This window comes from Theropithecus gelada, chromosome 7b (assembly GCF_003255815.1).
Source record: "Theropithecus gelada isolate Dixy chromosome 7b, Tgel_1.0, whole genome shotgun sequence".
NCBI lineage: Eukaryota > Metazoa > Chordata > Mammalia > Primates > Cercopithecidae > Theropithecus > Theropithecus gelada.
Genome location: NC_037675.1, coordinates 60,794,658 through 60,931,310, shown reverse-complemented (window position 1 = coordinate 60,931,310; position 136,653 = coordinate 60,794,658). Strand labels below are relative to the sequence as shown.

Here is a 136,653-nt window from a genome sequence, read left to right as displayed (position 1 = left end):
GTTAGCCAGGATGGTCTCGATCTCCTGACCTCGTGATCCGCCCGTCTCGGCCTCCCAAAGTGCTGGGATTACAGGCTTGAGCCACCGCGCCCGGCCATAGGTTTCTTTTCCTATGTCCGACATAGGAACAGATTACATCCCTAGTTATATAACCATTCCTAGTTATGCTCATCTTCCTGGCATGGTCAGTAATAGCACTTTCTCTCTCTTTCTGAAGTGCCCCAGATGGGGGATAAATAATCACCCTAACTATATCATAGCTTCTGTAATCCTGAAATAAGTCAATATGTTCATCCACCTAAAAAGATCTAAAATATGTGGCTTTCTTCCAATTCTCTTTTTTGTTGTCGTTATTTTCATTATCCAGTTTTTACTTCCTTCTTACTGCTTTATACAAGAGTATTTACAGATGTACATATATAAAGACTATAATATCTTCTGGAATACTAAGCTCTTTGGTCACTTAGCTAATTAAAGCAACAACACATAAAATGATTTCATTAATAACACTTGTGATTTTGATATTGTCTTTTTAGGATTCAGGCTAAAATCCCAGGCGCTAAGAGGCACGCTGAGTAAACTGATTTCCCACCGGGGACTGGACACAAACAGGAATGTCTGGAGTGGTAACAGCTCTCTTCTTACTCGTTACTGCAAATTGATTGTTCCCCTCCTCCCCCCAGTACCATAATCTTAGAGACAAACCTTAAAACAGCTGTTTTTAGGCTGTTCCTTGTATCTTAGGATATTTGAGTCACTTGTGTCAACCACTAAAGTATAGAGAGAAGTGTATTAGATGTGGTTTTTAATTTTGTGTTGCTAAAAAAAGTGCATGATGGTGAGAGCCCAAGTTCTCTTTCCCTCTTTGGTGTTCTTCTCTTCTCTGCAATGCTTCTGTAGCTTCTAACGTTCCCTGTGGCTAGGCCTTTCCTGCCGAGTGCTCTGATGCAATAGTGGAAATCGCTTATATGTCCTTGGGTTGCTGGTTGGATTAATCTTTAATAACAATATATAGAATTGTAGACTGATGTTTTAGCATTTTTCCAACACACACAACGTAAAAATAAAAACAGTCAACCGTACTTATGGTAATCAGTTTTGTATAACTTAAAATAATTAAATAAATGAATAAACCCAAAACAAACATGCCGTAGTTTTGTTGTATGGGATTGGTGGGCTGATTTACATGTATGGTTACTAAAAAGTACCAGCATGTTAACTTTATTACAATTTGTATTACTTTCTCTGTAGTTCCTAATGGATTCAGTTACGGACTCTGGATATTTGCACTTATGTACTTGATACTGAATGCATAAATAAATGTTACTAAATGTAGAATGTTCTCCCTCTCTTCTCATGCATGGTCCCACCAGAAAACACAAAAGCTCGAAGTGACGAAGTCACTCAATGACATTCTGGGAGGGCTGAGACCAAGTGCTCACCTTATTTCTCTCCAGGACTGTGGAGTCAAACCCCAACCTGGCTTATGGTTTTTCTGGGTCATTAATAGAAAACTGAAAAGTGGTAAACTGTCAATCACTCTTCACATTGTACTTTGTGGGGTGGATGCAGATATTTAAGATCGTTTTATAAAACTTGAAAGTGATATAAATCCTTACATAAACTGTACAGCAATAGGCAACAAAACACGGGCAAAAACAATTGTAATTGCCATGAACTCACCCTTTTAGTAATTACTTATTAAGCACTGACTGTGTGCCAAGCACTAAGAATGGGGCTGTGAATAAGAGAGATGATAATTCCTGCCCTCACCGTGTGAAGTCTTCTAATAATTTCTCACTGCTTTTTGTACAAGTCCAATTGCATATTTTGTTTCACTGCTACAATCAAATGTCAAAGACAAAGAGGTAGAAGTGAATGAAAGGAGTAGCAGTTGGAGAAAAAAAGGAATGATTGCTTATAAAAAGCTGCCTTTTACCAGTTTTACACATGGGTTCAGTGAATATTTGTGGAGTTATCCTTCTGTGCAAAGTGGTGTGAAGGTTACAAGGATCAGTTGGCACTGTGCCAGCAGCCAGAAACTCTCGTCACTGTGCTGGGGGAGAGGGCAGGTGGCTATGTGGAAATGCTAACTAAGCAAAGGGTAGCATAAAACAAGAGCCACTGGCCAGGCACGGTGGCTCACGCCTGTAATCCCAGCACTTTGGGAGGCCGAGGCAGGCGGATCACGAGGTCAGGAGTTCAAGACCAGCCTGATCAACATGGTGAAACTGCATCTCTACTAAAAATACAAAAATTAGCTGGGTGTGGTGGCACCCGCCTGTAATCCCAGCTACTTAGGAGGCTAAGGCAGGAGAATCGCTTGAAACTGGGAGGCAGAGGTTGCAGTGAGCTGAGATCACACCACTGTACTCCAGCCTGGGCAACAGAGTAAGACTTTGTCTCCAAAAAAAAACAAGCCATGATGCAGGGTTTGAGCAACAGAAGATTCTCAGGGGTGGTGAATTTCAGAGCCGGGTCCTGGTTTGGTTTTTGCCAGATGAAGAAAGTCCAACCCGGATAAAGAAAGAACATGAGCTAAAGTGCCAAGATGTGGAGTGTGAGACATATGCAGAGAATGGTGAGTTAAACAAGCTTAGATGGGTTGTAAAGTTCTTGGGGTGGGAATGATGGTGCCAGATAAGGCTGAAAAGGTGGGTTGAGATCACAATGGGAAGAAACTTGGATGCCTGTGCCAAGGAGTTTGGGCTTTTTTCTCTACATCTCAGAGAGTCACATACACACAACAAAGGTGCAAGATACTGAAGGCTAGTTGAATAGAGTGATAATTGTAACCTAACTCCACCTGGGTGCCAAAAGACCCAGATCTTTACTAGAAAAGCCACAGAAAGAATAGAAAGATATTCACCTGTCCCTGATCCTTGATGTTAACCCAGCATCCCTGCCAAGCACCCACCATGGATAGGTTCAGCTAACAGATGGTGTGGAGGGAGATTGGACTGGAGCTGGTAACCAACTAGCTGTGGGGCTTCAAGATGAAAGCTGGCCTTGAGCATGAGTTCCTCCTTGAATTTTGCACCCAAGGAAGCTCAGTTGCCTCACCCTAGCCCAGCACTAAGACTCGCTGATCAGCAGGGTGCAATGCCATTTTCCAGGACAGAGCCCAGAAGAGATGATTTGGGGAAGGAAGATAGTAAGCTGAGTTTTTTTTTTTTTTTAACGGTTACTAGATTTAGAAGAGGGTTTTCTTTTTTCTTTATGTTTTTCAGCCTCCAACCTTTTAGACAAAGTTTCTTCTACATGGCTTTATTGTATATAATTAATCTTCAATATCTGTATCTGCAGCATTGTCCCCATACTGTAGACCCAGGATTCCTTTCACAGGCAGCTGCTCATTAGGAAGGTCTAATTAGGAACTTTCTTTGCTGGCAGTGGTGGAGAAGATTCCTAAGGAAACTCCAGGCTTACAAAATGATAGGTATGGATGTAGATTTTTCACAAATGGAACATGGGGCACATTATACTCTGTTTCTACAGGGAGCATCAGCCCAGGTGATATTCAAGATGATGGAAGTAATGTGAACAGATGAGAAGAGGACCAAGGGCAGAGCCCCTGGAAAACCCAGAGTGAGTGAGGTGATTCTGAAAGCTGTGAACAGTAGAAAATTCTTAGAGTCCATATATGGATGAGTGAAGGCAGTCGGAGCAGGTGAAGAAGCTGCAGTATTCTAATGGATAAAGCACGACAGTTTCTATGTCCTTTGCTCTTTCCCCACCCATGTTAGTTTCCTAGGGTTGCTCTACCAAAGTACCAAAATCTGGGTTTTTGGTTTTTTTTGTTTTTGTTTTTGTTTTTGAAACTCTCAGGCTGGAGTGAAGTGGTGCAATCTCAGCTCACTGCAACCTCCACCTCCCGGATTCAAGTGATTCTCCTGCCTCAGCCTCCCAAGTAGCTGGGATTACAGTTGCATGCAACCACACCCAGCTAATTTTTATATTTTTAGTAGAGATAGGGTTTCACCATGTTGGCCAGGCTGGTCTCAAACTCCTGACCTCAAGTGATCTACCATCTCAGCCTCCTCCCAAAGTGCTAGGATTACCAGGCATGAACCATCATGCCCAGCCTCAAAATCTGGGTCTCTTAAAACAATAGAAATTTATTCTGTCACTGTTCTGGAGGCCAGAAGTCCAAAATCAAGATGTTGGCAGGGCCATGCTCTCTTTGTTGGCTCTGAGGGAGAACCCTTCCTTGCCTCTTCTAGTGTCTGCATTTGTCAGCCATCCTTGGTGCTCCCGACTTGCAGATGGGGTACTCCAGTCACTGGGTGCCTTCTCCCTGTGTATCTTCATATCGTCTTCCCTCTGTGTCCAAATTTCCCCTTTGAATAAGGACACCAGTCGTAATGGAATAGGGCCCACCCTAAGGACCTCATTTTAACTTGATTATCTCTATAAAGACCCTGTTTCCAGTAAGGTCACATTCTGAGGTACAGGGGTTTGGGGCTTCAACATATCTGGTTTAGGGGTGGTGCACAGTTCCACCCCGCCACCACCTGATGGCTTGTATGGGCCCTTACCCTACTATAAAGACTTCCTCCTGGTGTAGATCCCAGACCTATCTCTGCATTTTGTTTCTCCCTTTTGGGAATCACTACTGAGTAGTCCCACAGCTTTCTACCTCACCCAAATACATGTGGGGTATGGTTGATTGCTGGGCCTTGCTTCACAGATGTGAGGTTCCGGCAATCACCACATTGTCCATGAATAGGGCTGCACCGAGCATCAGAAGGTTAGCATTCTTCTGTGTGCAGAGATGCACATTGGGCAGACAGAGGAGCCACCACTGGAGCTCACACCAAATGCGGTCATGGACCCTCTACTGATCCAGGCAGAAGGGCCACCTGCCTTCAGATGCTGACCCACTTCCCTAGTGCTTGATATTGGCACCCTCCTCAAGCTCCTCAATCGGATTTTTATTGTATGATTTTATTTTTGTGGTTTATTATTTTAATTTCTCCTTAATTCAATACATTTATTAAATTCAATGTTACAAAATCAGTCTGGCTGACCACATTTTCTTTGATAAGTAAATTGAAATGCATTAATATGCATTCTAGGCCATTATTGTCTTTGAAAGCAATTCTGCTAGAATCAGCTGTCTCTGGTTTCTTGTGGCAGACTGCCACAATTACTACTTGAGACGGTCACTACGACAGTTACTGTTACTACTTGAGACCATCATTATAAGACTGAAGGAAGAGGGACGAACGTAGAAATAATAACAAAAAAACAAAAGAAACGGTTTTAAAGGAAGTTCCCAGGGGAAGAAGAAGAGGGCTCCCGGCTTCTAGTGAGCAAGAGCAGCAGCCCTGAGCTTCTACAGCTCTTTGTATTTATTGAGTAGAAAGAGCAGGGAGGAGAAGCTAACAATTGGTCAGCTGCTTGATTGATCACAGGTTCATATTATTGCTAACAGGCTTCAGATTTGCCTAATCATAAGAAACACTTGTGCCTGGGTCATGACTGCCCTCAGCGTTCCTTCTGGGAGGCAGATGCAGTTTGTCAGTTTGCCAACATTCTGCATTTATGAGAACAGTTTGCTGTTTACTCATATAGCCTCCAGTGGTATACTGAGTTGATCACAACCCTCACTCTTTCGGCCTGCAACAGTTTCTCCCTAAAATGATAAAATGGTCCTTAAGAATTAACACTTCATCTTGGCCTGCTTTCTTTAAACATACAACTGCTCTGGATTTTGCTTTCTATGTTTGTGTTTTTATAAAACAAGAGAAGTCATCACTAAATTATGACAGAAGTCTAATTCTTAAGTGACTAATGGCAGCCTATGTCAAAATAATACTCATAAAAATTAAACAGTTCATATGAAGGGTGACTTTTTTCAACTTTTATTTCTAGCCATCTCTAACAGAAGTGAGGTAGCCAATATAACAGAAGAGACATTAACCTTTTTAAAAAATATATTAAAACATTTTAAGTAACTAGCATTTTATAACAAAACTATCACATTGAATTATATCTTCCCCAAAGTGATTTTTAATGATGCATTTGACATGTTAGAATCAAGATATTTAAGACTGCTTTTTAAAATGTATTATTAAACTCAAATTTAACTTGTTTTTTAATAAAATATGGTTTTAGCATCTCCCAGCCAGTTTTTAAATACTTAATAAGCTCAATGGAGGAAATGCTTAAGTTTGGCTTATAAATCAATGTAATGGTAAAATGTACTTTGTCAAAATTCAAGTAGTGAATGGATAATTCTCCTTTTTGTCAATGTTAAACCTTTGTTCCCTTGACTTATAAATCCAGGGCCAGTCAATAAAAAGGGTGTGTGTGTCGTGGAGACAGAGAGGAGTGAGTAGGGAAGAGCATACAAAATGGGGTACACAGATTTGCCTTCAGCTTTTGGAGCGGTGCTTCATCCTTTCAGCAAAACATTCCTCAGGAATACCTGGCCAGTCCCCACCCACAGTGCCTCTCCAAAGCTCTACACTTCCCTAAGACATGTTCCTGGAATGCTTTCTCACATCCCTGTGGTTGAAGAGGCACATGCAACCACGTGGAAGCCCACTGCGCTTCAAGCTCCCACTTCTCCCCTGTCAGGGCAGCTCCCCACTGGGAGTAGAGTGTGAACGTATACTCCTTCAGTGGAGATAGTTCAGAAGCCAGCTTTGCAAGCCAAGAATTTCTTTAATCACATATTTCATCTTAGAAGTTAATGTGAACTTGTCTGTCATTGCATAAGACATTTGCATTTACCTTAATTTAAAAATTCTTCCCCATACTTCTGCATTAAGTTGATTCAAGGAGAATATGCCATGTTTTTCTTTTTACACCAAATAGCCCTAGTTTGAGATAAATGGTCTTCAGTACTCAAGATGCCATGAAGGCAGTTTTGGCTGGGAGATGAAATAGGTTTTGACCCTTGAAAGGGGGCTGCACCATGACAGCAGACTTGGGAAGACCATGCTGCATCTTAGCCAAGCTTGTTTTTGAAGCTGGGCTCTTTCCACTGAGCCATACTGCCTTTCTAGTGTTTCCTGGCCCCTCTCCCTACAATCCCTAGCTCAGGAACAACACTTTCTCAGCGCGACTATTTGGTTGCAGGTAATAGAAACCCACTAAAGTATATTAACCATAAATGGGCATTTACCGGAAGAACACAACAGAGTCCAAAGGCTTAACTGTAGGGCAGGCAGTATTTTTCTCAACACACAATTTTGCTGCTTTGACCTTCGTGGTTAAAGACGGAAGTGCTCAAATCCAGGCATTACCTAACAATTCTGCCATGAATAGAGGCAGAAAAGAAAGCACACAAATCTTAAGGAGCTTTATATAATGACTTAATTTTATATACACATTCATCCTGAGTCAGAATACACATCTACATTGCAACAGGAAAAGAAGCTGTAACAGTTGGAGTCGTGGTGACAATTCATTCTGTAACTCCGGAAGCTCATTTATCCAGCAGAGCTGAGAATCAGGAGTTCTCATTAACTAAAATCACAGTTAACTAAGATTTACCCCTTTAAAAATAGTAATTAGGCAATAATTCTGGTGCCATAAAATTTACTTAGAAGCAACCTTTATGTACAATTTAATCTGATGATTCAAAATGTCCTTCAGCATCTTATAATGGTAATGATCAGGAAGACCATTGTGAATGTCAGTTCTTGCCATACTGGCCTGGATACAAAAGTGGTGTGAAAGACCCTTTGGAAGTTGCTTTTTCCCTAGTATTTTTTTCTTTCTAATACTAGGCCTGAACTGCAGAAGATATTGAGCCCTATACTTTTTAAAATTCTGAACACATGAATCTTTTCTATTATCTTTTCAACAATATTGTAAATATCTATTATGTGCAAATGACTGTACTAGGTGCTGCAAGAGATGCAGATTTATGATGTGGCTTATTTTGCTCCAAGCATTGTTTTAAACATTTTAACTACATTCATTGATTTAATTCTCATGATTATCCTACAACGAAGGCCCAGTTTTACAGACCAGAAAATTGAGGCATAAAGTTTATAAAGATATTAAGTAAGAAGACTATTACACAGAAAACCATAAATCCACTCAGCCGGTGATAACTATCACCTAGGAAAAGTTTGAACAAAGTGCTTTGAAAACTCGGAGATTATTGGGATAAAGGAAAAAAATAATGGATGTTAGCTTTTGAGATGGGTTGACAATAGCAGTGTGATTTCAATAGGCAGAGAAACAATCTGCAATGCAGACTCTGAACAGGCTGAAATTTCACATGCTTGCAGCATAGCCAAGTGAGAATGTTTAGTCTTCAGGATTAACACTTAGGGGAGAAGATGGGCAGGAGATGCAACTCGAGAGTTATTTGTGAAGATTTACTTCTATGCGAGAGGAGAGTTTAGAGAGCATAAAGAGACCAGGATGGAGCGCAAGGAGAATGCCCTCTTTTAGGAAACAGAAGAAAGAAAACAAGGGAGCCAGTGAAGGATGTGAAGAAGGAATAACCAGAATGAGAAAAGTAGAATGGCATGGTGTCTTGGGAGCCAATAAGGAGTGAGTTGCTAAAGACGGGTTGAGGGAGCTGGGCAAGGGTGTCAGATTCTGCAGGAAAGAAGATGGAGTTGAATGAGGCTTGAGCAAAGGCAATTAGAAGATGAGGAGGAGGTATTTTAGAACACAGAGTAAAAGGATGCATTACAGCCAAGATGTAGACCACACTGTTAAGAAGTTTGGCAACGAAGGGAAGCAGGGGGATTCCATGGCAGGGGGGTTTATGAGAGGCCTAGGTTTAGTAAGAGAATACTGGGCAGGAGGTCCAAGGAACACTTGGAAGACCTAGGTGAGCAGGAGCTCATTGAGGAAGGTCCCTGAGGAGATGGGAGGGAATGGGAGTGAGAGCTGCAATTATTTATGTGTATTTTTACTTTCCCTAAAGAGCTCCAGAAATTCTTACCTGCATCCATATATGGAGGTCATTCAGTGACATTTTGTAAATTAATAAAAAAGAAAAAAATACAGATTTCTAAATCAAATGGAGCATTTACCTACTCCAAAGATCTTACACTTTTTAAAAATAAGAACTAAATTAAAATAAGAAAAAATAAGGAAAATAAGAATATTGCTCCTTAAAGATCACAGTGTTGGAATTGTCTGTGAAAATGCTAAATGAGCATTTAAAAAAATAATCATTGCTACAAGGATGGCCCCTGCAACGTAATTTAAGATAATAATGATAAAATGAAATAAGGTACCTTTGCTAAATATGGCTTGTTTCAGGCCTAATTTAGTTTCTAATTACTCTGCAAATTCTCACTCGAAAAAAAAAAATTATAATGCCTGTAAATTGATATCCTCTCCTACCATAAAATGTTACCTTAGGCAGAAACAAACTGATTTGTTACCAAGCAGCTGCCAGCAGGGAGCAGCCCGATCTGTTCATCAGTACCGTATTCACAGCAGTATTGTCTGAAACACAAAATCCAGCTTCACAGTTTGGAATTCAGGCCCTTCACAGTGAAGTCACTACCCAAGTTTCTGGTTGGGCTTCTGCTTTTCCTCTCCAAGCACCTCACGCTCATTGGCCACACCTCCACGGCTCTGCTAACATCCTGTAGAATGCGGAGTGCCCTCCTCACCCCAGGCCCAACTCCCTGCCCCGTTGTAGGGCCACAGGACAGCTCTGGCAGAGCAGGCAGTGCTCCAGACCTGGAGTCGGAAGTCCTTCCATGCCACTGTTCAACTCTACGGCTGGGGGGTTAACCCCAAGGTTATTGAATCGCTCATCTAAGAGTAATTTTCAAAAAATAGGATACTGATAATAATCACCCCAGAGAGTTGTGATAAAGTCATGGAAGCAAGTACATTTTGTAAAACTGTAAATGCCTTGCAGTTGTAGGCAGTAGTTATGGTACCCCACTTCTTATGCGGAATTACACTTGGTTCTCAAGTGAGCTCCAAAATCCTCCCTTTTCCCACCTTCAAGGCCGTCTTCTTAGGAACAGGATACAAATCTCATCCACGTGTTTAGTCAAATGACTGATTAAACTATTTGATATGTAAGAAAGCCCCACACAGGCCGACTGGATTAAGTGAGAAAGTGAACCTCTAGGGAAAACAGCACTGCCCAAGCTCTTAGTCCCTGGAATGGGGAGGGCTCTAGAAAGGAGGATCCTGTGAGCGGAAGCAGCCGGCAGCACCGATTTCTACTTCCCCCCTTTTTTTTTTTCTTTTTTCTTTTTTGAGATAGCGTTTTGCTCTTGTTGCCCAGGCTGGAGTGCCATGGCACGATCTCCACCTCCCAGGTTCGAGCCATTCTCCTGCCTCAGCCTCCCAAGTAGCTGGGGTTACAGGCGCACGCTACCATGCCCAGCTAATTTTTGAATTTTTAGTAGAGACGGGGTTTCACCATGTTGGCCAGGCTGGTCTCCTCCTCTTTCTCGCCTCTCTCTTCCTCAGCGGGGCCTCCCCTAGCGCCACCTATAGGTCTGTTTTGTATAATACATGCTCAGGGCCCAGCACACAGTAGGCACACAACTAACACGCCATCCAGTGACAATAGCATTGAAATAAAACCAATTTCCCACCTCTGTGACAGTGACTGTTGATTTAATTACAGAAACTTTCACTAAGGATTGAACGACCAAGAAGCTTAAGGAAGCCTAGGGATGGCAGAAAGGAGAGTCGCGTTTCTATTTCAGAAGAAATGCTTTTTATTTTCCATTAGTAGAAAGAAAAGATGAAAAATACTTAGCCTGTGCTCTGTGGTAAGCACATCTTTATTCTGCTTAATCTTCTTAATCCCAACATGTAAAAATCCCATTGTACAGATGAAGAATGGAGAATTGAGTTTAAGCCAGTCTAAAACCTCTAGCAAATAATGCAACCAATATATGTCCCAAACCTGTTTAGTCCCAAGAAATTCCTGGAGATAGATAAAAACAAAGAAAGAAGGCCGGGCGCGGTGGCTCAAGCCTGTAATCCCAGCACTTTGGGAGGCCAAGACGGGCGGATCACGAGGTCAGGAGATCGAGACCATCCTGGCTAACACGGTGAAACCCCGTCTCTACTAAAAAATACAAAAAACTAGCTGGGCGAGGTGGCGGGCGCCTGCAGTCCCAGCTATTCGGGAGGCTGAGGCAGGAGAATGGCGTAAACCCGGGAGGCGGAGCTTGCAGTGAGCTGAGATCCGGCCACTGCACTCCAGCCCGGACGACAGAGCGAGACTCCGTCTCAAAAAAATAAAAAATAAAAAATAAAAAAATAAAAACAAAGAAAAATATGGAAAAGGGATCCTCTTAGTTGTGACAAACACTGATATGGTCTGTTCTTCCTCAGACATGCCCTGCTTTCCTTGTTTGGCATAACTCCATCAGAGGCACCAATCCATCTGTTTACTTCTCTGACAATCTGGCACTACCTGGGGAACATAATCTTCCTGCCATTTTACCACAAAAATACCCATATGCTGGAGTCACTGTAGCTGAGAATTATAGCCTGACCACAGAACAGACACTTTAGAAGCTGTGAGAATCCCAAGGGATAGGAAATCTTTGTTGAATATATAAACCTCTTTCAGACCATGGATCGAGGAGGAAAGCCTTAAACTTGAAGGCTTAAAATGGGGAAATCTTACCAGTACACAATGCAAGAGGACCAAGCCTTTGTAGCCCCAAGGAAGGATTCACCCAGCCAGCTAGGTGAGTCACCCAGCATCACAAAGGACTGATGCTGGGCTTCATAAATAATAGTTTGGAGAACATATGTATGGCTGACATCCTGTGGAAAAACCTCCAGCTCTTCTCAACCCTCTTCTCTCCCGCTACCTCCCCAGAGAGGCTAGTAATTCAGATTCTCACTGTCCTAACCTTTTTTTCTTTTCTTTTCTCTCTCTTTTTTTTTTTTTTTTTTTTTTTTTTTTTTTTTTTTTTTGAGACAGAGTCTAGCTCTGTTGCCCAGGCTGGAGTGCAATGGCGCGATCTCAGCTCACTCCAAGCTCCGCCTCCCGGGTTCACGCCATTCTCCTGCCTCAGCTTCCTGAGTAACTGGGACTACAGGCGCCTGTCACCACATCCGACTAATTTTTTGTACTTTTAGTAGAGACGGGGTTTCACCGTGTTAGCCAGGAGGATCTCCATCCCCTGACCTCGTGATACACCCGCCTCGGCCTCCCAAAGTGCCGGGATTACAGGCGTGAGCCACCGCGCCCAGCCTCTAACCTGTTTTTCATGGGTGGCCTTGGGATCTAGCTGTAGCCGTTGAGACATAAAAGGAAGTATATGGGACTCTGAGAGGATTTTCTTCCTTGAGGAAAAGGAAGAAGGGCTTCTACATGTGGCTCCTTTCCACTTCCCCCTGCCTTTGCACAAGGGTGGGATGTCTGGGGCTGCAGCAGCCATCTGTGACCATGAGACAACAAACTTGATGATGAAATGACAACATGCACAAAGCACTGAAACACGCAACCACTTTCTATATGTGAGATATTTGACCCGACTAACAAGAATGGAACCTTGCCTTGATCTAACACAGGGTCTAGGCCCGAGGATTTTAGACTTTGCCTAGAGATACTAGATTTATGCAAAGATGCTCTAAGAGCAATGTTATCATCCAATACGATATAGACCTCACATACAGAGACTGCAAACCTGCCCGAACACATGAGCATATTCATTCCTGCGCAAGTTAGGGGCCAAACTCCAAGGAACAGTTGGGGTTCTTTCCCTGGCTCTAACAGCAGCAAGGGGTAAACAGCAACAAACTTGCTTTATGATAACTAAAAATCTATGTCAGCACGGGACTGGAGGATTCTCAATGTCATACTGGCTGTTCAGCAAAAGTTCTCTTTAAAATACTGACTGAAAGATAAATGTATCTGTTTGTGTTACCAAAGTAAAAATACATGAGAAAAGGACATGCATTCTGGCCAAGTGAACACCATCTGTAAGTAGTGAAGGCTGAGAAACCTTTTTTTATATGTCAATTATTTTTAAAGTTTCCTATGGCTGCTGTTACAAATTACCACAAATTTAGTGGCTTAAAACAGTACAAATATATTTTTTTAAGTAAAGCAAATTTACTTAAATTTAAACAATACTCAAATGTATTGTTTTACCATTTTGGAGGTCAGAAGTTCGAAATGAGTCTTTCCTAGTGAAAATCAAGATGTCAGCAAGGCCGCATTCTTTCTGGAGGCTCTAAGGGAGAATCTATTTCCTTACCTTTTCTAGTTTCCAGAGACCACCTGCATTCCTTGGTTCATGGTCCCCTTCCTCCATCTTAAAACTAGCAGCATAGCATCTCCAAATCTTTCTCTGACTTTGATATTGACTCTTCTGCCTCTGTCTTTCAGTTATAAGAACTCTTGTGGCCGGGTGCAGTGACTCACGCCTGTAATCCCAGCACTTTGGGAGGCCGAGGCAGGCGGATCACCTAAGGTCAAGAGTTCAAGACCAGCCTGGGAAACCCCATCTTTACTAAAAATACAAAAATTAGCTGGGTGTGGTGGCGGGTGCCTGTAATCCCAGGTACTCAGGAGGCTGAGGCAGGAGAATCACTTGAACCCAGGAGGTGGAGGTTGCAATGAGCCGAGATTGCGCCACCAGACTCCAGCCTGGGTGACAAGAGTGAGGCTCTGTCTCAAAGAAAAAAAAAAAAATCTCTTATGATTACATTGGACCCACCTGTACAATCTAGGCTACTTTCCCCATCTTGGAGTTTACTTGTTAACAATCTTACTTCCCTCTACAACTTTAATTACCCCTTACCAGGTAACCTAATATATTCACAAGTTTCAGAATTAGGATGTGGACATTTTGGGGAGGCATTATTTTACCTACCACACCTATAATTTCACTAACCAGGAATAACCACAGTTAATATTTTAGTAAACAATTCTTCTCAGACCGTTTTCTATGCATGTGCATATAGAGATATACCTATATACATCTCTACAGATATATAGATTTGTAAAAATTAGATATTAATTGAATACTATACATTTCTTTTCAACTTGCTTTTCCCACTTTATACATATGTATGTGTATGTACATGTAAATTTCTACCCATTATTCTTAATAGGTACCCCTATTATTACTTTATCATCAGTGTTTTTTAAGTATCTACTATGTGCTCACTTAATTTAACCCTTTGAACAATCCTATGAACTGAGCACTCCTATCACCGTCACCACCCCTTTAGAGCTGGGACATTGGCAGCATGAGCTGGGCGGCTGTCTCAGGAGATACTCAATCCAATCAGTAGTGGAATGCATTTAAATCCACCAGAACCCAAGCTCTTAACCACATGGTGGATTGCCTCCTAGATTGTTCCACTGCATGGATGTCCCATAAATTACTTAACAACAGTGTCCTCCTGTAGATCATTTGGGCTATTTTTCACTATTTAAAACAGGACTGCAATAAATGAGTTCACACCTATGTCCATGGACTAACCTGTGGTTATTTCTTTAAGAACAGTTCTTAGAAGAATTACTGTATGCCAAGGCTCCTTATACAAATTTCCAAATTGTCCTTCAGATAGTATGCATATTCCCAGTATCGATATTTTGAAGTATTATTCTTTTTAATCTTAATATTATGAGGAAATGAGAGTATTATTTTTCTTTGAATGCTATTGAGGATAAATGTTCTTTCAATATGTTTCTTGGAATTTTTTCCTTTTATTAAGTGCTGATTCATGTTGTTTGCCTAGTTTTCTATTTCAGAATTAATAAAGTTTCTTTTGAAAAATTATGGTTGAATTTTACACAGGGCATCCCACATAAAAGGAACCATGAGACAAAGTAGAAGCTGATCGTTTTTCACAAAACATTTAGTTTGTAAAAATTAAATATTAATTGAATACATTTCTTTTTCAACTTGCTTTTCCCACTTTATACATATGTATGTGTATGTACATGTAACTTTCTTACAAAGTTCAGGGAAAAAGAAACTATTAGAGACATGAAGGGAAATAGAGAAATGTAAAAATTCAGAAAACCTATAACAAATCCAGTAAGTGGGGAGGACACAAAATGCCCCCTTAAGATTAGCCTTTATTCATAGATAATGCAGAGCCATGTGATCCAAATGAGGTGATGAGTAGGAAGAGTCTTCTGGTGACAGCCTAAGGGTTGCCTTGAAGTAGTCCAGTCTAGATATTTCCAGAAGAGAGAAGTATATCACAAGGAATTTGTTACAAGGGCTATAGAAGCCAAAGGGTAAGAAGATAAAGAAGACCCCAGATATCAGAGCCGCCGTAACACCTGTACTGTACACACACAAGCTCACATTTAGTGCTGAGCAGCTGGAGACTGCTGGAGTCACCGGCTCCTACTCCTGCCACCTCTAGAGCCACCAAAACTGCTGGGACCTACAGTCGACTGTAGCCTGAAACTACCACTTCTGGAGGCAGAAATAGCAGGATTTCTTGGCCTTCTAATCTCCCACCAGTGTTTCCCATTAGTGGAACTTACCAAGAAAACAGCTGGCAAGGATATCCAAGAAATTTCATATCCAGTCTTCTTGCTCCTGCCACACAGAGGAGGGCCCAGAAGGGCAGGAGCAGATTTGAATACTAATAGACCAAATCCAGCAAAAAAGGAGGATGTTGGCCAGGGTGGTGTCCAACGCCAAAATATGGCTCTCCCTGGATGAAGGAGGCCTGGATTCTAGAACTAGTTCTGCTACTGATATGCTGTGACCCCTCCAAGACAGTGTTGCACAGTGGTTCAGGATGTAGCTCAGTGCCCTCATTTGCAAAGCAGGCAATAATACCTAGCTCAAAAGATTATTCGTGAGGGTTAAATGGGGTACTGCAAAGTATGTAAAACAGTGCCTGGAACAAAAGAAGCTTTTAACAATTGATAGCTATTGTCATTATTACTATCATTCTAATTTCAGTTTTGCCATCTGTAGAGAAAAGAACAGGAGGATTGAATCGCCTTTGCTTCTCTCTAACCCACCAGAGGAAAAGTAACTAACAGACTCAAACTGAGCCTCATGCTAAGCTGAATTTTGGAGATGCATAGAAAAATGAATAATATCCTCCTGTCCCTGTCATCACAGAGCTCACAGTTCAATGGGAAGACAGAAAAAAATCACTATGATTCAAGGCAAAATGAGCTCAGTGATATACTAAATACAAGGAAAGTTCTAAAGGAGTACAAAAGAAGGTTTTGTAGCATAGTAGAAAGATTCATACAGACTTCACTTATTTATGTTATGTTATGTTATGTTATGTTATGTTATGTTATGTTATGTTATGTTATGTTATGTTTTATTTTGAGATGGAGTTTAGCTCTTGTTGCCCAGGCTGGAGTGCAATGGCACGATCTCGGTTCACTACAACTTTTCCTCCCGGTTCAAGCGATTCTCCTGCCTCAGCCTCCTGAGTAGCTGGGACTACAGGCACGCGCCACCACGCCAGGCTAATTTTTGTATTTTTAGTAGAGACGGGGTTTCACCATGTTGATCAGGCTGGTCTTGAATTCCTGACCACAGGTGATCCCACTTTGGCCTCGCAAAGTGCTGGGATTACAGGTGTGAGCCGCCTCGCCCGGCCCAGACGTCTATTTAAATCCAATATTATCCTCTTGTGGTCTTGAGCAGTTCATTTAGTCGCCCGCGCCTCAGTTTACTTGTCTGTAAAAGTGGAGGTATTAAAAGTGCCTGCTCACAAAGTTCTTGTGAAGATTAAGTGAGCTACTGTATATAAAGGTTATCCGACAGTACCCAGCACAAAGATGCGCTCAGAAGTGATCATTATTATGATTCCAGTGCTCCACAAAAAAGACACAGGCCTGAACTAACGAAATGGAAATTGAAAGGGGGAAAAGTTAGCTAAAGAGAGAGTCATTCTTCCCGGACTGCTTAATTATTGTGAATAAAATTAGAGAACCAGGGAGGTACCTATTAGAGGTATGGGCCACGAGGGGGCGCCGCAGGACCTCGGCGTCCTCGTTGCCCGTGGCAACCGGCAATCCCTGGCTCTGGCTTAGGAGGAACTCAGCTAGAACGGCAAAATGGCCCTGAGTCCCTGGACCCCAGGGCTGGGCGCTGGCGAGAAGCTGGTGCAGGCGGCCGCCGTCTCCACCGGCCCCTCCCTGGAATTATGCACTTTCCCCTCCACCCTGGGCTCCTCCGTCGCGGTCGAGGCGCTGGAGCAGCTGTTTGTTGTGGGTGAGACGCCCCTCGGGCGCTGGAAGGGACGTCCCCTCAGAGGTGGCGCTTAGGAGGCGCTCAGCGGGAACGCTGAGCGGGGACTCTCCTCCCGGAACCAGGGCATCACTGGCCAGGGCAGAGCCTTCTCCCCGCTCCTTGGAGGCCGGGGAGAGAGAGGTGGCGGGTGGGACCAAGCGCCCAGCTCTCCTGCTCTAGCGCAGCTGGGGTGACTTCGCTCAACCCTGAATAGTGGTTGGTGACAAATCCGGGACTCTCAAGCCACTGCCCTATGCCTGCGACCTGAGTACACAACTGCATTTAGATTATGCCTTCTATTTCAGTCCTCTTCCTGCCTTTCCTTTACAAGTTAACATCCTCCCACATTTTGCCATGGCAAACTGGAAAATTTAACAAGCAAATAGGAAAGGGAGTGTTTAAGAGGCTCCTGTTGTATTAAGCAAGAAAAATTAGATGTAAAAGGTTGTTTAGGAGATTCTAATAGAAAATTACCTTGGATGGGGCCAGGTTAAAATATTTTTCAGTTAGAAAGCTGAACCTGTAATCAAGTCACTTAAGCTTAAGGTAAGACAATTCAAGAAAGGGTGTTTCTTGGTCGGTGCAAAAACCGTTTAGGCCAAACAACAAAACATTTCAGTGCTTCACTAGAATCATCCCATTTCTTCAAGATAATCGTATTGATTTATGTTACAATGTTACTATTAATTTGGGATAGTTTTTATTTTCCTCCTTAAATGCACTAGGTTAATTTCACAATTCTTGGCAAATATTCTTGGGTGAATGTTATCGTGAAGAATGTTGGCTGGGCGCCGGGGCTCACGCCTGTAATCCCAGCACTTTGGAAGGCCGAGGCAGGTGGATACCTGAGGTCAGGAATTTGAGACCAGCCTGGCCAACATGGTGAAACCCCGTCTCTACTAAAAATACAAAAAATTAGCCGGGCGTGGTGACGCACGTCTGTAATCCCAGCTACTCAAGAGGCTGAGGCAGGAGAATAGGTTGAACTCGGGAGGCGGAGGTTGCAGTGAGCCGAGATCGCGCCACTGCACTCCAGCCTGGGCGACCGAGCGAGACTCCGTCTCAAAAAAAATAAAAAATAAAATAAAATAAAATAAAATAAAAGAATGTTAACCACCGAGGAGACCTAAAGTTATTAAGACCTAAATTATTCGCATGTATCTGAGGTCATTGTCAATGATAGAGCTAGAACCTTGAACTCTCTTCATACTTGATCTCTAGATCAGCATGCCATTGCAACCCTAGTACTTATGTACAAATACATTTTTCTGTTAATAATATCTAGACACTCAGAACATATTTCACAGGGAAAAAAAATTATTACACATTCTTGCCCTGAGTAGGAGTTATAAAATATTAATATGTAAATCTCCAGCACATTTGTCCTCAAGGAGCATAAAATATATACCTAAATTATAACATTATGGAGTAAGAAATAAGTACAAAAGAGATTAGTGTAATGTACAATAACAATTCAGAGATTGAAGATGTAACTTCCAACCAAGTAAGCATTTGAGCTAGATCATAAAAGGTTAAGTAGAATTTGGATAGATAAATAAGAGATCTTTATTTTCTAATTTTTTTTTCAGAACGATCACTGCAAAGTGACTATTTTAAATGTAATGAAGAAGCTAAGATCTTTCTTAAGGACATTGCTGTAGCTGTTAAGAAATTGGTATTGTATTATCTATAACAACCATTTCTTCAATCTTCCACATATTTCTTCATCAAACTTTCATTTAGCAACAATTCTGTTCAAACTATTAAGTAGATGACTAGAGAATATAGTTACCTTGAACTTAAAAATATTTTTCTCTCAATTTTGTAAGTATTTGCATAATTATTGATCAACTGTGGATTGTTACTGGATTTTCCATGGAGAAAACTAAATTATGGGCTTATGACTGTGGATGAGGGCAAGCTCATTTAGAGAAAGCAATGTGGGTGATAATAGGGTTCAGTGAAGAGGTGGACCACATGGGCAAATGCTTGGGACACCAATATACAAGCATTCCTTAAAACAAATACACACACAATCTCTGGAATAAATTGCAAGCATGGTGCTAATTAACTCAGTTCTCTATAAGCAATTCCTTGCATAACTGGTCAAAGATTATTTGACATATGTTTCACTGAAGTAGACTGTACTGTTAGTGAAAACAAAGAGGAACTCTTTCAATTACACTCATCTAGCCCCTATCAAAGACATGTTGAAGAAGTATTTAAAGAATTTCCTTCTGAGGTGTCACAGACCTCTCTTTTCGGCCAAGGATGATATTGACAATGCTTCCTTGGCACAGTCAGAATGGCGAAGGCTCTCCATTTTATTTAAAAATATTGAATAAGAATCTACTATATATCAAATTGCTAAAAATGTAGAAATATGGCTGTAAATGAGTTTGAATCCACAGACTGCTGATAAAACTCTTATTACTTTATATTTCATATTATACACACATACACACACATATATATATATATCTATACTACATAATCATAGTTTACAATCCTACTTAATTGAGTAGATACATGTAAACACTTAGGGATCATGTGTGTTGTGCAGCACTGTGGTGCTGTGGAAACATTTTTCCCTGCTTGGTTCTTTCAGTTATGTCTTTCACTAGGATTTTAAGGGGCCAAAATATTTATTGTGGTTAAAGTATCTAGTCTGTATTCATTTAATATCTGAGCTGTGAAATCTCTTAAAAAACAGAGATTAGGCTGGGTGTGGTGGCTCATGCCTGTAATCCCAGCACTCTGGGAGGCTGAGACTGGTGGATCACTTGAAGTCAGGAGTTCGAGACTAGCCTGGCCAAGACATAGCGAAACTCCACCTCTACTAAAAATACAAAAATTATTTTTATTTTTTTATGCTCCTCATGGTGGCAGGAGCCAGTAATTCTAGCTACTTGGGGAGGCTGTAGGAGAAATCGCTTGAACCCAGGAAGCAGAGGTTGCAGTGAGCTGAGATTGCCCTACTGCACTCCAGCCTGGTCAACAGAGCGAGATTCCATTTAAAAAAAAACAAACAAACAGAGATCAATCCTTTTATTTTTAAAAGTAATAAATGTTCATTATTATAAAAGTAATACATGTTGACTCTGAAAAATTTAGAAAAAATAGATAAGCAAAAGGACCACATTAAAATAATCACAATTAATGCTGATGAATATACTTTCTACTTTCAGGGTATAGGTGATGACTGCACTGAATTTCATTTTTTACAGAAAAGTGATCATGCTATATATGTAATTATATAGTCTGCTTTTTATAATTCATAAAATATAATGACAGGTTCTCAGGTCATAAAATAGCTATAGCTATTATGACAGTTTATTTAAAAGATGATTTATCTATTTTTTCCCACCAACTGATTTCTCAGCAGTGTTTCCTTTCTTAAAGTAGCCTCACCTAAAAGTAATAATAACAGCTTTACCTATTTGTTGGGGTTTGTAGGTGTGTATGAGAAAACCATTGTTCTCTTTATACCTAAGCATATTTTCATAGGCAATTTCCATATTTTAATAAGTAGCTTTCTTTCTCAATATTACCATTTTTGTTAGTGTCTTTCCTTTTAAATGGATTGAAACTGCATATAAGAAACAGATACTCATAAAGAAAAGATAATTTCTTAGTAGAATAAAATCAATAGAAAGTAAGAGATAAATTAACAGACACCTTAAATAGTGACTGTAGATACTTTTCCCAGTTTCTGTTCCAAATAAAAATAATGGCAGAAGATATTTAATGAAATTATATTTTGACCCCTGAAAACATTTATAGGGCATTGTTTAGGAAATCAATCTTACTATTTTAGTGTCTTAACTTTTTAAAAATGTAATTTAAATTTTCAGGAAGAAATGAGAAAAGCCACAATCGATCTTTTGGAGATTGAAAGCATGGAACTCAACAAACTATACTATCTATTGGAAACTCTTCCCAGTAGCATTAAGAGGGAATTGGAAGGTACTTTTGAGGTTATCAACTCTAGAAATTTAGTTGATCTTATAATAGAATGAAGTACTTTCAACAAGATGAGTTTCATAGTTATTGCTCATGTAAGATATAGCTAGAAAGTATACATGACACAAACACAGTAAAGTCCATAATAATTTTCTCTTATATGTTAAGTGGAAATAGTATATATAACACTTGAATTTATATAGTTTTGTTTCTAAATAGACTATAGATAAATGGATCAGCCCATTCCAAATTGGTATTTATCCAATTAAATCAGGCAACTTGGCTGGCCTGAACCATCATTCTGCTTTCTGTCTCTGAGTTTTGGCTACTCTGGGTACCTCATATAAGTAGTATCATACAGTATTTGTCCTCATGACCAGCTTCCTTCACTGAGCATAATATCTTCAACGTTCATTCATACTGTTGTATGTGTCAGAACTGCCCTTCTTTTTAAGGCTGAATAATATTTCATTTGTTTGTATCTATCACATTTCCTTATCCATTTCATCTGCAAATTGTCACTGGGGTTGCTCCCATCTTTTACCTGTTGTGAATAATGCTGTTACGAACATAGGTATCCAAATACAAGTTGAGCACCACTTATCCAAAACAGTTGTGACTAGGTATGTTTCCAATTTCTGATTTTTTTTTTTTTTGGAATTTTGAATATTTGCATTATACTTTCCAGTTGAACATCCCTAATCCATAAATCTGAAATGCTTCATTGAGCATTTCCTTTGATCATAATGTAGATCCTCAAAAGGTTTGGGGTTTTGGAGCATTTCCAAAATTATGCTCAAAAGAAATGTTTTTGGAGCATTTCAGTTTTCAGATTTTTGGATTAGGGATATTCCACCTGTATCCAAGTCCCTGCTTTCATTTTTTTTGTTTGTTTGTATATTTATGCATAAGCAGAATTGCTAGATTATATGGTAATTGTACATTCATTTTTTTTTTTACTGGGGTCAGATCTTACAGAGTCATATATTCAATATTTTGAAGATCTGCCTTGCCATTTTCAACACTGGCTGCACCATTTTGTGTTTCCACCAACAATGCACAAGGATTCCAGTATCTCTACATCCTTGCCAGTACTTGTTTTTTTCCAGATTTTTGTGTTTGTGATTTTTCTGATCACTCTCCAAGTGGCTGTGAAGTGTTATCTTATTGTGATTTGATTTGCATTTCCCCAGTGATTAGAGATGTTGAGCTTCCTTTTGTCTGCTCATTGACCATTGGTACATCTTCTTTGGAGAAATGTCTATTCAGGTCCTTTATCCATCTTTTAATCAGGTTCGTTTTTTTGTTGTTGTTGAGTTGTAGGAGTTCTTTATGTACTCTGAATGTTAACCACTGATTAGATACATGATTTGCAAAATTTTTTCCCATTCCATGGGTTGCCTTTTCACTCTGTTGATAGTGACCTTTGAAGCACAAAAGTTTTAAATTTTGATGCAGTCAAGAAATCATTGCCAAATTCAGTGCCATGAAGCTTTTCTCTATATTTTATTCTAAGGGTGTTACAGTTTAAGCTCTTATGTTTAGGTCTTCAATCCTTTTTTTTTTTTTTTTTTAAGGTAAATTTTGTATTTGGGGTAAGGGTCAAACTTTATTTCTCCAGATGCCAGGTATATTGACTGAGGCTCACAGCTGAGTTCTTCTCCAGGAATTACCTTCAACAAAAGAGAGAAGGGACCAGGTGCGGTACCTTATGCCTGTAATCCCAGTACTTTGGGAGGCTGAGGCGGGTGGATCACAAGGTCAGGAGTTTGAGACCAGCCTGGCCAACATAGTGAAACCCCATCTCTACTAAAAGTACAAAAAACAATTAGCCAGGAGTGCTGGCGCATGCCTGTAGTCCCAGCTACTCAGGAGACTGAGGCAGGAGAATCGCTTGAACCCGGGAGGCAGAGGTTGCAGTGAGCCAAGATCGCACCACTGCACTCCAGCCTGGGTAACAGGGCGAGACTTCGTCTCAAAACAAAAACAAGCAAACAAACAAAAACAAAAGAGAGAAGCTTCACTCCAAGTTATATTCTCTCCCTAGTGCCTGCCACCCGCACTCATGACTGTTCACTATGAGGGTACAAAGGCCTGGCTCCTTGCCTCAATGTAGAACAACTCCACAGCATGATCATAGCTCCAGAGCTCATCAGAGTTTAACCTCCTCTCTGCCCAGCCTTTCATTTCCTCCAAAGAGATGTTCCTCGGAGCACTACCCAATAAATGCTCTACACACACATTTTATAATCTATTTCCCAGAGAGCCCAACCTAAAAACAGTGGTCTTAATAAGTAAAAAAATAAAAGGTAGATTTTCCAGTTAGCCATTTATTGCCTCTACTTTGTGATAAGGAAGCTGGACCCTGTAAATTTTCCCCTTTACCAGCTGGCACAATGTTCAGCTTTGTCCGCAGAGGGCATAGGAGGGATATGGAGGAGGAAGGGGTTCTCTTCCTGGTTCCAGTGTGCTCAACTTGGCTGACTCTTACGGTGTGTGCAGCTTCTCCAGGCCATGGTCCTGCAGCATCCAGCAGTCCACAATGCCCAGCAGCTTCCCCCAGTACCCCTTGGGTAGCTTCAACTACCAATGAGGCACCCCTCCATAAAGAGCTTCTCTGGCACCCCCTTGGGTAGTTTTGCAGTGAGTTCTGAAGTATGGCACCTCTCTGTGGGCAGGGACCCCTAACACCCCCAGAGAGCAGATTTCCAGCAAGTTCTATCAGCCCAGCATTTCACGAACTTCTCTGCCATCTAATGAGACACAGCCTCTCTAATGAGGCCTAGCTCCCAGGTCTCGAGGTGCTGTTTCCTCGAGCACTGTATCTCAGCCCTAGGGATGGTGGCTATTCCTTATGTCTGCTATTTCTGAATGCTTTCAAGTTCTCTTCACTTCTTACCACCCATTCCCTAATCCTCTAATTACTCTAATCCTCTCTTGTAGTTAATAATTTATTCTATTAAACTTTCCCTTTTCAACTTACTGTGAGATTTCTATCTTCTAATTGGACCTTGACTGATAGAGTGGGTTTAAAACAATATGCTTGGTGTTAATCTAATTTGACAGGGAAAATACAACAAACTATATGTGCAGGAAAAGAAAATCAGATTTAGAAGAATCCGCACCAAAGGTAGAATTAAGAGTGTTTTTTCTTTTTTGTTTGCTGTTCTTTAGTTTTTAGATTGGGTTGCTTTTATAATCAGAAAAACATATTTTAGAAGGGGGAAAATACCATAATAGCTTATAAGGTCCTTGATACATGCTAAATGCTTAACCATGTAAATTTAGTTAGTTGGCCTTATGTCATAAGTCCTTGCTACTCAAAGTGTGGTCTTTGGTTCAGCAGCATAAGCAACATGTAAGAGCTTGTGAGGAAATACAGAATCTCTGGGCCCACCCTAGACCCGCTGTAGCAGAAGCTGCATTTTAACGAGATCTCCAAATGATGTATGTGTATATTTGAGACACAAAATTTGAGAAGGCCTGCTGCAACAAGCAATTTAATTAGTAGCCTAGAAAAAAAAAATTCCCTAGCTCTCTCAGGAGAGCTACCAGCTAGTTTCTAGGGAGTTTGTTGTGTAGAAATGAGTAGTTAGTCCAGCACCTTCCTAAACAGCAGTGTTCAAAAATTCATGCATATTGACCATCTGTCATACACTGAGCTAATCCTTTGAAGTCATATGTGATTACACTGACTTATTATTTATGGATGAATAATTGTTTCTTTAATACATTGGATTCTCCCACAAAGCAGAACCTGAGGCATTGGCTTTTGCATTATTATTTTATTAGGGAGTAGAATCCAAAGAGGAGGATGGGATAAGGAGACCAAAACAGAGGACAAGGGAGAGCCAATATGGGGTGGATTATGATGTTGGCTGCTGCTAACTGAAACTAATTAATTATGAGAAGAAGCCCCCAAGACCCAGTGTTACTTCTTCTCAGGACCATCTATCAGTGTGAGAGAGGGAGAAATATTTCTGCACTGGCTCCTGTCTATCATTGGTCTGATGCTGGCCCTACCTCTTGTACTTCTGGGTTATACATGCATGGATGTGGGTGCATAAAGAAGTCCAATGTAGAAATGGCAGAAGTCCTAGGCAGGAGGTGAGAAGTGCATGGAACAGGCAGAAATCAGGCACCATCAGACTGCACCTGTCTGAAGTTGAGCCAAGCCCACAGAAAGCTGGTTACCATAACAGCAGCAGAAATAAGAGAAATAATTAGTAGGTAAGATTGAGAGGGACCAAGGGAGTAAGAGGTACTTGATTCTCAAAAACATTATTAAAAGAATATTTCAAAGAAAGACTTTTTTTTCATGAAAGTCAGTATCTACAATTGTGCTCTTCCTCAAATAATGTAGTAACATTTCCACTTACTTTGAAGAATGTGTCAGAGACGCTCGCAGATTAAATCTTTTTGAGATAAATACAATAAAAATGAGAATTACAAGGACAGAAAATGAAATAGAGCTTCTGAAGAAGAAAATAACTGACCTGAAAGAATATAATGAAGCTCTGGGGTAGGTATTCTTATATTCAATATTTGAGGGAGTAGGGGTCTGTGGCTGGAGTGGGAAAATTGTCGGGAGGGGTTTACTGTCTGATCTGAACTGGGGCAGGGAAAGTTGAGAGGTGAAGATGGGTTGTAGGAGATGATCCAGGCTGATGGGGTAGGGAAGGTGATGGCCACAGAGGGCTGAGGAGGAGAGCAGAAAATCTTCAACCACAGCAGCCAGGAGGCCTGTAATATTTCAGAGGCAATCCAGCTTCTCAGCGGCAACAACTGTTTGTAAATCACACACTACCTCTACTGCTACCTCCAAAGGTAGACACCTAGTGGGTTTAGGTTTCATGTTCATAGAATTAAGTTTACAAACCCCCACCACCAAAGTAAGAAATCTTGCAGGGATTATATTGTAAATCTAATGTCAAACCAGACCTGTTGTATCTAGTTCAGTTCATTGAAGATATTTAGTCATATTTGTAACTCGCTGGAGGACTGAGGATGAGGCTGGTTCCCAGGACAGGGTTCCAGATTTTATCTGTAATTAAATGAGATAATATATGAAACTGCCTGTAGCTCAAGATCTGATACCCCTTAGTGAGCCTCATTTTCTCCATCTGTGAAATGGGGGTCACAACTCTTTGCTAGCTCATGAAAGGAAGAGATATATTCTTAAAGATAGAACACCTTGAAGAATTACCCCGTGAGAAAATTTGATAAATTTTAATAAATATCATAAATATCAGCATTTTGGTTTCCAGAGTGAGAAATGTTCACAAAGAGCTCTTATTATAGGGCAAAAAAAGTGTTCTTGGGAAGCCAAAATTATCACAGGGTGCCCCAGATATCAAAGATCAGTAATCAGGTAGAGACCTCAAGGCCCAGGGACATGGATCCCGAACCAGGCTCTCAGTACACCTGTGCTGGGAGACGCTCCACAAAAGAGAAAGTTCATGATTACATAAGTTTGAGAAATACCACATTCTCTAATCCTGTTGGGGATTCACAACACAGATTTGTGCATGGTGCATGCTAGCCACCATGGCCAGAGCCTGCTACATAATCTAGACTATTCCTAAACTAGTCCTAGTCCTGAAGAGGAAACCACAATTGCTAAACTAATAGCAAGAAAAATAAAACCCAAGCTAGATATTTATATCAGCCAGTCAGCAGCATCACATTCCTATAGACCAGTGATTCTCAAACTTGAGCTTGCATCAGAATCACCTGGAGGGCTTGTTAAAACACAAATTAGGGGGACTTGCTTCCAAAATTGCTGATTTAATAAATCTGGGAGGAGTGCGGTGGGGATAAGAATTTGCATTCCTGACAAGTTCTCAGGCGATGCTGCTGCTGCTGGTCCTGACCACATTGGGAGAACCACTGTTCTAGACAAATCTTTATGGAAAGGCAATAACAAACAGAAGGTGGTGGCAGGTGCATTGGCATCATCAAGCTACAATCATTTGTTGCATCATTTTTTTCAAAGGAAAATGCATCTCGAAGTGTTCACAAGCTCTGACTGGTGGTGGATATGTCTCCTGTCCTGGGCAAATTTCAAAAACTAGATACAGACAGAGCAGCTCTTTGAATGTGTTTTCCTGAGGTTCCACACTGTGTGAGTGTTCTTTTCTTCTCAGCCCATCACAACACACCTAGTGAGGTTTTTTGATTTCACTTATTTTGCTTTGCTTCCCCAAGGCTCCACAGTCCTCAGGTTGACTCATTCTTAGAAGGCCTCCTCTGCTGCATCCACAAAGCACCCATTATCTGGCCACCTACTGAGCCTCTCACCTAGACTTCTTTTTATTGCATTTCTTTTGTGGAGTTTGACCTCTGGAAGTAAACTTCCCAGCAGCCTGCTTTTATTTTCCTGAGCCTTCAAACACAATTCCTCTGAAACTCGCCAGCCTTGAGGACTAGCAAAAGGGAAAGGGTCTTTACATTGCAGGAGCTTTTAAAAAGGAAAATAGAGAAATGGCACCAATTGTCCCTTTTGTAAACCTTTTGTTGTTAGTCTCGGGGTAGACAAAATCTTAAGGTCTTCCTCACATGATCTTGAGGTCTTCCTCACATGATCTTAAGGTCTTCCTCAGATGGACACCGCCCAGCAATGGATGTGTGAGGTTAATGACTCCTAATGAGCTCAGAGTTGGCTACAGATGGGAGAAGGTAAGAGGGCTCAAATGAGGTTTCAGGCATCCTCCAAAACGTAAAGATAGACTCTTTTCTTTCCCTAGTTTCTATCCAGAGGAAAGTGAGCTTTCTGTTGGCTCCTGCCTGCAGGGTTGTAGCATCCAGGGTAGCTGGAGATGTGATGAGATTTCTCTTTCTTTAGCTTAACAGTGTATCTCAGGTTGATGAGCTAGACATGATGACAATACATATCAAAACACTCATCTGGTCAGATCCCATTTACCCGCTCAAAACTAGTTTTGAGTCATTGTGTACTTTAACCCAAAATGCCCTGTGGTTACTACCTGGCATGTGGGGACGGGTGGTGTGAGGCAAGGCCATGTTACATTCAAAAGTGGTAAAAGTTGCAAGGTTGATGCTTGTTTTGTGTTTCCTTCTGTCCTCATCTCAATTTTTTTTTTTTAATTTCAGACAGAGTCTCACTCTGTCACTCAGGCTAGAGTGCAGTGGCATGATCTCGGCTCACTGCAACCTCTGCCTCCCAGGTTCAAGCAATTCTCCTGCCTCAGCCTCCCGAGCAGCTGGGATTACAGGTGCACACCACCATCCCCGGCTAATTTTTGTATTTTTAGTAGAGACAGTGTTTCACCATGTTGGCCAGGCTGGAATCTAACTCCTGACCTCTCAGGTGATTTGCCTGCCTTGGCCTCCCAAAGTGCTAGGATTACAGGCATGAACCACTGCGCCTGGCTTTCAACCAAGTTTCGACAATCATAAACACAGTCATAAAATAACTATTCCTTACACTTTTCCTCTTGCTGAGGGCTCATCTCACCACACAGACTTTATTCCTTTCTTAGGAGCTGTGCTTCTCACTCTGTGAGCAATTCTTTTCTCCTAGGGAGAAGCAGGAAGAGCTAGCAAGGAAGCATGCAAGGTTTGTCCTGTCACTCAACAAAATTATGGAGAAAAAAGCCACCACCACTGTTTACATAAATGAGACTTATACCCAAATAAATTTGAAGAGAGAAGACATAGCATTGCAAAAAAAATGTATTCAAGAGGCAGAGGAGCTAATGGAAAAAGAAAGGGCAGAATATCTGATAAGAAAACAAGAGTTGACTGCACAGGTAAGTGGCATGATTTATTCTTTAAAATACAATAATGTATAGAATCTGGAGCAGGAAACAGGAAATAATTTATTTGTCCTCAAGGCTGGCAAGCAGCCTCCGTGGTATCTTCTATGAACACCCTGGGAAAACGGGATGAGCGGGAGACTCAAGGACACTTCCGCTCTTGGGGAAGACATTTGATTGGTAGCAGCATCTCAGTTCATGGGGAAGAATTTAAGTGACAGAATTTGTAACACTGGGGTGTCCCCTTGCTTATATGCAGCCATATAGGGACAAGGAATAGGCTACCATCTTATCCAGTTGCCTTTGATAACCCTGAGACTGTGTCTGTATGGACAGGACTAGGGTGTTCCGATAGGGCACCAGCCCAGCCCTGCTGCTCCTGATAAATGAATGAGAGAGAGCAGGGGCCTGCAGTGGGGCCAGGCAGAACTGAGGGCCTTAAAGAGAAAACAATATTTCGAGACCAGCAAATTTGTGAGGGTGGGGTGGGGATAACTATGGCATCTTTTTCTGCCACTGCAGGAGCTGAACTGCCTGCTGTGTCATGTTAATTAAAATTCAGCATCAGATCTGTAATGATTGTTTCTTCCTTGTTCTGCTCTGGTTGACTTGGGAGAGGTGGTTTTGATAAGAGGGTGACATCGTTCATTAGGGTCTAACAAGTGGTGCTGTGATAAAATTGTAAGAAGTTTTCCAGGATTACAAGCTGCTCTGTCTTTAATTATTTTGTTTACTCTGTGTTTAGCTGGTTTTATTTCCCATTAAATAATGTGAATTTAGATTCCCAGATAATTTCTTCAATTCTTCCTTTGACTCTTCTTGTCTGCTTAGTACATTGTAAATCTGGTCACCACTGCTGTGGTGATTTACTATGAAATCACTACTGTGACAATTACTTTTATAATTAGTTATTAACAATCATTGTTATTATTGCTCTTATAAATTTACTATTTCAATATTCAATAATTACAGTTTGGCCCTTGTGGCTTATGTTTTTTCCTGTGATACTGCAAAATAAGGAAACCCTTGTTTTTTGCTTTATTTTTTACTTATTACTATACTTGAATTGAATATGTTATACTTAAATATGAATTAGGTTGACACTGTTTTTAAAAGATTTTCTAAACTTTGTTGTGCTAATAGGCTTTTTAAACTGGTTTCTTATGCTTGTCACTATAGATTAATGAATTTAAAGATATCTGTGAAATAAAGAGAGTGGAGACTTATAAAAAGAAGAAAGAATTGGATAAATTACAAACTAAAATGTCAAAAATAAAAGAAACAGTTACTGTTTCCGCAGCGGTAAGAAACAATAATGTATGTTTAAGCCTTATCTAGCACCTCAGTAAAAAAGGAGTTGATTGTAATGCATCTTCATGTCATGCTGAGAGGATGTTTTCTGCACTTGAACATTTTCTGACACTTTCTTTAAAGCGTTATGGTGCAATTGTGGTTTCCTCTTCAGGGATATCACGGGAAGAAGGAAATGTGGAATGCCTTAGATACAAACTGCATTGGATGGGCCAAAATACTGTGAAAACATTGATTTAAACAAACATACAGAACTAACCAAATGTATTGATATATATAACATTTCCATGAGATTGCTTCAATTTGTATAACAAAATGAATAACCATGGGCTGAGTCCTTAATTCTGAATGTGGAATAATAGAACCAAGTTTAGGCTCTGTATTGAGTACAGCAATATTAATATGTAAAGGAGACCATTTGTCTATTTAAATTAGAAAATACATCAGAGCTCTGCACTTCTGTTAAAAAAAAATTGTGATAACATTTACTGAAAGGCAACACTGTGAGAAGTATTTTGTGAGGGTTATCTTTATTTGAAAGATGAGAAAACATAAGTTTATGGCGGTGACTATAATTGAAGTGGTTAATGTAAATACTACTTGTATGTTATTTAAAACAAAAATGCCTGTTAACTTCTTATCACAATTAATGGAACTAATGAGTCTTTAGTATATTTTTTCAATGTGTCTTGAAAAATCACATGCAAAACTATACTGGTACAACAGTAAAACTGAATATTTTATAAGGGGTGGTTCTGTTCATTTTAATTACAATGTATCTATTATGATATTCAATTACAAAGCATTAGTAAAATGAAAATTTTCTCTCAAATATGTATATCTAAAAACATCATTATCTGTTTTTAAATTTCAACATAGTAAGGAAGCACTAGGCCTACAGGAGAATAGAAAGGCTATATAAAACATATTTTATCTGCATGCCCAAGCTCATATTTCCAGTTTTGGCCTCATAAATCATAAATCAAGCACACCACCAACTAACTTGGGAAAATGAAATATGTGTTCCTTAGCCTGTACTCCAAAGATCTCTAAGCCCAAATTATTTTGAAGGCAGCAGGAGTAAATTTGCCTCCGGGTCCTTCCCCACTCCCCACAATCCAGCCTGCCCACTCTCCTACCCCTCCATTGGTAGATAATAATTTTGGAAGCACAGACTTGAGTATCACACAGAGCTGGATTCAAACCATAGTTCTACAAATGTGAAGTTTCCTCATCTATAAAATGGAAGTATTAATATTGCCTACTGCAGAGCGTTTTTGTGGAGATTAAATGAGGTCATGCCGATTAAGTGTTTTATATTTGGTAGTTTGTTGTCATTGTTGTTGGCTGAGGTTAGAAAACAGTATTTTTGCTATAGACTGAGACCACAAGGAATTTCAGATTAACTCTTACATGGGACGTCTCTGCAGCCAGGTAACGTTGATACGATGTTGGCAGAAAAAAATAATAGCATGGGATCCTCAAGACGTCCTACCTGTCCCGGCAAGGAGGACTGAGGACTAAAGATAACAGATGTCAGGCCTATCAGGCCTTCAGCATGTATCCCTAATTCTGATGATTGATCAGAGGCCTCTCAACATTTGGCTCATTCTGATGGTAGTTCTACGACTCCAGTTAGCTCTGGAACTGGCTATGGGTACTCTAGAGAAAGAAACCGTTTTGAGTAGTTTTTACCCACCTCTCTCACCTGGCGTGGTTGAGAGTGCCTCCATTCTCCCCACAGGTATATCTCTGATCCCACATTGCTGTCCAGGGTTAGATGGCATTAAATATTATGTCCATGGTAATTCTGCGTTGGAGAGAAGAGGAATTTGTTTGATCAGCCTTGTCTAAGCTCCATTGTCCCTCACAAGCTGAAATGCAAACCCAAGGCTGAATAAGTTAGACTTTCCTTTCCTTGATCCCAAAATTGCATTGCAAAAATGTCTGTTTCATTATGAATTTTCTCCATCAATTTTCCCTTCCTTTAAATCATAACATTTTTTCCACAGTATCCAATTATTCTATTTCCTAAATTTAGATTAAATATTAAGAAATAAAAGTTCTTTTCAGCATGAACATAGCTATTAAGGGAGACAATAGACCCAATTTGTTTTGACTTTTAAAAATAATACTGATTTTGGTATCCTGGGATGATAAATGAAGATGATTGTGACAATATGGATTTGTTTAATTTTTTTAAGTGTTAGATGAAGTTAATTCTTGTCTCAAAAGTTTGTGAAAATAGTTTTCACATTCTCACTGCTGTATTTAGCCATCTTCCCCTCTAAATTTTGGGTTTTTCTGATGATTTCAGAATGATTTATGTCCAAGTTTATTTTATAGAGAAACAATTACAATGATTGATTTTTTCCTTGAAGGACACTCCCAATGTAAAAATTGAATATTGAGTGGAATTGAACTGCTGTTATGAATCACTTGGTGATGATTGGATGCCATATTTTTGTTTAATTTTTAATAGGTTCTTAGTGATCACAATTTAGAGATAGCACGACTACATGAATCAATAAGGTTTTGGGAACAACAGGTCAATGAGCTAAAGAAAGCCCTTGCAATTCTGGAGGCTAAACTGTAAGTGTAATGCTTTATTTTTACTGAAGTGTTTTGAGACATGTTAATACAATATTATAATATAGTTAATATGCTATGTTTTCATTTTTTAAAACATCTTTAATTTGACATGAAAATTATATTCTCTTAGTTTACTAAAATATGTGTGGAAGCTTTGTAGAGTCACCTTTTCATTGTGAAATTAGCTGATGATCAAGAGAAAAAAATTAAAGACGCTGTCAGCTTGGGGAAAGGAAAGGACTCTTTGGAATGTATCTCATTTCAGTTCCGGACTCCCTATAAACAAAAAAGCCCATGGGGGACGGCATTAGTGGGACGTATCATAGGCTACAACCCATCTAGCCATGCTGTTAGAGTTGTTCTTACTCAAAGGAGACTTGCCAAACTTCCTGAGAAAATACAGGGAAGCCTCAGGGCAAAAACTGCTACACATGGGACTAGAACCAGAAACTGAAGGAGGTCTTCCATCCATCCAAAGCCTCAGTCTGTGCTTCATTTTGTGAAAGTGTTTTATTCCTCTCTTTATTGCACACGGTATTCTCTTCGTGGTGAGCCTATGGCAATGTCTGCCTATGCCAAATCCTCTGAATTGACCTGGCACAGGTCCAACAATCTTTAAAGACTGGTCAATACACTCTCTCCCCTGAAAATCCCCAGATTTCATATCAGAATGTGTTTGGCTCCGCTTTGGTTCCTGATCCAATCAGCTCTGCACGAGATGATGGAGTCATAACATTTCTTCCGGGGACTACTCCAGTAGTTCACTGACAGTTTAAGAAACAAATTGTGGACTGAGAAGATTCCCAAAAGACTAGTAACCTCACATGTAGAATCTTGCTATAACTTGGCTATTTCTATATACATTTGAATATATTGTAATTAAAATTATAATAAGTCTTTCAAAACACAATTTGCAGAGTACAATGCTGATCTACCATCATCAGTTTGTAAAACAGGCAATAATCTTTATCTTCAGTATCAGATTAAAAAATAAGAAAGCTCAATTAATACCACAACTAAAACTCAAAAAAACTCTTTTATTTTGTGATTCAGTAGTATTAGTTTATGTATATTTTGAAGAAAAACTAGACAAAAAAGTCATAATGGAAGATATGGATTACCTCAAATTATTTCTAGCTGTTTTATTGAATAAAATACTCACTACATTGATGAAATTTTATTTATAAGCAGTCTTCATGTTAGCTAACATGTATGAGGATTCATTGATCTTCCATTTATAGTGATTTATCATTATCTATATTCCCAGCTTTTTAAGAGTTTGGATTCATATGGAATCTCACCAAAGAAAAGTGCTTTATATTAATGTGGTGATCGAGGATATAAGTTATCCTCCTTTTTATTCAAAAATTTTACTCTTTCTTCTTTATTACCTGGAAAATTAAAAGAAAGTTCCTTTTATTCTATTTTCTTCCTTAGCTGATTTCCTCTGCCTGTCAAGATAGGGGGAGGCAACCTAGTTCCCGCTTGGTGGGTTTGAAGAATCAGTGCTGTTTTATAAGATTTCTATAAGAAATTATACAAGAAACTAAAATAATTTGCACGACACATTTTCCTATCAATATTTAAACCTTCATTTTCTTTCATGAAATCTTTAACTTGCAAGCTGGTTAATAGCACTGTTACCTACTTTGAATTCAAAATACTGAGGAAAACAAAATCACTCAACCACAAGTTTAAATTCCATGTATGTTTGGACAAATAAGAGTAACTCAGATGCTCCATAGATCCACAGGAGGCACTGTAGTTTGATCCTTGTTCTTTCTTATCATTGATATCCAGTGTGATTACACAGATAAAGGTGAATCCAATGTCTACCTTTCTAAATCGCTATGGTGTTTCTTTGGCATTCAACTGGTTTTCAGTATATGAGAAATGTGAAAGTTAACTGTTGTATATAAATGACATCCAATTTGTGGCCTAGAGTATATCCTTGCCATTAAAGTATATGAGGGTATGAAGACTGTAGATGCTTTTTTGGACTAACATGGTTTCAGAATTGCCACGGTTACCAATGACTTCCATCCTGTTAAACTTTAGTGGTCTAGTCAATTCCTGAAAGTTCTCAAATTCATTATAGAATTTGATAGTTTATCATTTCCACCTTCTTAAAGTACTTCCTTCACTTAGCTTCCTAAATATCATGTTTTCACTGATCACACTGGTTGCTGCTTTTTAGGATCCTTTAATTGTTCCAATTCTTTTTTAAGACTCTAAATTTCAAGTTCTCAGTCCTTCACTATTCTCTGCCTTCCTATGTGATTTTATTCAGTCTCATGGCTTTAAATACTTTCTTTACCTCAATGACTTGAGCTCTAAATGCAGATACTGTACACCTTACTTGACCTCTCCACTTGGAAGATGTCTATTACACATCTCAAACATAGCATGTCCTGAACAGACTCTTGATTTCTCACCTTCCTGAATCAGCTCTTCCCACAGTCTTCCATTATCAGTTAATGTGGCGCTGCCATTTACCTAGTTAGTCCAGCCAAAAGCCCAGGGGCCATCTGCCATTTCTGCTCTCCTCACTACCCAACCCCGACTCAACTCTTACTCCAGCCAAATCCAGAGTCACACCCTATTGCCTTCATCTTCAAAATATATGCCGAATATGTCTATTTCTTACCACTACCACCACTGTAGCTTTAGCCTGAACAGCCATGATCTCTTCTGGACCCCCACCAGAGCCTTCTACATGATCTTCCTCCACAGTTGTCTTTCTCCGCAAAGTAACCAGAGTCATCCCTACAAGATGTCCATAGGTTCATGTTGCTCTTTCGCTTAAATAATCTACCCCTGTTCCCTTCAGAATAAAATCTGAACTTCTAGCCTGACCTTAACACACTACATGATCTGGTTCCAGTCTATGTCTCCAGCCTCACCATCCTTCTTCCTCAAACACACCAAGCTGTTGCCTGCCTCTGTCTTGTCATCTGATGTTTCTTCCACCTGAAAAGCTCTTCCTTCAGATCTTCATGTGGCTGGCTCCGTCTTAACATTCAGGTCTTTCACAGGTCATCCCAAAAAGGTCTTCCTTGACCACCTGTCTAGAGCTGCATTCTTGCTCTCAGGAGTGTTTTATGGTTTATCTTACTTTGTTTTCTTAGGAGCACTTAATAGTATCTGAGATATATTACTTATTTTTTGATAACTTGCTTATCTCCTGATCTGTCCATGGAATGTAGTTTTCATGAGGGTAGGGACCTTGCATATGCTGTATCCCTAGTACCTGAAACATATCTGGCAGGGTATGTGTTCAATAATTGCTTCTTATGTGAAAGAATAAATAAATGAAATATTAATTCATCAGTTCAAAGGAGTATACATTTTTGCTTATTTTGATAAATATATACATAAATATGTTATATGGGGAGATGGGGACTGGGACTTGTTGATTTCATGAGTAAATATGACTTTTCTGGAAAGTATGTTCTTATATGAATCTGTTTGGCTTCCTTTGTTCATAGGTGTTTTTTCGCAGATAACAAAGAAAAACTGGATGATACATCTAATGATGAAAAAAATGAATTCCTGAACAAGATAAAACAGGTAAGAAGGCAGAAGTAATGACTTTTAGATTATAATTACATTTCACTTTTAGTTAATATTTAAAATATGTGTGAGAAATATAGAAGTTTTCAAAAGGATATTTTTCATTGACCAATAATATGGTCGTTTGTAGTAATGTTAAACATTTTATCTCCTCCTAAAGTACTTCAAATACATGAAAGAGCAAAGGTTGGCCACCTACAGAGGAACTGTTTTTTGGTAACTTTTCATGTGAGTATGGGTACGTTAGGAATATCCATGATTAATGGATTAATGGATTTTTTCATGTGAATTATTTAGAAAGTTAGAATCTTCTTGCTGTTGTGTGCTGCACCTGTGAAGTACAGCAACCTGCTCTACACTTAAGAATATTCTAAATATTATATATCATATCATGATGGTTAATACTGAGTGTCAACTTGACTAGATCAAAGGATGCAAAGTATTGATCCTGGGTGTGTCTGTGAGGGTGTTGCCAAAGGAGATTAACATTTGAGTCAGTGGGCTGGGAAAAGCAGGCCCACCCTTAATCTGGGTGGGCACCATCTTAATCAGCTGCCAGTGTGGCCAGGATATAAAGCAGGCAGAAAAACGTGGAAAGACTAGACCAGCTTAGCCTCCCAGCCTACATCTTTCTCCCATGCTGGATGCTTCTTGCTCTCGAACATCAGATCCCAGATTCTTCAGCTTTGGTACTTGGACTGGCTTCCTGGCTCCTCAGCTTGCAGATGGCCTATTGTGGGACCTTGTGATCGTGTGAGTTAATACTCCCTAATAAACTCCCCTTTATGTATACATCTATCCTGTTAGTTCTGTCCCTCTAGAGAACCGTGACTAATATAATATAATAGAGTTATATTATATTGTAATATAATAGAGTTATATTATATTGTAATATAATGTTCTAAATACTTATTTAGAAGTATTTGGGTCAGATTTAGCCCCCAGGAGAATTCACTAGACATTTTTTTCAAACTTAGGTTAAAAAAAATCATATCATAAGTAGATAATCCTGTGGGTAAACCAAAATTTAGCCTCAAAATATTCAGTGAAGCATTCATTATGATAGTGAAAAATTGGGGATGAGGGTGAGTAATACAATTAAAATTCAACAAAAAGGCCTTGATTAAGTAAGTATCAGTATTGCTCATAATATGTTATTGAGTGACAAATACTACATTATAAAACAGTAAGCTGGGCATGGTGGCTCACGCCTGTAATCCCAGCACTTTGGGAGGCCTAGGTGAGTGGATCACCTGGGATCAGGAGTTCGAGACCAGCCTGACCAATATGGTGAAATCCCATTTCTACAAAAGTACAAAAATTAGCTGGGTGTGGTGGTGTGCACCTGTAGTCCCAGCTGCTCAGGAGGCTGAGACAGGAAAATTGCTTGAACATGGGAGGCAGAGGTTGCAGTGAGTTGAGATTGCACCACTGCACTTCAGCCTGGGCAGCAGAGGAAGAGTCCCTCTAAAAAAGAGAAACAACAGCATGTATGATATGATCCCATTTAATTACTTATATACACAAATACACATATACACTAGACATAACTGAAATTCTTCTTGTCCCTTGTATTGAAGGAGAAATATCCTTAGTATCTCTTCCCCACACCTCTTATATCCGAACTTCATTTCCTTTCTTTTCTTTTCTTTTATTCCTTTTTTTTTTTTTTTTTTGGAAACATAGTCTCACTCTATCACCCAGGCTAGAGTGGAGTGGCATGATCTCAGCTCACTGCAACTTCTGCCTCCTGGGTTCAAGCAATTCTCCTGCCTCAGCCTCCCAAGTGACTGGGATTACAGGCTTGTGCCATGACACCTGGCTAATTTTTGTATTTTTAATAGAGACAGGGTTTCATCATGTTGGTCAGGCTGGTCTCAAACTCCTGACCTGAAATGATCCACCCACCAGGCTGGAGTGCAGTGGCACAGTCACAACTCACTACAGCCTCAACCTCCCAGGCGTAGGTGATCCTTCTGCTGCAGCCTGCTGAATAACTGAGAACGCAGGCACTCACCACCATGCCCAGCTAATTTTTAAATTATTTGCAGAGACAAGGTCTCTTTATGTTGCCCAGGCTGGTCTCGAACTCCTCAGTTCAAGCAATCCTCCTACCTTGGTCTTCCAGAATGCTGGGCATTACAGGCGTGAGCCACCAACCCTGGCCACACATACTTAATTTTAATTGTTCAGGACTTAGGTCTCTGTCTACATCCTCTATCTTTGTTTTACCCAAGTCAACCAGGATATAAAATTCACATTTTTCACTAGTTTCTAAAACAAATTTAATTACACTAAGCATTTCATGATCTATTGCAAGCTCTGTTGGAAATTTTAGTGGTCGTGGGGAGAAATCCTGTTGCAGAGCATAAAGCCATCTTGTTCACCACCTTTTCTTTCTCTCACAGTTCCTCATCTATCTTCTTGCCGTAGGATACCACCCCACATACAAATTCTTCTTTCTCTTTTACAAAGCCTCTGCACCCATGCCCTGAGGCTCATCAGGGATATCAAAGGCAGCTCCCTCCCAGAAGAATGATTTGTACCAATTAAATGCTTTCCATTTTTGCTTTTGTGAACTATCACCATTAGAGATGGCTTCCCCTCCGGGCTGCTCTGATTCTTTTAGTTGCAAGGATACCAACAACAGACAGAAACCAGACAAGGTTGGTTTGTTGGCTGGTTGGTTGGTTTCAAATTTGTCCTTCATTTTCTGAGCAAAATATTATTTTTCTTCCCATTTATTTCCTACTGCAGAAGCTATGAGACAACTTTCTGACAATAACTCCACATTGTCTAGCCCACATGATTTTCTGAACAGTCTAGGACCCCTAAACTGGCATGGCTTACTTGGTCAAAGAGTTTCCCCTTAATCCTTAGCTCTTAGCCAAATTCCATGGTTGTGAGTGATCACTTCAAAGAGTGCAAGGCTCTGGCCTATTTATTATTTTCACTAGGTAGAAACTATGGGCTCTTAGTGACATCCAATCATAATTCTCATGAGTTATTGGAGGAACGTTCAAAGATTGACATTAAACTCAAACTTAACCTTTTTTTCCCAGCCTCTCCCCTCCCCCACCGGCCCCTGGCAACGACCATTTTACTCTCTATTTCTGAGTTCAGTTTTTTTTAGATTCTGCGTGTAATTGGGATCATGTAATATTTGTTTTTCTGTACCTGAATTATTTCACTTAACACGATCATGATGTCCTCCAGGTTCATCCATGTTGTCACAAATGACAAGAATTTCTTCTTTTTTAAAGCTGAATATATTCAATTGTGCATGTGTATACCACATTTTTTTTATCCATTTATCTGCTGATGAACACTTAGGTTGATTCTACATCTTAGCCACTCTGAGTAGTGCTACAATGAACATAGAAGTACAGACATCTCTTTACATACTTATTTCATTTCCTTGGGATATATACCCAGCAGTGGCATTGTTGGATTTAACTTTTGTTATTATAAAATATTACACATTACAGAACAATATATAAACCACAAATGTACAATATTTATGTACATATTTTTGATGAATATAATTTATTAATTTTAATGAAGCCAAGTTTATCAATCTTTTTCTTTTTAATTAATGTTCTCTATGTCCTATGCCATGAGAATATTCTCTTCTGTTACCATTGAGAAGCTTTGTTGTTTGACCTTTCCCATTTAAGACTATGAACCATCTGGAATTTATGTGTGTGTGTTTTGAGACAGTGGTCAAGATTCGTATTTTTCCATAAGGTTGTCCAGTTAACTGTTTTAATTTAAATTAATTTAGCACTAACTGTTTTGATTTCATTTAATGTAACTTAATTTAGGAGAGCTAAGTAATTAAACATGAGGCCAAAGTACATAAGAAAGTGGCAGTCTTTTATTGCAAATATGCATACACTCTCGGACGAGGTTCTCTGGTCCTCAGGTGTGGGGGGCCAGGGAAGTCGCACCGGCGCTCTCGGGTGATGTTCTCTGGTCCACAAATGCGGGGGCCGAAGAAGTCACGCTGGCTCCTGCCAGTGGCAGACTTTTATGCATTGGTACTGGAAGGGGGAGGGCAGTGGGCAGGATAAGGGCGTGATAGGGGCGTCTCCATAGGCGTGGCCAGGTAAGTTTTGATCTCTTCGGATTGACATCACCTGGAGCATGCTCGGTTGATCTGCATCTTCCCGCGCACGGGAAAGTTGGTGAGGAAGAACCCGGAAGCAACATGGATTATGCCTTCTTGTTCACCTTCCTCCATCTTGTCCTTTCTCCTTCACCCAAACATTAACCAGCACCATTTACTGAAAATACAATCCTTTCCTTCACTACATTGTGGTCATACTATTGTCATAAATCAAGTGTGGATCATAAATATATATGTGGATTGTTGACTCTATTCATTTGAACTAGTCATCTCTCCTCACACTAAAAGAATATTGTCTTAATTAGTACCTTTAAAATGAGATTTTATGGCTAGTGGTATAAATCCTTCACCTTTGTTCTTCCAAATTGTTCCAGCTATTCTTGACGTTTTTAATTTTGTCATGTTCTTCCAAAAAACCTGTTCGAATTTTGATTGGGATTGCATTAAATCTGTAAATCAGTTTGAAGAAGGTTTCACATTTTCACAGTATTGAGGCTTCCAATCCATTAACATGGCATATGTCTTTTGTTTTAGATCTTGTTTGTTCCCTTTGCCTTAGCTGTTTGGTTTCACTATGATGTGTCCAAATTTTCTTTTCATTTTTCCTCCTTGGGATTTATTTGACTTCTTAAATCTGAGAATTTCTATTTTTCATATGTTCTGCAAATTTTTCAGCCATTATGTGCTCACCTGTTTCTTTGTCCTGTTCTCCCTGTATTTCCCAGGCTGGTCTCTAACTCGTGGGCTCAAGTGATCCTCCCACCTCTGCCTCTCAAAGTGCTAGGATTACAGGCACGAGCCACCATGCCAGGGCTACAGAAGATTTTGATTGCTTTTTCTTACAGTGTTGATTTTACTCAAATGTTTAGAAACTCTACATATTTATTCATCTTTTAATTGTGCATTCTTTTTTTTTTTTTTGAGACAGTATCTTTCTCTATCACCCAGGCTGGAGTACAGTGGCATGATCATGGCTCACTGCAGCCTTGGACCTCCCAGTCTCAAGCAATCCTCCCACCTCAGCCTCCCAAAGTGGTAGAATTACAGGTGTGAGCCACTGGAGCCAGCCTTAATTGTGCATTCTTCCTGTCTCTTCTGTTTACTGAGCCTGCATGTAGTAAATTCTGTGGGAGATGCTGGGTCCAATGGTGTGCTTGTAATTCCAGCTACTAAGGAGGCCAAGGTCAGGGGATCATTTGAGCTCAGAAGTTTAAGACCAACTTGAGTGACATAGTGAGATGCTATCTCCAAATAGAAAAAGAAAAAGGAAAAAAAAAAAAGAATTTTGTAGCAAGAGTGAAATGTGTTGATTGGGCTTATACATGGTGGGGTGTGGGAGGGATGTATGTCAGGAAAAGGACCTGTCTTGTCTTAGGTATGACAATTCTATACCCAATTCTAGACTCCTGGGAATAGTTGCTGCCTGTGGTACTCACCAGTTTGGTTTGGAGAAAATCTCCACTACAGTTGGCTGATTAGTGTAAGTGTCAGAAGTAAGGGGATAGTTGAAGCAAATACTCCAGATACAGTTGCTCAATTGGCCACCCCAGGGAATGGCCCAGGGCCCTCTTTTCTTTGTATCCATTATCTCTGACTTTAGGGTGGAGTTCTTTCTGAACCTTTCTACTTTTGCAACAGCCTTGTGGTGCAAGACTTTTTAATGCTAGTGTCAATCTTTTTCTGAGACTCCAATTGTATGTATGTGATTATTTGTATTAATATATGTATCCTCTACATATCATACCCACTCTTCTGTATTTTCTACTTTTTGTCTCCCATTCCTGTATTCTGAGCAGAGTGGTCTTATTTGAATTCTTAATTTTAGTTATTGTATTTTTGTTTTATTTATTTATTTATTTTTTGAGATGGAGTCTCACTCTGCTGTTGCCCAGGCTGGAGTGCTATGGCACCATCTCAGCTCACTGCAATCTCCACCTCCTGGGTTCAACCAATTCTTCTGCCTCAGCCTCTGGAGTAGCTGGAACTACAGACATGCGCCACCATGCCCGGCTAATTTTTGTATTTTTAGTAGAGATGGGATTTCACCATGTTGGCCAGGCTGATCTCAAACTCCTGACCTCAGGTGATCCACCTGCCTCGGCCTCCCAAAGTGCTGAGATTACAGGCATGAGCCCGGCTGGTATTGTGTTTTTCAACTGGTAATTATTTGGTACCTTTCAAATCTGCCGTGTCACTCATTACCATTTCTAATTCCCTGTCATCATTTTCAAGCATGTCTAATATTTCTTTAATCATAATAAGCATAGTAGTTTTGTAGTTCAGTGTCTGATAATTTCAATGTCTTATGTCTTTATGGGTCTGTAGTCTGTTTCTGTAGTGTGTTGTTTCTGCCAATGTTTGTCCATGCTCTTATTTCCTTCTGTTCCTGGTGGAAAATTGTATACTGGACATTGTACTTGAACAAAAAATATTTGTGCTATGGTTTGGCTCTGTGTCCCCACCCAAATTTCATCTTGAATTGTACTCCCGTAATTCCCACAATGTTGTGGGAGGGACCCGGTGGGAGATAATCTGAATCATGGGGGCAGTTTCCGCCATGCTGTTCTTGTGGTAGTGAATAAGTCTCATGAGATCTGATGGTTTTATCAGGGGTTTCTGCTTTTGCATCTTCCTCATTTTCTCTTGCCACCACCATGTAAAAAGTGCCTTTTGCCTCCCGCCATGATTCTGAGGCCTCCCCAGCCATGTGGAACTGTAAGTTCAATTAAATCTCTTTTTCTTCCCAGTTGCAGGTATGTCTTTATCAGCAGTGTGAAAATGGACTAATACAGTTCGTAAAAACAGTTTGAGGATTAAGATAATGGTGTTTTTCCCAGGAACAGTTTACATTTACTTCTGTCAGATGGGTACGGTGTTACAAGTTCCAAGCTACCTTAATCCGTGCTAAGCATCCCTGGTGATCAAAGTCAAGTTGCACTTGTGAACTTTCAATTTACCTTTATCCAGAGGGTGAAGCTCTTCGGAATCCCAGACTAAAATAGTGGGAGGTTTATGTAGGCTCAACAACTGGATGAGCATTACATGTTGGCTTTTGTTCCACTTGCCATGCAAAAAAACACCCAAAACTTGGTTTTCAAGTGGTTTCTTCTATGTTAGTAAATGTCTTCAAGGCAAGAGGAACTTTAAGTGCTAACCTTACCACTCTGGATTCTTGCGTTCTTCTAGAATTAGGCCTAGTAATTCCCTATTATCCTTTATTTATTTTTTATATTTTTAGATTCAAGTACACGTGCAGGTTTGTTACAATGGTATATTGCATAATGCTGAGATTTGGGCTCCTAATGATCCCGTCACCCAAGTTGTGAACATCGTACCCAGTAGGTAGTTTTTCAACCCTTCCCCACTTCTCTCTTCACCTTTTTGGAGTCCCAAGTGTCTATTGTTCCCATCTTTGTGTCCGTGTGTATCTAATGTTTAGCTTCTACTTATAAATGAGAACATGCAGTATTTCATTTTCTGTTTCTGCATTAATCCACTTAGGATAATGGCCTCTAGGTGCACCCATGTTGCTGGAGGGGATATGATTTCATTCTTTTTTATGGCTGCATAATGTTCCATGGTGTATAATTACCACATTTTCTTTATCCAATCCACTGTTCATTGGCACCTGGGTTGATTCCATGTCTTTGCTATTCTGAATAGTGCTGCAATAAACAGGAATGCAGGTATCCTTTTGGTAGAATGATTTATTTTCCTTTGGGTATATACTCAGTAATGAGATTGCTGGGTTGAATAGTAATTCTATTTTTGTTTTTTGAATCGTTTTTTATTGTCTTGTGAGTTCTTCAACACTTCTACAAATATTTTTTCATGCAGCTGTTTGAGTTGTCCTGAGATAGAAGGTTGTTTTGAACTATTCAGCCCATTGTTTCTGCTAAATTTGACTTTCTTACCTCGTTTGAAGCAATCTAATAAGCAAAATTTCTGATCTCATGTAGGGTACTATTTTTTGTCCTCAAATAGAAATATTTCACAAGAAGCAAGCATAATATCAACTCAAAGATGTTTTGAGGAAGAGCTGAGGATGTTACTTTTTCTTTTTACATTTTCTGTAGTTTATATTCTGGAAAAAGGACATACAAACATTGCAGAGCAGGCACGCACAGTTTATTCATCCCATTTTGCATTTCAATATGGATTATTACTGTATGGTTTTGCAGCAGGGTTTACTATTTTTCTGTACTTAAAAGCAAATTTATAGTAGAGGTCCCAAAGTATACAATTGCATGTTTTCTATAGAATTAAATCACTCAGCATTTATGGCATATTTACGGTGGGCTAAGCAATATACCAGGTGCTCTCCAAGTTGCCACCTGATGCAGATGGCCTCAGAGGAACAGTGAAGCCAGTTCTCTCATTCTCCTCCTTTGTTTTTCTCTAGCTGGCTGAAACACTGCATGATGCTCGTATGGAACACAAAGACCTACGAGAGAAAATGAAAACTCTTGCCAGACAATATAAGATTGTTTTAAGTGAGGAAGAAAAAGCTTTTTTGCAAAAACGAAAGATCTATGATGAGTATGTCTTTACCCACACATGTGATTCAACATGCCATCGTTATGGGGTGCTTTTCTTACTATCAAAGTGGTGGCTCTATACTTAATCTTATCCTAGTTTTAAAATCTATTGACAAAAATGAAAACGTTTGCTATCATTACTGGTTTCTGTCTCAGCAGCTCAGGCTGCCATAACAAAATACCATAGACTGGCTGGCTTAAGCAACAGAAATTGATATTCTCACAGTTCTGGAGGCTGGAAGTCTGAGTGAGGGCCCTTTTCTAGCTTACAGCCACCCAGCTGCTTTCTCTCTGTGTCTTCACAGGGTGGAGAGAGAGAACACGCTGTCTGTCTGGTGTCTTTCTTTTATAAGGTCCCACCCTCATGTCCTCATCCAAACCTAATCACTTCCCCAAAGGCCTTCACGACACTAACCCCCCACAATGTTCCTTTCTGCCATTCTAAAGCACTTTAAATTTTAATTTTTTCTGATGAAAAAAGTAATGCCTATACCTGATTTTTAAATTCAAATATATGAATGTATAACTTAGAGAGTAAAAATGACCCAACTCTCTCTATTTCTTCATCATGTTGGGGGTTAGAGTTTCAACACATAAATTCTGGAGGTGGGGGAGGCACAATTCAGTCCACAGCAGTTTGGAAGATGAGTCACTTAGATCAAATAGTTTCTATTACAGGCAGCTTCCTATCAATATCTGGGCATTTGAACAAGACTATAAACTTCTCTGAGCCTCATTATTTTCTCCTGCAAGTTAAGACAAAAAAATAACTACTTGAAACCCCATCTCCACTAAAACTACAAAAAATTAGCTGGCATGGTGGCACGTGCTTATAATCCCAGCTACTCTGGAAGCTGAGACAGGAGAATTGCTTGAACCCGGGAGGTGGAGGTTACAGTCAGCTGAGATCACACTATTGAGATCACACCATTGCACTCCGGCCTGGGCGACAAGAGCCAGACTCTGTCTCAAAACAAAACAACAACAACAACAAAAAACCTTATCAGTCCACACACTGAGAGGAGCACTTTACCTCTTATTAAATTCATTCATCCGTTGAGCTAGGCATTGCAATTCTCATTTTATAGCTGGTGAAACTGATGCTTATTCACAGGTGAAGCTAATTGTTAGCTGTTATTAAGATCACACTCTGATTAATAGGTAGAGCCAATATGCAAAATTAGTCTGACTGACTCCTTCACCTTCCACAGAAGAATATGACAGAACTGATAAGCACGTTAGGAGAGACACACCCACTCAGAGAGATGGAGCACTACACAACTGTTCTTGTTTTGTGGTTACTATTGGGGTGAATGTTCTTTCAGTGGCTTGGGAATTTTCATAAATTTTATAAAAATCCTGTGTGTAGGCCGGGCACAGCGGCTCACGCCTATAATCCAGCACTTTGGGAGGCCAACATGGACCAATTGCATAAGACCAGGAGTTTGAGACCAGCCTGGGCAACACAGGGAAACCCCATCTCCACAAAAGTACAAAAATTAGCTGGGAAAAAATTTGAAAAAAAGAAAATCCTATGCATAAATTTAGATCTAGTTACCACCAGCAAAAAGACTTTGTTTATATTTTTTAATAATTTATTTAGTGAATAGCTCATGATATGAACTTTCAAAACTGTTTTTGAAATTCTTATTTGTGTTTGCATGTTTGATTATGTCAGCCTTCAACAAATAACTCTGTTTTTCATGATAGAAATCAGAAACAGCTGACATATATTACTCAGAAAGAATACTTTCTGTCACAAAAGAGAGTAGACATCAAAAATATGGAAGAAGGACTCATCACACTCCAGGAACTTCAACAGTATGTTTGTTGCCTTTGAAATTTTTTATCTTTACTTTCTCTGCATTTACTTTTTAATAAATGATAGCAATAAATCTATGTTGATTTCTAACATACTACAGAAATGGAAGTTTATAACTAGCTCTCTCTGTTTCACAGTCTGGAAGTCATTCTCATGGACTTTTTCGTTGAAAGGATAGACAGGTTCTGAATTCTGTGGGAGCTCCTGGGCCCCAGGAATGGACCAGTTGGGGTGCAGTGACAAGAATGTACCTGAACATTGTCACAACACTGAGTCCCATTGATGTTCATTTCTGCATTCTAAGTCATTTTAATTTTAATCTTTTTCTGATTAAAAAATAATACCTATACATGATTTTAAAATTCAAATATAAAATGCATAACTTAGAGAGTAAAAGTTACCCTAATCTCTCCATCTCTCCACAGGCATAATCACTGTTAACAGTTTACTATATATGCTTTCAAATATGTATTTATTTGTATGTATCCAAAAATTGGATTATACTCTACTATAACCGAATTTGTTCCACTTAAAATTATACCTAGGAGGATGATAAAATGAATTAGGTAAAATGGTAACAGTTGGAGAAGTTGGTGAAGGATATATGGGATTCTTTGTACTATTTTTTGTGCTTACCTGTTGAGTTTGAAACTATTTCAAAACAAAGATTTTTTATATATATATATGTACACACACACACACACACATATCTTTTCTCTAACTGCATAGTATTCTATAGTATAATATACATTATACTATATTGTATTTAACCAGCACTCTATTGATGGAAATTTACTTTTGTCTGTTGCCTATATTACAAATATTTGAAGTTAACATATCTCTCTCTACCCATATGACTTTTTTTTTATTTGTAATAAAGTCCTAAAAGTTGAAGTGCTGGATCAAAGGAGGATGTATATTTTTCACTTTTATAATGATTGTCAAAATGACCTATGTAAATATTCTACGATTGTACACATTAAGACTGAGCATAAGGCAGCTTATAGTTCAGTTGGGCAGAGAAGCAAGACTAACACATTTGAAATAATTAATGAACCACATATGATGGTGAAAAATAAACCATGTATGACAGTGAATTATAAAAAACAGTCAGGCATGAAAGTGAAATCAAGGAGTCCTTCGTTATACAGGATTTAAAATTTGAACTAGACCTTTAAAAGCAAGTCAGATTTTTCTGTGCTCATTGTATGGGGGAATAATATCACCACACAAAGGGAGACACATGATTTAAATACAGGACAATGAAGAAGCTAGCTTATAGAAGTAAGATAGGTGATGATGAAAATTCAAGCACATACCAACAGAAATCCAAACAGAGAAAGAAACATGAGACCAGGTATGTTTCTAGTTTATTTAAGAGTGTTTCCTATGCTAAGTTTTATTTATGAATATCTTTCAAAAGATATAAAGCAGCATTTTATTTATGTGGCTTTCAATTCATTTCTGTCCAAGAAGCACTTCTTAGGGAAAAGGCAGGGCAGGGGATAAAAATAAAGGCTTCTGTCACCTATGTTGGAATCTTCACATTTCCATCCATCCTACCGCAAGAAAATCTTCTATCCTTAGTTACTACTTTTCCCCAGCTCAAGAAACTATATTGGCTTTCTGAATTATATATTATATGAAATCAGAGCTCAATCTAGGGTCTGGAGTTCCTCAACAATGTGTCAACCTTACTTCCTCTTGTGTCATAGGGTTATTCTCTCCTTCATGTCCTCTGTATACAGCAAGCCTACCTTATGTCATAACAGAGGCCTGACTTGCTGTTCCTTCCCTCTCTGTATTTGCAAATGATGACACTCTTTCCTTGATAAGATTGCACCTCCATTCTGACAATCCACATTCCTCCCTCTGAGAAACATTAACCTCTAGTAACACTTTGTCAATTACCTCCCTAGAAATCTCTTCTCTATCCTTGGCTATTCACCACAACTGTTGCAGAATCAGTTTGCACTAACACAGAATTGCAGTTGTCTATCAATCTGCCACTGAAATGTTTAGTTGTTTCACAAGGCTTATTTTGTTTCCCTATTAGACTATAGCCTTACTGAGCATACAAATTATACATAAAGAGTCTATTGTATATTCTAACAGTTCCCACAAATGCAAAATCCAATATGTTTTTCTTTTTAGAGCAACAAAAACAGTATATCAGCAACAAATCAAAATCCTGAGTGCTAACCTGGAAAGAGAAAGTCAGAGATGGTAAAAAAAAAAAAAAAAAAAAAAAAGGTTTATTTGTGTTTTGTGTTATCAGCAGTATATGTTATCTTAATGCACTGTGCAAAATACTTGTTGTTACTAGAACCCAAGGGAATGATTTTCCTAAATTATGTGTAAATTATCTCAGATCTAGATGTATTGGTTAATTTGATTTTTTTTTTTTTTTGGTATTGAGCAGAACCAAAGTTTTCCATTTCAATCAAGTGCAGACACCAAAGAGTAAAATTGCTAATATTTGTGCAATGCCTTTTGCTCATCCAGGCCTCTTTGTGAACCAGTAGGGAGGTGACAGGTGTGATAAGAGAGGAAGGTGGCGTGAAGGCTACCGGCTCTCCAGATGGCCTGCTTTGGTTGCTGTCCTTATTAGCTCTGTGACCAAGGCTAAGTTATTTAATAACTTATCTTTGCTCCCATCCCTATAAAGTGGGGAAGGATAACAGTACCTACCTTATAAAGTAGCTGTGAATGTAAATGAGATGATACATGTAAAATGCTGTATTTAGATCAGTGCAGCTAAAAAGCTCTTGCTTTTACTTAGCTGTATTTTATTATCATTGTTGTTGTTATTGTTAGTATTATTATTATTATTTTGAGAGAGAATCTTGCTCTGTCGCCCAAGATGTAGTGCCGTGGTGCCATCTCGGCACACTGCAACCTCTTCCTTCCAGGTTCAAGTGATTCTCATGCCTCGGCCACCAGATTAGCTGGGACTACAGGCATGCACTACCACGCCCAGCTAATTTTTTTTTTTTTTTTTTTTTTTTTTTTTGAGACGGAGTCTCACTCTGGGGCCCAGGCTAGAGTGCAGTGGAGCAATCTCGGCTCACCACAACCTCCGCTTCCCAGATTCAAGCGATTCTCCTGAGTAGCTGGGATTACAGACACGTGTCATCATGCCCGGCTAATTCTTGTATTTTTAGTAGAGACGGGGTTTCACTATGTTGGCCAGGCTGGTCTGAAACTCGGCCTCAAATGATCTGCCCACTTCGGCCTCCCGAAGTGCTGGGATTACAGGCATGAGCCACCGTGCCCGGCTAATGTTATTATTGAATGTGCACTTAAAGACTCTAATTGCACTTTTTTTTTTTTTTTTTTGAAATGGAGTTTCGCTCTTGTTGCCCAGGCTGGAGTACAATGGCACAATCTCAGCTCACCGCAACCCCCGCCTCCCAGTTGCAAGTGATTCTACTGCCTCAGCCTCCCAAGTAGCTAGGATTACAGGCCTGTGCCACCACATCTGCCTAATTTTTTTGTATTTTTAGTAGAGACAGGGTTTCTCCATGTTGGGCAGGCTGGTCTTGAACTCCTGACCTCAGGTGATCTGCCTGCCTCGGCCTCCCAAAGTGCTGGGATTAACAGGTGTGAGCCACCGCGCCTGGCCCTAATTGCACATTTTTACCATTCTTCAAATATGTAGCTTTTTAATGTGGTGGTGGAGAAAAATTTGAGAACCCAGAAGTCTGAAATCTATTAGTAGCACATCCGGTAATTTAGATAATTCTATTACTATTTCTGCCTGGGCCTTGTTTTCCACTTTGCCCCAAGCCTTCCTCATTTCTATCCTTTACCTGAAGGAGGCAAGCTGCCAAGTGTGGTTTGTTCACTGTTCTATTGGACGTGCAGATGTAACTTCTTACTCTGAAGCAACTTGCAGAGACAGAATTGAGGAAGTTAATGTTTTGTCTTACTTTTTCATGCAATGTGTGTAGTCTGCAACACTAATAGTGCAAACAATATTGTGTAGTCATAGTATAACTTGTTTGCTTTGAATTTCTTCATCTTTTTAGTAAACTGCTATGTCAACTTAATGGCAATTCTTTTTGCTCTAATCTGTAGTGTTATAACTCAGTGGAAAATAGCTTGCTTGAGAAAAAAGCATGCACGTTGGACAGCTCAGATAACAGCTGAGATACAAACTATTACAGAAAAAATTCAGAATGCAGAAGCTAGACGAATTAAATTACTTAACGAGGTAAGGAAACTGAAGGAACTTAGAATTAGTCCCCTACATTGCATATCAGCAATTCTCCTTCAATATTTAATTAAATCCTATCTTATTAAAAAGTATTTTCCTTTCTGCTGATTTCATGTTTAGAGTGAGTTATTTAATTTTCTTAGGAAATGTATTCATTTGCTGTATATTAACTAGAGAGAATTAGCAAATACAGTAGAATATGCTTTTGAAGCATGTAACCAGAAACTTACTTGAGGTTAGTCTTTAGGGGAATTACCTCTAAAAATATGAGCGCATGTATAATTTTTTTAAGCTTTTATATTTACCCTCTGCTCACCCACTGTCCCCTACCCTCCCCACTCCTCATGTCATATTTATAAAAATATCATTTGGTGAAGAACTTAATTTCTGGAGGAAAAAATATTACTCTCAGTGGTTGCTGAGAAATTATATGAACTGAAATCAGAAGCAGGTCTCATGCAAAGAGATATTAATTTCCTGGTTATTTGAAAATGTAAGGCTGATCACTACAAGAGAAATGACAAATTCTCATTTTTCTCTAATTAGACCAGTCTCAGAGAAAAGGAGATCAATGACTTTGTGGCACAGATTGAAAAACTTACAATAGAATTGAAAGAAGAAGAGAAAGCATTTATTAACAAAGAAAAAATGTTAATCAAAGAGTTAAGCAAGTATCAGGTAAATTTTATTTTGCATCTAAGAATAGTTTTGGATGACTACATGGGGGGAGGGGGAATACTATTTCATGCTATTCTAATCAGTTAAATGTAAAATAAATATTCTAGTATGAAAAAGGTTACAATTTTATTTTGGATCTTTCTTCTTTTCCTGAAGAGGGAGCAGAGCAATAAGAAATATTTTTTCAGCAAAAATAATAATAATAATAATCACACTTCAAATTATGTAGAACTGTTGGCAACAGCCTTGGAGACAGGTGGAGTTGTGTAGGAAGCCATTTGGAGCTGGCTTGAAAATAGCTGGGGCAAGGGAGATTAGTAAAGTCAATCTCAGACGTGCTCCTTAAAAAGAGGGTATCATGCTGCCTTGGGAACTGCCAAAAGCCAACCTGAGATAGAACAGGGCATGGATGCTGGGGGAGGTGGAGAGAAAAGGCACTGAAAGTACCTAGAAGTGCCAGGTCCACAGAAACACAATTAAAAAAATGCACCTTTTCAAGGCGATGATATTACCCTGGAGGCAGCCATTAGCAGAGCAGCTGAGAATAGGGATGGTGGTAGAAGCCTTCCTGAGCTTAATTCGGTTTGAAAAGGAAGAAGAGGTCTTGGCTACACCAAAGAGGGGCTTTATTTGAAGGAAATAGTCTCATACCGCAGGACGAAAATAGGGAGTTCGAAAATTTCCTAGTTTAGAGTCTTATCTGATCCAAGTTGTCTTCCCCGACCCCATCCCATCCTGCCACATCCTGCAGAAACCCTCTGCAGATGTCTGGCCCAAGGATAACCAATTATTTCTATTAATAATATTAGTAACCAAAAGAAAGTAGTCACATTTTTCATACAAAAATACTAGGAGAAAAACAACTGAAAAGAGGAACAAAACTTTCCAACAAATAAGAACACTCAGAAAAAATGGTGGCATGGAACAAATAAAAACTATGATCAGGCCAGGCGCAGTGGCTCATGCCGGTAATCCCAGCACTTTGGGAGGCCGAGGTGGGTGGATCACGATGTCAGGAGTCCAAGACCAGCCTGGCCAAGATAGTGAAACCCTCTCTCTACTAAAAATACAAAAAAATTAGCCAGGCGTGGTGGCACATGCCTGTAATCCCAGCTACTAGGGAGGCTGAGGCAGAGAATTACTTGAACCCAGCAGGCAGAGATTGCCTGGGCGACAGAGTGAGACTCCGCCTCAAAAACAAACAAACAAACAAAAAACTATGATCAAACATTCTTCTATGAATTTAAAAAAATAATTTAATAGCAGTACAAAGGAAAATTATTAGTATGGAAATGTAGGAACTTAGGCAAGAGATATCAGAAGGTGATGGCCAGAAAACAGGAAGAGGTGAAACAGAAACCCCGCAACTCGGGGAACAAACAAAGGAAAGAAAGCATGACACAAATGACTACAATGTTAGAAGAAAAGGGGTGAGAGGGTAGAGGAGGCGGGGTGGAAAGCATTAGTCTAGGTGCCTGGCATTCTTCTAAATGCTGCAAAACAGGCAAAAACTCTGCCTTTATGGAGCTTACTATCTAACACGGGAGAATGAAAATAAATGAGAGAAACAAGTAGAACAAGTAGTATATTGGATGGTTATAAATGCCATAGAGAAAAATCAAGCAGGGAAGTGGGACAGGGAGAGTGCACGTGATATGGTGTGTGTGCTGTTGTAAATAGGGGTAGTCAGAGAAGGGTCCAGCCCTGAATATGAGGAAGGGTGCCCTGCAGATGTCTGCAGGAGATGGCTCCAGGCAGAGGGCATGCTAGGCAGGAAGGGCCTGAGGCAGGACCCTCCTATCTAAGGAATCACAAGGGGGTGGGGTTGCTGAATAAGAGCTGGGAGTGCCAGGTGTGGTGGGAGTCTTCTTCAGGAAGCAGATGCTGAGATGGAATTAGGACTGATAAGGTATATTAGGGAGAAGTATCTGTGACAAGATTGGGCAGGGAAAGCTGTCAGGCCATTATGTAACCTCTGGGGAGCTCCGGAGCAAGGATTGCCTGTTAGAAGAGGCCTGGCTTCGGCAGAAATGGCTGGATGCATCCTTGTATCACCTCCTTGCTTAGTCATTGACTGGGGACTGTCCCAAAGGAGCATGATACTGGCTAGATAGCTGAGCTTACCCTGAAGGAGCCAACTATTGGAGGTGTGAGCTAACCACATTCCTCACAATGGTGTGGCGAGTCCGCCCTCAAGGGGAGATCCAAGTGGAGCATCAGGCACACCCTTATAGGCCATCAGAAGTACTTTGTCCTTTGCTCTGTCTGGGCTAGAAAGCCATTGGAGGGTTCTGAGTGGAGGGCTGAAATAATCTGAGTTTTTCCTTTAAATAGGATCACTCTAGCTTCTATGTAGAATTTAGGAAACAAAAGGGTGGACACAGGAAGAACAATTAGGGAGCTAAAGCAATAACCCAAGTTAGAATGAAGGTGGCTTGAACCAAAATGGTAACCAAAGAGGTGTTAAGAAGCGGTCAGCATCTCAGATATTTTTGATAATTTTACCATCATACCTACTGGTAAAACAATGAGGGCAATCCCCTTTGAGTCATGAATAGGATAAGGAATAAGGATCCTATTTAACTTTTTACTCAAGTTTCTACAGTGTAATTAGGCAAGATACGTAAAATAGAAGCATAAGACTTGGCAGATGAGATGACTGGTAGATCACAGAACCCAAGAAAATCAACTGCAAAACCACTACAGACAGGTCTCCAGCCTGCACTCGGCTTGCCAGGCTGTGTGCTCACTGCGTGCCTAATTCACACAAAGGGATAGGCCAGTGGCAGCCTGTGCACCGTTATTACATAGCAATAACCCGATTTCCCCTTGATAATCACCACCAACAACCTCAGGCACATTGTAATCCCATTTCTGCCTTTGATTCAGTGGCATGAGGAGCCCAAAATTAGGACGCAACCTCACGTAGTGGTTTACGAAACTCTTGTCGTGCCCCTGGTGGAACCATTTTTTTCCCCAGTAGTATCTCTAAATCAACAGAACCCAAAGTCACGGGGAGGAAAAGGAAAATCATTCGGTTGAATAGCAAGAAGTCCCACTACCATTTGGGTCCGTAACCCATAAATTTGAAGGAAAGCAGCCCTGAATGGTAGTTAGATTAGTCACTGGTTCATAGTATAAATGTCCCAGTGTTGGGATGTGTTGTTGACAAGGCAGTGCTGTGACTGACTTTTCCATAGGCCTGGCTCCAATCCCGGGCCCTCCATTGTAAATCTTCTATAAGAGCTTTCCACAGATTTTGCACATCATCCTGATATTGCACGGACAAGCCCAGGCCAAGGACCATTCGCTTTTCTGGGTCCTACAGCCCTATATCTGTCAGAATTTGATCAGAGAAGCACAGCCACCAGAAAACGGGTTTATTACAGGACTTGACCTTCTGCAACTGTGGTATCTAGTTACACAGTCTGGTGAGACTGTCAGCTTTACATCTGGTGCTGGGGCCTGAAGTCAGCAGGGCAGGTACTTGGGATGGAAAGACCAACAGGAAGTGAATGGAAGCAAAAACAAACCGGAACTCACAGGATGAGCGGGGGTGGACTGGAATCTGCATTGGTCTCTCTTTTCCAACACTCCAACTTCAGGGAGATGGGGGATCTGGAGCAGAAACTGGAGCCTGTCATCACTGACCTCTAAAATATGCATGTGGCTCAGGAATCAGAGACAATGAGAAAGCATATGGAAGGATCTGAAGACCATGTGAACCTGACTGGCTGCCCCACTCCAACAACCTGAGCCCACAGGCAAGCAACAACTTGCTACACTGAACCTGGTACCCTACAGTCTCTTTCAGAGCACAGAACAAGACAATGGTTCCCAGGGCAGCTCTGGGAATCTGAGCTGCGTGCAGGCAATGGGGATGAATTAATGCATGTACATACAAACTTGTATTTACAGGCTATTCTTTTTTAAAAAACATAATATGGATAATACAGGATTGAGTTTCTTTTTTTTTTTTTTTGAGACGGGGTCTCACTCTGTTGCCCAGGCTGGAGTGCAGTGGTGCGATCTTGGCTCACTGCAACCTCCACCTCCTGGGTTCAAGCGATTCTCCTGCCTCAGCCTCCGAGTAGCTGGGACTACAGGTGCATGCCACCACGCCTGGCTAATTCTTTTGTACTTTTGGTAGAGACAGGGTTTCACCATGTTAGCCAGGATAGTCTCGATCTCCTGACCTCATGATCTGCCCGCCTCGGCCTCCCAAAGTGTTTGGATTACGAGCCACCGCGCCTGGCTGGATTGAGTTTCTTAACTCAACCTGCCTAAATGTTGAAGTCTGGAGAAATGTACTCCTGCTTCTGCGTTATGATATTTTTGAATTATGGTATTTTTCTATGCATTTTAGCTTCTTTGTATTTATTCATAATGATGCTAATGGCAATTTGGGAGGAGACACATCAGCCAGCATATGAGTGTATTAGTTAAGGTGCAATAAAACTATTCTATCAAAGATATACTAAAACATGGTGAGCATAAGCAAGATGTGAAAAGGGTTAACAACCCTCTTTCCTTTTTTTATTGGGAAACCGGCCCTGGGTTAATTTCCTGGCTCCTTCCCCTAATAGCCTGATGAAGGTAGAATATCAGCTGTATTATGAAGCAACATTGCTTGTATAACAATGACTCCTGATTTGTACGCTGCATCTTGACTGGAAAAATAACCCACGGGAAACTGTGGCATTGGGCTTCCCTGGGTTTGGTGGCTGTCTTAAGTGGGTGTGCCCTTTGAAACCTGGAAGGTGTGTCCAAGAGATACTAGTTCCTGTATGAACATGGGGTTTCTAAGCCAGAGAGGCTATAACCCCACCTGTGTGAGTCTCTCTCTCTCTCTCTCTTGCATCTAAATTATCACTTTAGATGAAGCCACTGGTCTGCTGTCTTTGTGCAGACACGTCCCAATAGGAAAGCATGCCTGGCACTGCCCTGCTAAAATTTAGCATTTCCTTCCAATTATGTGTGCATACGACTTGGACAAAAATGAAAACTAAAACTGAAAGTTTTTAAGAGTAAACTGGGTCAAGTGTAGCCTAATCAAATTTTGTGAGTCTGAACATCTAGTCGAGAAAATGCTCAAAGGGGTCCTTATAGCAAGAGAGATGTTTGTTTCTCTTTCCCAATCCAGGCCATTGGGAAGGGGTCCAGGGCTGGCAGGGTGGCTCTGCCATTCTCAGCATGAGCCTAACATCTGTGTGTCAAGGAGTAGCTTCCATTCTCATTCTCCTCTGGCCAGGGGAGGGAGGAAAGGACTAGGGGAACACACAGCTGTTCCTGTTGCAGGAGCAGAGCCCAGAAGTGGCACAAATGACTTCCATTCACAAACTCCTTGGTCACGCCCATCCGCAAGGGAAGCCTGGAAACCACACTCTAGCCAGAAGCCATGTGCTCAGCTGAAACTCAGGAGCCCTAATATTGAAGGAGAAGAGAACAAATATTAAACATCAGCTGGTGGTCTCTGCCTTAGTCACCATTTAAAATCCATTCTGATTTGCTAAGAAAGGTCCAACTATTATTCCATTTGAAACTAAACAAAACTTGAGTTTCAATAAGTAGGCAGGCATCTTCATGTTTTGCTTTGGGCACTTTTCACCCATTTATTTTAACGTTATATCCAATTACTTCTATCCTCTTCCCGTTTCTCACATCCAGCATTTCTTAGAAGTGTATTCTGTTTATCTGCCTCTTTTTGGTAAAATATTACTGAAGGAAATTTTCTCAGATATGTTTTTGGGCTGTATACATGGTAGTGTTCATAGAGATATAGCAGAAGAGGTTAAAGCAGAAGGGATCTTTAGAGAACCAATTGAATCTAATCTCCTTACTCTGTGGATTGTCAGAGTGTCAGTGAGTCAGGGAGCAAATATTTATTAAAAGATTAGTATATGCCATATATCTTTCTACGTACCTCAGGATAGGAGACCAAGACAGATGAAACTCTTTCCCTCAAAAAACTTACATTCTACTTTAAATTGTTGTGTGAATTATCCAAAATTATATTTCTCAATTGGTTTTATTTTCTTTAAAGGAAATATTTGTTAAGGAAACACAAATTAACAAAGAAAAGCAAGAAGAACTAGTTGAGTGTCTTCCGCAACTTCAGGTGGCAGAACAAGAGTATAAAGAGAAAAAAAGAAAGTTACAAGAGCTCAGTAATGCTATTACAGGTACATATGAAGCATTTAGTAATTAAACTCAATCCCAGGTAAGGATTTCACTGTCATCTTCTAACACAAGGCAGGTCATCAGTTGCAAGCCAATGGTGAAGCTCACCGACCTTTCCCCATTACCTTTAGCTCTCTGCTCTCTAGTTTTTGCTTCACCTACTAATTTCTCCTCCACACTACAATCTTACTGTTGCTATTGTCAAAATTTTCCTTTTCTCTTTTAAAAACTATTTAAGACTTAGTCCTTTACTATATTATTTTATTTCTCTCTATACTTGGGAAAGGTAGAACTAATTCATTTGTTTGCTACCACGTGGAAATTTTTTCTATTTCTTACCATGAATTTGCAAATTATATCTCTTTTCCTGCTATGATTTTAACCATTTATTGAGTAAGCACTCCTCAGATTTGTTTTCACTAAGTTCCTCCTAAGGCACAGATAGGTAAGAGCTTGTCTCAGATCTGGGAGTTAGTAGAGGATGTGAAATATGTCTGAAAGTATGCATATTTTTAATTACATTACATAGTATAATCATGTATGTTTAATATAAAAATAATTATTTTTTCCACAAAAAATTGGATGTAATCATTCAACCCTGTGCCCAAGGTCCAAAGTTTATATATGCAGAATCTTTTTTTTTAAAAAAAACAAAACCAAAAACACACAGGGTCTCACTATGTTGCCCAGGCTAATCTCAAACTCCTGGGCTTAGGAGAGCCTTCTGCCTTGGCCTCCCAAAGTGCTGTGCCTGCCCCGAATCATCTTTTTGGATTTTGAGTCTTGTATTGCATTTGGGGAATAGAGGGTCATTATCTAAGGAATCTGCCCAGGTCTTTTAGTGGGAACAACTTCCAGAATTTGTATCTTCTAGATGATGAAAGAAGACACATGGGAATCAGAAGGCCAGGACCAAAAGTTACAGAAAGGATTAGAATGGGAAGAAAAATTGTCTACTGGTTAGCAAAGACGAATATGGGGATAGGAATTAAAATCGCCTGTGTCAAAATGGTACATTCATATGGAACTCCAGTATATTCAAATGTAGAATAAAAAAATTCAAAAGTGAATAGTGATTATTGCCAAGGAGGGTGGATTTTTAAAAATGTAAGAATGTTGTAATAATAATACATGGGTAATTGACCTGGTTCCCATTCCTCAGATGATTTTCCACTTTCTTGTCAGGTTTTCATTTAGTCAACTTAAGTAGGTTTTCTTGGCCTCTTACTACTTTTACCCAGACTTACAATACATAGGTCTCTTACTTGCTTTTTCTTTTTTTTTTGAGATGGAGTCTCGCTCTGTTGTCCAGGCTGGAGTGCAATGGCGCAATCTCGGCTCACTGCAACCTCCACCTCCTGGGTTCAAGCAATTCTCCTGCCTCAGCCTCCTGAGTAGCTGGGATTACAGGTGTGCACCACCATGCCCGGCCAATTTTTGTATTTTCAGTAGAGATGGGGTTTCACCATGTTGGTCAAGATGGTCTTGAACTCCTAGCCTCATGATCTGTCCACCTTGGCCTCCCAAAGTGCTGGGATTATAGGTGTGAGCCACTGCACCCGGCCTATTCCCAGTTTTCTACTTTCCCAGCCATTCTTCCTATCCCTTCGTGTACTAGGTAAAGGATGTAAGAAACACTAGGAGCATAAAAGTAAGTAATACATTACAAGTACTGAATCTCTTAATGTAAACAACGGGGAGAAAATGCTGAAGAAAGTAGATAAAAGAGGGGAAGACAGGAGAAAAGAAGTAAAGGGAACATAAGAGCAGGAAAGTTGGCTTGCCAGCAGTTACATTTACAGAGAATGGCATGCATGGGCTCCACACACAGAAAGCTTTTAGTTAAATCTGATGGATAAAGCATATACATATATCTTTGTTCCCTCATAAAACTCCCAAATATGTATATAAAGATTTTTTTTTTTTTAAAAAGATACAAATCCATAAGTACCAAAACACTGGCAGAGATAAGACATTTGCTATCTGCTGATTTATTATTTATTTATTACCCGATAATAAATATCAACAAATTTTGGGAAGACATAATTGGATAGAGGTAGAAAGAGAAATATAAATACCAAGAGCCTGCCAAAAAGAGCACCATGTAGGCAAAAAGTTCTTTCCCCCAAAGCTGTAAAGTCACAGGCAGTGGCGTCCCCTGAAACTATGACAGCTGAGATGAGTCACAGGGCTAAAGGTTGGTTGAAAAGTCTTTATAAAGAGCAATTAGAGCTCCAGGTCAAACCCCCTCCTTGTGCAGTTAGCTGAGTGACTCCTCCTTCTCAATGCTGGCAAAGAAACTGGACCGGAAGTCTTCAGACTGCAAGGTATCAGATATGGTTGAGAGCAGAAGACAGGTACTGTACCGAGATCCCCACTGAGATCCCCCTCTGAGCTCAGCTTGATGAATGCTGCCAGCCAATGGTGTTGTGAACTCTTCCATAATCCCTTACCCCAACCTGAGGAAGGAGACTAATGTATTCTTCCTCTAAGGAAACTGAACAGTTCAGGGAAAAGCCCCACAACAGCACCAGCATTCGATGGTCCCCTCAAATGGCTGGTTCGTTCTTGATCACTGTATATTGAAGCTCACCCAGGACTATTAAATGGGATCAGACAAAGATCTGAAGCACCCAGTGTGAAAAAGAAACTGAAATGGAAAGAACAAGAGAACTTGGTGGAAACAGAGAAAATGCAAAGAGCATAAGCATACTTTTAAAGAGTATATTCTTAGATAAATATATTGCATTTATGAAAAAAGAAAATATGCTTGAAAGAAAGATTAGAGAACAGAAAGAGCTCTCAGAAGTTAAAAGTATAAATAACAAATGTCAAAATTCAATAGGAGAATTATAAGAAAAGTTAAGAAAATCTCTGTAAAAATAGAGCAACAACAACAACAAAAGGAGATGAAGAAAAGGAGAGAATGGTAAGCAAATTTAAAAACTATTCTGAGATGCCAAATATCTACTTAACAAGAAGAACAGAAAAAAATCAGTGAATAATCCGTACCTTATTATAATGATCTAAACAGTTACAATTTATTTAAATGAAAACCATAACTTTATAGGAAGGTTAGGGATGAAATGTAGAGGGTGTGGGTGTGGGTGTGGGATGTGGGAATGGGAGTAAGCATGCTAAATTATCCTCTACTATATATGACAAAGTAAATAGAAACTGCCTAACAATGATAAATCAAGATATAGCCATATATTCATGTTTTTAAAGAACTAATAAAATTATCATAGAAATAATACAAAAATATTTCTTATAACTAGAGAATATAGATTTCCATTTTTAAATGTCCAAGCAAATCCTCAAACAATATTTAAAAGAAAAGACTAAGCCATATCACTGCGGAATTTCAGAAGGAAAAATAGAAAGAGAGGATCCTAAAAGTTCCTAGAGAGAAAAGTGAGATCTCACACAAACTGTTAGAAATCAGAATCATTTCAAACTTCTTAACAGCAACATTATAGAAGTTATAAGACAATGCCTTCAAAATTTGAGAGAAAATAATTTCCAACATTAGATACCCAGCTAAACTATCAATCAAGAATATAGAATAGAAACATATTGAGATATACAAGATCTCAAAATGTTTATCCCATTTACTCTTTTTCCTGAAGCTGTATAGAATTTGCTTCAACAAACAGAAGGAATGAATCAAGAAAAAGAGTATGAGAAATTTAGGAAACAGGAGGTCCAACATAAGAATAATGCAGAGCGTTCTGGTTGAATAAAACCTTTAAAAAAAGAAAAAAAAAATGCAAAAGGAAGTCCCAAGAAGTCAACTGCAAATCTAGCACAAAGAAAGAAAAGATTCCAGAAGGCATATCTCAGAGGGAGGTTCTGAGGGAGAGGGGAGAAATGAAACTGATAGATATGTTAATGTGTTTGACTATATGGGAAATAAAATTTGAAAGGTGGTACAGTTCTGTTGTAGATTTTAGTATGAATTAATTATATGTACATGAAATACTGAGCAATTTTTTAATAAAGCAATCTTTAACTCCAAGAAAAAACAAAATATTATACTAAAAGGAAAATATAATTATATTATACCATTTGGCTCATTGGGGATAATCCTTATTGCCATAATGATCTAAATAGTTACAATTTATTTAAACAAAAACTGTAACTTCATAGGAAGGTTAGGGAGGAAATATAGAGGTTGTAGGTGTAGGAGAAGGATGTGGGAATGGGACTAAGTAAATAGAAAATGCCTGAAAATGATAAATAAAAATAGGCACATATGCCTATTTTTAATGAAAATTGAACTAAATGGAAGAAGAAACAACTAAAAAGAGTGAAAAATGTTTGCTTCTGAGGAGTCATACGGGACTAAACATTGCAATGTGGAGTGCCTGACAGCTGGGTTTTGTTATAAACCCTGTGAGAGAATTTGACTTTTAAAACTAGGTACTTCTTTGATTAATATTTTTAAACTAAATTTTTGAGGTTTTTTTTCTTTGTTTTAATAGCACAAAGACAGGAGGAGGATTTGCTGAACAATCATATTTTTCTGTTTACAAGGGATTTTTCAAGATACATTAGCAACACGGTAAAGGATCAATGCATTCATTTTTTTAAATTAAAATAGTGGTATATACAGATGGTAATATTTAACTGGCATTGAAGTTTTCATGAAATCACATTTGTTAAATGTACCCGTGCAATCTCAATGTTTAAAAATCTTTGTTACAACACATGCATACATATATATATGCATATGTATACACATACACCTGTATACATATACTTATGTACATATGTGTGTATATATACTTATGTGTATATGTATATATATAGAGAGAGAGCAACTATAACCGACTAACATGTAATTGTGGAACAGTCACTGAGTGGACCTTGGTTTTCTTATTTATAAGTTAGAAACTTGATTCTGCTTTTTAAGGGTGAGTGAAACAAAGGTTGTGGTGGGGGAGTGGATGAACTAGTAGCAGGTAAAGAGATGTTTAGTGCCTTTTAAAAATTTATAATCAATAGTTGGTGATAAGCATGTGCATGTGGAGTTGGTTAATTAAAATGGAAACATTCTTTGAGATGCATTGATATCAAAATGTGACTTTTGTTTTTTTTTTTTAAGACAGAGTCTCACTCTGTTGTCTAGGATGGAGTGCAGTGGCAGGATCTTGGCTCACTGCAACCTCTGCCTCCTGGGTTCAAGCGACTTCCGGCTCATTTTTGTCTTTTTCAGTAGAAACGGGGTTTCACCATGTTGGCCAGGCTGGTCTCGGACTCCTGACCTCAAGTGATCTGCCTGCCTTGGCCTCCCAAAATGCCAGGATTACAGTCGTGAGCTACCACGCCTGGCCTCAAAATGTAACTTTTAATATGTTATAAAATATGAAGGAATATATAGGAAAATATGAAGGAGAAAATTACAAGTGTAGTATATATACAGTTCTATTTTCTTAATAAGATGCTGCTGGTGATGATTATACAATGAATAAATATCATGCAATTTATAATAGTATAATAATAGAGAACTGAATAGAGAATTCAATAGAGAAAACAATAGAGAATTCTGAAAAATTCATAAGGTAATCTTCTTCTTTCTTCAAGAAACATTAAGTCCTCCTTTAAAAGCCTCAATAAATTTCCCCTTCTCTATTTTTGCCGAATGATTGTTTATATATCAAGGTACAGTCATCCCTGGATATCTATGGGGGAGGTTCCAAGACCAACATGACAATCAAAATCCACAGATGCTCAAGTCCCTTGTATAATGTGGTGTAATATTTGCATATAACCTACCCACATTCTCCAATATACTTTAAATTATTTCTAGATTACTGATAATACCTAATAAAATGTAAATGTTATGTAAGTAGTTGTCATACTGTATTGTTTTTATTTGTATTATTTGTTGATGTTATTCTTTTTATTTTTGTGAATATATTCCATTCATGTTTAGTTAAATCCACAAACGCAGAACCCACAGATACAGAGGGCTGACTGTATATTTTATTTTGTGAAGTTGTCTCAATGTCTGGGGTTCTTATCTTGAAGTCCACAGACCCCCTTCCTAGAGTCCATGAATAAATGTGGGGTTTATAGGTTTTTCTAAGGAAAAATATCTATTCTCTGCTGGATGCTTCAGGAATTAATTTAGAATCTGGCTCCAAATGTGACCTAGGCAGTATAATACCCTCATGCCCTACTCTTTGAACTCAGAGATAATTTGGGGTTTTCTGTTTGAGCAGGAGGATATAAAACAAGAATTAAAACAATTACGAGATCAAGAAAGCAAAAAAACCAAAGATCATTTTGAAACTCTAAAGAACTTAGAAAATGGATTCTATATAAATGACCAAAAAGCAGATCTTCTGCTCCTGGAAAATACAAAATTAAAAGAAGTAAGTTTAAGAGCACCATGCTTTGCATGATGGCTTTGATTAATTGGCTAGACCTGTAATAGTTACGAGAGAAAAGAAGAGAATAGCTCTTGACAAATTTTTAATGGCGATTAAAGTACACACAGAAAAGTACCCAGATTGCAAGTGTACAGCTCCATGAACACACTTGTGTAACCAGCACCCAGATCAAGTAACAAAGCATTATCAGTATCCAGATATCCTCTATGCCCCTTCTAGTCACTAACCAGCCCCACTAAGGGTACCACCATGCTAACACCATAGACTAGTTTTCCCTGGTTTGGAACATTATAGGTATAAAACAATACAGTGTAGGTTCTTATGCTCAACATTATGTTTGTGAGGTTCAGCCTTATTGTTGAGTGTAGTTTGTTATTCTTAGTTCTGTATAGTATTCCATTATATGACTACTACTACAATGCATTTGTACACTAGACTATTGATGAGTATTCAAAGAGTTTCTAATGTTTGGCTATTACAAATAGTATTGCTGTGAATATTCTAGTTCATGTTTTTTGGTGAACATGCATACATATTTCCTCTGAGTGTACATCTTAAGTGGAACTGTAGAGCCATAGGGATGCATATCTCCCACTTTAGTACATACCACCGGTCTCCCAAAGGAGTTACACCAATTGCCACTCCCACCAGCAATGCATGAGAGCACCAGTTGCTCCATACTCTCACAAAACTGTCTTTTTCAATTTAACCATTCTGATGGGTGTACAGTGGTGCCCCACTAATTTGTGTTTTCCTGATCACTGTTGAAGTACCTATTCTATGTAGCTGGCCACTTGGATATCCTTTTTTTGTGAAGTGACTGTTCAATACTTTTGCCCATTTTTTAAAAAGTAGGTTGTCTATTTCACACTGATTATAGCTCTTTTTATAGCAGAGGAATTTGTTCATCCAATCCCTACAATTGAAGTCTTATTTATACTTAAAATTTATTTGTTTTAACATTTTAAAATGTTATATTTAATAATTAGATATTTATAAGACACTGATTTTTAATGCCCGGAACTGTTGCATTCAAAGCATATTTTTAAAGTGCATAGAGTCCTACATTTTATATACTGTGACAAAACAATAACAACAAAACTTTATGTAATATTCTCTAGTTTGAAAGACATAGATTAGAGTCTGTCATTCACCAGTGATACTGTGTGACTTTGGGCAGATCACTGAACTTGTAAGCTTCGTTTTCGCCTCTTAAAATGGGAATAGCTGCTACTTACAGGTTCAATGTCACTTCTTTATAAACTGAAAATGCAAAAGAAATACAATTTCTAAAATCATTTTTTCCAGCCATCCATAATGACCTCATGGTCAAGATCTGTTATCAATGTACCCCAAGTGTTTTGCACAATACCTGTAATATTAGAGGGATTCAGTCTCATTTGATGTTTAAGACTGTAACCTTAAAAAGTGGATAATACATTATGTCCCTTTTATAGATGTGTAAATTGAAGCTGTATTTTTTTTAGAAGTGTTAATAGCTAGAAAAAAATCAGTGACTAGTCCAATGGCATGAAGAAAATCCCTAAACCTCACTGGGTAATTTTTTTCATCTGTTAAATGGCAATAGTTATCCCACCACTCTCATGTTTTTTTAATAAACTAAAATGGCATAATAGGTACTAATGTACTTTGAAAAGGTAATTTTGCAGCCGGGCGCGGTGACTCACGCCTGTAATCCCAGCACTGTGGGAGGCCAAGGCGGGCGGATCACGAGGTCAGGAGATCGAGACCATCCTGGCTAACACGGTGAAACCCTGTCTCTACTAAAAATACAAAAAAAATTAGCCGGGCGCGGTGGCGGGTGCCTGTAGTCCCAGCTACTCGGGAGGCTGAGGCAGGAGAATGGCGTGAACCTGGGAGGTGGAGCTTGCAGTGAGCCGAGATCGTGCCACTGCACTCCAGCTTGGAGGACAAAGCGAGACTCCATCTCAAAAAAAAAAAAAAAAAAGTAATTTTGCTAAAGAGCCTAGATACATACCATCAAACCGATTTGTTCCACTAGACTGTCTTCCTATCAAGATATAGATTATTTCTTAAACGAATTAGAATTTGTATTGCTGTTTTGGCAATGGGTGAGCAGATGGATGTGTTGATGAAAGACCGATTACGAAGGTCCTGTTTTTTTCAATTCGGTTTCCATCTGCTAGTCACCAAATGACCCTGTGCTGTTTTCTTATTCACTCACCACTCAGTTTTGCTGGTTGCATCTCTTTACTCTAAACATGCACTGAGTCCCAAGCACTGGGCAAGACACAGTGAATACAGAGATAAGTAAGATACTGCCCCAGCCCTTTGGAAGCTCATGGTCTAGCTGAAGAGATGCACATACAGACAGATCATTACAATTCAGTATGTTAAGTGCAACAATCTGAACAAGACACATACAGTGCCCCAGAGCAAGGACACCTTGCCACACCAGGTGAGGAGCTCAAAGGAGAACTCTCACTAGGTATCATTAATGTAGAGGCAGGATTTACACCTGGGAGCTGGATGAGTCTCTTCAGGGACAGTGTGTTGAGTGAGAAGATCAGGGGCTGTGAACAGAACCCTGGAGAAAAACAACTTTGAAGGAGTGAGCTGTGGAGAGGAGATGAAAAGACAGACTGAAAGAAAACAGAGAGTTTGGGAGAAGCACGAGAGTCCAGCTGAACTAGGCAAGTCTGCAGACCTGTGTTCAAAGAGGGGCAAGAATGAGGTCTTGCAGTTGGCCTAAGGTGGCTTTTACTTTTGTTTACTATAATACCAGAAAACAAGCTATAAAAGACTGACACAACATCAAAGATACATGAGTAGACCCTATAATACATGCCTAGAAACAGTCTATGTAACAGTCCCTTGTCTACCTCATCTATAGCACTGAACACAATTTCTAAGATTTTTATGGATAGTTTATAGTATTTGTTTCTTTCTTGAAACTGGACCAGTTTTATGTCCCAAAGCCCCATTTTCAGAGTTCCTGGGACTTTAGAGTTTCTGGGCATTGCGTGATCAGAACAGAAATCCATGACTTTAATACTCAAAGTCACCTGTCACTACTGCCACCACTGGCACCCAACCCAGTGAACGTCTGACTTAAGTAAGTAATTCCATGCAGTCTCCTAACTCAATTAATCATCTCTCTGAGGTCTTACACTGAACTCCAGTCTGGCAGCATTACTGCTTTGTGACATCTACCGCACACACATTTTGCATAAGGAACATTTTTGTTGTGGACATAATGCATTCAGACAGAACACCCTCTAATTTCTTTTTGTGGAAAATTATACTCAGAATGCCATGTTTATTTAAGTGCTGAAGCGAAATGCTTCATAGGAAGCAGAATTCTTTATCTCCTTTCCCAGGATGGAATCCTGACCAAGGTATGTTTTATTCCCCACTGTTACCCCTGTACCTAGAATGGTGGGCGACACAGAGGAGGAATTTATACATGTTTGCTGAATGACTACATGATAATTTATCTATGGTAACTAAACTGCTAAAAGCAATAACATGCTTTTAATTTTCAGTACATTTTATACTTGAAGAATAACATAGAGAAATACAGAAAAGGACAAGAAGCCCTCATGCACACCTCAAATGACTTGTCTCGGCAACTAATAGCTCAGGAGGGTAAGTAATGTGTGGCTGCTTGTATTAGTCAGGGTTCCTTAGTGGGACAGAACTAATAGGATATATGTATATATGAAAGGGAGCTTATTAAGGAGAATTGACTCACATGATCGCAAGGTAAAGTCCCATGATAGGTCATCTGCAAGTTGAGGAGCAAGGAATCCAGTGGTGGATCAGTCCAAGTCCCAAAGTCTGACAAGTAGGGAAGCCGACAGTGCAGCCTTCAGTCTGTGGCCAATGGCCCAAGAGCTCCTGACAAATCACTGGTGTAAGTCCAAGAGTCCAAAAGCTGAAGAACTTGGAGTCCAATGTTCGAGGGCAGGAAGCATCTAGCACAGGAGAAAGAGGAAGCCTGGAAGATTCAGCCAGTCTAGCCGTGCTGGCAGCTGATTAGATGGTTCTCACCCAGATTGAGAGTGGGTTTGCCTCTCCCAATCCACTGACTCAAATGTAAATCTCTTTTGGTAACACCCTCACAGACATACCCAGGAACAGTACTTTGCATTCTTCAGTCCAATCAAGTTGACAATATTAACCATTACAGTGCTCTTTACACATAAAGTTTTTACTTCATTTAAATCCATTTTATTGATTTCACACAAAAAATGCACCCATTTTTAGATTAGTGAGTTTTGACAAATGTACATGCCATTGTAACCACTACCACCACAAGCAAGCTATAAAGCATTTTCATGACTACAACATTTTCTCTGTATCCCTTTGCTGTTGATCACCTACCCCATCTCTAGTTCCTGGAAACCATTGATCTGCTTTCTGTCATTAATTATGAGATACAAATGAAATGACAGAGTATGCACACTTTTATACCTGGCTTCTTTCACTCAGCAAATTGTTTTAAGGTTCATCCAAGTTGTTGCATGTCTCATTAGTTTATCCTTTTTATAGCTGTACGGTAGAATCCCATTGTACAGATATACCATATTTTGTTCATTCATTCACCAGTCGAAAGACATTTAGATTATTTCCAGTTTGGGATAATTATGAATGAAGCTATTGTGAGCATTTGTTTACAAGTGTTTTTATGGCCATGGTTTCATTTCTCTTGGGTAAATACCTATAATGGAATTGCTGAGTTATATAGCAATTAGTGTATGATGAACTTGATAAGAAATCTATATGGTTAGTGTATGATTAACTTTATAAGAAACTGCCAGATAAATTTGCCAGAGTGGTTGTTAAGTGTCTCATCCCACTAACAATGGAGAAGAGTTCCCATTGCTCTACATTCTCATGAACACTTAAAATGGTCAAAACGCTTTAAATTGTTAATATTTTGGTCATTTTAATAGGTATATAATGGCATTTCATTGTGATTGTAACTTGTACTTCTCTAATGACTAACGTGGAGTATACTTTTTCATGTGTTTCTTGGCCATTTGAATATTATCTTTTGTGACAAATATTGCAAACATAGTAGCTGAAGACAAATTATTTACTTTGCTCACAAATTGGCAATTTGATCCGAGCTTGTTGAAGACTACCAAATGTCTGCTCCGCATGGCATCAGCCAGGGCAACTCGAAGGTTGAGGGTAATTCAGCAGCCGGGAACTGAAATCATCTGAAGACTTACTCATTCCTGTGTCTGAAGTTGATGTTGGCTCTCAGCTGGATCTCGAGGGAGACCATTGGCCAGAACACCTCCTCATGGCCACTCCACGTAGCTGTTTGGCCTGCTGGGTTCCAAAAGCATCCCAAGAGAACAACGTGGAAGTTCATGGCGTCTTATGACCTAGCCTCAGTCAGTGTTACTTTCATAATAAGCTAATGGTTGAGGCAGTCACTCAGGTGCAAGGGGAGGGGTCATAGCCACCACCTCTCGATGGAAGAAGTGTCAGCATCATGTCAGGGAAAAAAACTTGTGGAATGGAATATCTTGTGGGGCTATCTTTGGTAAATACAATCTGTCACATGTCTGTCCAAATCTTTTACTCCTTGCTTTGTATTGTTTTCTTATTATCGAGTTAAAATCTTTATATTTTCTGGAAATGAGTCCTTTTTCAGTCTGAAGTTTGGCTTTTCATTTTCTTCACGGTGTCTCAGAAAGAGTAAACATTTTTCATTCGAATGAAGCCCATCTGTCTATTTTGTCTTTTAAGGTTAGTACTTTTCATTTCCTGCCTAAAATATTTTTGCCTACCCCAAGCTCTTGAAGATTTTCTTGTATTTTTTTTTAATTTTAGTGTTTATATCTAGATCTCTAATTCAAGTGAGCTTTTTCATATGATGTGAAGCAAGGCTTGAATTTCATTGTTTTCTCTTGTGCCCATCCAGTTGTTCCAGTACTATTTTTGAAAAGACTATGCTTTTGCCATTGTATTACCCCAGCAACTTTTTATGGGTTTGTTCCTTTGTTCTAAATGCCTAACTTGATACCAATACCACACTGTCTTAATTACTATAGCTTCATATGCAGTCTGGACATAGGGTAATAGAATTCTGCACCTGTATGCTTCTCTTTTAAAATTATGTTCACTATTTTAAATTCTTTGATTTCCATATGCATTTTAGAATCTCCTAATTAATCTACACACACACACACACACACACACACACACACACACACACACCTGCTGGGATCTTAATTGGGTTTGTGCTGAATCTGTAAGTCAATGTTGGGAGAAAAGACATTTTAATAAAATTATATTTTCTAATCCAAGCATATAGTATATATCTCCATTTATTTAGGTCTTTATCTCAAAAAAATTGTGCAACTATAGTGCAGTATCAGGTATCCCAGGACCACCCTTAGGCTTAATGATTAGCTAAAATGATTCACAGGACTCAAAAATTGTTATACTTACGATTATTGTTATTACAGTGAGAGATACAGAGTAAAATCAGCAAAGGGAAAAGGCACAGAGGGCAAAGTATGGAGGAAACCTGGTGCAACCTTCTCAGGGATGCACTTAATTTCCCCAACAACAATGTGTGACTCCACATACAAAGTGTTGCCAACCAGGGAGGCTCACCCAGGCTTGGGTGTCCAAGCTACTTATGGGGTGTCCAAGCTACTTATAGGGTGTCCAAGCTACTTATGGGATGGTCAGTCATATGGGCACAGAGTGCCTTTATGACTGGCCTCAGCTGCTCAGACAGCCACTGAGATGCTCAGCTAGTATTACTCCTTTATGCTGTTCGTGTGTTGCACTGATTGAGTTTGACTTTTAAACCAAGCTCCCATTCTAAGCATAAAGCCCACTTGTTCAAAAGCTTTTATTGCTCTTGTCTATTGCTAGATTCAATTTGCTAATCTTTTTGTGTCTTTGTTAAGACCACCCCGTTGTGCTAGTGCCGTGGTCTGGAAAGCGCCCCCCAGTGGAACGCTGGGTGATTGAGGGACCCACCTCCTTTGTTTCTCTTCTTCCAGGTTTCACAGTCCTGGGGGGCCCATTCAACATCTGAAAACATTTCATTCATATGTTTTGCTTCTTCTATTTGTTTGCAGTGGGAGGGCAAGTCCAATTCACTTATTCTGTCATTTTGGAAGTAGACATTTTTAGATAAAAATAATTTTTGAAAAAACAAAAATGAATAACACGACTTTTATTAAAATGTTCAAATTGTGTAACCATTGTATTTTTTAAATCTTTATTTTAGCACAATATAAGGATTTGTGGGCTGAATTTCAGACCACAGTTAAGGTGAGTTTTGCGTGTGTGTGTTGCCTCCATATAAATATCATATTTCCAAAAACTAAAACCTACCTAATAAGTGTGTGTGCTTTTATGTCTGTGTGCACCTGCATGCACACACATCAGGGTGGAAATTCACACTAACTCTGTTACTCCCTTGCAGTCCTAGATGCTACTGTGACCACCACCCCCTAAAATGTGTCCTTTTTTACCAAACGTCACTATGAAATCTTAATTCTTTGGGAAACTATCTTCCCACTCTACCACTCAGTTAAGGTGGGAAAGACTTTTTTTTTTTTTTTGCATGCCCCAAATGAACACATTTTGTTTCAGGACAAAGTTGTCAGTTCTGAACTCCTTACCTCTTCATGTTTTACCAGTGCAGCATCTGCACCCTCCCCACTTCAGAGTCAGATAGGCTGGGGTCAAAATCCCTGCTCTGCCACTTTTGAAGTATTTAAAGTTTCTGGTTAACTAAATCCTCGTTTATGTATTAAAACACTGGATTAGGAAAGCGTTAAAGTGTCTTTTTCACATAGAGCTGTGGAGGCCCAGAGAGTTTACGTAACTTGCCCAAGACCAAACAGTTCATGAACGTATGGGAATTTACAACCCAGATCCTGCCTGATTCCAAAGCTCCTTCTGTTAGGCTGAATCTCCTCTGCAGCTCTGTGCGTCTCTGAGGGTGAAACTAGCTTTTTATGCTACCACCACCATGGTTACCATTATCCACTTAAAAATTTGAGTTCAGTGAGCATTCCATTATTCTTCTCACTTGATAATCCATTTTTCCAAGATTATTTACAGAACTTCGTGAATTGGCTGTGTACACATGCACTTATTTTTATGACTGATACCAATTTTGCATATATAATATTTTTATTTTGGACATGATCCTCTTAGAATGTGTATTTATTTATGTTGTTGCAATATATATTGACACACCCTAAAATGCCATTTCTTTAGATCTTGGTGGATAATGGTGAAGAGACTTTGCATGACATGAAAAATCTAACAGACAAGCTGTGTGAAAGAGATGAAAAAATGCAGCGTGTCAGTACATGGCTACAAGGGAGTCTTGAAGGGCTGCGTTCGCTTGTGAAACAGGAATCACCAATGGACCTTCTTAGTAAGTAACAGCTTAGAGCTTTGGTAACTTGGGACTTCCTGCTGTTTTACTATATAGCTGGTAACATCAAAAGAAGAAACACATGGCAACTAAGTGACTTAGTTATCCCCAGTTATGCCACAAACATTCCATTGAACATTGATACTTACTTGTGGGTTGAATACACTTGTAGTGTCAGCCAATTCTGCCTTTCACCTAAGAGAATTTTCTGGATAACTAAATCTTCTTTATAATTTTTTTTTAAAGTTTATTTTAAACATTTTCCAGAGAGGGCTTTTTAAACTCTTTTACACATTTTTTGGTCTTCTTAGGCAGAAGTTGAATATAATTTTACATTTTCTTCCTGAGCTGAGTTTAGCATTACAAATAGCAACTGTTACCTTCTCCAAAAAATCTAGCGATGGCTTCAGGGGCTTCTGAGATGTTAATACATCATGTCTAACATGCTTGCCTCATGAGCAAACAGGCCAGTCTCTTCAGAGGCATATCAGCTTCACCTCAATCCCTACAATAATGTCATGTTAGACACAGTCACAAAACTCTGTCCAGATTAGGGCAGTGGTGAGAATTGAAGGTGAGTCCTTGCACAGGTACAGCCCAGAGGTCCCTGTGGCAGAATCATCTGGGAAGATGGGATGTGGGGGTAGAGGGAGCTTGGGAGAAGGAAAGAGAACAGAGTTTAGAAAAGACATGGAGTAATGAAACAAGAATACTGTCATCTGGCAAGTGTACAAACCTATTTGTGGTTATTAAGGCTTAATTTTAAAGAGCATAATCACTAGATAAGCAATTTTGAAGGTAGGATGTAGAAAGTAAAATGGGATAAAAGTAAAAAGAGGTGGATGCAGTGACTCATGGTTATAATCCCAGCACTTTGGAAGGCTGAGGCAGGAGATCGTTTGAGACCAGGTGTTCGAGACCAGCCTGGGCAACATAATGAGACCCTGTCTCTACAAAAATAATTTTAAAGTTAGCTGGGTATGGTAGCGCCTCTGCCTCAACTACTAGGAAGGTTGAGATGGGAGAATTTCTTGAGCCTGGGAGGTCGAGGCTGCAGTTAGCCGTGATTGTGCCACTGCACTCCAGCCTAGATGACAGAGTGAGACCGTCTTAAAATAAATGTAAAAAGAGGGATAGTGATAAGATTAAAAACATTCCAGTATTTGGTAAAATCTGTGTTCTGGGGCATTACTTGACAGAAGAAGTAACATTTCAGTGGCCAATGAAGAACTTTGTGGGTAAACACTTAGCTGCAAAGCCGTTTCGATGGTCGTGCCTGGTGATCATGATGAGCCTGGTAATACTTATGATGTACGAATGCATAAGGGATCCCTTGTGGGCCTTGCTTCTATTTGTATTTCCTTTGCTAGGCCAGGCCTTTCCTTCCAACTATAGATCAAGTAGAATTTTGAGAGCTAAATCATCTCTTAAGTGTCAAGTGCACTGTCTTCACATGAATGAATCTTCGCCATTTTTATCTGACACCTGCTGGAATCTTTGTGTTGCAACAAATTTAAATAGACCTTTGAGAAAGTTTCGCTGAGTTACTAATATCATATGCCCTTTTTCATATATTTTGAGGACTGTCTGAGGGATAATCTATGACAAGTAGAGACTAGCAGTGTGGAAATAAGTAAAGACCACCCAAATAAGAATAAGCAGAGGCTGTTTATACAGAGCTTGCTATAGCAATGGAGCCAGCCAGTGTCTTAGTTCGTTTGGGCTACTACAACATTCTGTACACTGGGTAGCTTATAAACAACACGAATTTATTTCTCACAGTTCTGGAGGCTGGGAAGTCCAAGATTAAGGCACTGGCAGGTTTGGCTTCTGCTGAGGGCCCACTTTCTGGTTCATAGAATGGTGCTTCCTCACTGTGTCCTCAAATCATTTAAAGGTTGAGGCAGCTCTTTGGGGCCTCTTTGAGAAGGGCATGAATCCCAAGACCTAATCACCTCCCAAAGGCCACACCTTCTAATACACACTGGAGATTAGGTTTCAACATAGGAATTTTGAAGGAGACAAAAACTCTCAGACGATAGCAACCACGATTACTGGATTTTTTTTTTTTTTTTTTTGAGACAGGGCCTCTCACTCTGTTGCCCAGGCTGGATTGCAACCTCTGCCTCCCAGGCCCAAGCAATCCTCTCACCTCAGCCTCCCAAGTAGCAGGGACTACAGGCACATGCCACTGTGCCTGGCTACTGTGTGTGTGTGTGTTTGTGTGTGTGTTTCTGTGTATTTTGGAGACGAGGTTATGCCATGTTGCCCAGGCTGGTCTTGACCTCCTGAGCTCAAGCAATCCTCCTGCCTCAGCCAGTGCTGGGATTATAGGTGTGTGCCACAGACCTATTGGACTAAATGAAGGGGGATGAACGCAAGAATAAAAGACAAGAGAGTATATTTGGAAGAAGGGGTCAGGGAGCACCTTGCCTCTAGTGGACAAGGGCCCTGAGCTTTACACAGCCCTCTGTATTTATTAGGCAAAAGAGATAGCAAGGTGGGGGCGGGGGTGGGGGGGTGGTTGTCTGCCAGCAGCTTGATTCACAGCAGGCTTGCAAGACTGCATTCTTAGAACAATAGGCGCTAGATTTCTCAATAGATAACTTCAAGGAACCCTGTACCAGGGAGTGAGGCCCTCAGCACACCTTTTGGTGGCAGGGCCATGTGAGTTTGCCCACATCCTGCATTCATGATAAACAGTTTGCTGTTTGATCATATAGCCTCCAGTGGAAGGCTGAGTTGGTCACATCCCACCGGCCTTCGGCTCTCCACAGGTGTGAGCCACGGTATCAGCTAAGCTCTGCTTCTTACATGTTATTTAACCTCCACTCCTCAGTCTCCCCAGTTGTAAAATATCACTGATACCTAACAGGAGTTATAAAACACCAGACCCATATTAGGCACTCATCAGATCCCTGAAACCTACCACCCTCCTGGGGAGGTAACAGTTAAGTTTGGCTCCTTGAATTCCTTGGCCATCTCTGAGCCACCTGTAATCTCCCAGCTTTTGAATGTTCCCTGTTGAGTTGGTTCTGCCACAGGACTTCTGGAGAAGCCCTTATCTCCATTCAGCACCCCTCTACTGCCCTCTCCTGGCCATGATAGTCATTGCAGCCCTGGGATCACTGCACTAGCTTCATTAACATTGGGCACTTTGGAGCCTGGCACTGGAGCAGATGTTACAGTGACAAAGTTGAATAAACCCCAGGCCCTGAACCTTAAAGTGCATACCCTGTGAGAAACAGACAACTGAAGAGCTGGATACAAGAATACATTGGATTCCTTCTAGAAAGTGGCTATAGGAGGGTAAAGGAGAAGCACAGACATAAGCTGGTTAAGCACTGCAAGTAGCAAGGCTGAGTGGAGATCTGCTGGGGGAACCAACCAGCACGAGCAGCAAGAGTGTGGAATAGGCTTGTCAGAATGTTAAAGGCCAGATGTCATCCTGAAAATGAATCACTAAAAACTTACTTTTTGGCCGGGCGCGGTGGCTCAAGCCTGTAATCCCAGCACTTTGGGAGGCCGAGACGGGCGGATCACAAGGTCAGGAGATCGAGACCATCCTGGCTAACACGGTGAAACCCCGTCTCTACTAAAAAATACAAAAAAATAGCCGGGCGAGGTGGCGGGCGCCTGTAGTCCCAGCTACTCGGGAGGCTGAGGCAGGAGAATGGCGTGAACCCGGGAGGCGGAGCTTGCAGTGAGCTGAGATCCGGCCACTGCACTCCAGCCTGGGCGACAGAGCGAGACTCCGTCTCAAAAAAAAAAAACAAAAAAAACAAAAACAACTTACTTTTTGCTTTAATATTTTTTCTTGTAAATCAAAGGTAAATAATTCTTAATGTATATGTAAGCTAAACAGTAACTTAGTAGTTATTTTTAAAGTATTAAAAATAATTTTGTCTTAAAATTACAAAAGTCCTTGAGTATTACATCATATGTTAGGTTACATAAATAATTTGTGTATTAACCAAATATCTTGATACATGGACTATAGAAGATATTTTTAGGATGAGGTACTTTAAAAGAAACATTTAAAAAAATCAATTTATGTAACTGTCAAAGTTATCTCGTTATTGTGATGAGGGGCTTGATACAATCATCTACATTTTAATTCTAGAAAAGCACCTCTTTATAATTAAAGCAGAATCAAAATTTCAGAGAGAAGAAAATCATTTGCCTAGTACTTGTCTCTTGGAAAAATTAAGATCTGAAATAGTTTAGATCAGTGGTTCTCAAACATTAGAATCACTTGGAGGTTTTAAAAAATCCCTGTGCTCGGCCGGGCGTGGTGGCTCATGCCTGTAACCCCAGTACTTTGGGAGGCTAAGGTGAACAGATCACTGAGGTCAGGAGTTTGAGGCCAGCCTGACCAATATGGTGAAACCCCATCTGTACTAAAAATACAAAAATTAGCTGGGTGTCATGGTGGGCACCTATACTCCCAGTTGCCTGGGAGGCTGAGGCATGAGAATCACTTGAACCCAGGAGGTGGAGGTTGCAGTGAGCCGAGATTGCATCACTGCACTTCCGGCCTGGGCAACAGAGTCAGACCCTGTCTCAAAAAAAAAAAAAAAAAAAAAAAAAAAATTCCCCGTGCTCAAACAGCACCGTAGACCAATTCAACATGAATTTCTGGGTGTGGGGCCCAGGCATTATTTTTTAAAATCTCTCTAGGTGGCTTCAATGTGCAGTAGTCTCACAAACCAATGGTTTTAGACAAATATATAACAAAGTAGTTATTAAATTTATCAACTGACCCAAATTAATCAAGAAAACACAGATTCAGTATCCCTGGTCTGAAAATCCAAAATCCAAAATGCTCCAAAACCCAAAGCTTTTTCAGCACCAACATGACACTCAAAGAAAATACTCTTTGGAGAATTTAAGATTTCAGATTTTAGGATTTACGGATACTGAACAGTTAAGTATAATGCAAATATTCCAAAATCTGGAAATACCTGAAATTCGAAACACTTCTGGTCTCATGCATTTTTGGATATGAGATATTCCACCTGTATTTTGACTTTTAAATGACCTCTTCAGGACTGGTTAGCAAAATTACCATCCACTGTAGTGATGAGGATTGTGGTGTGCTACAAGAGCCTAAGTCAAAACTTAACAAAGCTGAGCTAAGACAAGGGTCGATTTTAAAATTTCAATGACCATGTCTTAACAAATTATTTAGTAACATTAGCAATTGCAGTGGCTATGAGTTGTTCTAGTCTTATTCTTACCAAAGCAAATTAAAAATGCAGATATATATTAAGTATTCTGGAAACGATTTGCCTGGGAGGCCTTGTAATTATAATTTCTTCTTTTGCATATATACTTTTCTGCTAGAACAGGACATATGAAAAAAAAGATTGTAAAAATGGCTCCAAGTGGACCAGAATATATAGTCCTAGTAATCAGACACATGACACCCTCCCCACTCTATCCCGATTATACAATTACCCAGTTGAGGATTCTTTGGGCAACTCAGAATTTTAATGAACACTAATAACCCCCCAAACATATGTGCAGTACGAATAGAATTTTTACATTTATTTTTTATTCCTACAGAAAAGAAGAAACACATTCGTACCAAGAGTTCATTTCCCAGTGGTTAAATGTACTGAGAAAAATATATTAACAAAGAATAACAAACAAAATAACTCAAGGATACAACTGCTGTGAATTCAAAAGACAAACAGAACTACAGGAAAAGTGAGTGCACTTGCTTTCACATTTTGCAGCTGTTAATAGAAGTCTTAAACATTTAAAATTTAACTAACTCACACAACCTCCACCAAGTAGCAGAATCAATAAATAAAATTCTAAACAATAAAAATGGATAAACATGGTCAGATTGTTAGGTTAAGAGCTAAAAATCTCATTTTGCTTCCATGGTTGCGACCCTAAGTCTCAAGGCCTTCAAAGCATAAACATCACAGAAAACCTATCACAAACCACAAACCAACCACAGGAAAACCCTTTTTATACTGTGTATCTTCTGTATTTCATAAATCTAATAAGCCATCAGTTGTAAGATGCATCCTAATTCAGAGATGTCAAAACGTGAAATAAAAAGTATCTCTGGATCAATAAAATATGCTATGTATACATACCCGAGATATGAGAGGAAACTATTTACCAGTTTGAATTACTTCCATACTATTGTGCCAAACAACAATTAAGTGTCAAAACATTGAAATTTTATGTAGTTAAGCTTTTTATTATTGTTTTCTTTACAGGAACAATAATCCAAACAAGCCTTGAACCAGTCTATAGACAGAAAACATGTTATATAAATTATTATCTATTTTTGCAATACATCAAAATACTGTATTGGTGAAAATAAATAGATAACAAAAAACAATATACATCATTTCTATGTTTGCTATCAGACCCCACAAGTATGTTTGTCTTTACAATTCATTATAGGTGAAAAACAAACTGAAACACAACAGGTATGTACAATTATGCCACTGTTAAGGAGTGCACATTACATGTGTTGAAAGTTTTTCTTCATAAAATGGAACACATTGTTAGGTACACAGAAACATGATTTTGCTCGAAAGAACAGCTGAACTGTTGAGAGAAGCAAGGGCTTCCTAGTGGGCTTCCAGTGTAGCAGATAATATTACCCTGTATAACAGAGTATTATGGGGTTTTGCATTTTCCAAGTCTGTAAGTCTAACCATAAGCAAAACAAAAACAAACCGAAACATTACGATATACCGACAATCTTATTCCCATATATGACAGAATAGTTCTCATACAATGTTAAGACTGATTTACTTTTTTATTAGGAGCACTTCTTAGGTTTTTGGCATTTCACGTGTCTACACTCAGTGTCCGTTGGCTCCTTCTGAGAGTATCCGTGAAGGTTCAGTAAATTTTGCAGTGAACAAGTAAAAAAGGGCTGGTGTAGGTACCAAAGCCAAAAGGGGCAAATCTTGCTCAAGTTTATCCACTCTGGAAATGGAGATTATTCCATAGGCATGAAGTAACCAGTGGCTGAAGAGAACAATAAGTCTTTTCTTTCTGACCAGAAGATCATAGCAGTTCTATATAATTTTGTAAAAGAAAGAAAAAAGAAATACAGATTATCAGGCTAAATCAGCTGGATAATTTATTTTAATGTAAAATGTATTATTTATAATCTCAGAATCATAAAATATTTGAGCTACAAAAGACTTAAGAAATCACTCAGTCTAGCCACTCCACTTTGTAGATGAGGAAAGTGAGGCTCCTAAGGTCATATAAGCACTCAGCAGCGGCACCCAGACGAGAGCCACGTCATGTCTCTGAAGTCCTAGTCTATGCCATCATTCACTCCTGGAAACACTATAGTTTCTTCTGAAAGAAAGATATAAACTAGAACAGAAACTCCACTTTATATGCTTTCTTCCTGGCCTGATCCATGGTGGTTATAGATCTACAGGTGAGAAATAGGAGGTACAGAAACCCAACCTCCTTAACTTCTAACATTCCTGGAGCCTGCTGCATGAATAGTAAGGGAGCAGAAATGACCCATGAACACTCTGATTTTCTTTTAATCCTTAATACAGCTGTATAGTATGCAGAAACTAGAAGAATGAAATTAATACAAAATTAATACCTAAATGTGCTAATGAACACATTAAAACGTAATTTGCAACAGGTTAGTTACCAACTTTCTCTTATCATTAAACAGCTCATCAACTCAACCAGTACTAAGCTGTCTTTTCCTGCTTTAGGTCCCCATTTCTGATTCATGCTAATTGAAGTATGTGAACATTTTATATAGGAGATTCACAGGGGCAGAGAAACAAATAAGTTCAAGCTAATTTAACAGTGTATGGCTAATTCTTAAGTATGGATAAGATGAAAAAATTCAAGACCGGGTCTGGTGGCTCACCCCTGTAATCCCAGCACTTTGGAAGGCCGAGGTGGGTGGATCATGAGGTCAGGAGTTCGAGACCAGCCTGATCAACATGGTGAAACCCCGTCTCTACTAAAAACACAAAAATTAGCCAGGTGTGGTGGCGTGTGCCTGTAATCCCAGGTACTCAGGAAGCTGAGGCAGGAGAACTGCTTGAACCTGAGAGGAGGAGGTTGCAGTGAGCTGAGATTGTACTACTGCGCTCAAGCCTGAGCAACAGAGTGATACTCCGCCAAAAATAAATAAATAAATAATTAATTAATTAAAAACCTGATTTTATTCAAATATCCAAATATCCAACTATTTCCTCCTTCAAATCTTTCCCTAGAGTTGATAAAAGTGCCAAAACTAATTTGCCTAGCTTCTTTAATTAATTATATTTCAATGCTGGTTAAAGATTACAAAGGAAAAATGAGGATCATCTCCAGATGAAAACAACTGAATAATCACTATAAAAACATTCTGTCTAGTTCTTCCACTATTATCCTACCTAAAAGTCACTATGATTCCTAGATGTTTTCCCCCACTCACTGTCTCACTAAGGCAACAGAAAAAGTGGCATCAACAGTAACCACTCCAAAATAGTTTACAACTTATTTTCTCTCAGTTGAGTTTTCTTTTATGTTATGAATTATGACAAAGCACATATCAATTGTCATGGGTAGTTTGAGACAGTTCAAAGGCCTTAGATTAGCAAGTATAGGATGGAAGAGTACTAAGACACTTCAGATTGGCCTCAGAATAAAGAGTTCTTAAATCAGAGCCATTAACGTATTTAAAAGCAATAATTTAAATGTAATATATTAACAGTAGAGAGCTGCATCATTATTTTAGAAAGAAAATGTCAGATTGCATATGAACAAATAATGTACAAGAATGCCCATTTTGATTCAAAGTTTAATGAATACATTTTCCCCTAGATATAGAGTCAAATATACTACTACTTCTCATTTGTTGTTCATGTTTTCCACCAATAGCTTAGTTCCTTAATAGAATATCTGAAAATATAAACGTTATGACATGATGTTCTATTCTACCCAGTGACTATAAATATGTCAAAAGATACTTTTTTGGCCAAAAATATTCTGAAAATAAACACATATATAGTTTTTAAAAAGGAGTTCTTTATAATAGTGGCCTTACACTGAAATATTAAAAAGTTAGAGGTACAAAATGGATACCGTGAAAAAGGAACAGTATCAGAATAATGTGGCTATTAATGTTAGCTCCAAATCCCCCAAACATTATGGGATAAAAGTAAACATCCATAATCAAGAAAATAAAATTTGTGATAAAACAAAGAAGGATATGGAACACATAATTATTGATGACTGTTAATGTTGCCATTGTAAAATAAAGTTTAAAATTAGTTCTAAATATAAAACATTTTTATGGTTTTTCTCAAAATAGTGCTAGTAACTTTCAACATTTCAATAATTATATGTTTGCTACACGGGTAAACTGTGTGAAACGACTTTTCTCTTTCATGCTGGATAGTTGAGCCTGACTACTTCACTCTTTCACTCATTTCCCAGGGAAATATATAGTCTAGTACACAACTTTTCATAAAGTTAACAAGCCAAAAGCTACCAAGTGGCATCAATCAACCAAAGATTACTAAAACAATTAGTTGTACTATATCATATCATATGGACTATTCTGATATTTACTTGTCAAATTTATCAAAAAAAGTCTTTAACAAAGGAAAAAAAGACTTCCTACCTCTATTTCAGAAGCAGACATGTATACAGCCAGAGTAACCAAAGATAACACTAATACAATGTATGGGAAGGCGTAATCTGAAAGAGAAGCATTGGTGTTATGTTAGAAATTAAACAAATTTTCTCAATAAACCATCAAATAAATTCAAATAGTAACTCTTAGAGTCAAATCCTTTCTCAACCAGTTCTGTGAGACTTACAACCTAAGGTTCTGAGGCAGGGGCCAGCAAGCTTTTTCTGGAAAGGGCAAGATAGTAAATGATTTTAGCCCTGCATGTCTCTGTCTCGATTACCCAGCTCTGCAGCTGTAGCAGGAAAGCAGCCATAGACAATACATACATGAATGGGCATGGCTGTGTTCCAATAAAAACTTTATGGACAGTAAAATATAAATTTCATACATTTTTCACATCAAGAAATATAAGTCTTTTGATTTTTTAACCATAAAAAAATGTAAAAAGTATCCTTGGGCCAGCTTTGAAGAACCCTGCCTTAAGGCATCCAGTGAATGTAAATAATTAACTTCTCTCCTCTGCATTCTAGAATAGTACCGGTTATGTACTAAATTTAGGAGAATTCAAAAAATGGTCAAATAATTTTCTGTGTTTTGTGGTCCAGGTGGGGACCCTCAGTTGAGAAAGGTTATCTATAAGAGTAACTCAGCTTTAATTAATCTTTAGAAAAGGTCATTTATCAATAAACTTTAAAGGATAAAGAGATCATTCAGTATTCTTAATATCAAAATTCCAGCAATCTCTACTTTAAATACAGTACAATAATACTTTAAGCAAATTTTTTCCTCTAAAACACCACTTTTCTCTTAAAATGTTTCAAATTTATAACACACTAAAATAAATGGACAAATTGAGAAAAACACCTTTGAATTATTTTTCATACAATTATTTGTAAACGACTTCAGTTTATGAAAGTACTAATCATTCTACATTGCAGTAGAACCCATTTGGAACAATTTCAAATGTTAACTCAGGATTCAGCACCAGAAACTGAATTATCTATACAGGCCTGATTCCAACTTACTAAAGAACTAAATGACTTATTTGACATTTATAACCTTTTATTTCATAAGACAGTGATTAGGTCCTCAATCAGCCTTTCAAAAAATAAAAAATAAAAAACAAAACTCTAACTTATACGTAGCTAAACAATGTTGCTAATGATACAAATTGAAGACCTGGTAGTAAAAAGCCATATACAGTAAAAAGGAATAAAGAGGAAGTTTCTAACTAAGCCCAAATTTGTGGGGAGTAGAGGGAGGTGCCGGGCTAGAGATAGGATTTGGAGTGGTTCTTAAATTCTAGTGCATAAAAAAACTTGAGATTTTGTGCAACCAGGTCTGGAGTAGGGTCTAGGGATATGCATTTTAGTTCCCCTGGTGGTTCAGATACAGATAACACTTAGAAGCTGGCTTCCATAATACTTGCAAAAAAGGTAAAAGTTTGTCACTGACATATTCCTAATCATGCCCTAGACCCCCAGTCCTTCACTATCTTAAGCTATCAGAAGCTTCCTGGTGCTCTGCTTTCCCCAGACTTGCTATATCCCTACAAACCAAAAATTATCTTTTTTTCAACATCATAACATTATGAGTTGGTAGTGCAAATGAACAGTACCTCCTTGAGTCCCCCATGAATGTGTTTTGAGTGGAAGCTTGTTAAAATGATAAAAACATTCACTGTGGGAAAAGTTATTTTTCAATACAGACAGCTACAATACAGAAAGCAATGCTGTCTGGCATCTCTTTGGGTTAGCTTTCCAAACGTTTTCCTGCTTTTCACAGTGTTTCCCTTGTTTCCATTTCATAGCCAAAAGGCTCTACACAATAGCACCACCTGCGGTCTAGAACCTACAGATTTGAGGTCGGCCAATTCTTAATTCTTCCAGCCTAGCAGAAACAACTACCTGTAATCTTTTGGCTATTCCACGAATACTGAAACTGAATTCATTTCTCTTCACCAACCTAGTTGCTGCTTCTAATATTCATATTTATCCATCCACTGGTTACTAAGTCAAAAAGCTACTTTATAAAATTCTTGTCCCATTCCTTCAACCCCTGTATTTGTTACCTAGCTTAGTGAATGCTATCTTTGAAGCTGCTCCTCATTCCCAGTGTTTTGCTACCATAGGTAGAGAATTCCACATGTATCAAGTTATCTTTCTACAGTGCAAATGTAATCATGTCACTCTTCCTGCCTAAATCCTTTTAAGAACAGGTCCCTATTCCCTAGAGCAAGAATGGCAACCTCAAATGACACAGAGGCTAGCCAGGAAGGTACAGGGAATGGGCCAAATCTAACAGGGAGAGAGGAGCTAGAGGGAACTATAGATTTTCAAATCCTGTGCAGGCCAAATGAAACAGTTCATCTGTAAACCAGAATACAGGGGATAACAGAATTTCTGGTTCCCTTGGTCTTACCCTCAAGCCCCACCATCACCTTGAACCAAATTACATTCCTAAACTATATTACCAAATTACATTACCAAGCTCCATATAAAGGATGATGTCCAACATCCTTGGAATGTTCAATGTCACATATTCAAAAGAACCACACTACGTTTTCTCAGCCACTGGGCTTGCCTGCTTTATCTCCTGGTTGTATGTGAGGTTTTTAACCGTGAATTTTTCTTATTCTTTTGAGTCACAGTTTGGTCTAAATGGTTACTAAACAAATGAATTAATGGTTACATTAAAATAAAAGATATTGAGGACTTTTTACTATAAAAGGTTTTCATAAATGAACTTAGAAACCTAAGACCTTACTTAATAATAAACAGTATACATTATCAAAACTAATTTTCATAAATTCCTAAATAAAAACCAGTGTCTATTTCTTATGATATACTTAGATTTTTAAAATCTTCTAATTTGGTCATAAGCTTCAAATGCAAAGTATTCTCTAAACAGAAATCAGTTTTGATTAGCTGTCACTGATTTCTTGAGAATTTTTATTCCATTCCAAGAAATCCATGACTTTTCTTTATAATACTGATCATATGTTTTAGCAAAAACATACACTAAGGTTTATTTTCAAGGATTAAACAAATTAGCTGGACACAGTGGCTCATGCCTATAATCCCAGCACTTTGGGAGGCCAAGGTGGGCGGATCATGAGGTCAGGAGATCAAGACCATCCTGACCAACATGGTGAAACCCTGTCTCTACTAAAAAAAAAATACAAACATTAGCTGGGCATGGTGGCACATGCCTGTAATCCCAGCCACTCGGGGGGCCAACGCAGGAGAATCAATTGAACCTGGGAGGCGAAGGTTGCAGTGAACCGAGATCATACCACTGTACTCCAGCCTGCTGACAGAGTGAGATTCCATCTCAACAAAAAAAAAAAAAAAAAAAGAAAGGATTAAGCAAACTATTTTAAGGAAAAAGTTCCAAAGTTAAATCTAGAGGAAATATTACTGCATACAATAATAAATATATTTCATTGACTTGACTGTACCCATCAAACTTACATAAAAGGCCTCCACCAACTGCCTGAAGCACAGTTAAAATTGGGAAGAAGTAAAGTGCAGCATAAATACTTTTAAATCGATCAGACTTCCCTAACCCACATGCAATCTTCTTCACCAGAAGAGGTCGGAGCAGCATCATTAATACCAAGCAGAATGCATAATAGATAAATACAATGGTGTATCTGTAAAATAAAATAGAGAATTTGTAACATCAAAAATGTTTTAAAAATGTTTTTATCCTTGATCACTTTTAAATGAAAGAGCCTAAAAAATGTTTAAAAAGCATATTTACTCTATCCATTGGATATTCAGATTGGCAGAAGGCTGGCCAAACAGGCTCTCATACACTGCTAGCAAAGGTACAATGGTTGCTTTCTTAGGCAGTCTGGAAATATGTATCAAAAATCCTAAAACTGTTTATCCCTTTTGATTCAGCAATTTTACCTGTAGAAATTTATCCAAGGGAGACAACCAGGGATACATTAAAAAACCCACTGCACAAGGATTTTTATTGAATCACTTATAATAAAGAAAAGTCCTAAAGAAAATAAATATTCAATTATAGGAAACTGGTTATATTTTATAGTATATTCATGCTGCAATATTATGCAGACATAAAAATCTAGTTATGAAATAAATGTTAACAAAATTAACTGTGCCTAATATATTAAGTACCAACAGCTTACAAAATAGCATGTCATAGTATAGCCTTAATAGTCTTTAAAATGTATGCATACACATGCAGAAATAAAACTGGAAAGACAAAATTTTTAGCAGAATCCATCTCATGGAATAGAATTACAGATTATTTTATTCTGTGTGTGCTTTTATTCTATGTTTTTGAAATGTCCCATTTTTAATGTAACTTTTATAATCAGAAAAAAAAAAGCTGTAGAAAGAGCTCTGTGTCACCAGACTTCTAGTACTTTACTTTGAATGGGACTTTTATCCACATAGTTCTACCTTAATTTTCCTGAGTATTTTCAAATTGTTTTTACTATCTTGCTACTCAAACCCTCTCCCTATACAGGGGAGTGTCCTACGAAGTCAGCAGTCATTTCAGATCACGGACCACATGCTTTCTACCCACACAGCAAAATGATACCATAATCCTGTGTTTCTGTGATGCTTTTCCATAATCCTGTGTTTCTGTGATGCTTTTAGGTTCAGTCCTGTACGGTAATACATTAGTACATGTTTGATCTTTTGGGTGATACTTTTTTTGTCTTGTTATACCACCCCCAACCAACATCAAAAGAAAACAAAATCTATCCATTCCTGCAACTTGTAGTTCTTTAAGAGCTCTAAAAAAGATGATTTTAATCAAGAGGAAACCATCATGTGTTACCTCTTCTAATGAATTAGTTTCCTAGTCTTGTTTGCTACCTCCTATCAACAGCAAAACAAAACAAAATCTGTCCATTCCCACAACTTGTAATTCCTTAAGAGCTCCAAAAAGATTATCACTTTAATCAGGAGGAAACCATCCTGTTTCTCCAAATGAACTAGGAAACTAGTTTGTGGAAGTGATTACGTTTCCCACTCCTGCTTTCCACCAGAAGACCTCATCCCATTCCACTCTTCCCCTCTTTCAATCCATGCTGCCTACATGTGGGGATAGTTTAAATTTGACAAACTAAAGCTAATTATTGCTATAACAGTAATAACTGCCATTTTCCATAACTCATTCTTAAAGTTTTAGTAATGTAAAAGTTATTTTTTGCAGTAAGTTATAATGATAGAAGCTTACATGTTTTTTCATGCCTCATCTAATCTGTTTCCCCTTAAAACTATAACTATCAGTAAAGTAGTGTGGTATTTTTCAATTTGTAAGAAACTAGGCTATATATACATTGGGAAAAACAGCCTTCATTTGTCAATGCACTAGTGTTCCAAAGGTTTCTGGTAATTGTGTGCTATTACTTTTTGTTGACTTGCAAAAAAAAAAATTACTATGACTTGTGGTAGCCCTACAACCTTCAGAAATGTTTAGCCTAGTCTGACCAAACATTTATATTTAGAATGGTTAGGTAAATAAATAATATGCCTAACCCCAATGCTATACGACAGTATAATATCTCATAATTTTAAAAATCACTGTTTTGTATAATTAATAAAACAAGGCAGGCAAGCTGTTCTACAATGACTGTTGGTAAAGGTGCTGAGGAAGAAAAACAAACAATCTTGATTCAGGGATAGTGAATAGATAGAAAATGTCCTAATCAATGAAGCTGTGTGATGATTATGATTGACAGAGAGTGCTGCCACAAGATTCTAGCCTACACTCAATTCAGCAGAAAAAGTGCTATAATAAATTAGAAGTGACTATTACAGGTGCAGATGAGGGCTGGTAGTACCTGTTTGCCATTTCTCTTCCAATCTTATATTTTCTTACCCTCCTAATGTAGGCTTTACAAATATTAGTATAAGTAACATAAATGAGACTGTTGGTAAGTAAGTCTGATTTTGTTTTAAATAAGATTACCTTATATCTTATTTAAATATAATATTCATTTCACTTATTAAGTTTTCCAAATAGGACTATGTTAAGTTATGCAAGGCCTCAGGAGAGTTACATGACAAGAGGGTAATTAATGCTTAGAGCTAAGCTCTACGAATCAATGAATCAACAAAAAGGACATTATCAGTCTTTTATATAGTATTTTATATAAAAATTATAGCTATATATGTATATATATGTGTGTGTATATATGTGTGTGTGCATGTATATTATATATATGTGTGTGTATATATGTGTGTGTGTGAATATATATATATATATAAAAAAAATAATTTGTCATACCTAAAAACTGGCAGTGAGAGGCCCCAGTGGCTCACGCATGTAATCCCGTCACTTTGGGAGGCCAAGGTGGGTAGATCACTTAAGGCCAGGAGTTCAAGGCCAGCCTGGCCAACATGGCAAAACCCCATCTCTCTACTAAAAATACAAAAATTAGCCAGGCATAGTGGCACATGCCTGTAATCCCAGCTGGGGAGGCTGAGGCACAAGAATCACTTGAACCCAGAAGGCAGAGGTTGCAGTGAGCTGAGATCTCATGCCACTATACTCTAGCCTGGGCAACAGAGCGAGACTCTGTCTCAAAAACAAACAAAAAACTGGCAGGCAGAAAAGATGATTTTCATTTTTCTATATCTGGTTGTTTTGTACCTATATGCATGTCTACGTTTTTGATGTTTTATTATTAAGAAGTTGCTCAAAAAGGACTAATTTCCCCGAGCATATTATGTACTGAAAGCCCGCTACAATTATAAGAATATAAATACCAGACTTCTATTTTCCCTTTCCCCCAAAAAATATCAAAATGAATTTGATTCATTTTCTAGTTCTAGAATTTACAAAAATTCATAAAAATTCTGAAACTGGAATAGTCTGGCATAATTGCATACAGAATTTTATGAATTTAATATTTTTAAAACAAAACATTCTAATAGAAATTATACTTATTTGGGGAGAAAAAAAGAAAATACACTAACCCAAGACTCTAATAATGCCATTTACTATAAAGTGCTTCCTATATCTAAGTTATACAGTATCTGAGAATGTGTGGATTAATTTAATCCTCACGACACCTTATAAGGTATCATTATTCCCATTTTACCAATGAGAAAACTGAAGTTACAAGAGGCTGTTTACATGTTCAAAGTAATACAGCAGCTGGCAGACCCAGAACTCAAACCCACACCTGTTTTTGTCTCCAAAGGCCATAAAATCTATAATAATTCTCAGAGATTAAAAAAAAAAAAAGATCTGAAGTCGAAATAAACACTTACAGTGGGTAGACAGCTTCATGAGTACAGTGCACTGTGGTAACGTAATCTGGACTTGGGTTGTAAAGCATCGTGTACCAGTCAGAAAGCATCAATACTCGACATGAACGAATATAAAGAACACCAACTGGATCACTCACAAGTAAGGTGATAATAGCTGCCATGCTGCATTCAAATAATGCAGTGATGTGTTGGAAAAGTGCACTGGAACTAGAGAAGGAAAAGAGGCATGATTACTAGAAAAATTGCAATATTTAAATGGCTTAAATAAAACATGTACACGTGTCAAGATACAGATTTCTAAATATATAAGAAAAGTCAAACAAAAACTACTCAAGAGTATAACCTTTTATTCTCAAAAGGGCTAAATAACACTGTAGCAGTATTATCTAAACGTGTAACAGAAAAGTAGAAATTAGATCTACCTTGTATCTTTAGTATCTTGCCAAACTGTTGCTAAAAATTTCTTAGTTATCTGTATATTATTTAATCTTAATATGCACATAAAAGATGGTAGGTAACATATGTTTGCTATAAAGTATAGTAATTATAATATAAGCTCATCTCCTACCCAATAACTAGAACACTGTCAACAATTTATGACTACTTCTTTGCTCCTCCCCATCCATTCCTCTGTCTCTCCCTTAGAGGAAACCATGTACCAAACTGCTTTTATCACTTCTTTCTAGAAAGTTTTTATCCCAATTGTATTTATGCTTCACAACTATTCTGGTTAGTTTTGCTTATTTTTGAATGCTATAAAATGGTATCACACTAATGGAAGTCTTCTGACATTTTTTCCCACTCAAAATTACATTTCCAACTTTCATCCATGCTATTGCTTACAGCTGAGGTTCAGTCATTTTTGCTACTGTATTAGGATTCCACTGTGTGACAATACTGTGATTTGTTTCTCCATTCTGCAGTTAATTAAATGTGTTGCAAATGTGTTCCTCTTAGTCTGTGGGCTCAATTTTCACTTTCTTTGTGAAGTCTTTTTATAAACATGTTCTAAATTTTAATAGACTGGGCTTTATTATTTTTTTTCTACTTACCAGTTTAAATGTTTTAAAAAGTCCTTCCACACCCTGAGATAATGTGTGTGTATCTCACACACACACTATTTTCTTCTAAAAATTTTAAGGTTTTGCATTTTACACTTATCTTTAATTCACCTAGAAGAGATTTCTGTGTCTAAGGTAAGGTAGAATCTAACTTTACTTTTTCCCATTTGAATTGTCAATTGTCCCAGCAGCAGCATTTTACTGAACAGGTACTTCTTCCCAACCCTACCCTCCCAACTAATTTGCCATGGCACTTCTGTCATATAAAGTTTCATATATAACTGTGTTTTGGCTCTCTATTCTGTTTCTTGAGTCCATTTATCTATTCCTGAGCCAGAAGAATAGTATCATAATCCTTGATGTTACATACATTTTTTCTACTTTTTTGGTGGTCTTGGCTATTCCTGGCCCTTTGCTCTTCCATATAAATTTGAAAATTGGCTTGTCAAGTGCTCAGATAAATCCCATGTAGCTTAGCTATCTTGGTCTGAGCTATGTCACAATACTTTACTGTACGTGGAATATAGGAAATAGTTTCATATATTTATTTTATACTCAACCTTTTTATTAAATGGTTTTGTTATTTCTAATATCTAGCCTATAGGTGACTTTGAGTTTTCTACTTGAACATTTTCCATTATGTGGAATAATTTCCATTATTCCATTGCATAGCAAACTACCTCAAAACTTGGTGGCTTGAAACAAGAACCACTGATCATTTCTCACTATTTTGTCATGTCACTGGGCTCAACTGTTGCAGTTCTTTCTGCTCCACATGATGTCAGCTTGGAAAGCACTCGTCTAGAGGCTTGACCATGCTGCGGCATTTAAAAGGACTAACTCACATGGCTGCAGTTAAGTGCTGGCTGTTGGCTGGAAGCACAACCAAGGCTGTTAAAAGGTATGCCTTGGTTCTCTTCCACATGGCTTCTGTTTTCAATATTATGCAGTTTAATTATGATGCATGTAAGTGTAAATTTCTATTTATTCTGCTTGGGATGTGTTTTGCTTCTGGGATCTGTGAATCTGTTACTTATTATTTTTGTAAAACCTGAAGCCAGCATCTCTTTTTTTTTGTTATAATACTTTTTTTTTTGTTATAATACTTCAAGTTCTAGGGTACACGTGCGCAACATGCAGGTTTGTTACCTATCTATACATGTGCCATGCCGGTATCTCTTAAAATACTAGCTCTCCTTGGCTGGGCGCACTTGCTCACGCCTATAATCCCAGCACTTTGGGAGGCTGAGGCGGGTGGATCACGAGGTCAGGAGATAGAGACCATCCTGGCTAACATGGTGAAACCCTGTCTCTACTAAAAATACAAAAAATTAGCCAGGTGTGGTGGTGGGCGCCTGTAGTCCCAGCTACTGGAGAGGTTGAGGCAGGAGAATGGCATAAACACAGGAGGCAGAGCTTGCAGTGAGCTGAGATCATGCCACTGCGCTCCAGGTTGGGTGACAGAGCGAGACTCTGTCACAAAAAAAAAAAAAAAGAAAAAAAGAAAAGAAAAAGAGGTTAGGACAGTGGAAATCTGAATTTCTAGCCTCTCTGGGAAGGCAGCAGGAGAGAAGAGGATTCAGAAGAGCTGGAGGTTTTTCCACAGGATGTCAGCCAGAAAAAAAAAAAAAATACCAGCTCTCCTTCATAGTCTCTATTTTTCCAGAGACCCTAATTAGATACTATGGGCAAAAACTTAACAAAACATTTATGAGAATCTGGCCTTCAGTTAATTCTCTAGCTCTTTTCCTCTGGAAACCTAGTAAGGATAGAATGTCAACTATATTGCTAGGCAACACCGCTTATGATACAAATGATCCTGACTGGTAGATTACATCTGGACTGGGGAGAACCATAAATGAACTATAAATGCCTGATGGGGATACCATGGTTTGGCTTTTTTGAATTCAGTGACTCTTGTAATTGGCATGTCACTTGCAGGACCCCAGAAGTTCATGGAATTGTTATGAGAGAGACTGGCTCCTGTGAAGTGTAAGACTTTAAGCCTGCATGACTCCCACATCCACCCAACATGGATCTCACCTTCTTGCACCTGATTTTCCATCTCCGTCTTTCTCAGTGCTGTATGCCATTATTTATATGCATTCTTTTCTAGTTCACTAATTCTATCTTCAACTGTTTAATCTGCTGACTACCTTTTTTTTTTATTTTGGCAAGTATAAATTTTCATTTCTAAAAGTTCCCTTTTCTTCCCCCAATACATCTGTTTATTCCAAATAATCTTATTATTATGGACAGCTTATGACTACACCCTTACTTTCTTTATAGGTAGCAGTTACATATCCCATAGGTGAAAGTCCATTATCTGTGTCCTTTGAGAGCATAAATATATTGTTTGTTGCATCTACCAATAAGTCCTAGTGCTATTTTATTTAGTAACCACAGACTATGAGGTCATTACTAGATCTTAATGAGCAAGAGTCTTATAGGGTTAAACTGAGAATGGGGAAGCTTTCCAGCAAAGAGGCTCTGCTACTTTTGCCAGCAGCTATGGCCACTACTACCTTGGGCTTCAGGCCCTTGAGGGTCTAGTCTTGGCAGAGGCTGCCCAAGATTCAGTATCCAGATAACACTGCTGCTACCAGCAATTGACCTTAGACAACCCTCTCATCCCAACTGCCTGCCTTGTCACTCTGGCCTAACTCAGGGGGGGTTGGTTTGTGTTTTGAAAGAGAAGAGTTCCTGGAGATCTCTCCGTCTCCAGCTGGGACCAGCAATGTCTCACATAGTTTATCTATCCCAGACTTTAGTTATTTCATGCAGGTGGGTCACTTGGAGCTCCTAATTAACTCACATTGTTGGAAGCAGAACTCCTGTGCCATTTTACAAAGATGAAAACACTGAAAACATAAATAAACACACATTCACATTATGTAATTTGACATTTTGCTTCCTTATAGAATTAATATTTTTAGAGGCAAAATCCCAACTTCATTATTTCTTGCCATTACTTTGATAACGTTCTTACTGGTCGTCTTGTCATGTTCTCTTTTATGTCTTTTTTATGTGTCTTTCTGCAGCCAGACACATAATCTTTACAAAATGAAATACAATTTTAAAACTCCTCTCATTAAACTAATTTTGAGTCTTTTTGTCTTTCTGGAAAAATACCCCTTGCCAGCATCGTCTTCTGTATTTCCTGGCCACGCTAAAAGGCTTTAAGTTCACTTGTGCCTCCACACATCGGGGCATGCATCACCCTCCACCTCAAAACACATTTTACCTATCTGCCAAACCATGCATCCTTCCAGATCAGCTCAGGGGTTATCCCCAGTTTTTAGGAACATTTGTTAAGACACCTCCAGCCCCAATCTATCCGGACTGTAAGTGCAAAGTTTCAGGAAATTGTTAAGAGATGGCCCTTGTGTTCCTTGTCACCAATTTCCTAGGCAAAGCATAGTTGTACAATTCCCTTTTTAAACCCACCTCCTTTCCTGTCTGAGCATTAGTCACTCCTCGCCTTCCCTCAAACCAACCTCTAGTCTCTGCTTCAAGTCTCTCCCTCAAAACACAGCTGATATCTGAATTCAAATGCATTTGGTGAAGACATACCTATGGCCTTTAGCTCTTCTCTACTTTGGGGCTGAGAACTTCCTGCCAATTGACTGGGCAATTATTCTGTTTCAGCTTTATCACATCTCTGTTCTCACCCCATCTCTCATCATTCTATTAATATACCAGAAATTAAAAGCTGGATGAAAGATGCTATTTTAAAAGTATTTTTATAAATTATTCTGAAAAATTATAAATGCTTTCCCAATGTAAATAACCACCCTGGATTTATCAGGTATGCCCCAGAAAACCGCTGATTCTATTTCCATCTGGACCATCCTTTCCATTTCCATTCCAACTACCACAGTCTATTTCTTTGACAACAGTCTTCTATTAAATATCTCACCTCTAATCTACCCTCCACAGAAATTTTCTTCCTAAAATATACATCAAATGATGCCACTTCGATACACCAGATCTTCACCAATAAATGATTCACTCAAATAAGGGAGTGATTTTTTTGGATGCTCATTCCCTCCATATCTCATGTTGAAATGTAATCCTCAACGAGGTGGGGCCTAGTGGGAAATATCTGGGTCACGAGAGTGAAAGCTTCAGGAATGACTTGGAGCTGTGCTCACAGTAATGAGTGAGTTCTCACTCTAGGAGTTCATGTGAGATTTGGTTGTTTAAAAGATCCATGGTGGCTCACACCTGTAATCCCAGCACTTTGGGAGGCTGAGGCAGGAGGACTGCTTGCGCCCAGGAGATCGAGACCAGCCTGGGCAACATAGAGAGACCCTGTCTCTACAAAATATAAAAAATTAGCAGGGTGTGGTGGTACACACCTGTAGTCCCAGCTACTTGGACGGCTGAGTCGGGAAGATCACTTGAGCCTAGGAAGTCAAGGTTGCAGTAAGCAATGATCACACCACTGTAATATAGCCTAGGTGTCAAACCAAGACCTTGTCTCGAAAAATAAAAATAAATAAATAAGTAAAACATAAAAAAATAAAAATGAAAGAGGTACCTCCTCCCTCTCTCACCATGTGGTTCCCCTTTGCCTCCTGCCTCCTCTCACACTGGTACCCCTCTGCCTTCTGCCATGATTATAAGCTTCCTCAAGCCATCACCAGAAGCAGATGCCAGCACTATGCTTCATGTACAGCCTGCAGAACCATGGGCCAATTAAACCTCTTTTCTTTATAAATTACCCAGTCTCAAGTATTCCTTTACGGCAACGCAAATGGACTAACAGAAAACTGAAACTGAAGGGTAGGGCAATGCTATAAAGACACCTGAAAATATGGAAGCAGCTTTGGAGCTGGCTACCAGGCAGAGGCTGAAAGAGTTTGGAGGTCTCAGAAGAAGACAGGAAGATGAGGGAAAGTTTGGAACCTCTTACAGCCTTAAGTGGTTATGACCAAAATGCTGACAGAAATATAGACAGTGAAGGCCAGGCTGATGAGGTCTCACATGGAAATAAGGAAGTTATCAGGAACTGTAGTAAAGGTCATCCATATTATGCCCTAGCAAAGAACTTTGCTGCATTGTGTCCATGTCCTATGCATCTGTGGAAGTTGGAACTTAAGAGTGATGACTTAGGGTATCTGGTGGAAGAAATCGTTAAGCAACAAAGCATTCAAGATGTGCTGTGGCTGCTTCTAACAGCCTATGATCAGATAGATGTGGGAGCAAAGGAATGACTTAAAAATTGGGACTTATACTTAAAGGGAAAGCAGAGTCTGAAAGTTTGGAAAATTTGCAGCCTGGCCATGTGGTAGAGAAGAAAAGAGCATTTTCAGGAGAGGAATTCAACCAGGCTGTAGAACAACAACTTGCTAGAGAGGTTAGCATGGCTAAAAGAGAGCCAAGTGCTAATAGCGGAGACAATGAAAAAAAGGCCTTGAAGCCATTTCAGAAGTCTTTCAGACTGCCTGTCCCACCACAGGCCCAGAGGCCTAGAAGGAAAGCATAGAAAGTAAGCTGTCTTCCTTATTTTTCTCTTTTAATAGCACTCTTTGTTTTGTTGTTGTTGTTGTTGTTTTGTTTTAAGCACTCAACTTTCTGAGTGACTTTTAAATTGAAATCAGAAGGAAAAGAAGGTAGCTAGGTAACAAGTTGCAGTCAGATGAAGAAGAGAGTATTTCAGACAGCGGAAAGAGTTTGGAGGAAGGGAAAGAACCTAAAATAGGAAAGATCCTGAGCAGTTGGAGGAACTAAAAGAAACCCAGTATGGCTGAAATGTACTAACGCAGAATTTGTCTTCCCATTCCCAGCAGATTAAAGTTCACATGCTTATCAAGAACCTTCACATTCTGGCCCCAACCTATCTTTCCTACTCCCTTTTATATTACTTTTCTTCATCTGCAACCCACTCTTGACTACCCCAGATTACTTCCATTCCTACCTACCACAGATCACATATTTCATACCTCTACGCCATTATTCATGCTGTTTCCTCTGCCTAAAATGTTCCTTTTTTGAAATCTTTCAAATCCCATCAGGCATAATTTATCTCTCCATTCTTTGTAACTCCAGAGTACTTTGTTTATAACTCTTCCACTACATTTCTAAGACTGATTTATAATTATGTACACACTTGTTTTCTCCACAAGATTATGACTATAAGCCATGTCAGTTATTTTTATATCTCCTTCCCTGATCTTTCAAACATAAAATGCAGTGCTTAGTAAATGTGTGCTGATTTAATATGTTAGTATTAGGTTACAGCTATATTGTTTTTAACTAAATCATACTAGATTATTAGTATTAAATTAAATTACAAAGAATGTGTTCCATAACAATAAATAGCTTGTCATCATAACCAATTTTATGTAGAAAACCAATAAGGATTACAGTTGAGAAGTAAAAAAGTATTCCTTCAAGATCACTGAAAGTAAAACGGACTAAGGACAGTTCCCCTAAAAATTACTAAGTCATGCCCTATTGTTAAGTTTTCTTGTCACAGTTAAGAATAATCTGAAGATAAAGGAAAAACATGTTTACCACTTTTAAAACAGAAGAGGCAGAATTACTTAATAAGGTCTTCTGAGTGATAATTATTCCAACATTAGTCCAGCCAGATACAGTCATAGAAATGTGCTAACCTCTTTTTCCCCGAGTACCATTCAATGAAGAACCAATGTAAAACCAGAGGAAGCATTGCCATAAATCCAAGATAGAGCCAATCATAAAGTTCAGGAGATTCTGTGCAAGGCTGACAATATTTCTGTGCATTCGTTCTCTGTCCTCTTGGGCATACCTACAATACAGAAAACCAGTATTTTGTGTACAGATATTATTTTAGAATATTAACACCCCCTCAAATCATTCTATAAGACATCCCATTTCAGTTGATATATTTAAGTTTACATGTGCAGCTTTTAGAACTAAAAAAGGCATAAGTAAAATAAAAAGAAATCTATATTGTATGTGCTATATTTGTACAATGCTCTTAAAAGATTCCTTTTACTAAGTTACTAAAATAGTTGACTAACATTCAATGAAAAATCTAGTTATGAACATTATATAAGAATAATTGCAGATAAATGTTCTGGATTCATGATGTTCAACTTACTGTACAAGACACGGTACTAAATCATAAATTAGAAATTATTAAATTATTATTTTAAAAAATAATAGACATCAAAATGCCAACATAAACAATGACTACATTAATGCCTCCATATTCTTTTATATTTCTTTATTTTATTTTTTTTTTGAGATGGAGTCTCCCTCTGTTGCCCACGCTGGAATGCAGTGGTGCGATCTTGGCTCACTGCAACCTCCACTTCCTGGGTTCAAGCAATTCTCCTGTCTCAGCCTCCCGAGCAGCTGGCACTACAGGTGCACACCACTATGCCCAGCTAATTTTTTTCTATTTTTAGCAAAGACGGGGTTTCACCATATTGGTCAGGCTGGTCTTGAACTCCTGACCTCAAGTAATCCACTCGCCTCGGCTTCCCAAAGTGCTGGGATTACAGGTATGAGCTACTGCGCCTGGCCCTCCATATTCTTTTATAAGTTAGTGAGTATAATAAGAAAAAATATTCTACATGTGAAAATATTTCAAAAGCAAACAGATTTTACAACTTGAAATAAGACACAAACATAAGACTTACCCCACATTCTCCATATATTTCAGTTGAGCCATTTTTAAATAATAGGGTCTTCCCACAATAAAGTCCAAGGCATGCTGGTTGGATATCGACAGCTTTTTAAAAACAAATGCCAGTATAGTAACATCTTTTGTGATTATAAAAAAAAAATGCAATAATAGCTGAAGCACTTGATAACAGTTTCAAAATTTTAAATAACACATATTAGACAAAAGTCTTCAAGCATTTTTAAATTTAAATTTCTCCTTTTACACTGTGACACTGCAGACAGTTATCCTGAAACCTTGCTGTTAATACTGTGCCTTATGATTAAGGTCCTCAACCAGCAGAGCAGGATCTATCCCCAGGACTCAAGGCCCAACCCAGTACGATCAGAGGATACTTTTGAGTTTCACTGACTATAAAGTTCAAATATACATATATTTTTAAATTAGAGCACCAGTAGAGGGTCACCAGCTTCTATTTTGCCCAGTCAGGACATTAAGCACCCACATGTAGACATACAATTGTCATCTATGTTCATAACAGAACATATTTTCACATGGGAAAAGCAGATAACATAATTTCAGAACAGAGGTACGTAAATTACCTTTATAAAAAGCTTCCTACTTTGTCCTTTTATCATTTTTGTGGAGGATAAGTGAAAATTTCATCAAGGTTGTCACTGGGCAAATATTTAGGAACCACTGCCTTAAAATTAATCCCCTGATCTAAAGGCTTAGGGGAAAAGCTGCTATTCCTTACATAAAAAACCCCAACAACTAAGAACCTAATACGTTGTCTTTGACCTTATTCACAAGAAGAAATTATGGAAGGAGTTTTCTTCATCAGTGACATCTGATTCCCTTCATTCATTCATTGATTCATCCAATAAACATATACTGAGCTTGATTCCACTGGTTAGGGGCCACTAAAAGTCCAAGGAGAAACAGAATTCCTGCCAAAACCCTACAATCTAATGTGGATTAAAACAAACAAACAGGCTGGGTGAGGTGGCTCACGCCTGTAATCCCAGCACTTTGGGAGGCCGAGGTGGGCAGATCACGAGGTCAGGAGTTCGAGACCAGCCTGGCCAAAACGGTGAAACCCCGTCTCTACTAAAAATACAAAAATTAGCCAGGCGTGCTGCCGCGCCTGTAGTCCCAGCTACTCGGGAGGCTGAGGCAGGAGAATCACTTGAACCTAGGAGGTGGGGATTGCAGTGAGCCGAGATCGCTCCACTGCACTCCAGCCTGGGCTACAGAAGGAGACTCCTTCTCAAAACAAACAAACTGTGGTCTACATGTGAATTAATTTGAAAAAGTATGCATCTTTGACTATTCTTGAACAATCATTTCCAAATTATTCACGGATTCACAATCCAGACTGCCTGGTCTACAGTGCCCTCTCTCCTTTCACGTTCAAGTAGACTTTTTATTTCCTTCTCCTTATGCTGCTGAGAGAAAAAGAGAAGCAGCATTGATTAAAATTACTCAAGTTTAATATTTTCGCTTTTAACAAATTTCGGACTTAGCTTTTTAAACCCATTGGCCTCTTTAATGGGCGCTTTTTTTTTTGTAATCCATTGTAATCACAATGTTCTAAATTAATACATGAAAATGAATTATGTTTCAGGTTTTTCAAGAATGCAGAAGTTAAGGAATTGGAAACTTCTGTATGGGTTTTACATCTAGTAGATGCTTAATAAATACATGTGAATATCAATAATCTAAAGTTTCTCAAAATCCAAAGCCTGAAAACCAGTATGATAAACTGAACTGAAATAAACAGCCTATCACCTACTACACAAAACCCAGGCTCCAAGTGACTGTGTAATTTCCCCTTCCATTTCCTTTAGTGAACGATGGTTAAAGTTTTAAGATTCTATTTTTTTGCAGCGGTCTTGCCCCTTTGTGACGGGCCCTACAAATCTACGTTTGAGGTTGAAGCAGGAGCCAAATTATGCAGCAACTTGCTTCTGCTTTAGTTTTTTCTGCACTATCACCCGCGTTTTCAATTCTGAAGTCAACCCTCATGTAAGTGTTCCCTTCACATTAAACTAACGGACTGAAGGGACATTTCGGACCAAACAACAAAGACCTGGCCTTTCCGCCGCAGACAGCGCGCCTCCCCTGGCAGCCCGTCGGGGACAGAGACCACCCCAACCCGGCAAGAGTGCGGGGCCCGGCCCGAGGGCGGGCGGGGTCAAGGGGCGAGCCTGCGCCGCCAGCTGAAGGCCGCCTACAGGAGCCGAGCCCGAGGCCAGCCGTGTAGGAAAGCAACCAGGACTACCAGAAACAACCAGGACTTCCCGGGATCTTGGCGACCACTCACCCATGGGCCGCCTGAAGGTTTTTTTCCAGAAGCTCTAGACCAGCGGATCTGGCAGCTGCACCGAACATCCGGGCCACAGCGAGCTCGGCGGCTCCGCCTCCCAGTAACCTAGGCAACCGCTCCGAAGTTCCTCCCCCACTTCCGGGTTTAGGCTCCGATGTCCCGCCCCACGAGGGGTCGCTGCTTCGCGTCCCGCCCTCCTCGCCAGGAGTCAGTGGGTAGGGGTCGGGCTTGAAGCCATCGCTGCAGGACGGTTCCTGTGTCCCCGGACGCAGACCATGGAGAGCGCGCTGGCGGTGTCCCGGCTGCCCCCGCATGATCCGGGGACGCCGGTGCTGTCGGTGGTGGACATGCACACGGGCGGCGAGCCCCTGCGCATCGTGCTGGCTGGGTGTCCGGAGGTGTCCGGGCCCACCCTGCTGGCCAAGCGGCGCTACATGCGCCAGCACCTTGACCACGTGCGGCGACGGCTCATGTTCGAGCCCCGAGGGCACCGGGACATGTACGGGGCTGTCCTAGTGCCGAGCGAGCTGCAGGACGCGCACTTGGGCGTCCTGTTCCTGCACAACGAGGGCTACAGCTCCATGTGCGGCCACGCAGTGCTGGCACTGGGCCGCTTCGCCTTGGACTTCGGGCTTGTGCCGGCGCCCGCTGCGGGCACCCGCGAGGCCCGCGTCAACATCCACTGCCCGTGTGGGCTGGTGACTGCCTTCGTGGCGTGTGAGGACGGCCGCAGCCACGGCCCGGTGCGCTTCCACAGCGTCCCGGCCTTCGTGCTGGCAACAGGTAACGGGCGGGACCTTTCCAGCCCAGGGCGGAGCTGCAACCGGGACGCAACTAACAACATTAACGGTGTCTCTAGGCTGGAACTCTCGCAACTAACCCATCCCGCGTGCCCTTGCAATTAATAAAAAGGTAAATCACTGCGAACGTGTGTCAGCAGTCTTGCGTATTTGCTTGGTGCGTGCAATTTCTGTTTTCCCTGACTCCCGTCCGCCTGAGGTTTTGAGAGACCCTTGAGGAGTGAGGAATTCCGTGTTACCCTGACTCAATGCCTCCTTCTGCACTGGTGAGGCGTTCCTAGAGATTTCACCGGTGGGTAAAGCAAAGTACGTCAGGGTCAAGGAAAGAGCGAAGAACAGCCAATGTACCAGGGTTCCAGCCTGGCTCAGAATATGCTTGGTAGACACAGAATCACAGTAAGTTACTAAACCTGGTCTCCTTTCCTCACCTCCCCCACTTCTTTGAGGAAGAATTAAATGAGAAGGAATGAACAAAGCAGTTTATAAATCATTAAGATACGAATGTTGCTTTTCTTTAAGAACAGGAACACACATTGCCTGGTGTCAAATCCTGATAACCCCCTAAAGCTGTGCAACCTGAGGCAAATTACTTAATCTCTCTGTGCCTGTTTCTTACCTCGTATTTTGTTAGGATTAAATGAGAGTGTGCAAGATACTGTATTCCTGGAGATAGAGTGCAAGGTATATATGATTGCTAAAGTTCCCTAGGCCTATTGTGCCATTAAAAGGTTTTGCTGGATTCCCTAGTACAGATCCTTGTACAGCTTATGTAAAGCAGGGCCTCTGTATAACCATAACCCTTACACGAGGGAGATCCCTCATGGGGATGACCTGGCAAGCTGGCATCTGGTTTCTCATCTGAATACTACCTCCTGGGGGCCGCAGTCTATCAGTAAGAATGTTTTAGTCGTTGTGACTGGAAGTGAGCCAGGAGCCAGTTTACCAGGAATAGAGTTATCCTTCTCTTAAAAATCTTCAAGCCATGCAAATCATCTGTTAGAAAGTTGGACCTTGATTCCCCCTGAAGAACTAGGTTTCAGATTAGCCTGATTATGAATAAGTAATAAAACAGGCACTTTTAGAGCAACCTCAGGCAGCTGAAACCCACAAGTTAACGAAGAATGCCTCTGGAGAAATTGATGCCATTTTCCCAGAGAATGGTGTCACTTCCAGATTGGGAGGCCACTTGAGGGAGACAGAATTTATGTTTAAGATTCCATTTTTAGGGCCGGGCGCGGTGGCTCAAGCCTGTAATCCCAGCACTTTGGGAGGCCGAGATGGGCGGATCACGAGGTCAGGAGATCGAGACCATCCTGGCGAACACAGTGAAACCCCGTCTCTACTAAGAAATACAAAAAAAAAAAAAAATAGCCGGGCGAGATGGCGGGCGCCTGTAGTCCCAGCTACTCGGGAGGCTGAGGGCGGAGAATGGCGTGAACCCGGGAGGCGGAGCTTGCAGTGAGCTGAGATCCGGCCACTGCACTCCAGCCTGGGCTACAGAGCGAGACTCCGTCTCAAAAAAAAAAAAAAAAAAAAAAAAAAAAAAAAAGATTCCATTTTTAAAACCTCAACAGTTTAACTAGCGTGGTTACCAGAATTCCCCGCAGGCAACTACAGCAGTAGATTAGAAACACTCTAGACTTCTGTGGGAAATGGCAGCCGGCAGCAAGAACACGAACTACATCACATTTCTGGGTCAGTTAGGGCAGGATCAGTCAACCACTTGACCTCAGTAGTTCCTCTCAGTAGTTCCTGAAAGCATCAGTGTGTGACAGTACAATAATTAATGGGCATTAATGGTAACTGAGTTAAGAAAATGAAATGCTATATTCTCTACTTTGAAAAATGCATACAAGGCAGACATAGAGTTCAAGGTCACTGCCCCACTTCTCCCCATCTCAGTGACCTTGTGCTAGAGTTCATACCTCAGTATCACAGTCTGTAAAATGGGGATGACAATAGTACCCACCTCGGAGGGTTGCTGAGTTCTTCTCCACCCCACCGGGCTAAAATGCAAACTCTTTTTTGTTCACAGTATTCTAGGTCCCTGGAAGAGTAGTTAGTCAATGAATATTTGTTGAATGAGTAACTAAATAAATGAAATTTGGAGAAGAATATGCTGATTGACAAATGTAAACATGTGGTCCTCTTGAGAAACCTATTCCCATTGGAAATTAAAGTTTTGGCCTTCGAGTCCCTAATCTGTGCCAGGAACTCCCCACACATGGAATTTTCAAAACAACTCTTTTAGGAGAAATAGCAGTTACAGTTTGCACAAGACACCAAAGACACACTAAATGGCAGAACTAGGGTTGGAACCCTGGCCTATCATACTGCTTGGCTCTCATCCTTAAAATTTTTTGTAGTTTAAGGAGATATGTTTCAATTTCTGGAATACTGCTTAGTGTATCACACCTCATTCACAGATACAGCGTATTTTAAAATCTGTCTTGTCCAACTAAACTCCAAGAAGGGAAAAGCCTATGTTTTATTCTTCCTTGTACTTCTTATATCTTCTACAGTAATCGGCACATAGTAGGTGCTCACCAAATCTTAAGCAAAGTAAATCAAATTGAAATTTCAGTGATATGCTTGTATAGAAGAAAAGAAAAACCCTTAGACTTTGGATTGCATTCTGGATAGAGGTGTATTTTAGTACAAAGAGTTTGGGCTTTGGAGTCACCTGGTCCTGGGTTTGACCCCAAGCTCTGCCACTTATTTGGTGGGTAAGTCAGGGAGTAATGTGAGGATAGTAAGTAAAACAGTACCTACCTCTCAGGGCTATAGTAATTAAGGCGCTAATGTAATGAATTAAGGGGTTAGTGTATGTAAAGACCTGCCACATAGGAAGTACTCAGGGGTGAAATAAATATCTTAATTTTTAATTTTAGTAATTTAGTGATTAAAAAATGAAGTAATCACAGATAATTGATGGACAAGGGTAACTTTAAAGGAAATTTGGTCCGTTTTAAAGAAAAGGAAACCAAAACTCAGTGAGGTGTAGCACCCTACCCAACTGCCCCCCCTGAGAAAACCAGACCCAAGATTCTAGAAAGGGTGGGCCAGGGAAATGATTGTAGGCTCAGGGATGACTTCTCCTGAACCAGCTTCCCAACTCCATCCTGGCCCCCTGATTGGGGGCCAATGCCCCATTCAGGTGTTACAATCAAGAGAAGAGGGCAGGCAGACTGAGCCCCGGGACCGTCACCTGGGTCTCCTGGTAAATGCTGATCTGCACCCTCACCTTAGCTCTCCACCTTCCAGCAGTCTCTCATTTCTATCTACTTCCCCATTCTCTTTTCATTAAACTTGCTTTTCTTGTTGCACCAGCATCAAGATAAAGACATTTTTGATTCAGTTTTGTTGTTACAATCCACAGCATGTTTTACTCTTTCGATGATAAACTTGCTCTGTTTTAACACATCATGGGTTAAAAGGGCTTCTGTGGACTAGTGTGGACTGACAGCATACTGATAGCCTTCTGTGGACTGATAGCATGCTGGTATCTTTGTGTGACTTAGCATGAAAACTCAGGAACACAAGACATATTTTCTTTCCCAAAACTTAATTTCTGAAATTGAAACCCTACTCTGTCCCCTTTTGGTTCACTTAGCCTCATCACTCCATGTGTTGTCCCCTTTCCTGATATGTGTGAGCCAAGGTTTCTTAAAAGTGCTGTGGCCTTGGAGAGGATGGCACTTCAGTCCTCAGCTTACACAGTTAATCAGCGAAGTGGAGCAGTAGCATTGGCTGTCCCACCCCACCTGATCCATGCCCTCTGCACCACCTCCCAGTCCTCTGTTTCTTCACGTCCTGCTCCTGTGTTACCCTGCGGAAGTTAACACAAGTCCTCTGTGCACTAAGGACCTTCAGCCTCCACTCTTCTCAAGGCAGAAAAAATGTATCTCTAGGAGAAATATTTCTACCTTCAGGACACTCCTTTGCCAACAGATGTCTTTCCCTTAGAGCTTAGGCTTCCGTAAAATAAAAACATGAAAGACAAACTTTCTCCCCTGCCACAGCCTTCCCTGAAAGACAGTGATCAACAAGCCAGCTTAAATTAGGGAAGAGGAAAAGAGGAAAATTTGAGAAGAGGGGAAATAAGCATCACCCAGCCCCCTTTCTTTGGAAATACAGATTCAAGATTTCAAACTACTGACCTTCAGGTGAAACTTTGGGGATGTTGAGACTTAAAATGCTCAAATAAAAACCCTGGTGCAAGATGATGCTGTAGCGGTCAATGGTTCTACAATGTCATTTTTTCTGTGTGTTTGCCTGCAGGATACCTTAATGAGATGAAAATATGTAGATAAGTATATATAATTTATGTAGATCTTTTAAAATTTTTGTTTTGACATTACAACTGAAGAAAACCGATTTGTAAATAGGATCCAAGATCCTTACTATTTTAAACCATCTCTCATAGTACAAGTGGGGAATAGACATTTTCCTTCTTAGTGTTCACAGGGATGCCCTTGGGTTTCCCTCTCTCGGTCTCAGTGGTGTTTCCTAGAAAAGATCCTCAGAGAAGTTAATGAATATGTCTGTATGAGTTAGGGAAAGCATGGCATTCAGTTTGTAACTTCTGCAATCATCAAGTTAAAATAGAAAATAGAATGATGCGTCTAGCTATTATTCACTTGATGCTTACTAATTTTAAAAAATTGATTTTTACTTCATTATTTTTATGATAGGAAAAAAAATCCCTCTTGAAAAATAAACATATTAAAAATCCTTTGAATTTTGTTGCTAAAATACTTATTAACAAACACATCTTATTTCCAAACACATCTTTTTTTTAGATCTCATGGTGGATGTTCCCGGACATGGAAAGGTGGTGGTGGACATTGCATATGGCGGTGCATTTTATGCATTTGTTAGTGCTGAAAAGTTAGGACTAGACATTTGTTCTGCAAAGACCAGGGACCTTGTGGATGCAGCGAGTACAGTGACAGAGGCAGTGAAAGCTCAGGTCAGTATTACTCTGCTTTCATAACCAATGCCCTTCTCTGTGGCATGGAGGAAATATACATTATTAGGTCTATAAAGAAAATTAAATGATGTTTAAATTATTAGTAGTACTAAGAATAGGGTACTTATTAAAATCTTAGCCTCCAAAGCAAGCTTGTCCAACCCATGGCCTGCGAGCCACATGCAACCCAGAATGGCTTTGAGTGTGGCCCAAAACAAATTTCGTAAACCTTCTTAAAACATTATGAGTTTTTGCAATTTTTTGTGGCTCGTCAGCTCTCATTAGTGTTAGTGTATCTTATGTGTGGCCCAAGACATTTCTTCTCTTCCAGTGTGGCCCAGGAAAACCAAAAGATTGGACACCGCTGCTCTAGAGCAAAACTCTCTATGAATTCTAGCTTTACGTATATTCTAGCTTTACTCTATGAATTCTAGCTTTGTAACGTATATAACTTTGGACAAGTTACATAACCTCCATATGCCTCAGTTTTCCTGTCTGCAAAATGGAAATTAAAAAATACCTGCTTTGTAGGGTTGTGAGAATGAAATAAGTCAATAAATGTAAAGGACTTAGAGTAGTGTCTGGCCAATAGTAAATGTTCAGTAAATGATAATATTATTTTTTTGAGACAGGGTCTTGCTCTGTCACCCAGGCTGTAGTGCAGTGGTGTGATCAGAGCTTACTGTAACCTCAAATTCCCAGGCTCAAAATGATGCTTCTGCCTCAGCCTCCAGAGTAGCTGGGACCACAGGCATGCCCCATCACACCCAGCTAAATCTGTGTGTGAGTGTGAGTGTGTGCGTGTGTGTGTTTATATAGAGACAGGATCTCACTATGTTGCCCAAGCTGGCCTCAAACTCCTGGCGTCAAGTGATCCTCCCAACTCGGCCTCCCAAAGTGCTGGGATTACAGGTGTGAGCCATCACACCCAGCAATTACTAAATTTAATAATACATACATACTAATATAGTTTATAGTTCCTTAAATGTGTAGAAATGTATTTATAGAATTGTACAAATTTTAAATGCATGTGTGTGGTCATTTGTAAAACTTGAAAATAATAAATGTAAAATATAGCATACAAAATGGATTTAAACCTTTTTCTTATTTCATAGAGAACATTAATTCCTATTATTTTTTCCTATATTGCTAAGAAGTTACTCAAATAACTACTTAAATAACTCTAGTTTTTACTTGGGAAAGCTATTTTGATAAAATCAGTTTAGATAATAAATAATTCTAGAATATTCTTTCACTTCTAGCACAAGTGAAGCACATTTTACCTTGAAATTGGGACCTATAAAGCACATGTACAGTATTTGAATGTTTAGTATGTGAGAATTTATTGGTAGTAAAAAGTAACTTGTGTAAGATAGTGTCTAATGTACTAATAATTATTATGTTCTGAAGCTTTATTTTAAAATAATTTATAACTTAAATAGCAAAATGAGAATATATACTGTATCAGTATTATAAATTATTTTTCTGGTACTGCTAGTACCAGTATGTGTAATTATATTATGATAGTAACTTTTGAAGCTCTGAATGTACATTAATTTTCTGTTCCATTAAGCAGGACAGCTAATAGTTTGAGTTAACAATTTGGCACAAAATAATTTCTCCTAATTTTTAATGAATTGAAGAGAAAAAGTCATGGATATCTTAATAAAAGGTGTAATTTTGTCCTTCTCATTTGAGTTTGAACTCAACAAGGTGGCAAGGGTGGACTTTGAGGCAGGAAGGATTCTGAGAAAAATGAGGACAAGTTCTATTATTGATGTATCAGACAGTACAATTAATTACTCTGTGAACTTTTGACCATTCACACTGCTGAAGCAGATTTAGGAAAAGGCCATGGGGATGGAGAGTTAAAGTTAATATAAATTCATCTTCGTTCATTCACTCTTTTAACAAACATTTACCAAAAACATGCTGTATGGATGTTAGACACTATGCTAGATCCAAAAGAACAAACTCCATCTTCGAGGAGCTAGCTCCAGTGGGGGAAGCGAGCATTGTGTTGGAATGTGCTATAATGGAGGTGGGGCATATCGCTTTATGAGGATGGAGAACAAAGATTCAATCTCCAGGAGACTTTAACGTGGTTTCAGATAGACTCTTTGGATGTTAAGAACCCAAAGCTGTTCCATTGCTTTAAATGACATGTAACTGGAAGTAGAAAGTACTAATTATAAGGATATACAAGGGAAGTAAGATTATAGCAATCTCAGTCATACTACAAATGTTTGCAGAAATCCAGGAAAAGTTAAAGAACTAGACTTCCAAGAACAAGTAGCTTTGCACATTTGGACCTGAATCTACCATTGAGTGACTTAGTTACCCTGCCAGTGCCTGCTTCTTTGTGTGCATATCTACTGCTTTTTGATGAAACAACTGACTTCATCGGCTACAATAAAGCTATTTTTCATCCAATTGTTTCTCTCACCTAATAGTTTCTGCATTCTTACAGAATGTTATGTCCTCTCACAGCCTTTGTCTCTATCATTGGTAGTAACTTCAGCTCTAGATACTCAGAGCCTGATTTTCCCACATTATCCTCTTTAAGCTTCTGAGAATAAGACTATGATTGCCTTAGCTCATCCTGTTGGAGAAGCCATCACCAGCCTGTGGATTGACCATCCTGGGGTCAGTGCTGCAAAGACTATGTGTATTTGGGGTGGGAGGGGTGTATAAAATAGGACTACTTTTTTTAGCAAAGGCTACGTGCAGGACAGCTTCCTTAGAAGGGACTCAAAGTATGATAATAATTATAACTTCCAATAAAGTTGTTACTTCATCTAGACAATGACATAATTTCTAGCAATTAGTATACGTTGCCCAAAACGGTATTTTAAAAATGATGATTAAAAAGTTACGTCTAAAAATGACCCATCTGCATTATTTATAAAGATAAATTTGAATCAAAATATTTATTTTTTATGTGGTTGTTTTTTTTGTTATTTGCAGTTTAAAATTAATCATCCTGATAGTGAAGACCTTGCCTTTTTATATGGAACCATATTAACAGATGGAAAAGATGCTTATACCAAGGAACCAACCACCAACATTTGTGTTTTTGCAGATGAACAGGTATTAAAACCGAATGTTTAGGGACAAACGCCAGGTAATATGGAACTAAAACATTATGAACATTCTATCTTCATTTATTCTGAAACAGGTTGACAGAAGTCCCACTGGCTCGGGAGTGACAGCCCGAATTGCCTTACAGTATCACAAAGGGCTTCTGGAACTGAACCAGACCAGAGCCTTCAAAAGCAGTACCACTGGCTCAGTATTCACAGGGAAAGCTGTGAGGGTAAGTGACACCCTTAGCTTCTTATTTATAAATGTGTCACTTATGAGACTGAAGAGGCCTGAGTTGGGTGTTTGATAAATTTCTTCAGTTAGCTTTCAGAAGAGAATTTTAAAGCAGGCCTGTAAAAACTTCTTTTCAACTAGGACATTGGTTCTCCAGTGTGGTCTTGGGACCCCAGGGGGCCCCTAAGTTCCTTTCCATGGGTTCAGAAGGTCAAAACTATGTTTACAATAATGACATTACTTGCTTTTCACTCTCATTCTCTCAAGAGTGTACAGTGGAGTTCTTCAGAGGCTACGTGATGTATGATAACCCAACCAATTGAATGCAGAAGCTAGATATGAGAACCTAGCTGTCTTCTATTAAGCCAGACATGAAAGAAGTTTGCAAAAATATCAAACATTGCCAGTTTTCTCATAAATTTTTTTTATTTTGGCAAACATAGTTATTTTCACAAAAATATGGGTTTGTTATTTTTAAAATGAAGTAATGAACAGATATATCTAATTCCTAATACAGTAAATATTGATAGATAAAACTTATATAAAGAAAAACTCTTTGGGGTCCTCAAATCTTAAGGTATAAAAAGGTCCTGAGACCAAAAGGTTTAAGAACTACTAAATCAGGGTTTGGGTTTTTTTTGTTGTTTGTTTTTTGTTTTATTTTATATTAGTGTTTTATTTGATATAATAGGATGTGAAAGCCCTGAAAAGTTGTGGAACATCAAATTTTTGTAATGGAATAACATTTTAAATGTGCTAACCGCTAAGTAATGAATCTCAGTAGTAAATGAAATCTACTACAGAATGATTGATCTACATTCAGTAAATTATTCTACTCATAAAGAGTCCTTTAACATAGCAAACAATCTACCCTAATACAGCTGTTTTTAAGATTTGGTGTTTCTCAATATTAGAGTTTCCTTAAAGATCTCTACATCATATACCAATCTTAGACATGTGAAACCATTTATGTTGTATGCAAAAATTTGGAACACACTGTCTTCAGAATCTGAAATGGAACATAAAAATAATAACATACATTTATTGGATACTTCACTGTTCATCAGTTTTCAAGCTAAACACTTGATACATGCCATCTCATTTAATCCTCACAAGAATCCTACAAGGTCAGTACTGTACTGTTGTTATCCTTTTAAATAGATGATAAAATGGAGAATTGGAGAAGTTAGGTAATTTGCCAGAGGTTAGTTAGTGAGTAGCAGATCCAGGTCATGAACGTGGGTCTCTCTGAACAGACCAAAGCATTACATTATATTGCTGTCAGAGCAAAAGGTCAATGAGGCTTTATATTATAGGAACTGTTATGAGAAGAATCTGGGACTGCAATGTCCCCCTAAATAGAGAGGGAGCCGAGAGACCAAAGAATGACTCAGACACGTCCAGGTTGGCAAGTCGATGCATTTATTAGAACTTCCATACAAGGCACTCCTGGGAAGCAGCTGAACAACTATGGAGACCCATCCTGCCTCCTGACTCTAAGCTGCTTTTAAGCTAATTTTCTGGCTCTTTGCCTACTGTGTATGTGTGATAGGACTGTTTTCCTTGGTATGTTCCCAGATATTCTCTGGGATATTTGGGTTCTCAGGGATACCTGCTCTTTGGCTGGGCACCATGCCCTTGGCTTACCCCCCCAGCCTTCAGGGTTCAAGCAGTGCACGTACATCCTTACATAACCTGGTGAAGGACCTGTCACACTACAGCAACTTTATAAAAAGATAAAGTATTATACCCCAACAATATTTGACATTTTACCTTTCGCTTCAGTTATTCTTCTTTTAAAAAGTAGAACATAAAAAGATATGCTGAAGTTAATGTTTCCAGTTATTTGTTTTATAGTTATTGATCATGCTTGCCAGAACGTCTTCACTTGCATCATGCTCTCTCCCTGTCTGTGTGGGCCTATCCAGGCTCCCTGATGGTACCTTTTCAGTTTCTTCGCCTGTCCCAGCTTCCTTTCCCTGTCCTTCCATTTAGATGTTCCCATCACTTCATCCTCAGCTTCCTTCTCATCTCATCTACAGTTTGATGCTGCTGGGCAATTTCATCCACTTCCTAGGCTTTAGTTTTCAACCATCTACTGACGATGACTCCCAAACCTTTATCCCTGCCCTGCCTACCTACCCTGTATGTCTTTTGGAATATAACACACTTAATCCCGACTGTTCATTATACTCATCTCTAAATGACTGTCCCAGAGGTGTCTCAAACTCACCTTGTTAAAAAGTTCTTCCTTCCTTCCTTTCTCAAATGTGCTCTTCCTTTCTCCCCCCATTATGGTTAATGCCATCACTAGCATCATTTCCAAGCTAGAAACTATGGTTATAATTAACTTATTGCTAGTCCTCAGTTCCCACATGCATTGGTCAAGAGGCCTATCAGTTCTACCTCCAAACTGTCTCTGTGTTAGTATATATTCTCCTTCTCGATCTTCACTGAAAACTCCCGTAATGACTATGGAATCATTCAGTGAATTGAGGTTATCTCTTAACATGTTTCTGGGTCTTTTGTCTCTCTCTCTTCCAGTTTGATCCCCATTTTACAGCTACAGTTATCTAAAACACAAGTCTGACCACGTCACTCTCCTTAAAAACCTTCCCTTGCTCGTAGGATTTCCTTGCCTTTCCTTCACATGATAAAAGTCAGGAGTACAATTTTCAAGCCAGATACAATATGAGTGCAATATTTTGATAGTATACTCCATCTTTTTTCAGGAAGCGAAATGTGGTGATTTTAAAGCTGTTATAGTGGAAGTATCAGGACAAGCCCACTACACGGGTACAGCAAGCTTTATAGTAGAAGATGACGACCCACTGAGGGATGGATTTCTTCTCAAGTGACTTCTTCCATGATTTTGAGGGCTTTCTTTTTAAAGTAATCATTATCCATAATGATTGTTCTCTCTAAATTATGTGAAAACCAATAATCAAATTATACATATAAACTAACTTTCTTTCTAAAATACTACCCTGTGACTAAATATAAAGTCATTATACCTCATATTTGCAACTGTATTTTGGTATAAATATCACTTATGTCTAGCATACAAAATGCCAGAAATGCAGTCTTTTTCTCGTGATTAACATATCAGGTAAAATTAAAGCAGTAGTTACTTTTAAAATATTGCTCTATGGTAATTACTATTAATATCATATTTTGTTTTAAAGACTCTGAATAATATGTGGAATTTAACAATGAACTTTACAAGCTCATTATTTTTGTCTTCCATTTTTTTTTTTAGTAGAATAATGTCCTCTCTATAAGCAGCACGTAAAGGAGATGGATTATTATAAAGTACTCAACACTTAGCACAATAGCCTGGGAAGGATGGGGTTGGAGTCAGCTTCTTTGTTACAGCTGCTGCTAGGGTGTTCTCTGTGGTGCAAAGCCCAGCGTCTACACCCACAGGTAATGAAGTATCAGAGACTGATGCTAAGAAGACCAACTAGTAATCAGACTTGTGCTGTATCTTTAGGGCTTTTATAAAAGGGGTTGCTTATTGCATTATTAAAATGCAGATATACAGTAGAAATTAAGCAGTGAATCCTTACAATGGAATGAGTCTCATACTCTATCAGCTGCATGCTAGGTAGATTTAAAACATGAAATAAATGCTTACGATTGGCATTCCTTCTAGTTAATACTTATCTATGAGCCTGTTAAAAATAGCTGAAGCATTAAAATATTCTAAGATGTGATGCTCTCCCAGAATTCAGTAGACTCTTTTGTGAGATGGGTAATAGTATTTTATTTCGGAGCATCCAGAAACTGAGGTAATTAATTCATTTAGCTGGCTTTATCACCCAGAGAGTCTGTATAGGCCTTATTATTAGGTCTGTGATTTAATTACCTGACCAAAAGGAAAGCTATAATGTTAATGTTTTTTATTTCTCTATTACACAAAAACAGTGAGGATGTTTTTCACTCATTCTCCACAGAATTCTGTAGTAAATAAATCACTTACCTAAAAAAAATGACATTATCACTAACTCAGTATGACCAAATAATTTTTGCAGATCAGATTTGCTATACTTAAAAAAAAATAAAAATAAAAACGGAACCATTATTTTCCCTCTGAATCTCACAATGAATCTCACATGAATTTGAAGGAAAATTGTTTAAAAATTACATTTTGTAGCATTTTATAATCTATCAGGTACATACTGAAGTACATTCAGAAATGCATATTATGATTCCATGGCCATCAAGGTAGGGGGTAGTTTTACTCACTGACCTTGTTTAGAATTGTCAGCACTTGGTGATATTAAAAAGACTTTTAGTTGGTTTTAGTATTGTTCTAAAATTCTCTGAAGACGGCACACCCCTTTATCAACTGCACCAGGGAAAACTACTACTCCTGCCCTAGCCATGGTATGCCACTGTTTTTATCCCATTTATCCATTTAAGGCAGATGCAAGTCGAACATGTTAAATAACTCTCCTAAGGTCATTTAGAGGCTGCAAATCTAGGAGTTCTGACTCCAAGTCTAGTATTTTCCTACAACACTTCCTCCAATTCTAAGATAGGATGGCCATAACTTGGTCTAGGACATAGTACTGTAATAATAAGAATGTTATATTTCTTGAACATTAAACAATATCTATTACCTAAGTCTTCCTAAATTTCAATCCAAACCAGAGCTGAACCCTTGCAATAGTGTTCATTCCTGCTGTACTTCACCCTGGTTCCCTTGAAGTAAAAAACATTAGGGAAATCAACTCCTCCTCCTCTGACCTCCACATGTCTAGTCAGTCACAAAGCCCTGTTGATTCTGCCTTCTTAATACTGCTCACATCTATCCCTTCCCATCTCAGTGAGGGTGTTGCCTCATCAATTAACATCTTTCAGGTGTCTCCAATCTCCTGCCCTCCCCCCCCTCCACTTGTTCCTTCCCCTAAGTATTTAAATGTGCTGATTGTAAACAAAATGAAACAAACATCCCTGTCCCTCCTTCCCTCTGTAGATGGCTGTCACTGCTAACTCCTTCCCTTGGTATTTAAGCTTCTAGATTCCTTACTGTCTCCTCAATGGGTACATTTTCTCACCTTCCATTTTGCTATTCAACTATTGCAATCTGGCTTCTACCTCATTACTCATTAGAAACTTTACCTAATTGCCAGGTCTAATGGTTTGTGCAATCCATGGTGGCCCCCACTGCTTGCTCCCTGTAGGCAGGTGTGGTCCATTTTAGAACAGGCAACTCTAGTCCCTTGGTGCTGAGCTCACCCACAGAAGCACTCAGTTAGGCTTATGAGGTTGGTACCCAGTCCCCTTAGTGCCCACCAAAGTGTTGCAATTGTATGGGCCCAGGCCCATCTCCTCTTCATCATCAACTCACAATGCGCTTTGCTCCAAGTCCTCCAGACTCAATAAGAGTTAGGTCACCCTTCTCTTCAATCCTGAAAGCCACAAATTCCGTACCCCTCTTTAGGACACTGTTCTTCATACTTCAATGTGCATGTGCATCACCTGGGAATCTTAGAGTCTCATTCATCAGACACAAGGTGGGGCATTTCTAACAAGCTCTCAGGTGATGCTAATGTTGCTGGTTGGAGTACTGTGAGTAGCCAACTTTTGGACGAGCCTATCTTAATTACCTGTTTGGGTAATCCTGGCTGGCAACTTCTCTAAGCTCTGAAACAGATGAAAAGCCTGTTAGCTCTCCACCTGGAGGTAAAGGATAGCGCTGACCAGAAGATCACAAATATGTTCCTCATAAGAGGCTGGGAAAATTGCCTTACCTTCTTTTCTGAAAATCAAAAACATAAAACAGCTGATTTATCAATAGACCAATGTGCCTCATTAACTATATCATTTACCTGCCTAGCTTTGCTTTCTTTATCTGCTTCTTAACTTTTAGTACTCCCTAGCATTCCATCCATGGTGCTTTTCTTTCTTCCCTGACTACTCTGTCCTTAAATTGTCACACTCATTCCCATGGTTTTCCCTCTTGTAGAGAGACTAACCACATCCGCATCCCTAATTTCTGAGGTCTAAGACCATACTGTAGATTCAGTACTTAGGGGACAACCAAGATCATTTTCCCCCTAGATTGTGGCCCTTTTCCCATATTCCCTAACTTGATTAATGGCACCGCCATCCATCAAGCTAGGGACTTGGGATTGACCCTTGGCTCCTATTCACAATCTTTGTCCTCTTTGTTGATGCTCCTGAGGTGGATAGCTGTGGGTTTCTCTGGCCATCATGCCTTTCCCCTTCTTTTACCTCCCCCTTTTTTTTTTTTTTTTTTTTTGAGTTGGAGTCTCACTTTGTCGCCAGGGTGGGAGTGCAGTGGCACAATCTCGGCTCACTGCAACCTCCGCTTCCCGGGTTCAAGCGATTCTCCTTCCTCAGCCTCCTGAGTAGCTGGGATTACAGGTGCCTGCCACTACGTCCAGCTAATGCTTTTGTGTTTTTAGTAGAGACGTGGTTTTACCATGTTGCCCAGCTGGTCTTGAACTCCTGGCCTTGTGATTCGCCCACCTTGGCCTCCCAAAGTGCTGGGATTACAGGTGTGAGCCACCACGCCTGGCCTCCACTTCTTTTATCAACAACATTCTCCTTTTTCTTTGGGAAACTACCTGCATGTAGTCTTGCTAGGACTGCCAGGAAACTGGTACACCAGTCAGACTTTCTCCCCCAGACCTGAGATCTTGAGAAATGACATAAGGTCTGAAAACTGAAGCTGATATATTCCAGTGGTGGCCTAAAGAGATCACTCTCATCAGTTTCTGCTCTTCCTACCCACAGGACTGCTCTGACTTTTCTTCTTGGAGCTGCTGTTAGACTGTCCTTTTGTAAATGGAACTTCCTCTGTCCTTTCAGTGAATTCCTATATTGCTTATGTGAACCAGTGTCCTCACTGTGTTACTTACACCCAGAGAATCCTAATCCATATACTACCTGCCCTAATCTGTACATAACATCTCCTTCTTCACTGCAAAGGTCCACTTCAGACTCTCATTTTTCACCTGGACTATTACAATGCTTCTCCTTAAGTGGTCTCCCAAATTCCAGATTCTCCTCTTACAGTTACTCAAAAAATATTTTTTGTATGTTGGCATTTGTATAGCAGTTTGTTAGAGTGCTAAGTGCTGGGGATCTCATAAAATAAACAGGCAAGGTTTAGGTCCTCGTATAGTATACAGTGGGAAGGCAGGTAATACTTAGATAATCACACAAAAACGTATAGACCATGGTTATGTACTACAATGGAAAATACAGAGTGCTGTGAAACTAACAGGGGAACTTGGCCCAATACATGGGGAGAGGAGGGTATCAGTCAAGGGAGGCTTCCTCCATGGACTAACCTTAATGCGAAGATGGGGATGCTAGGGAAGGGAGGAGGAAGATGGGAGCTTTCCAGGCAGAGGGGATAGCAAGTGCAAACGCCCTAAGATGGAAGGTTTAAGGAAGCCATAAAAGCCGAGTGTGGCAGGAACACAGCAAAAAAGAAGGAAAGTGGTACCTAATGAGACTAGAGAGGAAGCAGGGGTCAAATCATGCAGTGCCTCACAGGAAATATTAAGGATTGGGGTCCTTATTCTAAAATAAATGGGGAAAGCCAATAGGATTTTTTTTTAAGAGACATGGTCTCACTGTGTTGCCCAGGCTGGCCTCTAACTGCTGGGCTCAAATGATCCTCCCTCCTCAGCTTCCTAAGTACCTGGGGCTACAGGCACACGCCACTACACTGGCCTGATTAGAGGAGTTTAAATAAGTAAGTGGCATGAAGAATTTTTTTTAAGAGCATTATGCCTATCTGCCTACAATGTAGGGACTGGATGTGGGAAGACCAGTTAGGACAACAGTGACAACAGTAGTCCAAAGAGAGGATGAGAGCCAAGATTCAGGATGGAGGAGGTGAATGGATGCAAAGATAGTCTGAAACTAAAATCCATAGGTCTTGGTTGATGAATTGGATGTGGACTGGTGGTAAGGAGGAGGGATTTACCAAGGAAAACTCTTAAGTTTTTGGCTTAAAAGCTAGAAGGATGGTTCTACCATATTCTGAGATACAGAGTATTAAGGACCAAGTTTTTCAGGGGAAGTAGGAAGAGGATCATGCACCCATTTGATACACCACTGGCACATGATGCCAAGTAGCATGGCATGTAGGTTGGGGCCGCAGACATAATTTGAGTAATGAATATATAGATAATCTTTCAAGTCCCGGATGTGAGTGAGATGGGGCTGAGGGGGGAGTCCAGAGGAGCCGAGAACAGGGCTTTGATGAACTCCAGCATGTAAAGGCAGGTGGAAGATGATGAAATGGCAGAGGAGAGGACACTGAGAAAGATGAGGAAGGAAGGAACCAGGAGAGTGCAGTCCTTCTGGTACTTCTGAACCATGCACTTGCTCACAGCCCTCCCTTGTGGTATAGCCCCTCCTCCCCTGATGAAGTTTAGTCTCCAGAGCATGGCCTACAAGGCCCATCATAAGGCGACCCCAATACACTTTGATCATTTATTTCCTTCTTCACTCCCCATCTCCAATATCCTAGAATTCAGACACTGATCATTTCAACACTAACCTCAAGACTTTGCACATGCATCAAATGTTCTTCCCCTTTCTTCTTTTTTTAAAAAGTCTAATGTCACCTCTTGTACAAAGTCTTCGTCAGGAAGAGTTAGTTACCTCCAAATAATTTCACTCACGTATTTTTAAGACAATATTTAGCACACTGTAATATACTGTGTTGGCCTGTGACTTAAACTTATTTGGGCTGGGTTTCCTATCTTATTTGTTGTTTTCTAAAACTAAGCACAATCTTAGAAGATTGTGTTTGCTAAATAAATTAATGTATGATAATTATATTTTTGTCTTGATTGACAAAATTAAGATGAAATCAGTCTAGATTAAGCTGGGGTTGACAGATCCCAAGAGGACATTTGGCAATATCTGAAGACATTTTTAGTTGTCACAGCTGGGAGAGGTGCTACTGGCATCTTGTAGGTAGGGGCTAGGGATGCTGCTGAACATCCTACAGTGTATAGATGGCCCCTGCAATAAAGAATTATCCGGCCCAAAAAGTCCATGACGCTGAGGCTGAGAAACTCAGTTTTGGTTTGCCACCTTAAATGTTCTTCTATTTCTACTGTAAATTTCCTGTAGGATATTTTTTCTGAATGAAGTAAGCACTCCCAATACTAACACCATTGATGCTAAGACCTACAAATGTACTAGTCATTCTGTAGAGCAGTGTTTCTCAAATTTGTGCATCAGAATCACTGGGAGGGCTTGTTAAAACATAGGTGCCTGGCTGGGCCCCACCACAGGAGTTTCAGTAGATCAGGGGTATCCTATGCACTGTAGGCCTGATAATATGTATCTCTCAAGGTTTCCAGGGGATGTTGATGCTGCTGGTCCAATGTCCATACTCTGAACCACTGCTTTAGAGAAGAGCCTAGGGTTAGTTAACCTGAAGGTTTATCACACTTTTCCCCATTACGGGCCATGCCCAGAAACTTGAGATGCAACTTCCCCGGGTAGCCCTGCCTTTCTTTTCCCTGTATCTCCCAGCCAGATACCTGGAGCTGCATCTGTGATGATTGCCAGGCTGGCAGCATCTTAGACTCAAAACACACCCCATTCCTGAGAACAGATGAAGGCTGCTAGCAGGGCAAGGCACCAATCCCTTTCCCTCCATTTATCAGCCAGTAGGGGCCTGAGGTCCAGGCCCATGGAAATGAAGTAACACGTTAAGAAGATGCATATCCTAGCTCCTCAGAGCACCTGTATCAGAATCACCTAGAGGGTTTAGAGTCATGGGCCCATCCTCAGTAATTCTGTCAGCCAGGGAATCTGCATTTTATGAAGCTCTTGACATCAGTGGTTCTCAAAGTGTGGTCCTGGAACCAGCATCATCATCATCATCGGCGAGTCCGTTAGAGATACAAATTCTTGGGCACTTCCCCAGACTTATCCAAAACACTGGGGTTGAGACCTTGTCACTTGTATTTTAACACACCCTCTATGTGAATTTTCTGTTAGCTCAAGTTTGAGAATTATTGGTTTAAATTAGTCGACTTCTCAAGTTGAAGATGTCTGGATGTAGACTTCTGGATTTTTCTTTCACTTCACGTTCTAGATTCCTTTCCCACCTGTATATACCAAAAGCACCCACAGGAAGCAAAGCACCCCCCACCCGCTCCCCAAAAGGCCTGCCTGTAGAACATTTGTACCCTACAAAAGAGAGCAAGAGTGAACTTTCGCTGAATGTGGTCATTGGTTTGCATGCCACTCGCGCTTTATCTGGCCGGACAGTGGTCCCTGAGGAGGTAGACCTGGCACTCTCGGAAACGCGAAGCCCCCGGCCGGTAACCTCCGGAGGGGCAGTGTCATGGGCCGGCTTCGCAGCGGGTACTGGGTTGGCGTCCCGCCCCGCGCTCCTGCGTAGACACGCGGTTCCCTCGGCAACGCTCTGAACCCACGTCAAAGGCTCCGCCGGGTCCCCAGAGACCGCCACCCCTCCGGCCGAGCCCAGCTCCCCGCAGCGGCCGCTAGCCCCCGGCCCTGAACCACCCCTCCGACCTAGCGGCCGCCGCCCCCGCTGCGGGATGACCAGATCCGCGGCCGCCACTGGGCCCCATGGAGGAGCCGCCGCCGCCACCAGCCCGCTCACCAGCGAGCATGGCCTTACTGGGCAGCCCGCACCCCGGCGCCCCCTCCGCGGCCGGCCCGCCTGGCGGGACTTCCTCCGCGGCCACGGCAGCGGTGGTCTCCTTCAGCACCGTGGCGACCGCGGCGGCCGCGGCGCTGGGGAACCTGAGCGACGCAAGCGGAGGCGGCACAGCTGCCGCTCCCGGTGGCGGCGGCCTTGGCGGGTCCGGGGCAGCGCGGGAGGCGGGGGCGGCGGTGAGGCAGCTCCTGAGCTCGGAGGCGGCGCCGCTGCTGTCGCACGGAGCTGCGGTGGCGGCCCAGGCGCTCGTCCTCTTGCTCATCTTCCTGCTGTCTAGCCTGGGCAACTGCGCGGTGATGGGGGTGATCGTGAAGCACCGGCAGCTCCGCACCGTCACCAACGCCTTCATCCTGTCGCTGTCCCTATCGGATCTGCTCACGGCGCTGCTCTGCCTGCCCGCCGCCTTCCTGGACCTCTTTACGCCTCCCGGGGGCTCGGCGCCTGCCGCCGCCGCGGGGCCCTGGCGCGGCTTCTGCGCAGCCAGCCGCTTCTTCAGCTCGTGCTTCGGCATCGTGTCCACGCTCAGCGTGGCGCTCATCTCGTTGGACCGCTACTGCGCCATCGTGCGGCCGCCGCGGGAGAAGATCGGCCGCCACCGCGCTCTGCAGCTGCTGGCGGGCGCCTGGCTGGCGGCCCTGGGCTTCTCCTTGCCCTGGGAGCTGCTTGGGGCGCCCCGGGAACTCGCGGCGGCGCAGAGCTTCCACAGCTGCCTCTACCGGACCTCTCCGGATCCCGCGCAGCTGGGCGCGGCCTTCAGCGTGGGGCTGGTGGTGGCTTGCTATCTGCTGCCCTTCCTGCTCATGTGCTTCTGCCACTACCACATCTGCAAGACCGTGCGCCTGTCGGACGTGCGCGTGCGGCCCGTGAACACCTACGCGCGCGTGCTGCGCTTCTTCAGTGAGGTGCGCACGGCCACCACCGTGCTCATCATGATCGTCTTAGTCATCTGCTGCTGGGGGCCCTACTGCTTCCTGGTGCTGCTGGCAGCCGCCCGGCAGGCCCAGACAGTGCAGGCCCCCTCGCTCCTCAACGTGGTGGCGGTCTGGCTGACCTGGGCCAATGGGGCCATCAACCCTGTCATCTACGCCATCCGCAATCCCAACATTTCGATGCTCCTAGGGCGCAACCGCGAGGAGGGCTACCGGACTAGGAATGTGGACGCTTTCCTGCCTAGCCAGGGCCCAGGTCTGCAAGCCAGAAGCCGCAATCGCCTTCGAAACCGCTATGCCAACCGGCTGGGGGCCTGCAGCAGGGTGTCCTCTTCCAACCCGGCCAGTGGAGTGGGAGGGGACATGGCCATGTGGGCCCGCAAAAATCCGGTTGTACTTTTCTGCCGAGAGGGTCCACCAGAGCCTGTGACGGCAGCGACCAAACAGCCTAAATCCGAAACTGGGGATACCAGCCTCTAAGACGGTTGGGATGGCCAGCTTATGAAGGCAAATTTCCACTCGCATTATTTAATGACGGATGATTCTGGGGGAGAGTCGTGGATTTCATAAAACCAAACATTTAAAGCTGGAGACGGGGGAGGCTTACCACTTTCCCCAAACAACATAAAAAACAATGTCCCTTCTTCAAAAGTGCCAAAAGGAATGTAAAATGCAAAAATTAAAACAATCTTAAACCACATAACCAAGCATTGTGAACTGTAAATGCCAAAAATGACAAAAATAACATTCACTATAACTGAAAAGCTCATATTACAGGACTACACTGTGAAACAAACAAAACATTGAATGCAGCTAGTAGTGTTCAACTACATAGAATTTCAGGAATGAATGGAGACCCTCAGAGCTGCTTGAAAGCCCCTCTAAATCGCTAGCATCCAACAAAACTGTAGTTTCTAGAGCTTGCACCTCTGACATGCCTTGGGTGGTTAGATTGCAAGTGGAAAAGTCTTATCCTTACACACATTGGTGCACTTCCTCACCCCACCCCCAATAACCTTTGTGGAAAATTGTTAATTCATTTAACCCATTTAAAATCATTTTAGGATTTTGAAAAAGTGGTTATTATTAGATAAAATTCAACCATCTGAAGGACAAGTAGAAGTATGAGCATAAATGTGTTTTAAAAATGTTTTCCAAGATTATATGTAAAAATTAACATTCCTTCCACCCGCATCATCTCTCCAAAATGATCTTCCTTGGAAAGCTTTGAAGCTTTATCCTTACTCTAACATGCTACTTTTATTTCCGATAAATTTTGGGATGCTGCTCAGAAGTCTTTTGAGGTAAATTTGATTTTTGGATATAGCCAAAAATGTAATTTGAAGTCAAGTTGATTGAATAAGGTGAGTCATGCCACTTCATTTAAATTATTATTATTTTTTAAAATGAGACCTCTATAAAGCCACAAGGTTGGGTTTCCTATGTGGCTTTTAGCTAACTGAAAATGATTCCAAAGAGAAATTCTGTAACTATTTTGAGAAGCAGCCTCTTGGAATTAGCATAGACTTTTCCAAGAAGATCATACTCTTCTACATTTAGAAATTTGGTGTATTTTGTGTTTTTTAAAATAGCTGATGGTTGCTTTATAGCTATGACTTGTCGAAGATAATGTAGTATTAAAGGGAGAATAGGTGTGGGACTATATGTAACAGGGTATTAAAAACACAGGCATAAAGTTGGAGAAGAACTTCAAGCAAACTGAAAATATCTTTAGAAATATGCAAATCAAAGATGCTTTTTAAATTTCTATCCTAGCAAAAAAGATGGTTTTACAATAATTCAAAAACATAATTCAGAATTTGTGTAGGTGAACTTTCTAATGTTAAATACAACTATACACAGGATCATTTACTCAGAATTTTAAAAAATGTTATTTTTCCCTCTTTCTTTCCCTCCATCCTGCCCCTCTTTTCTTCAATATTTCATAGCCTTAATTGAACAAGTTATTTACAGTAGATGTGAAAAGACATTAGCTGTCGTATGAAGATTTCAATGTGAAATAGCCAGCATTTTCTTCCTGTAAAGTATTTAAATATGTTTTTAAGTATTTCTTTGTTTGACAGGTGGGTGCATGTCATTATTTTGTAATCAAAGGTGGAAATATATGATTCATGTCACAGCTAAAGATGTTTTAATTTTTTCTGCTTCTCAGTGTATCATCACAAATCAGAAGTTTGTAAATTGTGTATATTTTGCTACACTCGATGTAGTACAAAGTAGATGAGATAATCTCTCCCCTCTAGCCCTTATTTTATAAAGCATATACAGACTTCATGCAGCTGTACTAACAAAAACAGGTATCTGTAGTATTTGCCTGTTAAAGGCAAAAAATTGTGTATTTTTTGGCACCGAGTCACTTTTGGGATTTGGAGAGAAATGATAAAGTCTTCCAATTATAAAAGATATCATAGAATAGGAAGTACAGTTGTGAATAAAGGGCAGAGAGAGATCTTAGAGTAAGGAGGTGAACGTGTTGCAAATTAGTGTGTTGCCTGGGAAGAAGAATTGAAGGAAGGCATTGAAAAATAAATGTGATATAGAAAAAACCTACCTGGTGAGTGAAGGAAAAATCTGAGAGATTGGAAGTGACGAGGTGATGGCAGGAAGAACTTTAAGGAAGAAAAGGAATTCCAGCCCTACCTCTTCAGTGGCAGGAAGTTTTAGGAAAAGCATGGCTTGTGAAAGAGACCATTCTGTTAGTGGCTCTGAGAGTCATGGTAGGCAAGAATTAGAGGGGAAAAAGAGAAAGTTGTTCATAAATTACTGAACAATTTACAATGCTCTAAATTGTTTGTTTTTAATCCAAGGCTATCCAACTATTTAGTGGTAGAACTAGGATTTGAACTGCAGTCCATTTGGCCTCAGAACCCCATGTTTTTTCTCTGTATTCCCACAGAAGTCTACAGGTAAGGAAATCAAGAATAATCACTTATGGTACTGTCATCATTATCATCATCATGATCATCATCTACCATTTTTGTTTCCTACTTTATATAAGGGCAACTTCCTGGGAGCTAAGGCTACTAAAAGGTAGAAGCCACAGTACTCATCTGCAGAGGGCTTACAGCCTCAGCAAGGACCTTGTGGCTTTGTAACAACAATCAGCCATAACAAGTTTACTTGTGGAGAAGAAAAGGTGTAGCATTTTCAGAAGAGGCTATCAAGAAAAGAGATGAACTTGGAAGCAAGAGATATGCAGGTATAAGTCAGCCACCCATTTGACCCAGTGTAAATACTTACACAATCAATACCTCAAAAGGTGAAGAAAGAATGATTCTCAAAATAATTTAAGAGTTTGACCTTTCCATCTGCTTACTATGAGTATGCAATTATAGTGACTTCGTGGGAAAAGGAGAAAGAAAAGCTATGAAATAATGGAATGGATTAAATATTGAGTACTATGTAAAGGCCAGAATGTAATCCTTCATGTCTCATTCTGCTTCCCGTTTGGGTATTTCATTTGGGAGGAAATAATGCAGCAACAGGTAATACTCTGTATAGTAGGTGCATTAGCTTATTTAATCCTCAGAGCAATCTTATGAAGGCATACTATATTATCACTCTCCCCATTTTACAGATGAGAAAACCAAGGCACAGAGGTGTTATGTGATCACACAGCTAGTAAGTGCTAAACATGAGATTTGCACCTGGCAGATTGGTGCCAGAAGTCGTCTCTTAACTGCTATACTGTACTGCCTCTGTCTTTTGAAAAAGACAATGAGAAACCTGGGAAAGTGCCAAGGAAGATAAAGACAACTATCAAAGGGATAGGAAAACAGCATAACATTTAAAAGAAAAGATTTTGTTTTTGATTTGGAAAACAACTATATGTGTGTGTTTTGAAAAAATACATATGAAGAGTTTCTGAGCAGTTGTTTTCTGGAAAAATTCCACTCAAGATGACCCCAGTCATCCAACTTCCCCATTCCTGCTCCAGCACATCTGAACACCGTTGGAGAAAAATTACAGAATCAGATCAATTAGTACCCACTGCACTTAGAATCCATAGCCTTGCCTGCCCCTTCCACCCTGCTGGCAATCTCAGCATTTTCACATGTCAGCTCACTCCTTCTGCCCCCTTTTGTGACCCTTCAAACTTTCTCCACTCAAACATTTAACCAACCCTAACCTCTTGGAATGTGACTTTTGTTGCTACTTCTCCATGAAAATAGAAGCCATCAGATACACATTTCTTCATATTTTAGCCACTGAACCTAACTAAACTAGATTTGTACTAGTTCTCAGCTATGTTTTCCAGTTATAATGAAGCTGGTCTTTTCTCCAGCCTCGGAAATCTCATGCTATCTATTATTTCTGTTCCCTGGTATCCTTAGCCTTCCCACTGAACCATATCCCTGCCATGAGCACTTAAGCATGCCCTAATCTCTCACTTGAGAAGAAAAATTCCCATTCTTCCCTCCTTTTCTCTCCCTCAGTTCCTTTCCGTCAGCTAACCCATCGAAAGAATTGCCTGTACTTTTACAATTGATCTAAATTCTAGTCTACACTTTTAGTGGTATGAGAAAGAAAGTAATTATTTTTCTGCAACTCAGTATCTTACTCTGCCAGATGGCAAAACTTAAGATGACAGCATCTAGGTTCTAGGGGCTTATTAGTGCCAATGCACTGGTGAACTAAGTCCTCAATTGTCATCCATTCACCCTGGCATCTGCCAAGGCATCCATCAGTCTGTCTCTGGCCTTATATCCATGGCTTGCTGAGTAATTATTTCCCACTTAAGTCCAAGAGGACCCAGCTCAAATGAGCCCCTCTAAACACAAAAAAATCATGACTCCACCTCAGAACCATAGAGGGCTGTGACCACACCCATTAGGAGGTCACAGGCTGCTTTTAAAAATTTTTTCAGATATTTTTGATTTTTGATATATTTTGATATTGTTGGGTCAATAAATCAAAATTATACATAAAACATGCATTGGAAGTTCCACTTCTGGAATGGCAATGAAGAGCTCTGTGGATCCCAATTAAACAAGTGTAACTGGTGAACATTAGTTGCAAGACAATCATTTTAAATCTTTTTAAATTGTCCTAATGGCATATAGAAAATGGAGAAACATTAATTAAGAAAATCTACTAAAACTCAGTAAGAATAGTGAGTCTGTGGCATTTGGATTATAACCCACTCACTCTCTCCCTATTGCCAGCTCAGTATGACAGAGACTCCATTCCAGGTGGAAAAAAGCACAAGGCTCCCTTCTCTGAGATCCCAGGACTATCTTATTCTCCTCAGAGGAGCAGGTTACAAGAACTTCACATCTCTCAGGCTACATGTTGCAGAGGTTAAATTCCAGGTGAGTGCAGCCAAGAAGTTGGGGGTTGTCTTCTTCTACCTAACTCCCACTCATAGAGCAAATGCTTTACTAGGGTGTGGCATGCTGGGAATACTGGGGCCATGATTATTCTCAAAGAAGCTCATTTGTAGGACTGAGACTTCATGCTTGAACAGGCAAACTGAGAAGACCAGATGTTATGACCCCCCACCCAATGCTCTACTTTTGGAGCAACCATTCCAAAAGAAGCAGGCCACCATCCCTGCCCCCACAGTTCAGAGCCATGACTCAGAGAGTTTGCATAGGAGTAGAGACAGGCCTTTAAACAGACGGCCCTGAAGCTCTCTCCAAGGGAACTAATTTTATTTAAAACAAAGTGTGAAGAAGTTCAAGTCTATGGGCATTCTCAAAAACAGTGGAGTTTTGGTGGTAATTAAGAGGAGGCTAGAAACTTCATGAGAGATAGAAGCTAAACCATAGGCAGCTAGTTTACCAGAGAGAACCCAGAAAAGAGACAGCTAAAAAGAGCTCTCTTGAGGTCTAAACTAACCTCAAAAACTACCCCTGCAATTGGATCAGACCGTGAAGCAATTTATGCCCTATAACATTGTCAAAACCAATAAGGCAATTAGCAAATAATCGGTGACTCCTAACATCTAGAAGTGATCAGGAAAAGAGACAAACAGAGCCCTACTAAAGCCACTGTTCTCCAAGGGTGACTGTAGGCGTACCCAAGGCTGTGTTCTCTGAGGAACAACACCAGAGGCTTCACAACACCGAGCAAAAAGACTACCCCAAAATAGTCCAGTAACTAAACAAATAAATAAACAAACAAACAGACAACAGTAATAAGCCCCACAGAAGGAGGAGTAGAAACCTGTATCTGGAGCTGCTACGTTGCTCCATGAACGTTTTTCTTAGCTGCCTTTTTCCCTGGTTCTCTCTATTGAAAGCATCCAGTTTGCAACCACAGGAACTATAAATATATGAGACATGCACAGAAATAGGAAAATATGAACCATACCTAGGAAAAAAAGAGCAGGCAACAGAAGAAACTGTCCATGAGAGGGATCAGATAGCAAATTTAACAAACTCTTTAAAGTAGGCATTATGAATGTGTTCAAAGAATTTTTTAAACTATGCTTAAAGAAGTAAAAGAAAGCATGTTGAAAATGTCTCATCAATAGAGATTAGTAAAGAAGATAGAATTTATAAAAAAAGAAACATGGAAATCCTTGAGTTGAAAATTGCAATAACTAAAATTAAAACTTAACTGCAGGGACTAAACAGTAAATTTGAACTGGCAGAAGAAAGAATTAGCAAACTTGAATATAGTTCAATAGAGATTATGTAAGCTGAACAACAGAGAGAAAAAAATGCAGAAAAAATGAATACAGTCTCAAAGACCTTTGGGAGACCGTTAAGTACATTAACATATGTGTAATGTGACTACCAAAAAAAGAGAGAGAGAAAAGAGCAGAAAAAGTATTTGAAGAAATAATGGTTGAAAACTTCCCAAATTTGAATCTTAAAGGAATTAATCTACATACATCCAAGAAACTCAAGAAAATTCCAAGTAAGACAAACACAGAGAGACACACACAGCTAGCAAATAGTAAAATAGTAAAAATGCTGAGAGACAAAGGCAAAGGAAAAACCTTGAAAGCAGCAAGAGAAAAACAACCTGTCACACACAAGGGAATCCCGATAAGATTAACAACTGACTTATCAGAAACAGTGGAGGCCAGAAGGTAGAGGGATAACATATTCAAAGTGCTAAAAGAAAAAACTGTCAACCAAGAATCCTATATTTAGCCAAACTATCTTTCAACAAATATACATTAAAAGTCTCTTGCCTACATCTGCCCTATTCACCTTGTCCTCACCTTTCTCAGGCAACCACTTTTTATTAATTTTTTGTTTCTTTATGTAAAAGTAAAGAAAGGCATATTAATTTTCTCCCTCTTGTACACAAAAGTTAGCATACTATATGCACATTGATTTTTTTCATTTAACAATATATCCTGGAAATTGTTACCTATGATATATTCAAAGTTATTATTTTTCTAAATAGCTTCATGGTATTCCACTGCATGGATATATCAAAATATCCAAATATTTGGTAATATCAAAATGTAGCCACCTTCTTTTGATCGACAGGTTATCTCTAATTTTATACTATTGGAAAATGATGCTGCAGTGAAGCAACTTACACATAAAACATTTTGTATGCGTGCAGGTATTTCTATATGGTAGAATCTCATAGGTAGGAGTGATGGTTCAAAGGCTAAATACATTTATAATTTAATACAAATTGCCACATTACCTTCTCTATAAGTTGTACCATTTTTCTTTTTTTCTTTTCTTTTTTTTTTTTTTTTGAGACGGAGTCTCACTCTGTCGCCCAGGCTGGAGTGCAGTGGCCGGATCTCAGCTCACTGCAAGCTCCGCCTCCCGGGTTCATGCCATTCTCCTGCCTCAGCCTCCCGAGTAGCTGGGACTACAGGCGTCCGCCACATCGCCCAGCTAGTTTTTTGTATTTTTTAGTAGAGACGGGGTTTCACCATGTTAGCCAGGATGGTCTCGATCTCCTGACCTCATGATCCACCCGTCTCGGCCTCCCAAAGTGCTGGGATTACAGGCTTGAGCCAGCGCACCTGGCCAAGTTGTACCATTTTTCACTTCCACCATCAAGTTATGAGTGTAATTGTTTCCCTGCAGTTTTGCCAATAGAGTGATTTTAGACTATTTACATTGTGGGTTACAACCAATGGTAAGTCATGAATTTAGTGTAATGGGTTATAACCAACATTTAAAACAAACTGAAGTGGTGTAGGACGGAATAAAACATATCAGATTTCACCACACATAGTTTGATAGTTGTAAAATTCTTTGGTACTCCTCCCTTCAAATGATATAAACTAATTTTTTTTTCCCTTAAGTGTGAGCTGTACTTAGTGACTCATTACTTTTTTTTTTTTTTTTTTTAACTCATTAGGGGTTGTCTCAACAAGTCAAGGAAGGAGCAGCCCAAGAATACCATCAGAGATGCAGCTTTCCAGGCCTCCATCCTGGACTTGTAGGTTTCATATTAACATACATTTGCTAGATGACTTGCACCTCCAGGTCTCCACTCTCCATTCCAAGAAAGAGAAAAGGGAGAATAAGGGCTTTTCCCAAAAAGTTTTGCCTTTCTAATGAGGAAGACATGACCTTCCCAGAGATGCCAGATTACATCTTATTGCCAGAACTATATCACATGGCTATCCTCAAGTGTTAGGGAGATGGAAAAATTGAAAGTTTTTAGCAGAGTGCATTTTCTTCCCCCTAAATAGTGTTATGGTGATCACTTTTGATGAACAGAATGTGGTAGAAGTGAAGATGTCTTAAATATTAGGACCAAAAAACGGTATTGACTGTGGCTTTCTTGTTGCTCTTTCTCAGTTCAATTATTCTGGGGAAACTCAACTGCCATGTTGTGAGGACACTCAAGCAGCCCTATGGAGGAGCCCACATGGTGAGGAACGGAGGCCTCTTGCCAACACCCATATGAGTGAGCCATCTTGGAAGCAGCTCCAGCTGACATCTTAATTACAACCCCCTAAGAGACCTGTATCAGAACTACCCAGCTAATCTGCTCCAAGTTTCTGACTTACAGAAGCTTTGAGAGAATAATTGTCTTAAGCTGCTAAATTTGGGGCTAGCTTGTTACACAATAATAATACACATAGTAGAAATAAGTATGGGTTCATAAAACATTTCAGTTATAGATGAGTGTGTGCTAGGTCTCAGTATAAGATGAACCCCTTCTTATATGTTGCAGTAAAAAACAAAATGGAAAATTCTGCACAAAACGAACCAAGCAACAGTTTTCTACTGTGAGGTCTTGCTGCTGCCTTCCTGAGGTCTACATGGGAATCAAGATACAGGTCCTCTTTGCTTTCAGGTGCCCCAAACTTATTAGTGGCTTATGCAGCCTTCATTGCCCCATTGTTCTCTAGCCAGGCCAGTCACCAAGGGTGGGCAGGAATACACAGGGCACAAAGACACTTCTCAAAGCGCTATCTACATCTAAATTCTCCTTAATTTTTTTTTTTTTTTTTTTTTTTGAGACGGAGTCTCGCTCTGTCACCAGGCTGGAGTGCAGTGGTGCGATCTTGGCTCATTGCAATCTCTGCTTCCAAGGTTCAAGTGATTCCCCTGCCTCAGCCTCCCAAGTAGCTGGGGCTACAGGCATGCACCACAAGTCCCAGCTATTTTTTGTATTTTAGTAGAGATAGGGTTTCACCATGTTGGCCAGGATGATGTCAATCTCCTGACCACGTGATCTGCCTGCCTCCGCCTCCCTAAGTGCTGGGATTACAGGCGTGAACCACCGCACCCGGCCTCTCCTTGATTTTCTAAACTCCTCTCATCCAACCTGAAAACATCTTTATCTAGTCTTTAGGATAGTCATCCTGGCTTTTACAGCTTTGTGTGTTCTCTTGAACTTATTATCTTGATTACAAACCTTCCTATTTAAAGCAGGACCAAAACTTTAACAAACCGAAGACCTCTCTGTTTTTGGCACAGCCTCCTTTAGTTCAGAAAATCCTAAAGGTAAGGGAAGTCCTGTGTGTATAAGGAAATACAGTGGAAAAAGCCTTCAAATAATATTTGAAAATATTATTCACATATTGTCTTTATTTCAACTCACATTCCTTTCTCATTCCACTTTTATCTGACTGCTACACTCATTGCTTCACTATTAGCTACAGAATTAGCTACAGAATAGGTGACAAATGACCTAAATCCAATGAATACTTCTCAGCCACCTTACTTGACCTTGCCAAACATAAACCACGTGTATTAGTCAGGGTTCCCACAATAGGCTGTCTGCAGTCTGAGGAGCAAGGAGAGCCAGTCCAAGTTCCAAAAATGAAGAATTCGGAGTCCAATGTTCAAGGGCAGGAAGCATCCAGCATAGGAGAAAGATGCAGGGTGGGATGCTAGGCCAGTCTGTCTTTTCACATTTTTCAGCTGATTCTATTGTGCCCACCCAGATTAGGGGTGTGTCTCCCTTTCCCAGCCCACTGACTCAAACGTTAATCTCCTTTGGCAGCACCCTCACAGGCACACCCAGGATCAATACTTTGCATCCTTCAATCCAATCAAGTTGACACTCAGTATTAACCATCACAAGTCACTCCTTGTCAACCATCACTCCTTGTATTAACCATCACTCCTTGTCAACTTGAACCCATACACATATCCTGAGATCATACATAATCTTCAAATAAAGATAATAATAAGGTCATAATTACACCTAACATAATATAATTATCCTTTGTACAACTGGAAATGCACCAATCCCCAACCCAAATGCTATTTCATAAAGTTTACAATACTTAAATGCTGATGTGGAGTCAGTAAATCTTAAGTCACATCATGAAGCAGAAAGGAAATAAAATGAAGATATTTTCTTAGTACAAATGTATACATACACACAAACATGTTTTTAACAAAAGAAGGAGGAAATATTCATGACAGTTACAGTCCCTGTTTCTGCAGCTGGTCATGTGTTCGTAGCTGGTATTGATGACTACCTACTTCTACTACCCATTCTATATTCCCTTTGCCTTCAGCAAGCACTTCAGCAGGTCATGTTTTTTTCCTGTGGAGTGACCCAAACCTTCATTCCTGAAGGGTCTGGGCCATTTGTTGTTCTGCCTGGATTGGGCTGTGGTAGTTTCCCGTTGACCTTAATCACAGGGCATGGTAATACTAAGAGAAACTCTAATGGAGCTCATGTATTCCATGCATACTCTTCTTTACCTCCGTTGTGGAGTAGTAGACTGAATTTATCTTGATAATCCGGGTCAATCACCCCAGCCAACACTGTAACTCGCTTCTTAGCCTGTTGACTTCAAGGTAGGAGGAGCCCAAAGTGTCTAGGTGGCAATCTTAACTTCCAGTTTAATGGAGTCATTGTTGTGTCTCCTGGTGGCAACGTTCCTTCTTCTGGAACTAAGACCTATAGGCCAGCAGAATGTAATGTCGTGGGAAAGCTAGTGGATCACTACGGGGTGATGGTGAGTGGTACCACTTCCACTTCCACCCCTTGATTCCTGAACCTGTGAATCCTGGCTATGAGACAAACAGTACCATATACTGGACGCCGATTCAGAGCATATGTGACCTTCTGGAGAACTTTGCCCTAGCCCTGCGAAGTGTTGTCACCTAGTTGGCATTGTAATTGTGACTTCAAAAGGTCATTCCACCGTTCTATCATTCCAGCTGCTTCAGAATGATGGGCAACATGGTAAGACCAATGAATTCTATAAGCATGAGCCCATTGCCACACTTCTTTAGCCATAAAGGGAGTGCCTTGGTCAGAGACAATGCTGTGTGGAATATCATGATGGTGGATAAGGCATTCCGTGAGTCCACGGATGGTAGTCTTGGCAGAAGCATCATGTGCAGGATAGGTAAAAAACCCCTATTGGGAGTAAGTGTCTGTTCCAGTGAGGACAAACCTCTGCCCTTTGCATGATGGAAGAGATCCAGTGTAATCAACCTGCCACCAGGTAGCTGGCTGATCACCCCGAGGAATGGTGCCATATCACAGGCTCAGCATTGGTCTCTGCTGCCGACAAATTGGGCACTCAGCAGTGGCCGTAGCCAGGTCAGCCTTGGTGAGTGGAAGTCCATGTTGCTGAGCCCATGCATAACCACCATCCCTGCCACTATGGCCACTTTGTTCATGAGACCATTGGGTGATGACAGGGGTGGCTGGGGAAAGAGGCTGAATGGTGTCCACAGAAAAGGTCATCCTATCCATTTGATTATTAAAATCCTCCTCTTCTGAGGTCACCCATTGGGGAGCACTCATATGGGATACAAATATGTTAGCAGTTTTACACCACTCAGAGAGGTTCATCCACATACCTCTGCCCCAAATTTTTTTGTTGCCAATTTTCCGATCATGCTTCTTCCAAGTCCCTGACCATCCAGCCAAACCATTGGTTACAGCCCATGAATCAGTATATAATCGCACATCTGGCCATGTCTCCTTCCATGCAAAGTGCATAACCAGGTACAGTTCCCTTCACTGTTGTCCTTCGGATGTCCTAAACAGGGACTCTAGGTGCTGCAGCTGTCCACTTTTGGGTGGTGCCTGCATATCGTGCAGAGCCATCTGTGAACCCTAGTCTTCTCTTTCCCTGTGAACTGGTCATAGGGAACTCCCCATGAGGCCATCGGTGCAGGCTTGGGGAGAGAAGGCAGGGTGGCAGGAGTGGGGACCATGGGCATTTGAGCCACTTCCTCATGTAAATTACTTGTGCCTTCAGGACCTGCTTGAGCCAGATCATGTATATACCACTTCATTTGATGATGGAATGCTGCTGTGCACAACCCACTTTATGGCTAGATGGGTCAGAAAGCACCCAATTCATGATAGGCAGTTCAGGTCACATGGTGACTTGACTACCCATAGTCAAACGTTCAGTTTCCACCAAAGCCCAGTAACAGGCCAAGAGCTGTCTCTTAAAAGCAGAATAGTTATCTGCAGAAGATGGCAGGGCCTTGCTCCAAAATCCTGGAGGCCTCTGTTGTGATTCATCTATGCAGGCCTGCCAAAGGCTCCAAACAGCATCCCTGTCTGCTACTGACACCTCGAGCACCATTGGATCCGCTGGGTCCAATCGGCCAAGTGGCAGAGCAGCTTGCACAACAGAGTGGACATGTTGCAGAGTCTTCTCCTGGTCTGGACACCACTCAAAACCAGCAGCCTTTCAGGTCACTTGACAAATGGGCTGGAATAACACACCCAAATTAGGAATATGTTGCTTCCAAAATCCAAACAGATGGCCGGGTGCAGTGGCTCATGCCTGTAATCTTAGCACTTTGGGAGGCTGAGGTGGGCAGATCACGGGTGGGCATCCTGGCCAAGATGGTGAAACCCCGTCTCTAAAACACGTATACAAAAAAGTATACGTATACTAAATGTATACTAAAAAATGTATACAAAAATTAGCTGGGTGTGGTGGTGCATTCCTGCAGTCCAAGCTACTTGGGAGGCTGAGGCAGAAGAATCGCTTGAACCTGGGGGGCAGAGGTTGCAGTGAGCTGAGATCGCGCCACTGCATTCCAGCCTGGTGACAGAGTGAGACTCCATCTAAATAAATAAATAAATAAATAAATAAATAAATAAATAAATCCAAATAGGCTCACTAGGTGTTGTGGCTCTTTCTTGGTTTTAGGAGGGGCAAAACACAGCAACTTATCCTTCACCTTGGAAGGAATATCTTGACAGGCCCCACACCACTGGACCCTTAGAAATTTTACTGAAGTAGAAGGTCCCTGAATTTTAGTCGATTTTTTTCCCATCCTCTGGCACACAAATGTCTCACCAATAAGTCCAGTGTGTTTGCTACTTCTTGTTCACTGGATCGAATCAGCATAATGTCATTAATGTAATGGACCAGTGTGATATCTTGCAGAAGCAAAAAGCAATCAGGGTCTTTCCAAATAGGATTATGACTCAAAGCCAGAGAGTTGATATACCCCTGAGATAAAATAGTAAAGGTATATTGCTGCCCTTGCCTGCTGAAGGCAAATTGCTTCTAGTGGGCCTTATGGACAGGAATGGAGAAAAAGGCATTTGCCAAGTCTATGGCTGCATACCAGGTACCAGGAGACGTGTTAATTTACTCAAGCAATGAAACCACATCTGGTACAGCAGCTGCAATTGGAGTCACCACTTGGTTAAGCTTATAATAATCCACTGCCGTTCCCCAAGATCCATCTGTGTTCTGCACAGAACAAATAGGAGAGTTGAACAGGGATGTTGTAGGAATCACCACCCCTGAGTCTTTCAAGTCCTTGATCGGGGCACTGACCTCTGCAATCCCTCCAGGGGTGTGATATTGTTTTTGATTTACTATTTTTCTAGGTAGAGGCAGCTCTAATGGCTTCCATTTGGCCTTTCCTACCATAACAGCCGTCACCCTACCAGTCAGGGAGCCAATGTTGGGGTTCTGCCAGCTGCTAAGTATGTCTATTGCAAGTATATATTCTGGCACCGGGGAAATGACCACAGGATGAGTCAGGGGACCCACTGAACTCACTGTAAGTCAGACCTGAGCTAAAACTCCATTAATTACCTGACCTCATAAGCCTCTAATTTAACTAGAGGACAACAATGATGTTTTGGGTCCCCTGGAATCAACGTCAGCTCAGAGTCAGTGTCCAATAGTCCCCAAAATGTCTGATCATTTCCCTTTCCCCAGTACACAGTTACCCTGGTAAAAGGCTGCAAGTCTCCTTGGGGAAGGATGGGAGAAAGATTCATGGCATAAATTGTTGGTAATGTAGTGAGGTCCTTCCTCATGGGGACCTGTCCTCCCTTCATTCAAGTGGTTCTGGGTCTGTAAACTATCTCAAGTTTGGAAATTGGTTGAGGGGCTGGGATTATCTGTTTTTATAATTCAAATTAGTTTTTTGTCCATTCGACCTAGAAGTTTTCTGCTTATATAAATTAAGTAAGAATGCAGTAGGCTTCCTATTAATTTCACTTCTAGGAACACAGTGATTAATTAGCCAGTGCCAGAACTCTATACAAGTCAGACTATTCTGATTGCTGCTTTGCCTCTGCTGTCCATTATGGTAGCTATGCCTACCTTGCTTTTGATGGTTGAGTGCCACAACTTGGACCCTGCCACCTTGGGATCCAATTATTCCCATTGAATTTAATTTTTTTTTGTTGAGTGACTGCAGTTCCCACTGTTAGATCTGACATACAGAGAAGAGCAATTACAGGGTTCTTCAAAGATGCAAGTGCTGCCCTCACAAATCTATTTTGCAAGGCATTGGTCAAGGGTATATATTCTGGACCCTACCAGCTAGGATGAGTAGGTCTAAAGTGACTAATCCACTCCACCATCCCAATCCCCCTAAGCCTTT

The 136,653-nt window shown here is 39.9% G+C and overlaps 5 protein-coding genes across 15 annotated transcripts in view; 4 read left to right on the top strand and 1 right to left on the bottom strand.

The window, feature by feature from the left end:
* The window catches only part of RTN1 (reticulon 1), a 282,864-nt gene extending 281,526 nt beyond the window's left edge, over window positions 1-1,338 (top strand). For all 3 annotated transcript variants that reach the window (XM_025392989.1, XM_025392990.1, XM_025392991.1), the window contains one exon: window positions 537-1,338. In XM_025392989.1, the coding sequence (XP_025248774.1) occupies window positions 537-579 (43 nt within the window). In that variant the 3' untranslated portion in view covers window positions 580-1,338. The remainder of the gene's footprint in view (window positions 1-536) is intronic.
* A 15,593-nt stretch (window positions 1,339-16,931) lies between these two features.
* Window positions 16,932-78,596, top strand: CCDC175 (coiled-coil domain containing 175). The gene is made up of 20 exons (XM_025391483.1): window positions 16,932-17,144; window positions 18,752-18,837; window positions 21,017-21,128; window positions 25,512-25,647; window positions 28,669-28,897; window positions 30,083-30,205; window positions 32,697-32,806; window positions 36,295-36,376; window positions 44,911-45,047; window positions 46,757-46,867; window positions 49,023-49,094; window positions 50,949-51,084; window positions 51,634-51,765; window positions 57,809-57,947; window positions 62,430-62,509; window positions 64,173-64,325; window positions 67,871-67,973; window positions 71,593-71,636; window positions 72,594-72,756; window positions 78,325-78,596. The coding sequence occupies exons 1-20, from the start codon at window positions 16,988-16,990 to the stop codon at window positions 78,369-78,371; spliced, it is 2,352 nt and encodes a 783-aa protein (XP_025247268.1). The 5' UTR covers window positions 16,932-16,987; the 3' UTR covers window positions 78,372-78,596.
* On the bottom strand, window positions 78,295-100,826 carry JKAMP (JNK1/MAPK8 associated membrane protein). Of its 5 annotated transcripts, XM_025391489.1 has the most exons (8): window positions 100,676-100,826; window positions 100,145-100,272; window positions 98,366-98,439; window positions 97,352-97,506; window positions 89,668-89,874; window positions 85,876-86,057; window positions 82,391-82,467; window positions 78,295-79,811 (listed from the first exon to the last, which is right to left on the bottom strand). In XM_025391489.1, the coding sequence occupies exons 2-8, from the start codon at window positions 100,188-100,190 to the stop codon at window positions 79,593-79,595; spliced, it is 960 nt and encodes a 319-aa protein (XP_025247274.1). In that variant the 5' UTR covers window positions 100,191-100,272; window positions 100,676-100,826; the 3' UTR covers window positions 78,295-79,592. The 5 variants fall into 5 exon arrangements, with proteins under 5 accessions (XP_025247274.1, XP_025247277.1, XP_025247275.1 ...); XM_025391492.1 differs by lacking the exon at window positions 100,145-100,272 and having other exon boundaries at window positions 98,366-98,489; XM_025391490.1 differs by lacking the exon at window positions 100,145-100,272 and having other exon boundaries at window positions 98,366-98,457.
* On the top strand, window positions 100,742-112,966 carry L3HYPDH (trans-L-3-hydroxyproline dehydratase). Of its 5 annotated transcripts, none has more exons than XR_003120444.1 (5): window positions 100,742-101,461; window positions 106,281-106,450; window positions 109,418-109,540; window positions 109,629-110,895; window positions 112,501-112,966. XR_003120444.1 is itself a non-coding variant. In XM_025391485.1 (5 exons), the coding sequence occupies exons 1-5, from the start codon at window positions 100,954-100,956 to the stop codon at window positions 112,624-112,626; spliced, it is 1,065 nt and encodes a 354-aa protein (XP_025247270.1). In that variant the 5' UTR covers window positions 100,742-100,953; the 3' UTR covers window positions 112,627-112,907. The 5 variants fall into 5 exon arrangements, 3 of the variants coding, with proteins under 3 accessions (XP_025247270.1, XP_025247272.1, XP_025247273.1); XR_003120443.1 differs by having other exon boundaries at window positions 109,629-111,172; window positions 112,501-112,903; XM_025391485.1 differs by having other exon boundaries at window positions 109,629-109,766; window positions 112,501-112,907.
* A 7,284-nt stretch (window positions 112,967-120,250) lies between these two features.
* Window positions 120,251-122,096, top strand: GPR135 (G protein-coupled receptor 135). Its single transcript, XM_025391484.1, has one exon. The coding sequence runs from the start codon at window positions 120,377-120,379 to the stop codon at window positions 121,874-121,876; it is 1,500 nt and encodes a 499-aa protein (XP_025247269.1). The 5' UTR covers window positions 120,251-120,376; the 3' UTR covers window positions 121,877-122,096.
* Window positions 122,097-136,653: the final 14,557 nt, after the last annotated feature.

Coding starts and splice junctions, on each gene's coding strand:
- GPR135 (XM_025391484.1), top strand. CDS start 120,377: ATGGAGGAGCCGCCGCCGCCACCAGCCCGCTCACCAGCGAGCATGGCC.
- L3HYPDH (XM_025391485.1), top strand. CDS start 100,954: ATGGAGAGCGCGCTGGCGGTGTCCCGGCTGCCCCCGCATGATCCGGGG. Junction 109,541..109,628: donor GTGTTTTTGCAGATGAACAG/GTATTAAAACCG, acceptor ATTCTGAAACAG/GTTGACAGAAGTCCCACTGG. Junction 109,767..112,500: donor TCACAGGGAAAGCTGTGAGG/GTAAGTGACACC, acceptor ATCTTTTTTCAG/GAAGCGAAATGTGGTGATTT.
- CCDC175 (XM_025391483.1), top strand. CDS start 16,988: ATGGCCCTGAGTCCCTGGACCCCAGGGCTGGGCGCTGGCGAGAAGCTG. Junction 28,898..30,082: donor AACAAGAGTTGACTGCACAG/GTAAGTGGCATG, acceptor TTGTCACTATAG/ATTAATGAATTTAAAGATAT. Junction 72,757..78,324: donor ATCACCAATGGACCTTCTTA/GTAAGTAACAGC, acceptor TTATTCCTACAG/AAAAGAAGAAACACATTCGT.
- JKAMP (XM_025391489.1), bottom strand. CDS start 100,190: ATGGAAGGGGAAATTACACAGTCACTTGGAGCCTGGGTTTTGTGTA. Junction 98,440..100,144: donor TGGAGCCTGGGTTTTGTGTA/GTAGGTGATAGG, acceptor ATATCCAACCAG/CATGCCTTGGACTTTATTGT. Junction 97,507..98,365: donor AAATATATGGAGAATGTGGG/GTAAGTCTTATG, acceptor TCTGTATTGTAG/GTATGCCCAAGAGGACAGAG.